General features: G+C 45.1%; 5 protein-coding genes across 11 annotated transcripts; 1 reads left to right on the top strand and 4 right to left on the bottom strand.

Moving 5' to 3' along the window:
• Positions 1-2,450: 2,450 nt before the first annotated feature.
• Positions 2,451-11,355, bottom strand: LOC142895614 (short transient receptor potential channel 4-like). Of its 2 annotated transcripts, none has more exons than XM_076036810.1 (11): positions 11,217-11,355; positions 10,358-10,770; positions 8,944-9,462; positions 5,827-6,163; positions 5,419-5,558; positions 4,623-4,933; positions 4,334-4,529; positions 4,020-4,214; positions 3,848-3,889; positions 3,675-3,764; positions 2,451-3,597 (listed from the first exon to the last, which is right to left on the bottom strand). In XM_076036810.1, the coding sequence occupies exons 2-11, from the start codon at positions 10,733-10,735 to the stop codon at positions 3,088-3,090; spliced, it is 2,718 nt and encodes a 905-aa protein (XP_075892925.1). In that variant the 5' UTR covers positions 10,736-10,770; positions 11,217-11,355; the 3' UTR covers positions 2,451-3,087. The 2 variants fall into 2 exon arrangements, with proteins under 2 accessions (XP_075892925.1, XP_075892926.1); XM_076036811.1 differs by having other exon boundaries at positions 2,451-3,471.
• A 10,179-nt stretch (positions 11,356-21,534) lies between these two features.
• On the top strand, positions 21,535-72,587 carry LOC142895613 (FRAS1-related extracellular matrix protein 2-like). Its single transcript, XM_076036809.1, has 24 exons — positions 21,535-26,709; positions 27,845-27,934; positions 46,930-47,076; positions 50,904-51,134; positions 52,984-53,109; positions 54,208-54,459; positions 61,895-62,044; positions 62,988-63,197; positions 63,283-63,480; positions 63,583-63,747; positions 63,880-64,062; positions 64,143-64,273; positions 64,385-64,540; positions 64,648-64,951; positions 65,465-65,596; positions 65,768-66,099; positions 68,039-68,231; positions 68,385-68,489; positions 68,608-68,735; positions 68,816-68,950; positions 69,602-69,728; positions 70,177-70,364; positions 70,448-70,594; positions 71,229-72,587. Exons 1-24 carry the CDS (start codon positions 21,699-21,701, stop codon positions 71,769-71,771), a joined length of 9,384 nt encoding a protein of 3,127 aa, XP_075892924.1. The 5' UTR covers positions 21,535-21,698; the 3' UTR covers positions 71,772-72,587.
• Positions 72,588-74,163: 1,576 nt separating this feature from the next.
• LOC142895612 (tripartite motif-containing protein 3-like) lies at positions 74,164-83,444 on the bottom strand. Of its 3 annotated transcripts, none has more exons than XM_076036806.1 (12): positions 83,268-83,444; positions 81,781-82,021; positions 81,478-81,629; positions 81,056-81,236; positions 79,559-80,288; positions 79,012-79,115; positions 78,744-78,911; positions 78,488-78,656; positions 77,779-77,838; positions 77,419-77,489; positions 76,940-77,080; positions 74,164-76,863 (listed from the first exon to the last, which is right to left on the bottom strand). In XM_076036806.1, the coding sequence occupies exons 1-12, from the start codon at positions 83,414-83,416 to the stop codon at positions 76,711-76,713; spliced, it is 2,319 nt and encodes a 772-aa protein (XP_075892921.1). In that variant the 5' UTR covers positions 83,417-83,444; the 3' UTR covers positions 74,164-76,710. The 3 variants fall into 3 exon arrangements, with proteins under 3 accessions (XP_075892921.1, XP_075892923.1, XP_075892922.1); XM_076036808.1 differs by having other exon boundaries at positions 81,781-82,049; positions 83,268-83,382; XM_076036807.1 differs by lacking the exon at positions 77,779-77,838.
• Positions 83,445-92,412: 8,968 nt separating this feature from the next.
• fhdc4 (FH2 domain containing 4) lies at positions 92,413-101,240 on the bottom strand. The gene is made up of 13 exons (XM_076036805.1): positions 101,155-101,240; positions 100,268-100,473; positions 99,023-99,437; positions 98,212-98,273; positions 97,580-97,682; positions 96,912-96,997; positions 96,662-96,762; positions 96,033-96,103; positions 95,840-95,947; positions 95,673-95,743; positions 95,482-95,599; positions 95,086-95,250; positions 92,413-94,992 (listed from the first exon to the last, which is right to left on the bottom strand). Exons 3-13 carry the CDS (start codon positions 99,371-99,373, stop codon positions 93,790-93,792), a joined length of 2,439 nt encoding a protein of 812 aa, XP_075892920.1. The 5' UTR covers positions 99,374-99,437; positions 100,268-100,473; positions 101,155-101,240; the 3' UTR covers positions 92,413-93,789.
• A 191-nt stretch (positions 101,241-101,431) lies between these two features.
• Positions 101,432-107,899, bottom strand: LOC142895609 (arfaptin-2-like). 4 transcript variants are annotated; one of them, XM_076036801.1, is made up of 10 exons: positions 107,564-107,899; positions 107,334-107,440; positions 106,256-106,364; positions 105,819-105,881; positions 105,183-105,269; positions 104,946-105,049; positions 104,558-104,779; positions 104,306-104,463; positions 104,039-104,213; positions 101,432-102,920 (listed from the first exon to the last, which is right to left on the bottom strand). In XM_076036801.1, exons 2-10 carry the CDS (start codon positions 107,427-107,429, stop codon positions 102,765-102,767), a joined length of 1,170 nt encoding a protein of 389 aa, XP_075892916.1. In that variant the 5' UTR covers positions 107,430-107,440; positions 107,564-107,899; the 3' UTR covers positions 101,432-102,764. The 4 variants fall into 4 exon arrangements, with proteins under 4 accessions (XP_075892916.1, XP_075892917.1, XP_075892918.1 ...); XM_076036802.1 differs by having other exon boundaries at positions 107,334-107,436; XM_076036803.1 differs by lacking the exon at positions 105,819-105,881 and having other exon boundaries at positions 107,564-107,898.
• Positions 107,900-113,450: the final 5,551 nt, after the last annotated feature.

The following is a 113,450-nucleotide window of genomic DNA, read 5'->3' as shown; positions in this document are numbered from 1 at the left end:
AAAACCTACTATGAATTATTCTGCATTTATTGTACAGTTTCCATTACGAGATCATTCACATGCATTCAAGCTTGATTTTTGCTTCGATGAAAAGGGCCTTGTGCGGAGGAAACCACCTATTCTGTTATGCAAATAATCACGGCAAAGTGTTAGTGGCACTTTGCAGTCTCAGGGTTTCCGCTGAGACTGAGGCTGTCAGCAGAAGGAGTTACGAGTCCAGATGCATCTCATCTATTAAAATGTCCACTGTGGACCCCCTAAAAAAACAACACTGTATCTCTGCACAGAGCAGATGTTATTTCACTCAATGTCAGGGTTCTTCAAAGGCACTGTGTGCTCCACCTAGTGGTGGCAGGGAGTCCTAATGCAGTTAACGTGCACATGTAAAAGTTGGAAGTTCATGTGCTTCCCCCTGTTCTGAAACTGGACTTCTAAGACTTCTGAGGACTTCGAAGTTCAGCTGAGGTGCTGGAATGTTGCACAAACAGAGAGAAGGAAAAAAAGAGACACAGTCTTTCTATTTGAAAATAGCAAAACATGACGATGTCTGTGTTTGGTGCCCTGCCACAGTAACATTATCACTCGGCAAAACTGAAGTGTCAGTGACTCACAGCATACTCAAGTGGCATCACTTAACTTCCAGCACAAGATGTTGAACCTATAATGGCTGTTCCTGTTCAGATGTTCCAAATGGAAGCAGGAATAAAATGTTGATGGGAGGCCGAGTCGTCCTTGTAAAATAATAAAATAAAATGGGGCCGGAACAGCAGAAGGTTTTCAGACTGAAGACCAACGGCCTCGATCAAACACGTGCGCATTGTAATGCGCTTTGTTTGACCAGTGAGCGCTAAATAACCATTGTTAAAAAATAAAACCATTTGACTTTTTCCATTAAAACTGATGACCTCTCCAAAACTACCGGGCTCTCCTGAACTCCATTAGCAGAGAGGTTCAGGAGAGCACGAGCGCATAAAATCCCTACAGGAGCCTTTCATCTCTTCCTGAAATCCTGGAAAACATTAACTTTACAATCTCCACATTCCGAATGGCTGCCAAATTTCAGATTAAAGACTCTCGACTTGCTTTGCATGGGGGATTAATAGCACCTACTAACTCATTACGTTGAGGACGAGGTGCTTCTACACTTTGAGTCAGAGGAACTCAGCCTGGATCAGTCATTTTCACACGCGCCGACAGTCGGACACAAAGGCTGAATGTGTCACGCAGTGGACACAGAACACTTCAGTAATTTGTTGGAAGCTCATTAGATGTTTTGAGTCATTTCAAGATATCTTCTCAGTGCGTGGCAAACAATTATTATTTTCTGTCTAGGGCCTGGTTTTGTTTGTTTGATTCAAAACAATGTTTCTTCTTGATCACACTCATCACCAGGTTAACCTGTTGAGATTATAATTTAAAAAAACCAAACAAAAACCTGTTGGATCGAAACAACCCTGGGCTATTGTTTTGTTATAGTCAGGAAGAAAAAAAAAATCAACATATCTCATCCTGTTAAGCCTTTTAAGCGTTCCATTAGTCAAGTCAATAATGTGGCTGTTTTTAATATCCTTAACAAATAACAATCGTGTAATTTATTATAACTCAGAATTCAGCAAATTGTTTTGGGTTTTTTTTTTTTATCATAATGTGTCATCATTAGAGATACTACACACAAATGTCACAAAAAGCGTCATTGTGTCAGTTACTTTCACATGTGCACGGACTTGCCACTAGAGGGTGCTGAAGATAGGCAGCGCCTGATGCCAGGGCACAACCATATAAAGCAACGAGAGCAGAGAACGGCATCAGCCTTACTAATGGAAAGTCACTTAACCAGCTAAATACACTTTAACTACAGTATATAGTGTGGCCTCACGTCAAAATCTACAGCCATGTGAACAGATTAGCATATAAATGATCTCTATATAAAAACAAATACTTGTGCAATTCTTGTCAGTTCATACCAAATTGAAATATTAGTGATGATTTCCTTCTGATTAAAAACCTGGTGCTCAAACAGTTAAGTATAGGTCTGTTTCTGAAAGACTCTATGTAAATTGTACATTATTTAAAAACAACAATAACCATCCCAAAAACCAGAATCCAAAACCAGAATGTGCCAAAGTGTCCTGGGACAGATGTGCTCACTGGTTTGGAGTTGAGAGGGGCTGCCTGAATGGAACTGAGGCCAGACTGGTCTTTCCTGAGCAAATCGTCACACAACGGGGTGGTGAGTAATCCTCATCCTGACAGTTTATAGAACACAACAGAAAAGCCACAGTGGGAGAGGAGGTCTATGTAAACTTTGCATCTCGTGCAGTATACTCAAGGGAACCCTGGATGTACAGTCACACAAAAGAAAAATAATCACGCGCCCGAGGCTTCGCTTTAGTGAAGGAGATGGCGCAAGAGGTTTTAGAGTCAAAAAAGGTTTTAAAAAAAACACTGCATGTGGAATCAAAATGATCCTTTTATTCAATCACACACACATAGTAATTTTATGATATTAGAAGTTACTCAAATGTTCCCCAACAGGCCAAATAATAAACCAGCTCTGCATGGCTGCATGTGGTTGTGGAAAAAATCTGGAAGGGAAATTCTGGAAAAGGAAAAAAAAGGAAATTGGTGCTCGATTCCATTCCATTTCAGAATCAAGGCTAAAACCATCCATCAGACCACAAATATGACCACGGTGATGTCATAGACTGGATTAGCGCAAGGTTATATATACAAAATGTACTTATATGTTTCAGACAAGCCACTGTTGTTATTACATAGGTAATATTGAATAGATGTTTTCTAATAAAAAGGACAGTCTGAGAAATGTCGTGTTTGAATACCAACATTATTGACTGAGTCCATTTATATTTCCTTTTTTTTTTTTTTTTTTTTAAGCTTCAATTAGCGCTCACAATCGACAAACAAAGTAGCCAACTGCTCTTTTAAATAATATGGACGAAGAGTATGGACATGGATTGTGGGATAACATCATTAGAACGCCAGTGTATGGCTGCTTTAATTTACCTGAAGGTGCCATTAATCTTCAAAGTGCAGAAAGCTGTTGATTAATTAGCCAGGAATTAAAACTCAACACCTCTCATTTGTCAACGCGGATGAATTTTTACATTTCTTGGGCCCGTTCTTCACCTCTTTGCCGCGGCTTTTGGCGAAACCCTCCATCTCCTGAACGTCCTTCTCCACTTTGTGCAGGACTTCCACGATCACCTTTTTCAACTGAAGCTGCTCCTTGCGGAGGTCACCAGGCGACGGCGTGTCCCCCTCCGAGCCGTCACGCTTCCGAGAGGCGAGAGGTCTGCTTTGTTTCTGCTGAGGGGCAGCCTCTGACACAACGCCGGGCTGCTCACCGTGAGACTGGAGAGCCGGGTCGCTGGTCGGTCTCTCGCTGACGGCAGGACCTCCAGCGTGACCGTCGAGCTCAGTCGGCTTCTCCTGAGGTTTATCGGGGGGGCACTGTGGAGAGTATTTGAAAGAGTTTCCCGGGTAAGCCAAGGTGGAGCTCGCAACTCTTCCTCTGGGTTTACACTTCATCATTCCTAGGACTTCGTAGCGAAAGCTGGAGATGTCCTGCTTGAGCTCCTATCGATTAAGAAAAAGCAAAAATGTTGCGGCAATACAGAGTTGGACTCGGGGTGGGGGGGGGAGATAGAAGATACCTTGAAGTTTTCTTCAGTCAAGCCTTCCTCAGTCTTGGCGTCTCTGATCCTTGCTGCCACATAACGCTTCACAATGTTCTTCAAAACCTCCTAAAGATGAATTACAATAAGTTACATATTATGTATGAAAGTATATATAAAAATAAAACAATAGAATGAAGACAGATTGCGACCTGATATTCATGATTTAACTTCACGTTCTCAGCTGCACGTCTCTGCAATTTCAAAGCACAACATTAACACGTCTTCTGTTTGACCATCATGACGTGAATTGATTGATTTTTTGCCTGAGACTAGTCAGGCAGGTGTTAAAAATAAAAGAAAATGAAACAAAATGAGTCTTACCCCTAAATTTTCAAAAGTCTCGAGCCTCTTTGTAACCCATCTCTTCAACAAATGCCTTTTCAGCCATCCAAACAGGTAATAGACAGATTTCGGACTTGGTATGATGTTAAACGGAGAAGGCAAAGTTCCCCCTTCTTCAAAATAACTCATCCATAGTTTTGTTCTTGCAAACTTCCACTCTATATCCGCATGATCCTGAAAAGGAAAAACAAACAATAGCTAATCAGAAGCTAAATGTGGCCAAAAAGAGTGCATGATACATTAGTGCAATAAAAAAAATGAAAAAAAATATTAGGGAAAGCGCCATTTCTCACCGCAATGTGCTGGTAAGAGTTGTTCATCATTGCAATTAACATGTTCAACAGCACGACAAGAGAGATGATATTGTATGCACCAAACATGGTGGATCCTACAAACTCGGTGAATTCATGATCTGGCTCCACATTGGTCACGTAGAGGGAAATAAGGCCAAATATAGACCAAAATAATGACTGCAACGTCTCGAACAGCCTGGAAAGCAAACAGCCATACATCACAGTGAGCGATGCAAGGAGCGCCACCAATTAATTAGGAACAGCGTAAATCTTGCAGATGTTAACGCACGTTGAGAAGGCGTTGTTTTGCTGATTGCAGCGGATGCCCTTGCATGTCGTGTTGTTTGTTTCGTAGTAAAAGTAGAGCTGGTTGAGGCCGTTGGCGAAGGCCAGCAGCACCAGGCAGTAGATGAAGAGGAACTTGAGGATGTCCAGGAGCATTCGGCCCAGGGAGATCTGCAAGGGGCCCAGGTGGGAGTTGGCAGTGAAGAGGCAGACGAGGCGCAGGGAGCTGAAGATGTTGGCGATGGCAAACAAAGCTTCCGCCACCAGGGTGGGGTGCCACATCTTCCAGGTACTTCGGGGTTTTTGCCCACTGTACTGTAAACAAAAGTATGGAAGAGGATTAGGGCCACAAGAAGAGGAAAAAATTAAGATATTTATGTTTGTATGTATGATTATGTTTCCAGAATTTCCAGAAAGTTTCGAGAATAAAGTTGAAATTTAGAGATTTAAGGTGAAAATTCAAGAATAAAGTTGACATAAAAAAAATTTTGTGAATAAAATCTAAATTTTGCAATTAATGTCAATGTAACGTTAAGTAAGTCAAAATGTCGAGAATAAGCACTTTACTTTTAACTGTGGGTAACCGGGTTAATTCACCATCCATCCATCTACTTGTCAATTTCCACTCTATTTGCGTCAACTTTTTCATGAAATTTCTACTTTATCCACAAAATTTTGTCTTTTTTTGTTGATGTTTTTCACGATTTTTTTTTTTTTTACTTTATTCATGATTTGAATTGTTGTTGTTTTTTTTGTTTTTAAAAAAAATACAAATTAAAAGTTTCCAATGTGTGCTTTACCTTAACATATGCAACGACCTTAAGGGAAATGGTCGCAATGTACAGGGAGTTCATAATGAAATCCATCAGGTTCCACCAGTCGTCCAGGTAGTCCTCTATCCCGCTGTCCCACATTTGTTTGATCTCGGTCCATATAAAGCCTTGAGAAGACGAGCAGACAGAGATACTTTGTCCCGTGACATCATGGCGAAAACAGCTGCCCAGAAAGTAAATGAAGTGGATCATCCAAACACACGCACACACAGGTTGGTTTTTTTCCTTCTATGTTTGCAAGCTCAGTATACACAGCTACACTAGTGCACAACAACGTGAATTTGTGGGTTTGCGTACGTGTCTCTCTCTGTCTGTGTGTGTGTGTGTGTGTGTGTGTGTGTGTGTGTGTGCGTGTGTGTGTGCATGTGCCATTACCGAGGACCCAGGGCAGGATCATCCATTCCACAATGGTGGGCGGCGGCCCCTGGAAGTTGGGCTGCGGCGAGGCGATGTGCTGCGAGGCCAGGAAGAGCAGCAGCAGGAAGGTCAGGTAGGAGGCGGTGTGGCAGATGAACTTGATGAAGGGCTTGCGGATGAACAGGCCGTAGCGGCTCTTCGGGGAGACCAGGTAGACGATGGACAGCAGCGGGAAGAGGAGGCCGATGAAGATGCACGTGATGAGCTTGACGGCCCAGTGGCGCCGCCTCCAGCCCGGGAACTCGTCGTACCAGCGAGACGCCAGCAGCTGCTGACAGTTGGGCTGGGCAACAAACTGCGAGGGAGACAGATGGATGGGCGGTGGACGGACAGACAGACTCGTTAACTGTTTAGCTGAGGTCAAATCAATTAAAGGTTATCATCCAAAATGTCTGACAGACAGTGGTCCCACTTTTCATTGTCAGGCTGTATCATCCATGTCAGCATATAAATAATGCCAACTACTATTTTAAATAGTCATGAATTGGAAAAAAAATTCCCAACAAATAAGAAAAAGGCAGACAAGCTACTTGAAAGCATACAGCACCACAATAAGAGTACATTGCATTGAATTGAAATTAATTAAATTAAACTTGATTGAATTAAATTGAATTCTTTATTGTCATACAGGAGTAAAAACGAAATTTAAAAGTGCCTTCCTTCATGACTACATGACAATAGTCCTATAATAGTCCTATAAAAAGGAGAATATATAATCATGATCCTATAAAAAGGAGATTTTTTTTTTACCCCCAGTCATTTTATGCATTCTCACATCTTGTTTCACTCAATGGTTTTGTGGTATAGTAGAAAAGTACTTTTCTACTATACCACAATCCTCTAAAGAGGATTGAAGTCCTAAAATGTATTACAATATTGTGTCTACACGTTTTAGTGGAACCCACGTATATCAAATTGCAAATGTATGACTTCCTAAATTGAATCTTTCGAGCTGTAAAGCTGAAATTCGACATTGGTTAAGATAACCTCATCACTCAAAACATGGTGTCAATGTGCATTTCCTCTGACCCGTTTGATTTGACGTTGGCATCTGCTGGACATCTGCAAAATGATGATGAAAGTAAATCTAAACTTAATAAAGTTACAACCAAATGGATCCCCCATTATGGCTCCATGCTATTGCATCAGTTTTGCGAGCGGTGAGGTCATCTGTCAGTGCTGAACCCGTCAAGTTTAATGTTTCCCCATGTGTGATTGCCCCCAGCCACATCAAGGCTGCAGGCAAAAGGTGCCATCTGGCGAGAGCAGAGTTTGTCCGAGGACATTTTTGGGAAGGTGAAATTCGACCCGTCAAGCTGTGACACGGCTACTCAAAAAAAAAATATATATATATAACTGTCTGCTGCAAACCAATCAAGGAAAAACATCATTTACAGGGAAATGAAGATAATCTGAAGCATCCATCCATCTCTTTGTCATGAAAAATTGATAAAGTTCATTTAGATGAGCGTGTAGACAACTGTACAGTGATTCTGATCGTGAAACATTTGACTCTGCTTCACGTTTGTCACATTGGAGTGCAGAGGAGAACACAGGACGGTGCCTTAACCATGAGCAGTAAATTAAAACTGCTAATGTGCACATCCAGTAATAGAAGGTGGTGTCAAGTCCATTAAAACTGTATAACCATAGCACATTTTCTCTGGGGGAACCGTAAAGTGGCCCACCACCGCAGAGAGGAGTTCAGCTTAAGTGATACACAGTATCTTAGGGACAACACAGGTCAGATCAACCATATGCAAGCCACTTCTGTGTAGTTCCCAAAGTGGATTCATATAACTAGTGCATCATTTTTTATTTTTTTTTAGTATTTCTAAGATTTTAAAGGGTCAGATTCGTCTTGTATGGAGCTACAAGCATATACAGTATCTCATGTATTCTGATCATGCAACGGACAGTGACACAAAAAGTACAGGCTACATTTTCACACCAGTTGTCCCTTGGTCCTGTCGTCACCATTACAGTGGACTTTCCTCCTTTTGCTATAAATACGAATCTATGATGGGAAAAAAAAACTCTTCCCACGCAGGTTTTGAACCTTTGCTGCAAACACTTGCCATGGTGGCCGATTGTGTATCACGTGGAATCACTAGAACTGTGACAATGATCAAGAGCAAACAGACAAGATGACACACACGCGTGTGCACACAGACACACACTCACACACTCACTCACAACACACAGAGGAAGAAGACATCTAAATGTTGGAGATGAACACAGCAGCGATTACCAGTTCTGCAAACAGCGTTTAGCTGCCGGTCACAAAACAAGAACCGGATGTGTCAAATAATTTCTCCCATGAGTGAAAAAGACAGGAAAAAATACCTTAAAAGTCCGGAACTGTTAAGAAGTGAAAGGCTCTAATGTCACATTTCCTGCCAGATGAGATAAAATAGTTTTAGACAGGAAGCCGGTGTTAAAGAGCAACTTAAACAATTAATATCTTTAAGTATATTTAATATGACTGGATGCATAGTTAATGTCCCCTTTTCAGGTTTCATCTTATCTACTTGCATAACAACATTTCTAGGGAACACTTGAAGTGCTGCTCATTCCCAAACTGCTGTATAAACAGCACAGCTTTTGGCACGCCATTTCAAAACACATGGCAAAAAAAAAAGAAAGAAAGAAAAATCGACTTCCCATCCGGAAAATAGAAGATGTTAAAAGACCATAAACGGCCCCTTTGCTAATGAAAATATTATGAGTTTGTATTTCAAGGAAATAGCCATCACTTATTCCATCATTATCCCTAATTACCCAGTTTCATGGGACCATCTGAGAGGGCTGCTGTAATGCATCGCTAAAAGCCAGTTGGACAATTACATGTTGCACTAATCTCCCAGAGGACGTCTCCACCCATCTTAAGCAGCTCATCTCGGCACCACTCTCCCAATCTGGTCCAAGTTGACCGAAAAAGGAAATTTGATTTTGTTTGTATGTTAAAAAGCAAAGTATCCGACCACATATTAGTGCTTGTCTTCACTGGTGTGCACGTCTTTCTTCCTAAGTCACAGTGATGGTCCAGCTAGAGGAGACCCCAGCAGATCTTACCTCCTTCTGGCTGTATTTGATAGCCAGCTTCAGCCGCGCCAGGTCGTTGGTGTTCTCATCCAGCAGCGGGTTGATGTCGTCACGATAGTTGAGGATTATTTCCAGCTCTTTTGAACTTCTGGTCTGGTCCAAGAGGTCCTTGGCAAATTGCTTGCACATTTGGGACAGCTCCTCGTACTCCGACTTGAACTCGTTCTCCACCGTGCTGAGCTCCTTCAGCTCCCAGCTGAGCTGGAAGGCCGTGAGGAAGGGGTCCTCGCTGGAGAGGGCGATGAGCGAGGCGCTGGACAGGGCCTTGTAGATGTTGAGGCGGGAGCGCGAGTGCCGCAGGCTGTCCACGTCCGAGTTGGACATGCACTCCACGCAGTTGCAGCGCACGGCGTGCGGCTGCGGTACGGAGACGCCTCGCTGCAGGAGCAGTTTGATGATCTCGTAGTTGTTGGTGTGTGCGGCCAGGACGATGGGGGTGATGTCCGGGGTGAAGTCGGAGAACTGTTTGTGCAGCAGAACAAGTGGCACCTGGTTCAGAGAGTCAAAGGAGGGTCGAAAGAAACGAACAAAACAGTTTTAGTGAGGCGGCTGAAGACAGTCTTTGAGTCCCTACACAGCAGGTGCAAAACTCATTGTTTGGACGTGTCTAATTTCATCCATCGATGGATTTCTGCCCATCAAGGCGAACAGCAAGCACACAGCTAATGGCCTGCGGTTCCGCTGGCCGCAAAAAAAAACCTTCCCGGATTGAAGCAAACCATCGGGTTTTTTTCTATTATGTTGAGCGCACACAGCGTTGCAGGAAGACAAGCAAACAAACAAATGTTTAAAGATGCCATGAATTCAAGCCGTGCCTGACCTCCCGACTACAAAAGACTTTAGAGAAACTGATGTGAAAAGGCTCACAGCAGCTATTTTGGAACATTTTGGGTTCTTTGAAAAGATTTCAGCCATCACCGGAATTAAGGACAACTTGGTTTACCAAAACGGGTGGATTTACCATTGGGAAATTCTTATGAAAAGACAATATTGAATTTAAAAAAAAAAGCAATACACACGCGTGATTTCTGATTAAACAGTGTGCTCGGTATTGTTATCAAAAAAGGCAGACCAACTGTATGGCACTCTCAACGTTGAAAGGAAACAAAATCAACATCAACACATCCGAGCAACAACTTTTGGATGCTGTCAGTGAAGCGTCATCACACCTCCATCAAAAGTTGTCAATTTTTTTTTTTTTCTCTCTCTTCTCAGCAAAGTCATTTCACTTCGCCGAGACTCGAGAAAACTCATTGGACACAGTGAGTCACAGCCGCCCAAGGGCACTTCATTTGCATTGCAGAGAGGAAAACAGAACAGATTTAGAGATTGACAGATTATTGGGATGAGAGAAACACCTCTGGCGTCTGCGCAGCCGGGTTACCTGCTTCTCGCCGCGCGGCTTCTTGTGGTTGAGCAGCAGCTCCACGGCGCCGACCACCTCCTTCCGGATGGCGTGCAGCAGCGCGTCGCCCAGGTACACGTTGAAGCTGAGCAGCAGGTCGATGATGTCCAGGTTCTCGTTCTCAATGGCGATGAGCAGGGCCGTGCGCCCCAGGGGGTCCACGCAGTTGATGTTGATCCTGAAATAGATCTCAGCCTCCTCCAGGGCCTGCTTGACGCTGGAGTAGTCGCCCTTCTCCACCGCCCCCAGGTAGGCCTTCTCCAGGGCAGAGAGCTCGGACTCGGCCCGCACGATCCGCAGGGGGATGCGGTCCCGGTACGAGGAGTTGTCGGCTTTCCTGTAGTACAGCTGTGACATTGCTGCTAGCGTATCAAAGCCTCAGCTTCAAGTGACTGGGGAGAAGAGACAGGAGGCAGTTGGTGAACACCGGCTGAGTCTCGTAAGGTGTTTGGGACAAAGGACAAAAAAAAAAGGGGGGGGGGAAGAATAATTTAATTAAAAAAGACTCCAGATTAATTAAAAGTGCAGCCTAAATAGTTTTTCTTAATGTATCGCAACAAGTACCGCCATTAGCTCTATGACTAAAGTGGACTTTTATGATTACGCTAAAAATACTGTTACCACTTAGCTTTTGAGTCCCTACCTGTAAAAGGTGAGAAGGTGAAAAAAAAAAAAAGTTGATGAATTAAAAATTGTTCAACTTTTAAATCCAATTAAAAAAAAAAAAAACTAACAGGTCCCATGACACGAATATAAAAAAAAAAAAAACGAATGAAGATCACTGACGGAGTTTGTTTCCCCCCCCCTCTCTTCGAGATGCTGCTAGAGACACACTCACCGTGAATCATTAGATGGAAAAGCCACAGGCAGCGGCTCGCAGACAGGGAAACTTGCGCGCTTCCCGAACGTCCTCTTCCCGTCATCCGAGTCTCCTGTGATGAGTCTTTGACTTGATGGCATGTCATCCAATCCCCTGCCCGCCCTCCCCGCTCTCTCGGCTGCACTCGTAAAGACACCGGACTCGCCCGTATCTCGGAAAAATGTAAACAAAACAAAACAAACACCACCAAAAAACACGCGTCTCACGAGGCGAACACAAGTAGTGCCAAGGTGACGCGTAAGCCTCGACGTCTCTGCATAATTTTTTTTTTTTTTTTTTTCCCCCCACAGTTATTGCGCCCGAGTAAGTGAAAAGATTATAATAAGCGATTGAGATCTTTGTTTTTGTTTTTTGTTTTTCCTTTCAGGCAGAATTGCAATATTATGGGCTGGTCTATCAACGGTTGCTCTCGCCACACATTCTATTCCGTTGCTTCGCACAGTCAGGGCGTTTGATTAATAGTTATTCGAGAAGGAAATGATCAATGTGACAAGTTTAACACGTGTACGATATGATGTAACGTGATTTCATAAAAAAGCCTCTGATGCGACGCTGTGTCGATGGCTGGGAGCACAACCGGAAATGACCCGAGCTCATGCAGTTGTGGCACCAAAAAAGATCTTCGATTCAAGACATTCGGGCTCCATAACTTCGAAATGTTTCATTTGTGTGTTCAGAATATTTAAGTTTGTGGCTTGTGTGTGCAGTTTTTCTAATGCAACCAAACTGCAGAAATTCTAATTCACTTCACTCTTCTGTTCAAGAAAAATTCACCATCTTCTATTGCTCTATAACTTAAAAGGAATTTTGATATGTTCACATTTTTGCTTTTCTTTCCTGTCCTGCATGTGAAGTCAAACTATGTGTCTGCCCAGGTCACATCAGTGCTGAGTTTGCGCCTCAGTTCACACCGGAGGCACATTTTAAGAACAAGTCGACAACGAAATAACAAAATGAAATCAGATGTGAAAAGAAATGCAATGCAATGCAATCAATCAGATCAGACATTATAACAAAGGCTCAAAGTGCGTGGATCAAAAAAAAAACCAGTAGAACGCCTGCATATCCAATTAAACCAAGTGTGTCTCAACCTGAACTAGAGCCTTTGTCCGTGAGTCCGTTCAGTTGGTTCTCCATTACCTCTGTCAAGGTTCCCATCAGACAGAAAGCTACTATCCCACTCTGCCATGTGGAGCACTAATCTTCCGCGGACTGTGCCAAGTCCCATAGAACAATGTCAGGGACAGCTGCGAATGTGAAGGCATTACTTGCAGTCAGAGAGGTCAGCAGCAGGCAAACACACTGAGAGGAAGGAAGTCTGGCAGAGACGACAGGGAGACATGCAGGGGGAACGGCACAGGTGTTAATGAGGGTGGGGACAGGTAATCACAGGGGCGGGGAAACTTGGCAGGATGCAGTGAGCTGAGGCTGAACGAGACAAAACAGGAAGTAGAAAATAAGTAATGGAAAAGAAAGAGACAACAGTTGCAGTGACGGCATGGAAACATATATGTTTAAAAAAATAAATAAAAATAAAAATAAAAGGTCCTGTAGCATCTCATGTTGAATGATTTGTAACTTAGTTTTGAAAACTGAATATGCTGATGTCTTCTCGAAAGCCTTACCCCTTATCCTCAAGCAATATATTAAAAAATAATAATAATTAAAAATGGATGTAAAAATTTTGCATGGAATTACATTTTCCATGCAAAATGAATAAACTTGATTTGTGACACTCACGTCTGCAGTTTGACGACGCAGTTGTTTTACGTTTAGAACACTGAATTTGTATCCTCAAATTCTGTACTTGTTACAGAGATTTTTTTCCCCCCGGCTTAGCACCCAACCAGTAATTACTAGTTGCAAAAGCAGCCATGTGAGATGTTAAACATCAGTCTCTAACTGGATACTGTGAGCCTACACTGTTGCTAAGAAACCTTTTACGTACACTTGCTTCCTCCGGATGCTGAGAGAGGAAACAAAACACATGGGGGGGGGGGGGGCACCTTAATGTCATAGTTTCATGTTTTCATTCAGGATACAACTAAATGAACGGATTCTTTTCAGGCGGTAAGAAATTTAAATTGAAGCATTTGAAAAATGCAGCGAGCACAAAAATGGAATGAGAATTTTCTTAAGAACAGTTCTCTTCTTTCCACAATTTCATTCCGACTATTCTGTTCCCAAACTTTCCACAAAGCCGTTTTCACACAAAAAAGGTACACAGAAAACAAGATTTTTAGCCTTGTGTTTACAGCTCCACCTCAAATAAAAAAAAAACTTTTTTAGTTTCTTGCTGAAATGGTTCCACTTGTTTGGAAGAGGTTATAAGACAAGACAGAGCTGGTCTTGTGTCTTAGAACGAACACCTGGCACAATAATCAGTCACTAAGTATCTGTGATGTCAGAAATAGCTTTGTTGTGGTGCACACAAATCAATTGTTACTTACTTACTTACTTACTTACTTCTGCCGCATTATCCGGGGTCGGGTCGCAGGGGCAGCAGCCTCAGCAGAGATGCCCAGACCTCCCTGGCCCCAGTCAACTCCTCCAGCTCATCCTGTGGGACCCCAAGGCGTTCCCAGGCCAGCCGGGAGACATAGTCCCTCCAGCGTGTCCTGGGTCTTCCCCGAGGCCTCCTCCCGGTGGGACATGCCCGGAACAAATCAATTGTTATGCAGTAATATTTTTTTAATTTGCTGGATTCAAAGGCTTGAGGCAAAGATTTACATGTTTAATTTTCTTCATTTTCTCTTCCACTTTAAACGCACCCTTGTGCCAGGCTGAACAAATCTGAGAGTCTCCGAGATTTTGGCAGTTTTGTTTCTGTGCGCTTGAGAGGACAGTTTGTGTCTTCAGATTCTCGCCCTCTGAATCCACAGAATCTGTCACTTACAGGACTTGTGGTCATTATTAGCATCACTGAGGCTATTATCCCATCACACTCATGGCAGGGCATCTGCAAGGCAATCTGGTTTGTGCACTTACTAACACAATTATACCACTACCATCCCATCATCGCAGCCCAGCGACGGAATATTTTCCGAGCAGATGCAACACTTGATAGGACTTTGCTCTTTCAACACACTGCATGGTATTTATGAGAACGGAGACTTCTGTAACTTGCCGATTGTAACAATTGTTTGAAATAAATGGCTAAACTCATTTGTTTTGCCGAGATATTACCAATTTTGTATGCTAATGAAAAGCCCTTTTAAGATTCTGTCCATGGAAGAAGGGCAATGAGCAGAGATCTTTGCTCAAACTAATATCATGTGTTAGATTAAACTAAAGTCAACTTTATGACAACATTTAGAAATGAACTGATTTTCCTTCTTTCCTTTACCAATTTTAATATCCATAAATGACTCAAGACCAGGACACTTGTCAGGGCAGATTAATGGGGAAAATGAGATTCCAATAGAGGTTTTTTTTGTTGTTGTTGTTTTCAAGCCACATTGAAGCAACATTTCAGCTTTGATGACATGACAGCCAGCCTGAACGATGCTGTCACTTTAAACTCCTCCTTAGAGAATGTTATCGACCCCACGTAGTTGTTAAAATCCAGGTCATCGTAAATGTATCCAAACCGTTAAAATGATGGATTATTCAGTGGGTAATCAATCTATTTTGCCACCAGGGGGCAGAATAGAGATGTCCTGAAGAAGCTCATCTCGCGCACTGCTTTGTCAGGCAAACAGAGCAGTAAATGAGAAAGAAAGAAGAAAAAAAACCTTTGGGTGTTTGTCAATATTTGAATTCCTGCTTTGTGGCGGCAGATCCCTGCGAATCTTGGAACTATCCGGCTGTTTCCTCTGTTGATGAAAACCATCTGCGGTGGAGGGTTTCTGTTGAGTGAAAAATAGAAAGCAAAAACTGTTTGAGAAGAGCATAAACTTCCAACAATGGTTTACGTTCCGTTGAGGTTTCCAAATGCGGGCCAACTGTTTTGGTAATGATGTTCCTGGCTGTTAAAGACGCTCCACACTGATCAGGGGAGTTGCTGATTGCTGTTTTTTCGCCAGTACGTAATGACTCTCTGGCTCTTTTGCTTGCACGGGGTGTTTATGCGTGTGTTCTGGCATAATTACACATCGACATAAACTCAACATTTCTAAATCCTCGACGGAAAACTGTCTTGACGTGTCAGAGGATCCACATGGTATTTCTGAGCATGTCATATATATATATATATATATATATATATATATATATATATGTATATATATATATATATATATATATATATATATATATACAAATATATATATGTGTATATATATATATATATATATATATATATATATATATATATATATATATATATTTTTTTTTTTTTTTTAAACGTTTGTGTCAGTAACACAAATAATTTGTGTTACAAAGAAAATCAGACAACGTAATTATTCTGTCAGTGGAGATTAAATGTAAATGTAAATGCTTAAATGAAAATTCAAGCATTTACATTTCAGCCCCCAACTTCTTGAAATATAGTTAAAAAAAAAAAAAAGGGGGAAAAAAAAGAAAAAAGAATTATGTAAGAATTTCCTTCTGTAATGTATGTATTGCATAGTTGCTATAAAGCCATCGGTCTTCGCTTTGCACGTGGCTGTGTAGCAGGTTTGGCACCGGAGCCTGGCACTTTCCACTCAATTAGATGCAGGATGCATTGGCCAGGTTCGACCCTGCTTCTAAAAATGAACCCTGATGCAATAGTTGAGCTGGCAGCAGAAATTCGCAGTCATTAAATACGATCTTGAACTAATTAAGTCTGATACTCTTTCGATGGTGAGGCAGCTCAGCAGTACAGCAAAGTGTAGCTGGACTGAAATGTTGAATTAAATTGAGCATGTGAGTGTTTCCTAACTATGCAATTATTATTATTAAGGTGTATTAGAATCATTTGTTTAATGGAAGCTGTTCTCTGGTGAACAATTGCAAAAAAAAAAAAAAAAAAAAAAAATCGGTGTTGTGTAAGCTGTGCCGTGCAATAGTTTTCATGCAAATGTCTGAACAGCTAACTTTCGACCAAACACCCACTGACAAAAAAAAAGACTTCTTGGGTTGTACAAACTGATGCTGTGTGGTCATGTGAAGGACGGTGTTGCAGGGATCATAGGAGGACCCCGCAGGTGATGATGTGTGGAGGTTGTAGGTCTTGTTTATGCCTGTCTGCGGCTGTGTTTACCAAACTCAATAAGATCAGCAACAACCCGTCATGTCGCTGAAACCACCGAGTGTTTGTCGGTTTCTTCTGGTGCTTATTAGGGCTGTCAGCGAGGGGAGGCCGGTGTGTGTGTGTCTGTGTGTTTTGGTTGTATGGAGTGATTTGGGGGAGGGCAGTTCGGGGGTTAAAAATCACTTTGAGTCTCGTGGCTAAAAAAAAAAAGAAAAAAAAATTCTTAACCATCAGAAAGCATAAGAAGCGGCTTGTTCCAACAGTGAACTCTGACAGATGACAGCTGACTTTGGCGACTCGGAGCTAATGGAAAGATTAAGACAATTAAAGCCTGGTGGGGTGGAGTGGGGAGGGGAAGGGGTTGGGGGAGTTGTGGGGGTGAGGGGCCTTGGAAATATGTGAAACATTTCTTTAGAATAATGGAACAACAGAGCCGACACTTGGCTGCAAAGAGTAAATCTATGATAAATTCTGCAATATACAATGGTGCAAAATAGTTTGGGCAGCTTGTTTACAACTGCATGAATACACTTGGTTTTGTTGATGACTTGGTTTTTAAAGAGAGCTGCAAGAGATTAACACAAACAAACATAAACGATTGCAGTAAGTTAGTTTCATTGAAAACATTTGAAAATATGGGTGTTTTGATGGTCCTATATCACATCATTTGAGGTTTGCTGAATTTCTTTTCCGTGAGAAAAGTAATTTCCTCTCGGTACAGAGGGTCATAAACAGTCCGCGCTGCTGTTTTCTAATCATCCCGCTGCAAATCTCGCAATCAAGCTTCTTTCTTTCCACCCCCCCCCCCCCCCCCCTAGTTTTTGTGATGTGACAGTGCACCGATGTCGCACGGCTACTTGCCCTAAGGTTCCCATTTCTCTCTCTAAGTGCACAGTACAAATGGGCGAGCGACCGCTGGGTGGGCATGCATGTTAAGTACGTCGCCGCTTTAAAACTCATCAGGAAAAGGAAGGCCTGCCGGGAAACGGGCAAAAAATCCAATTAAATAATGTAACCCTTGGCTTGCAGGTGACCACTTCTCCATAGGAGGGCCAGGATTTTCAGGTTTGGAAAAAAAAAAAAAAAAAAAATCACGCATAGGCCTGAAGCCAAAAGCAGTTTTCAGTCACGGGTGAATGGCTAAATGTCCCCTGGTCTTTAATTGTGCGCTAAACTGCCGCGGCGACGGTCAGGTTTGTTGTGCACAGCGTAAAGGCAGTTTTGACAGAACCCTGGCGACCCTACAATTGCTTTTGGCCTGTTTGAGGGCTGTTGACCCAAGGTTGTGCTTCATTAAAATCTACATGGTGTCCTTAAGAGTTTGACCACTCACATAATTGCTCACACAGGTTCACAGTTTCTACCTGGACCGCTGGGCTTTTCACCGTTTGTTGTCTTGCAAGCTCCCTGCTCTCATTTATGTCAGTTCGCCCTTTAAGTTGTTTTGTTTACAGATGAAATCAAATGTGTGCGTAATGACCAGATGAATTGCCACCACTATTGGTGCACGAAAGGAGATTTGCTGCATTCAGGTTAGAATCACAGCACGTCCTCCTTGTAAGATCTTTGCCTTCTTACTTTTCTCTGTACTGATCGTGGGTTTCTTTGCCACAAACTTTTGCTTTGCCACAATTGGTTAAACGCATGCTCTAAATACACCTAACTTCCCTAGTGTTGGAAGCAGTGTGATCGCCCTGGCCATACATTATATTCCCAACATGTGGGTCTGCACACACCTGGGGAATTAAGGAGCACAAGTACAACATATGATTAAACTTCGCAGGTCCGGCCTTTTTTCTCTTTCCAATTTCCCTGGAGTATAATAAAGTCCAAATGATGGATTTTGCTGTTATTTTGTGAGTTTTGTTCCTTCTGGTATGTGTGATTTTTGCTCTTGTAGGAACCTCGGGGGAGCTGCTGCCACAATTTTCAATTTAACCATCAAAAGAATCGTCTCTGACAGGGACGTAATGAACTAAAATAGTCCTAATGAGATCACGGAGGCCAGGGCTGCATTGTCCGGGGAATGACCGCTGACGGAAATAATCCTGGTAAGTTCAAGCAATTGTTAGAGTGGGGTCATTTAGCAGCGCTGAGACAAACAGCAGCTGGATGCCGAGGAGTGACAGCACAGGACGACTAACACTGTAATCATAAATTCAAAGGAACTATTTGTGGAATTGTGATGTGCCGGTATGTGCAGTGCATACAGTGCAAAATCACTGAAGGAAAGTATCCAAAATGTTGTGATATATCAGATAGACGGGTTGTTATGTCAAACTATGAGTACACGGAGTGCTGCTGGGTGTGGGAAACAAAGTGTGTACTCGTGGTGCTCTTCGGCGTGGGGATCAAAAAGTTAGAAACAATTGAAAATGATGAAAAATGAAAATGATTTATTAGACCATGGCTTTATAGTTAAAAATGTTTCAGCCATGTAGGCCTGCTTCAAGGCAGATAACAGAGGACGGGTTATGTTTGGCCAGTTGTCAAATTTTGAGTAAGAGAAAAGTAGAAACTGAAGAATCGCCCAGCACCAATGAAAATTCTGTTGTTAATTAAAATGAATCATCATCAATCATAAGGTTTTATTACAAGCAGTGAGTTATCCAAAAAAAAATACCACACATTTAGCATTGACAGTGAAAACAAAATAAACTGAGCATACGAAGGTTATCTTGTAGAAAAAAATACACTGTTATTTTGTCTTCATTTTTTAAAAGGTAAAACAGTTTGTGAATAAAGGAATTACTATTATCAAACCATCTTCTTTTCGTCCGAGAAGAACAAAAGAAAAGCGGTTTAATCACTACACTCAGTCCGAAACTGCAATGTTGCATATGAACTCCATTTGCGCTCTGCTAACCCTATGCCACTGCAACATACGGTGCAAACATTATTAAATAATCCCACCTTTAAAGAGAGAACGGCCATGTATGATGAATCCGATCTAAATGTGATTTGACAGGACATCATTAAACTGCTCTCTGGCCTCAAAAATACGCCCGAAGGTCTGGGTATGATCCAATTCCCCCTCAACCACGGCTGCTGTCAGAAAGTACGATTCATCTTCACTTTCATTTTCTCTTGTAACGTGGAGCTGTCAGGGGCTGGGGGCTTTGCCTTCACTTTGCCCGACCATATTTATAATTGGACCCTGTCAACAGTATCCAGTGCATCTCAGCTGCACAGTTTGTTATGGCGGGCTCCTGCGCGCTGGTTTCAACACATGCCAGCTGCGAGACAGTTTGTATGATATTAATGTGCGACCATGGGCAGGTGCAGACACACGGAATGCCCGTGTGACTTTGTGAGTGGAATAAAAATGACTAGATGCGGACCTGGGGTGTGTGTGTGTGTGTGTGTGTGTGTGTGTGTGGGGGGGGGGATCGGGGGACTGGGCACAAATGGAGTCAAATTCTTCCTGACAAAGTAGGCGTCTAGGGATACTGCATACTCGGCGAGCAGGAGCTATACATGTACTACAATAAACAAGTAGTGCCTGGCAAACCAAACACATGGAACAGCTGCGTTTTTCAGCCACTGCAATAAATACCAATCTTATGTAAATAATGTTAATGTACTGTGTAGGAGCCCTATGATGAGATTACAGATTGGCACAGCTCCGTCAGCTCCTGTCAACGGCCTTTGCTATCGCAAATATCTTAATCTTTGCTTAAACACAATACCTGTATCTGAACAGAGCGCTGAAATCAAACCTCATCTTATTATGACTGACTCATTTTGACCTGCCCGACTGCGTTAGACAATGTCTATGTGGGTGTCCTAATCGTCGCAGGATCTCCAGGTGAGCAGCGGCAGCAGAGAACAGGGCTTTTCATCATGACCGGGCTTGCCAGGAAGTCGGCGGGGGAATGCTCTGCTGGGGGAAGTGTCAGACACACGGAGGACAAGTGTGATGACGGAGTGGAGGAACACGGGTGCAAACATCACTCGACGGCCCCGGGAAACACAACTTTTAAGAACGCCAAAAGGCTGTTTGTGGAAATGTTTGCCGAGTGGCTGCTTCGCTGTAACCACTTGGGATGGCTACATTGTACCGCTGTGCACACACTTCTTTCTCTGCAAAAGTTTGGACAAGCACAAAGCTGCAGGAGCAGGGTATGTGGTCCATCACATGCCCTCCCTCAACACAGCTACACTGTAGTCTCGGGCATGTGTGCGTGCAAAAATTCTTTGGCAAAGCTCCAAGGCCCAATGTGTTGACTTTTCAATGCATGTACTTTCGATCAAATTGCTTGTTAGCGCAAATAGCTTATCGGCCAATCACGTGGCAGCAACTCAATGCATTTAGGCATGTAGACAAGGTCAAGAAGATTTGCTGGAGCTCAAACTGAGTGTCGGAATGGGATAGAAAAGGGATTTCGGTGACTTTGAACGTGGCACGGTTGTTTGGTGTTAAGAGGCCGTTATCAGGGATCAGCATAATCTCACACACTGGACGTTTAAGCATTAAACATTTCTCCAAAAGCCTGCCTGCTGAGCTCTTTGTCAATGTGCTTATTGTTTCTCAGTTTGGGCTGATGTGCATGTTGTTGACTGTTAATTAATTGCTTTTTGCTCCTCAAACAGTGGAGGAAATGTCTCTGCATGAGAGCTGTGCACGAGATGCGCAGCAGCGTCGACCACTAGAGGGAGACAAAGCTTTTCCCCACTAAACACTGACTACAGATCCGTACTCTTTTATTGAGGATTTCTGTTAATTGCAGCAGTAGTTCGTGAGGAAGCTTTGATTATAAGACAAATGTAAATATCACACACACATATAATATCCAAAGACTTTTTTTTTTCTCTCAATATCTGCAAAACCAGGTCAGTCGAGCATTTCCCCCCTTGTCCATCCCAAAATGCTGCACATCTTTCACTCAAACGTTTCCTTCCCCTCTGCTTTCTTCTAACCTTTTTCATTCCGACGGCGTCCAAGCCCACGAGGCACCTTTTCCCTCCGCCCGGAATGGCACGAGCCGCGACCATTTAAAACCCGGCACACGCATTCCAGCGGAGACGCCGAACCAATCGGGTGAGGGGTGGGCGTGACTGTCCTTACTCCGGCAAAGCAGGAGTATGAAGTTTCTGGGTATCAGTGGCGCTGGGAGAGAGAGAATGGTGCACCTCAGTGGCCGCGGACGCGCGATTCCATCCGAGTCCGCTTTCATGTTGCCGCAACTTTAACCGACGCCACTTGGATCTCTATTGCGCAAAAGTTCAACCGCGTCTCCTCTCAACGGAATTCACCGCTCCAAATGGCTTGGATCGCTCCGCCGCATCTGCACGCGTCCGGCGCCGCTGTCCTCCTGCTCGCCGTGATTCTGACAGGTGATGCGGCCGCGCAGGTTTTCGACACCTACGGATTATCGTACGCCCTGAGGTCCGAGCTGTCCGAGGACACCATACTGGTCGCCAATAATGGGATACGAGTGCCTTTCGGGAGATCAGCCTTCATTGATCCCATCAACGATTTGGTGATTCAAGTTCAGCCCGGTGACAGATGCAGCATAACAGTTTTGGACAACGACCCGCTGTCACAGAGGCCCGGGCATCTCTCTCCGAAAAAGTTTCCGTGCGAATTTGGCCCCAACGACGTGAAGTATTCGCACTTTGGCTCCAGAAGTCCCTCCAGAGACAGGGTCAGGTTGCAACTCAGGTATGACACGCAGACGGACACGATTATTATACCTTTTATGATGGAAGTGGAAGTGATTTTTACACAGCTCGAGGTGCTCACCAAAAATATGCCCCTCACCGTTGACAAACTGCTGGGGACGAGCAATCCCATAGACAGAAGGATTTTAGAATTCACTTATGACAGAAGTGCACATCAGTGCAAAATTGCTTCTCTCTCCAGCAGCAGCGCGCTGCCCAGGTATGGCAAACTTGTAGATGAGGACAGGCTGGGAACAATGGTGGACTGTGACGAGTTCATTAAAATGAACATCCGTTATCAGCACACCTTTGCTTTGAAGTCGCCGAGCAGAGATTACATTCCGATGCTGGTGGAGCTGCATGATAAGGAGGGCAATTTGCTCAAGCAGGAATTTTTCCAAATTTTGGTGCGGATCAAAGAGGGGGAGGAGAACACGGCGCCCAAACCCAGCTTTGTCGCAATGATGATGATGGAAGTCGACCAGTTTGTAATGACGGCAATCACCACGGACATGCTGGCCGCCGAGGACGTGGAATCAAATCCTGATGAATTAATTTTCAACATCACGTCCACGCTGTCCTTTGAGGAGGGCTATATAGTGAGCACAGACGATAGGAATTTACCTATCACCTCGTTCTACCAAGGAGACCTCAAAGACTTGAAAATCGCCTACAAGCCCCCTGCTGTGGACTCAAACACTGAGCGGATTTTCCAGATTGAGTTTGAGGTTGTGGACACAGAGGGGGCCGTGTCAGACCCTTTTGCTTTCATGATCGTTGTCAAGCCGATGAACACGCTGGCCCCGGTGGTGACGAGAAATACCGGCCAGTTACTGTACGAGGGTCAGTCCAGGCCACTGTCCAGTTCGCAGAATCTGGAAATTAGCGACGAGGACAATTTAGACAAAGTGAAAATCACAGTGATTGACGGGCTGAGGCACGGAGACCTGGCCGTGCTCGGTTCAAAGAGGAAGTTTTTCACCCCAGCAGACCTCGACGCTGGAGCCGTCATTTACCAACATGATGGCAGCGACACATACAGCGACAATATTATTTTCAGAATGACAGATGGCACAAATGAAGTGGAGTTTTTGTTTCCCATCACTGTAGTGCCAACTGATGACGAGCCACCAATAATCAATGCCAACACCGGATTGGTTTTATTTAAAAATCAAATGATGCCGATCTCCTCGCTTATGCTCAGTGCAGCTGACATAGACTCCGAGGACTCCTCAATCAAATTCACAATATTACCTCCGCTTTCCACAATCGGGCAGGTGTTGCTGCGGCAATCGGAGGCCCCAGAGGATCCGTCAACCTGGAAGTTTAATACGGAGGATGAATTATATGAGAAAGCGGTGACTGAATGGCTGCAGCAGGATATAATGGATGGTAAACTGTTTTACAAGCACATTGGCCCCCACAGCACCAGCACAGTCATGGATCAGTTTTTTTTTGCGGTTCAAGACGACAATGACCCACCAAACCAATCAGGTGAGAGCTCATTCATTGTCAAAATTCTCCCCATTGACGACCTCCCGCCTGAACTGTACCCTGGCACGACTCTGCAGATGACCGTGCAAGAGTATCAGCTCACTCACTTTAGAAAAAAGTTCCTTCGTTACACCGACCTGGACACGGAGGATCGAGACCTCAAATACACACTCATCCAGCCACCGACTGACACAGATGAGAACAACCCTGTTGAACTGGGAGTTCTGGTGTTAACTGAACAACCAAACTCTAAAATCACAACTTTTACCCAAGCACAAATTAACCATCACAAGATTGCATACAATCCACCCGATCTTGAACTTGGAATAACTCCTCGTGTTTTGCAGTTCAAATACACTGTGGAAGACATCTCGGGAAACAGTGCAGGAGGAGTTTTCACCATATTTTTGAAGCCCGTGGACAATCAGCCCCCTGAAATAATCAACTCTGGATTTACAGTGCTCGAACGCAGCACACACACTATCACAAGTGGTGAGCTGGACACCTTGGACACAGACACAGACCGCAGTGAGATATCTTTTACTATTACTCAGCCTCCGCTCCGCGGCCAGATCCAATTTGTAGGTACTGGAATGTGGAAAGGAGACACTTTTAATTTAGAGGATATCGGCAATGGCAGGATTTCATACGTCCATAATGGGCATGAGTCCACGGCTGATACCATCCAATTAGATGTCAGTGATGGAGTCCATGTTGTACCAATTACTATAAAAATTAGTGTAAAGCCAGTTGATGATGAAACTCCTACAATTAGTCTCCCAGCTGGTACAATTGGCTCATACATTGACGTTCTGGAAAACGGAGCCACGGAAATCACCAGTAATGTCATTCAGGGGCAAGATGAAGACACAGATGATCTCCGTTTGACCTTTATAGTAGAGGACCGGCCCTCCTTTGGGGAAATTCTAGTGAAAGGTGTTCCTTTTGGCACGTTCACTCAGGCTGACATCATTAATGGCCATGTGGTGTACGCTCACACGAGTGGGGAGATTGGCTTGACCACAAAGGAGGATTTTTTTAATCTCACTCTGACGGACATGTCTGATGAATGGACTGTTGGGGGAAATAAGATCACAGGTGTGCGAGTGCATGTTACTATCCTCCCCCTGGACAGCCAGGCGCCAGAGGTCTTTGTCGGGCCACAGTTCACTGTTGTAGAGGGAGAGAAGAATGTAATTCAGATTCTTCACATAAGTGCCAGTGATGTTGACACGCCCATCGATGACCTCCTTTGTACAATCATCGTACAGCCGACCTCCGGCTATGTGGAAAACATCTCCCCTGCCCCAGGGTCGGAGAAATCCAGGTCTGGAACTGCTATTAGTGCTTTCACCATCAAGGACATCAGACAGAGTCATATTTATTATGTTCAAAGCATCCACAAAGGAGTGGAGCCTGTGGAGGACAGGTTTACTTTCAGATGCTCTGATGGCATCAATTTCTCTGAGAGGCACTTTTTCCCCATCTCCATAATCCCCTCTAATGATGAAAAGCCTGAGATTTACATGAGAGAGTTTGTAGTTATGGAGGGCATGAACATAGTCATCGACACCCCTATTCTGAATGGTGCTGATGCAGATCTCCCCTCTGATCAGCTCACATTCATTATCACCAGGCCTCCCAAGCACGGATTTATCCTCAATCAGCTCACCACGGGCACTGTCCCCGTCTCTAACTTCACCTTGGATCAGATCAGAGAGGCCTCCAGCATTGTTTATGAGCACGATGACTCAGAGACCACAGAGGACAGCTTTGATATTACTCTCACCGACGGAAAGTTCAGCGTTGAGAAAACAGTGATTGTTATGATTATCTCTGTGGATGACGAGACTCCGAGGATGGAAATCAATGACGGTCTTGAAATTGAGATAGGGGACGTGAAAGTCATAGACGGCAACGTTTTGAAGGCCACAGATCTGGACTCTGAAGACAGCACCCTGACATATATCATTCGCTATGGGCCCGGTCAAGGTTATTTACAGACGACAACACCAACTGGGACCTTGCAAAATATCACAGTGGGAATGAATTTCACCCAAAATGAAGTAAACCAGGGATTAATTGTTTACATTCACAATGGCCAAGAGGGCATCCGTGACCTCATCAAGTTTGATGTGACGGATGGCATCAATCCGTTGATTGACAGATACTTTTACGTCACGGTGGGTGGCATTGATATGGTTTTCCCGGATGTTGTCAACAAAGGTGTGTCTCTCAAAGAGGGGGGCAGGGTTACCCTGACGACAGACCTGCTCAGCACCAGTGACCACAACAGCCCAGACGAGCACTTGGTTTTCACAATCACCAGAGCCCCGATGAGAGGACACCTGGAGTGCACAGACACGCCTGGAATGCCCATCTCCTCTTTCACGCAGCTTCAGCTGGCTGGCAACAAGATTTACTACATCCACACGGCTGACGACGAAGTGAAAATGGACAGCTTTGAGTTTGAAGTGACCGACGGCTACAACCCCGTGTTCCGCACCTTCCGCATGTCCATCAGCGACGTGGACAACAAAAAGCCTGTGGTGACAATAAACGGCCTGGTGGTGACTGAGGGGGAGACCAAACTCATCACGCCCTTTGAGCTGACGGTGGAGGACAGAGACACCGCCGACCGCCTCTTGAAGTTCACAGTCACTCAAATCCCAGTTCACGGCGTCCTCCTTTTCAACAACACTCACCCTGTCACCTCATTCACCAAGCAGGACCTGAATGAGAACATGATCAGCTACAAGCATGACGGCACAGAGAGCGCAGAGGACAGCTTCTCCTTCACTGTCACCGATGGCACTCACACAGACTTCTACGTCTTCCCAAACACAGTGTTTGAGACTCGGAAGCCCCAAATGATGAGAATAAATGTTCTTCCTGTGGACAATGGGGTCCCGCAGATTGTGGTGAACAAGGGAGCCCCAACGTTGCGGGCTCTTGAGACAGGCCACTTGGGGTTTGTGATCACCAGCAAGACTCTAAAGGCGGAGGACAAAGACAGCACTCCAGATTCTGTTACCTTTAGGATTACTGTCACCCCAGAACATGGCTACCTAATCAACTACAGCAAAGGAAACGCAACTATCAGCACTTTCAGCCAAGGTAGGTGGAGTGAATTTTACTGAAAAAAAATAAAAATAAAAATATGTGTGTATATATATATATATATATAATTCCTTCAAATATACAGGAATTCTTCATGCGATTCACAAATCCCAAGCTTTCATTTATTTCAAAGCTTTTCTAAAGCTCAGTTTCCATTTACTTACTAATTGTGCTTCCCCTCAAGGTCTGAAACATACTAAGTTCATATGAAAAGATTTTTTGCTTTCACTCAAGAGACTGCCTGTTTACAGAGCTGGGGTTTGTCTGTGCCTTAGGCTGAGCAAACCTCAGAAGGAGTCCATTCTCTTCAAATATTGGCTATGTTTTTTGTTGTGTTTTTTGCACAACCCTAAGTTTACATTTTTTTTGTCCACTCACAGTACATTACAGCCATGAAATATAATGTGAGATTCACGTACATCAATATCTGGGCATACAGTGAATATTCATACTTTCTTTGTTTTTATTTACTGATTGACTATCAAAGACTTTTGCCTAGAGGCCAGTTAATATTTAAAGGGCGCTTACAAGATTAAACAGACAGTAAGTAAAGCTCTTGGAAGGCTGGAAATCCTACTGCAGAGCAATTTTTATGCTTTGGCTGTTTTGAAGGGAAGTGTTTGGCATCAGGCATTGAGGATAGTGAGGACCATAAACCTTTAAATCCTCCAGATCCAAGGCGAAATAGAACTTTTAGTGCCAAGCTCACAGGATAGCAAACAGACTTTTTAGATGGAGCCAAGGCAATCAAACCGTGCTGCCTGTTTTTGTCCCTTAATTGATATTAAAGAAACTGTGGTGTTGGTTTTTCTGCCCTAAAATTAAAGTTTTGAAATAATTGTTGAGGAATGTTGGTCTGTGAATATAGTTATGTTTTCAAAGACTACAGAGTGCTACACAGGCAACCCAAGTTCATACTAGGGCACGTGAACTTTTTAATTACAAGTCAGTGAATCTTAAAAATGACTTTGAAATGATCATTTAATAGTTTTAATACCCCCCCGGCCCCTCACCCACACACACACACACACACACACGTTCCCTATACACGTCACAAGACATTGGTTTTAGGCAGGCTGAGTTTCAAATGCTGGATATTATATTTACAAATACAAATCTGTTTTCATTTCAGCTGACATTAACGACATGAGTATATGCTATGTTCTGAAGAATCAAGCCGATGCCACAAGTGACAGCTTCTCTTTCTCCATTGAGGACAGTGGTAAGTCACTTCGGATTAGCAGATTGTTACTCTTGAAATAAATGTTTCATTATTATTATTGTTATTATTACTATTGACTCCTAAATATGGAAATAGTGCAGTCATATCTGCCTGACACTATGATGGTTTAAATAGTCTGGCAGAGGCTGCATGAATGTGTTTGTAATTAAAGAGGCGACAAAGCAAATGCAGCATGCGCAGACAGGAGAGGAGATATATTTAATAGTATCACAAGCTTCCCTTTATAAAAACTAGAAAGTAACAAATGTGCAATCTTTTAATATCCCTGTGGTTTCCTGAGTGTACTAAAATAAACACGACTCAGTCAGAGCAGGCTTCCCTACTTAATTTTTTTTAGACACCACAATGGTATAACTCTCTGACATTGAGAGCCACCGAAGCTTAACCTCTGCACGCCATTGTTTTCTTTTCCATGCAAGGGGCCTCCTGATTGATTTCCGAAGCAAGTAATTAGTACACCAATTAACGGAGACCTCCCTTCCACCGTAGATACGCACTAAGGCTAAGTTCGCGGTTCGAGGCAATCACGCCGGTGTTGCCGATTAGCAGCGGCAGTGTGCCTGACAGTGTGTCCTCTTTTTGCTGCCCTTCAGCTGCGATGAGTGAACACAAAGGGGCTCTCTAATAGGGGCCCGCTTTTCCCACAAGCGCCTCCGTGGGCCCCTGTACACATTCTCTCAACGCTTGCTGCGGGATAATCTGCGGCTTTTGTGTGCAACACACGGGTTAACGGCGGTGTCACCAGGTAGACGGAAATGCGGTGGGGGGGGGCATCTCCTTATCAGCTGAAAGTGCTTTACCTGAGGTGTTGGCAGGAAAACATCCAGTGCTGTTTAGCTAGCGAGTGCAGCCCAGCGGGTTCATTTATTAGCGTCTCAACTGGGTTATTTGTCACAGATCTCGCCGGGCTGGTCTTTTGTCACTGTCTTTCACCTCCTACCTGGCCTGATGATGTACTCGCCTCCAACTCAGGGCCAGTGAAAGTATATCTTCCAAAATTGGCAATTAGGTTTTACACCAATCCTCAGGGCTTTTTGCTGTAATTTACCCAAACCCCTAAAAGAGAATTGTGGATAACTTGTTCCGTCATTAGTGATGCCCGCAAACAAAACAAAGCATAAAAAAAACGCAGGAAGTTAATATATACGTATCTCTGAAAGTGTTCAACTGTGACATGGGATTCGTTGCTTAATGCTGCACCTTAATGGCTTGAAGAATCGATGAAAAGTCCCTGTTGCGTGACCCTTCCGTAAGGGCTGGAGGCACACACACTGCAGCTCATGAAGCAGCCGGTGAACATTTTTTAATAAGATTTAAGCTGTGCTGGTGGCTGCACTAAATCCCGAGACGGTGCCTCCGGCTCTTTGAACAAGTCATGTTGGGGAGGAGCTGACTGGTGTACGCTGGCGCACAGCAGCGCTCGGCCACGCCGGATCCGTGAAAAACATTCTCTTTCCTGACGTCAAGTTCACGGGGGAATTTCGCAGCAGCCTTTGGAAATTTCTTAAGGGTGAAAAGTTACTTTTCATGCCGCGGCTGAGAAGTTGGACTCCAGAAAGTGTGACTTGAGGCGGAGAACCATGTGAGTGCACATAACTCTGAGTATGTGTGCTATTGCTCGAGGGCATGCCTGCTAATTCCCTGTTTGTGGATATGGCAAGATCATTGTATGGGTTTGTTTGAAAATGGTTAATTACAAATATTGGATTCACTTAAATATTTGAAATCTTCATCTTTAATCACAGTCATTTTTGTCTGATATGTAAACCAGATCTTAAACACCTCAAAACGATTAATGCTTCAAGGCCCAACATGCATTGAATGGATTTTCAAAAAAACCCAACCTGGGATTAAGATTATTTTCGAGTTATTTTCTGGCCCTTACTTGAAGCCGCTGACATTATAAATGGACATGATGTGCCAGAGGAGTCCAAGTTCTTTCCAAGTTCTACAGATACTGGCTACAAAACTTTTGATGACTTTTGATGTCAAAGTGAAAAAGAAGTGATTTACTGCATGCTTTTAGTTAGTGACAGGACATTGGCGTTTGTACAATAGCAAATAAATTGATTGATAAATGCACTCAGTGAGAGCAATCCAAACACTTAGGAGTTCCGACATCTGATCTTCAAGCTTCTTTTGGTTCCCGGAGCTGAGATCATCTTTAACACTGGTGGATTGATTGTCCTGGGAACGGACGGCGTCTTGGCATCGCACTGGGCACCCGTGGGCTGAGCTCCTCTTGGCAGTGATTCATGATCTGCTCATGGCCTCATTTAAACTTTTAGGGAGAATTGCGTTTCCTTTTAGACCTGGGATACATGTTGATTCATCTTAAAGTGTCCATGTTTTGCACTTGCCAGAAGCTTTGGCTTCGGTCCAGCTGAACAGTGTTAGCAAAGAGCTGCGACACGCTGACAAAGAGTGAAAAAAATAACCGTTGCGTGCAGCTCCGGCTTCATTTGCTGAAAGTCTTTCTTCCTATTGCAATCCACAGATGCCTTCAAAATATTGCCACATACTTTCAAAATCTATTTTTCAATGCATCAAAACAGTTCACTTGCACTGATGGAGTACCGAATGTACTCCTCCAGTATTCATCATTTTATTCATTATTTTTCAAGCACTACGTACACTGGAAATAGTGTTTTGGAAACTGAAGCAGTTTCAAGCGTGCCAATCTCCAAATATCTAATATTAGAAAAGGCTTAAAAAAATAATAATAAGGAAACAGAAATGGAGAAGCATTGTAACGCTCAGCAGCGATCAACAGGCAAAGGGAAGAGGGGATACCATGACTTGAATACATAATGAACAATGAAGTTCAAAAAGGCCAGCGCGAGTTCATTTATTCATCACCAGGGGGCCACGCTCCAAGAAAAAAGAGCTTTAAGAACGTATATAATGATGAAATCACTTTGAATACTGCTACCTCGCCTGTGTACCATTATATGAGAGTGACATCGCTCAGTTGCTTATGGAATAGAAACTTTTGTTTTACCAGGCCAAGAGATATATAGCAGCAGTCGGACGGTCGTGACAATCTGTACGGTCTTGTGAAGTGTGAGTGGAGTTCGGAAAGATGTCTTTTGGACGAGCACATTGCTAGAGAGGAGTTTGCATGTGTTGTAATTCTTTTTTTTTTTCTCTCCCCTAATTCCCGGCCCTGTCGAGTTTCGCAAAAAGCTGCAGACACGATGGCTTTATCGACGGGGGAGGCTTAGTCTGAACGGAGTCAACGGTGTTTATGCTGTCACCACTGCCTTGTTGTGGAGCTATTTGTCAAGCTTATTAGGGCTTAGAATGAATAATCGCAGGGGGCTGAAAATTACCTGTCTTTGTGGGCGTGTGTTTACTCCCGTGGAGAAGCATCACGGCCGGCCGTTGGAGTAATGAACACGAGGTGCGCGAGGTGACAGTCGCCCGTGCCGTGTGTGTGTGTGTGTGTGTGTGTATGTGTGTGTGTGTTAGAGGGAGACAGAGTAAACAGGTATTTAAATGCTTGACAACTGACTATTTCTACCTGTGTGTGCAGACGTGTGTGCGAGTGCTGAAGGGGGCTTGCCCCTGTCAATCTCTAGTCAGCTAATTGCTGTGCTGAGCCGGACTCCTGCTTTAGAAAAAGGAGAAAGCCTCTGCTTTTTGTCTCCCCCAAGTTCAGCTGCTCTGAGCCGAGCTCACCTGAGCCAGCGCGCCGGCCCTTCTTGCGTCCAGTCACGACTGTCAGCGGGGAGGATGTTTGCACTGGCGGCCGCTGTGCTGCACCCCTGGGCACCCCAGGCAATTACGACCTTCTGCTTTTTTTTTGTTTTTTGTTTTGTTTTGTTTTGTTCCCCCACCCTGGACAAAAAGGCATGGGTGGAAAAAAAAAAATCGTAGATGCTGAGTTTATAAAAATGCGCTGCTTCAGGGGAGCCGCTTCTCTTTGTTCAGTCTCCCGGTGATTTTGACTTGCGCACATGGCGTATGAAAATCAATAATTTAGATTTCTAGTGGGACGGCTGGCCCTTGAAACATCAAGGAATGTTTTGCTGCGTTTTCCTCCCACCCCGCCTCGTCGCGGTGAGCGAACGGCCGCATTTTGTTTTTGCTGTTTCAGCTTCACCCACGAGCGTCTGGAAATCGTAAATCAACCTGCGACGACGGCATCTGACGTGCGGATCCACCCGCAAGCTGCCGCGATATCGCCGCGTAATCGCTCGCGGCACTTAGGGCGCACTTGAATCCGTCTCCTCGGCCCCGCTCTCTTTGTCTAATCCCACGTTAGGTGAGATTATCTTCATCTCCCCAGAGCGTGCTGGAACAGAGCGATGGGGGCGGAGGCGGGGGTGGGTCGGCCGGGATGACAAGTGTTTTCACGCAGCGTCGAGGTTCATACGGATTCCGTGTAACACTATAACATCCACATCACGGCCCGGTCATGTCTGCAGTCTCTCACCCTCTCATTATGGCGAGCGGCTCCCCTGCACTTACATTTCACGGTATAACATTCCTCTGCCCTTGGAACCGGGGCCATGAATCAGATGCAAAAAGTGCGTTTTAAAGTCCTCTGTAAATTACACAGCAGGTCCACTCGCTCTGCTTCAAGAATTTTTATGTTGTTAACTCCGCCTCGCTGACCATCTGCCGAGCGGCTAATAAAAAAATTTAAGCCGCTCTTTTTTTTTTATTGTTAGAGTTGGAAAATGCTTCAAGAGAAAACATCTGGGAGTTGATGAGGAGCCGCTGGAAAACAACATCTGCCCGGCGTTGTGGCTAAAGCAGAATTAAAAGCGAGGGTTTGAGCTTATTGTTCCAGATGGAAGTGCTGGTCCCTTATTGTCCACGGGTGCTAATTTTAAGGTTTTTCAACCGTATCGACCAGCGAGATGTTTATGAAACTACACCAGTCGCCTGAGCGAACATAACAAGTCTGTAAATTTGCTTTTATTGCTTAACTTTTGTGACTTTTCTAACACATAAACCCGATGTGATCTGCATGTTGCGTGTTACCTTGAGAGAGTCGCCCTGTTAGCGCTACGGCAGGTGAGAGGTCCTCTCGGTGACTGACTGACCCGACAAACGATCCAGTCACTTACGTTCATCAGCTATCTTCTGGAGGCGTCAGCTTGTTTCTGCAGCTCCATTTTAATCCAGTTATAAATTATAATCATAGACTAATTACAAGTTATCAAAAAATCTAATCAATTTTATGTTTATTTTCTTCATTAGGTTTCAATAAATAAAAAACAGGCCCATTTTTGCCAAATGCAAATGATCATGCTTTTATTTTCTGCACTCTAAAATGAATATTCAACACTGCACGTCTGTCTTGCATTGTTCTTTTGCACTAATCTTTTTTTCATTATTCACTATACGTGCTCATACTGCTCTGTTATATCTCTGGGATGATAATATATATGAAATATGTGAAATTAAGACTTAAGACCATGAGCCTTTAATACTCGGCTCAAATAAGTGAAACATTGATGAGAAAATTTAAAGCTGATCTAACGAGGGATTACTTTTCTTCATCGCTACCAGCTCCCTTTTCATTTCATTTGCCACAGTTTTTGCGGCGATTCTCTAAAAGCTCGCGCCGCGTCGCCGCCATATGTCTTCTGCACAAGTGGCTTTATTTGACGTGGCAGTCGCGCGGAATGCGGCCAAAGCCTTTTGGGAGGCGCTCGCGTGGATGTGGCCCCCGTTTTTTTTCCCGGCAGGAAAAACAGATGGGAATCCCTGCGTGATGAGTCCCTTCCTGTGTCTTTATTTGCTGCTTGAAAACAAAGAAGAGTCTGAATTCCCTACACCAGAGACCCCAGGCCCGGGCTTGTTCCGCTGGTGATAATATGTGTCATCATACCTGCCTTAGGATATCAGTCTAGCAGAACTGGGGTGACTGAGTTTGAGGGAAAAGAGTGTGTGTGTGTGTGTGTGTGTGTGTGTGTGTGTGTGTGTGTGTGTGGGAAGGGGGGGAGGCGGTTAAAGGGGTTATTGGGCAGTACTTCAAAAATGGTAACGACATGAGCACGACCTCCGGCAGCAGAAGATAGGAGTGTAAATAATGGAATTGAAAAATTCGGAGGCTGAAACTGTTTTTGAGCGTTTTAAATCTTTTATTTCAGTGAAACTGTTCAATTTTGCATCCGTTTGAGCTCCTCCATTTCGCCTGAACTTCCAGCGCAACACATCTCGACGTTTAATGAGACTGTGTTTTGACAAATCTGACGTCCCCTGGAAACCCCCCCCCCCCCACCCCCCCACCTTCCAAAAAAAAAGAAAACCCAGCAGGAACTCCTGGAGTCGGTGATGTCTGCGCCGGCATTCATCTTCTCTCAGCGCCGGAGCTTTTGTTCAGTTTTGCAGAATCACTCAGGCTAATGTGTTTTTGGCCCCTAGTTCCCAGCAGTGGGCCGTAGACGGTCCTCTCAGCCGCGCTGCTTGACAGGACTCTGACAGCTGGGCTGAGGCAGAAATGTCAACAATCCTTTCACTTCTAGAAGAGGTTTGGAGGTTTGCACGCCGCGTCTTCTGCCTGCCACGACTTTGCTGCGTCTTCTTCTTTCTTTCTTTTTTTTTTTTTTTTACCCCCCCCACCTCCAACCATCCAACCCCCGCACAAACACTCAGACACGGGGCCAGCTGCCTGATCTTACAATCAGAGGCGAAGGCAGCCTCAGCTAAAGTGTCGCATTGAAATGCCAGGCGTCAGCCCGTTTAATTGATAACCACCCCGTCTTTGATTTCAAGCTGTTGTTCCTTTTTGATTAGAATGCGATAGGAAAAGCGACGCCGGGGAAGGGGGAAAAAAAAATTTCCACAAAAACCCCAGACGGCAGCTGCTCTCATTTCACTCTAATCAGCGTTTCGGCTCCGCCGAGAAGCTACATGCAGGAAAGACAAATTGAAAATGTTAACAGACTTTGAAGGCGAACCCTCCCCGAGATGCTTTCTGCATTTTACACCCTCCAACAAACGGAGGCTGATGGAGTTTTTTTTTTTCTTCTTCCTTCCCTTTCCCGAGAGGAGCTGCGCCGAGCTCTCGCGTCATTGTCGTCGATGTCGGGGGTTGGCGGAGATCCTGCGCGCGGATCAAACCCCCGCCGCCTCAACGAGCGGCGCCTCCGTGGCTTTCCTCCACAAGAGGAGCCTGATGTTGCCGAGATGTGAGGCGTCACCTCGCCGAGGAGCCAGGAGGGAAGAGCCGTCAGAGGAGATGAAAGGCTCTGAGCGCTCGCCGCCTCACTCGGTCCCCGCGCCGGCAGGGGCGAGGCCCTCCGGTTGCCTGTGGCGACGGTGTGAATGTGCCGGTGATGCGCCGCTCGCTCTCGTGAAGGCGGCCCGTGTTGACAGGTTGCTCGGGTTTCGATGGAGACGTCGTGTCCCGCGGCCGCTTCCCGGCCCTGCCAGCACGTGCGATCGAGCGCGCTCGCTGCACGTCGGATGAAAGTATGAAGACCGGCAATATTTACTTATTAATTAGGTATCAAATATTTAAAACCGTCATACATCTGTGGAAAGCTGTATATTTAGCCCTCTGTTTGCAGTTTGCTGCAGAGATTGATGCTCAGTTTTCAGATCTTCTTCCTGTTTGGGATTTGATCAGCACACAAAACAGCAGGAGGCGGGCTGAGGGGGGAGGAGCAAACACCTTGCCGAGTGGATGGGGGTGACTCCACACCCGCTGTGACATCACAAAGGGCTCTGTCTCAGCACAAATTCCTGAAAATCGAAGCAGGCAAAAAGGAGCAAAGTGCAGACTTCTCATTTCCATTTTTTTTATTGACAGACTAGATTCCATTAATCTTTTTTTTTTTTTTTTTTTTTAAAGCAAAGTGAGTTTTGCATAACATGAGCTCTTTGAGATTAATTCCCATAGCTCGTCAAAAGTCTCTCAAGGGAAAGAGGCAAGTAAGAAATGTCTTTCGGCCATTTCTGGACCGCTCTTCTTCTCTCAGAATACGAGCCGAGGAGCTGACGAGTTACTCATTAGCCAGAGAACAGGAAAAGTCACAGGTCTCAGTTGGAGACAACTTGAAAAGCAGAAGTCCATATTTTCTGTCACATTCTAAAGGTTATCGCTGATCCGGCAGTAAAAACGTAAAGCAAAATGTCTTTCAGCAGCTCCCATTGAATGAAAAAGAGGGAGCATGCAGTGCTAGCTTGCGCGCTCTGCTCATACAGGCGCTATAGTGGATTAAATTTTCGCTCAGCTTACATCCGCAGTTGATCTTTTTCTTTTTCCAAAGGACACCGTGTGCCGCTGCGGTGTCACACAGAGAGCCGGAGCCACGCGGCATTTGCACACCCCTCGTGTTCGCCGCTCTCCGACGTTTAGCATTTGCCCTTCAGACCTACTAGCTCGCTCTGCGTGCGTGTGTGAGAGAGAGAGAGAGAGAGAGAGAGAGAGAGAGAGAGACGGACGGCACCTCGTCCTCGCTGCATTCCATCCAGGTTTGCCGATAAAGTCAGACCTCCTCCGCTGGCCTCTGCCACATTTCCTTTGGAGGTGTTTTTTCATTTTTCGTGACCCGTTGTGGCCCGCAGGCTCCAGTTTGTGAGTTAAACAGCAACACCGGCCGCGGAGCCGTGTCACATCAACCCATGGTAATATAAACATGTGCCCTCACTATTCTTTAACCGCGGCTTTGCATAGGCAGAAGGAATATATATCCCGTATCCGCTGAGCCGAACGAGTAAAGGTTCATTTTATTGCATCGTTATGGATTTCATTGATCCCCAGGAGGTTTAAATAGGTGCCAAATACCAAACTGCTTTAGTCGAGTCTCTAAAGTTCTGCAACTGCCAATTTATAGACACAGAATAACACAGGACAAAAAAATATAATTTTTTCTGTGCAGCTTTTGCCAGAGTGTCATTTATATTCAGATTGTACACCTCAGCCGGAAATTCATGTATTTTGAAGTCTGACATTTTCTGCACAATGTGGCTGCTGCTCTATGTATAATTCAGATGTCCATATCTGAAAAAGTCATATATAAAAAAAATAAATACTTTTTACAAGTTGGGGCTTCGTGTCTAACTTTTCACCGGCGACACATTCCAACAAAACCAGCCTTTTTCTTGACTCAACTTTGGGAAGTGACTATAAAAGCAAGCCACCTGTCCCCAATGATCCGCCCCTCCACCACTTTACATATTAATCTTCAACCCAGTTTTCTGCTTTTTAAAGTGTTGGGTTGTGGGAAAGGGGCAACAACAGCAACTGTAAATCCTCAGAATTGTATTCCTCCCTTCTTCACGCCGCTTATCTTTAAAAGCCAGGTTCGCTCGGTTCCACTCAGAAGCTCCTTTTTTCTCCCCGTTTCTCCGCCAGTCATCAACGAAACGCAGGAATTCTTTTTTAAACACTTCCCTGGGATTTACAAATTCAGCCTTTTAAGTGTCTCTTTCCTCGGGCACAAAGCTTTTTTTTTCTTTTTTTCTTTCTTTTCTACCGTGCACACATTTACAGGTAACGAGTGTGAAATGCGGCCGAAACATGTTATTAGAAATGAAAGTGACGGCGAGGCCGCCTGCCTGTGAGCGCTGCCTCGGCTAACAGCCCACTCTATTAGTATGGAGCTCATGGGTCCGTGGGACCGGGACGGGGGTTTTATATTCTACGGCCTCACACTGCTGCTTTCAGCAAACAGTCCACCATTATTCGGTCTGACAAGAGAGCAAACACTGAGCATTCACGGGTCAAGATAAAGCAACCCCCCCCCCCCCGAACCACCACCACCACCACCACCACCCCCCTTCCCCTCACTCCCCGTCTTTGTCCAGTCCCTCCTCATCCCGCATCCTCATGTTGCTGTGTCTCCTCCCTCGTTTTCACACTTCCCCTGGTTTCCTCGCCAGCGCTACTCTTCCCTACGCGGTCAGCGGCAGCATGGCGAGGGGAGGGGTCACGGTTAACACTCGGAACGACCGGAGTCTTCCAGCTTTTCTCGGAGAGAGACCGATCCGCCCGAGGAGGCGGGCGGTATATTATCTTTTAATCAAACAGCACACAAAAAAAGGGGCTGTTTTAAAAGATCTTATGGCACTTGGATCCCACATCTGAGGTGTGTCTCCTCCGGCCGCGGCTTCTTCGGCGAGTTTCCGAGGGCTAACGAGCAGAGGGTCTCTTCATTTTAAATCCACTGTGACCTCAGAGTGAAGAAAAGCCCCGCAGCCACCAGTTCAGCCTTTTGTTGTGATTTCCTCGCCTATTGAAAGTTCAGGCTTATGTTCTCCAAACTGTGTGGTTGACAGTTAATTAAGACACTCGCGGCCACGTCCGCCTTTGACGAACAGGAATGCCATTCAGGGGCAATCAAGGAGTGCTTTGTCTGACCTCACCTACGCAGCCGTGCACAAAAGGCGCAAAGGCGGCTTACATTGCTTTGTTTGGGTTTCAGAGGCTCGGCTTTGGTTCTTTTCAAGCACATGCGAGTTTAATGTCCAATGTGTGCGCACAGTGGTATAGTCTGGATGTAAAGTCAATGAATTACTGAATGTCCACGTTGATGTGGGGTATTTTCGTGGATAAACTGCCTCTGTGGGATTAGACTGGCCCACTTTGGATCAGGTTTCACGTCAAGTGCATGTAAACAACGTGTCTCGCACCCAGTAATCCCAATAAGCCCAGAGTGAAAGAAAATCGAATACTATAGCGTGTGTACGCCCATACCTGGTGACAAACAACCGCTGGCTACCTACGTAGGCGTGGCCTCAGTGCATCTAGCGTGATGTTAAACTTATATCTGTTATTTCTGTGTGTCTTCACCTCTTGCTTCCTCGTCGGTAGATCTGTATATGAAGCAAAGTATTGGCTTTTAATGGCAGTAAATGCATAATAAGCCGCAGCGCTCGAATTTATAAGGGTAGATATCCCAAATCCGATGTGATTAGGCTCACCACTGGGACATTTAAGCCCATGTAGGGGGAGTAGCTACCGACGCTTACCCACTGGTCAGGTCTCAGCTCCGTGTTTTCCAGCACTACCCATGCGGCCGTGATCCAGGATCAACCCTGACCTCGGCTCCTCTGCAGGACAACCGGCGCCCCGGGTCAAAAATCAGCACTTTCCCTCAGATCTGCAGCAGGATTGTGTATCCACAGTTGGCCGCTCGCTAATCCTTCAGATGTTTTTAAGGATCCCGTTTGCCTGATATTTACGAGTCGCGCTAATAGGATTACGGGGGAGAAAATCTCGGGGCGTTTTGGCTGCATGCACATATGTCTGCCTGTTAATTACCGATGCGTATCCAAGAGTGACTCTCTGGGAATTTTCTTGCATCTACCAAAGTCAGACGTTTTGTCAGATTAATTTTTGAAGGGTGCTTAATCATTTTAAAGGAACAAAAAAAAAAGGAATAAACTCACTCTGCGCTTGGCAATGGGTTGGTTTGACAAAGTGTTTCCTGAATGACAGATGACATCATTTGCAGCGGTGTCTTGAGTACACGAGGAAACTAGAGCGTGACGCAGACTCCCAGGACACGGCCGACCTTGCGCCGCAGTCACATTGTACAGTACTTCCTCTGAAACTGACGTCCCGCGGGACACAAATAAAGGAGCCCCCCCACCCCCGACAAAGTCAGAAATAAAAACCTGCGAGAGCTTCTCGCTGCCTCCCCGCAACGGAAGACGCTGCTGAGCACCACTTTTGAGCGCAGAGTAAAAGAGATGCAGAGCAGCTTCCCACAAACCGCCTCGTGGTGCAGTTTGGAAATCAAAAAGAGAACATGTGGGGGCAGGATGAAAGCACTTCCTGTGATCGGCCATCTGTTATCGGCTCTGAGCGCTTTGCCCCGCTAAGTTGCCAGAAATCAAATTTCAGATTGGTCTGCAGAATACAACAATTCTAGTGGTGTTTTATTTTCACATCAAGGCTTCCTTTTCCACTGCCATTGCAGAGAACACGTTTCCCTCTGTCAGGCCTCCGTGCGTCCGTTGCCTATAGCGCTCCAACAACCTCCAAAACGCCCGTCAGGGTTCAATATCACGATGCGTTCTTTGACGGGCCGCATTCCAAGGCTTGAATGTGTCGCACCGAGAGCTGAATGACCTCTACAGTCGCGTTTCAGATGCTTGTCTCAAAGAGCTCTGCCCTGCTGAGAGCAAAGCCCGGCTTCCTTCAGGGCCGGCATGCCTCTCTGACCTGCCACCTTTTGTTCGGAGGTGCCTTTGGCCTTTTCTTTCAGGCCCTTCAAACGTCGCCTCGGAGTGGCCACTGTGTCCGAGCGGGCGCGGGAGGCGACGAGCGTCCAGAATGGAGCCCGTGAAGCAGCCAAATTTATGGCTGACCAGTTCCCTGAGAGCCCGCGCTCGTAGAAGAGGGATTAGGGCCTGTGAAATCATAACAGGCCTAAATCTTTGGAGCCATGGCCAACTCGTTACTGCTGATTCAAGGCTTAAGGTGATTAGACCGTATCTCTCTCGTGCTCGCTCTCCCTCTTCTGCCATATGCGTTCTCTGCTTCAACGGGATTATAATATGCATCTCTCGTAATTGACGAAAGATGAAAAGTATGCTAGCATGGCGCGGCTGCATTGTGGGAGCGAAAGGCAACTCGATGTGCCGTAAAATGCGATGTGTTCATTGACGAATGTCGAATTGACGCCGCCGAGCGTTTGCCAGCGTTTATTTCCTGAGTCGGATCATTTGCTCCTCTAATTTCTTCTCCTGGAGGCAACATGAGCTGGAACACAAAGCTACGCAGCATAATTTCAGTTTGATTACATTAATAGTTTATATTCGCCACAAAGAGCCCCAAGAGACTGAAGTGTTCAACTTAAACTGCGCAATCAGGCCTAATGTAGAATGATTGACGGACAAGTTTATTACTTTAGAGACGTGAAGCCCTAGTGGCACGTTTTTGTTTCCAGAATTTTCTGCTGGTGGTCTTGGCTGAAAGAAACCTGTTTCATTGGGTACTGTTTTAATATGCGACTAGATACTTCATACTTTGGATTTTTAGAAAAATTGAATAAGTAAAAAAATACTGGCCAAACACAAGCTTCCCTACTAAAGTTTTGGCTTTCATGCTGCGTAGAAATCCTAATTATTATTATGTGTTTTGTTTGAATATTTAAACATTAAACAGACATATGGCTTTGGCTTTGGTGGTATGTTGTTTTTAGTCTTTTGATAATAATTAATCTGATGTTTTGAGGTTAATCTGAGGTTTTGCAAACATTACAATTAGTTGAAAGACAGCGACTTAAGTCTGCTTGTTGCTCTTGGTGCAGTCTCAAGTGCTTCACTCTGTTGGTCCGCCGGATTAAGTATTTGTGTGAATAAATAATGTATGAGACCAATTTCTTGTTACAGTTGCTGCAGGGATTAGTGCATGTTTTCATGTGGAGGAATGTTTTTGTGCCATTAAAGGCCTCCTCTAACGGCAAATACGGTAAAGTCACAGCCTTCACGTGATATGCATAAGCTGAATGATGAATCAGGAACATGCCTATGGTGATATGTTTTCCGCAATTTCATAATTTGGCTGGATGGATAATTTCTAAAATCCTCTGGGTTTATCTCACATGTCCACCTGGTAAATTGAGATTCGGGGAAGGAAGCTGTCTGTCATGTTCAAGGCGCCCAATCCGATTTCACCGACTTAGATCAGCTGGCTGAGTATCCCTATCAGTAGCTGCGGTTCCATTTCCCCTAGAATTGTGCAAAACTTCAATGTCGCAATAAGAAACTGGCAATGGAAACACCTAAACTTCAAGAAATCTCTCAAATATCGCTAAAAGGTCTTCACGCTCTTAGTTGCAATTCTCGTGAAATCTCGCAGGACGAGATTTTACGAGAATTACGTCCTGCGAGAATGACGAGAATTCTCATTGGACGAAACTTTAATGGAAACGCTGCTAAGGGCAACATGTAAACATACTGTGGCTAGCTAGCACAGAGGTACTTCATGTAACCTGTGAAAAACAGAAACGTGTTGTGTAGTTCGTTCGTTAGTCTAGGTGCTGTTCTTTATTTAACAGAAAAATGCCATTCACACAGGTCTTTACATGATACAACTTCTTCTGTGGGTTTTATTAATGGCGGTTGCTCCCCCCACCCCCCACAGCTTTACCTTTATAACATTTAGACATTTCAGTTAGTTGTTGACATGTTAGCTCAGGAGTTGCCGAGCAGGTGAACAGTAAATCGCTGAAATACAATAATAAATGCGAAAGCAGGGTTCTGAACTCAGATGGGTCCATTAACTTAGTATCGAGTAAACAGACACACACCATTTTCCAGCGACAACGTCCTCTGGACCCCTCTGAGCTTTTTCACACCAGCTTTTAAGGATTTTCTAGCACCCTTGAAAACCTTCAGAAGGCTCTTCTGAGTGTATTATAAAAGTGGCCTGCAGCCTTTTTTTATGTCTCTTTAGAAACCTTCACTTTAAGCCGAGACTGCGGCTGTGGCACAGAGTCGTTCCTCAGCAACTCCGCGGGGGCAAAGTGCACCGCTGCTCCCGAAGCCGTTGGGCTTCCTGCTCACTTTAAGCGCAGCCCTCCACAAAGTTTTGAAAATGAAATGGCTCACAGAGTGCCAGCCTTTAGATTTCAAATGATGTTGCCAGAGCTTTTTATTGCTGCATCGGATTTATTAAGGCACAGTCCAAAGGCTGCTGGCACGCTAAGTCTATTTGCAGTTGCGTGATCATTAAGTATTTTTAGATGTATTGTGCCGATTGAGGAGGATTTAGAGGCTCGCAGATTTTATCCTCCCTAATCACTGTGGGCAAAAGGGGCCGCCCGTCTGTCTGCTTAGCTGAGTGAACAGACCCGGGTCCATGGGGCACCGTGGGCCCTGCGATGCTCGATGGTGACCAAATAAGGGCTGTCTGCAGCGTGAATGCAGGGCAGAGACGAGGGCTCTAAGTTGGCACGGGCCCGTCTTGCACATTCTTTGGCTTTTCTCTAAAGGCTCCCATCTCTCATCGGGTGCCACGTTCGCTGAATGTACACGATTATCAAAAGGTTGAGGAGGTACACAGGGTTAGATATTTTAGAGTATAACTGCAAAGAAACCCAACTTAGAGGCGAGTTGTTCCAGGATGGGCAAAGTTTAGGTTAAAATTATATAAAGCTATAATATAATTTTGGAAAAAAAAATAAAAAATACATTGTGTGCCCATAGACGTTCAGAAAGCAGCAATTTTAACTTGTGTCCATGTTATGAGATGAAAAAACAGATGACTGATTTTTTATTTTTTATTTTTTTTTAATTGAACCACATAGTGATGCAACCCAGAAGTGAGACACCAACACTGTTCTCTCAATTCTCTCCCAGTGCCGGTCTAAGATTAACTCTGCTGTTTTCCTCTGGGCCTCTTTGAAGTGGACTTACCCCAGCCACTGCTTATCTTAATTGGAAAGAAATCTGGAGGAGTGAAGTGGTCCTCTGGAAATGAGCACCTCCACTCTCCAGCTCCCTGAAGGCTCTGCCGAAGCCCTTAGCCAGACCTCCTCAACTCTGTGTCTTGTCATGGCATTGCAGTATTGTTTGCAGCATAAGCTGTGGAGTTTAGAAATGGAAAATGGCTTTAATGGTCCCGTATTATCCCCCCTTTCTCAGGTGTTCATTCTTGATCCCAGTCTCCAGTGGACCAGCCTCACTGAAAGAATTAAAAGAAAAAAATTAAAGACTTTCAGAAAACAGCATATTTATCATTTATCTGTTCATAGACTCACAGATAAATGTTTTATTTTAGCTTGTTAAAACTGATGCTTGGCTTCGCTTTTCCCATTTGTGGAAGTTGACACAAACAAGGTTTGATGAAACGCACATCACAAAGTGCTGTTGCTTGTACTGCATGGTTTTGTACCCACTTTCTGAAAAGTGGCACAACAAAAAGAAATACGGGACGGGCTCTTCTCATTTCTGGAGAGCTTGTTGACTTGAGACGTTTTTGTCGGAAAGTGTCGATGCAGTGCATTTTGCAGAATATGGGAACCTTGAATGCGCCGTTTGTTGTTGCACATCCGCCACACACCTCCTGGCTGGATGACAAGTTGCTGTGAGTAATGTGCTTTGCTTTACACTCAGCGTCTTTCTGAAAGAGCAGGCGCGCAAGGATGCGTCCTTGCGTGATGTATAGATTGTATAACAAACGTTTAGGAAAAAAAGGAAAAAGTCAACCATTTACAGGTGTTATTGCCATTTACATGCGGTCCTAGAAGTAATTCCTGAGCTAGCCTGGCCTTTTGGATTCTAAAAGAGGACAATTCACATTACATGCACTCTCCATTTCCGAGAATTATGCTTAAGATGAGGGGCTCTAAGTGTGTAATTACTATTTTGAAGTCTGTGCCGACGTGTGAAGCCATATAAATAGCCCGGAGCTTCCCAGTTTCCATTACCTCAGTGGAGGGTACAGGATGGGATTTTTTTTTTTTTCTTCACAACTTAGACATCACACAAGCAGTGTTTGTGGGTGTCATGCGTGCCACACTGCTGGATTTCATCCAAGTGGAACAGGAGGTCCTGTCACGCGCAGGTCTACCCTAACCCTAACCGCACAAGATAGACGTGGAACACACACCAGCCAAATTCCAACATTGTGGTAAACCTTGAAAATGTGTTCAAGAAAGCTGAAGTGACTTTTCGGTCATTTAATGCTATATATAGATATATGTCAATCATTTCGTCTTTTATTTTCCCTTTGCAAAGCTGGAGGGACTTCAAGGGAAAAAAAGGTTTTTTGTGTTAATCGCGATGCTTTGTTAACTTTACTTAAACTTCTCTACGATACTCTACTGAATGTGTGTCTCTTGGGATTGGGTTAATGCTCGAGTGCAAATCTTTATAAACAGTAAAAAAAAAAAAAACACTACTGCACAAAGACAAGATTGTTTAGTTTGAAACCCAAACAAAAATGTTCAACTTAATAATTAAAACATTTGGCTTGGCAGGAGATACAGATCTACACTTTGTATTATTGATTTGATAGATTGATTGAATTTATTCGGTCATTTCAAAGCGCAGAGATAGAAACAATTAAGGATGGTTTTAAATCAACCGACTCAACAGGCTGAGGCAGAGGCTAAATGCTAACGCCTTGAACGGCTCTTTGAACAGTAAACACTTCTAATGTCGTACCTGTTTTATATCTGTATACCTGTTTATACCTGTTGCTGTTATTAAAGTCTTTTTTTTTTTTTATTAAAAGTCCTTCTCAATGTTTATCCTGTCATGATGATTTACAAAAAATGAAACCACGGCTTCAACATTCCTTTCCATCGAGGCGCTGAAAAAGAATTTGAACCTCCCTACTTGAGTTGTGTGTAAGGGAACACAAACACCCCAACAATGGAACTCGCACCCGTGTGCAGGCTGAGAGAGCATCTAGTTTCACAGTCGCACTTGACCTCGAAAGCATGTGAACCAAATGCACCCTTGTATGCAGTGAAAGACCCCGAGGTGAACGTCTCTCCCTGAGGCCGGGGAAGAAAATGGACTCGGCGGAGCAGCTCAGCTGGATGCAACAGATTTACTGACATCAACAAACCGAGCTGGAGGCTGCTGGGGACTCAGCGGTGCCCGACACAAACAACGGGCAGCACCCTGAACCTGCAGAACAATGGCCCCTGCAGTTGCCCCCCCGGCAGTTTCACTTTTTTTTATTCCGCCTCGCTCGCGACTGCCAGATGCTTAGTGGCTCAGTCGTCTGTGTCCCGGCACCCTTATCCAGCGCAGCAGCAGGCGGCAGCTCTCACTGCAGCCCGGCGCATGCATACTTAATTTCAGGGACCGGTGGATTATTATTTAGACTGCGTGTCGGGGCTTGAAATTACAATATTAAGGTGTTTTGCGCCCCTCCCCCCTCTCCCTCTCTCTGACTCGCTGTGTGTTTTCGCTGCTCTCCATGTCGGAGTTTGCGCACCTGTTTGTCGGCTGCTGAAAATATGTGGTTTTGCTTTAAGCCCTTTTTGGTGAAGCGTTAGAGGCAAAGACCTTCCTGAAGCGAAGCCCCAGCCTTTGAATCCGACTTCAAAAAGCAAGCTGGGCCGGGATGACATAACCCAGTTCAGCCGCAAAACAGAAAGCCTTTATCTTAATTAGAAATGAAGCGAAGGAGGCGGCGTCAGTGCTGCACCTTCCGCACGAAGGTTGTTTGCCCCTTTTATTTTCACCACCCAGGGAGCGCAGACATATCATAACCAGGACCGTTTGTCAGATGGAGTAAATCTGTGAAAGAAAGATGTTTCAACCCGACACACCCGACGGTTCACAAATCCATGGGATTTCTCTCGCGGCCGCAAAGGAACAATCGCGCTTCTTTGAAGAATCTTTGAAGAATCTTTTAAAGAATCTTTGAAGATTAAGACCAACCTTCTGCCTGTCACACTCGCCGTCGGCCAGTTGAGTCTCTTCACCAGCAGCTAATTGGTGCCAGTGCCAGGCCCTCTATTGGTGCGGTGGGCGACACTTGGCGCGCGTCACTGCCATCACATTGTTTGCCCCTGTTCTTGTTTGAATGCTGGTTTTTATGGTTCCCAACCCCAGAAAATTGTGCATCAAAGCGCCGACTGCCGCAAGTAGCGCCCGGGGGCTTTGTCGGGAGTGAACGCTAGAATGTGGAATATTCACACCAGCCTTGGCACGGATTTTGCGACAGAAACTTGGAGAAATAAATTAACGAGATTTTTTTTTTTAAGGCCACTTAAGGTTCCGGTTACACCTCCGTCTACAGAGATTCGTCTTCTCGTGAAAGAAGGGAGGCGGAAAAACACATCAAGTTGAAGAGGCTTTAATTCACGCCAGAGCTACTGCCTGTTCCTCCTCCGAGGAAACTGATTCACACTGCAACGAGTGTAGGAATAATTTAAACTCGAGCTTTTTAAGATGGAATTTTTTAACAGATTGAAATTAGAAAATTCTCGCAAATCCAACCCTCTTGAAAAAGGTTGACTTTTTACAGCTACTACTACTACTACTACTTATTTGATGTTATAAGCTGACTTGGTGGGCTTTGTGGTTTTCTGCAGGAGGCAACAAACTGAAGAGCCAGCAGTTTCGTCTGAACTGGGCCTGGATCTCCTTGGAGAAGCAACATTATGTGGTGGACGAGGAGGTCAAGTTCCTGGAGTTGGTGCTGAAGAGGCGGGGCTACCTGGGAGAGACCTCCTTCGTTAGTAAGCAAATCCGCCCACACTTCGATCCACCGGACCACACTGTATTTAAAAGAAATAAAAAAAAAAACATACTTATTTTTAATAAACAAGGCAACACAGTCAGTAGCTGCGTTTCCATTTCCCCTGGAATTGCGCAAACCTAAATATCGCAATAGGAGGAGGAGATGGAAAATATTTTTTACAAGTAATCAAAAAGAGAAAATAGAACAAACATTCTTGACAGCAAACAAACGCAAACAGACAAAAGCAAATGTAAAAAAGGAATTGCGGCTTAAGCGCTTCACACCATTCAATGGAAACACCTGCAAATCGCAATTGTGCTTTGTCAAAATTCTAGAAATATCGCTTTTATTTTGCAAAAAACTGTAATGGAAACGCAGCTAATGTCTGATTGGGCACGACATGGGGATTCTTTTCAAACACAATCACAGCCCAGCTTTAATCAGACAAAGAAACAATCAAACACTGTGAAAGCAACAGAGACGTGTTAATGAATTTATTACCATCTTAAAGTAATCAGAGGGAACCACACACACACACACACACACACACACACACACACACACACTTCCTTTCCTGCAAGCCCCGCCCACAACACCAACAAAAACACACACACACACACACACACAACACAGCAACATGCACACAAACACTCAGGATATCATAGGCGCCCTTCAGGGGTCTCAGAGGTCACAACCTTTCACCTGTCTATTCTGACCCATGTTTACGTTTGAATGAGACAAAACCAGCGGAGCAAAGCCCCCCCCGCTGCACTCTTGAGAAAGGTCACCTGAAGCCGGCGCCTCTTTAAACGTTAACTGAAGCATTTATGGGCCGGAACTAAATGAACAATAACTGTTAGGAAACAAAGCAGGAAAAAGATTTATGGGAGCCAGAAATTCCTACTAGGAGCGCTCTTTTTTCCTCGCAGTTATCTGTTTGTATGATGAGACGTCTTAAAAAATGACCTGTTGCGAAAGGCCAAACCTACCTTACATCATTTATTGTAAAGCCTAAGATGCCCGAGGCAGCCGTGCTAATGAGGCTCCTCTGAAGCTCCTTGCAAATTCCCTGACCTTTATGGTGCACTGTATATGTCCCATTCCACATCACAGCTCTCCAGCAATTCAATAGACATGGAAAAAACCCAACCGAAGGCACATCACTTAGTGTTGCGTACATGTGAGCTAGGCAACACTAAGTAAGCATGTTTATGGTACAGAATAAGAGTAAGAGGCAGTATACGGTGAAAGCAAAAATATATTGAACCTTGTTATTTGACACCAGGGAAAGGTAAATAAGATGTCATTAATATTAAACAACACAGCGCATATATTTTGTATAAGGAGCTTTAGCAAACAATCATATCATTATCTGTTGTTTTGACTTTCAGGAGCGTCACTACTGTTTTATTTATGGTTGCATTATAAATTAAAGCAGCAGAGCTGTGAACTTTGGATGCCCTTAATGCTTTCTGGCCACTTTGAAAAAAAAGAAAAAGAAGAAAAGTCATAGCTTTGCGTTATTTTAATGCCCAGAATTACTGTTGTCGGCTTTCAAGTACAGATTGGTCTTTCACAGAGCTGTTATCTCATGTTTGTAAGATGCGTAACAATAATAAATGAGGGGGCCGATGGATCTCGCTACACTGCTGATTTACTCCCACGCCCCCCCCCCATCCCCCCTCCCTAACCCCTCCCCTTTTTTTTCCAATTTACAAAGCCATCAATGAAGCTATAAATTTGCTGTTCGAGTCGTGGATGATGAAACCTTTTATGTAGTTTACTTCTTCTTTCAGTAAATTAGTGTTTGTTTACGTCCCCGGGCATTGATTCTTTGATCGTCCGCGGCTCTCTTCTTCTTTTCAAAGTAGCCTTTTGAATTTTAATAGCTTTCCAAATGAGTCAAAGACGCATTTGCACACATTAATATCGAGCACGTCTTGAGAAAACTGCATGTTGTATGTTCACTTGCCAGTGCTTTGTTTGTTGCCGTATATGCGCTGGCATGAGCATGTATACGATATTTTTGAGCGTGTAAAACGTATGTAACTATTTGTACATCCAAAAGAAAGAAATAATAAATAATAATACAAAAAATAAAAAAAAAGCAAAAACATAACAAAACGTTGCGCATAGTTCGACAAAGGAGTCGGAAGAAATGACAAACTTTTTAAAAAATAAATCACACCAAAAGACAATTGTGTCCTCTGAAATCATCTGCATGTGTCCTCGTCAGTTCAAGTCTGATTTGTTAACAGAGTCACTTCCCATAAAGTTCACAAAACAGGCAACGCTGACAGCTCGAGCCACCCATCTGCCACAGTGTTAGCAGGAGATTATGACTGATCTCCGGCCAGTTGCCTTCACACGAAGGCTGCGGATATCACTCTATTTTTTTTTTTTTTTTTTTTTTTTTTTTTTTCCTTCGCGAGCATGACTGAGCAGTGATCAGAGGAGCCCACCGGTGGGGCTGCTGCTCGACTGCCGCCGAGTGCGCGCTCAGCGCAGGTGGGCATCGGCGCGGAGGCAACAGCGTGCCCACCTGCTGCAAAAAGCCTCAGAGTGACTGCTGAGAGCGGGACCGTCCAATCAAGACGTGGCGGCGGATCCAGAGCGCCGAGCAGCAAATTAGACTCCCTCTCCTCTCCGAGCTGCGCTTTGAAGGCTGCTGATTTTTCCAGCTCCATTGAGCTTGACCATTTTATCTCAGCACATACGCGCAGGGGCCCTTTTCTTCTTTCTGTACTTGCATATCAAAGTCTTTTTGCAAAATTTCTATGGTCATCAAAGACCGGAATTGCAATTTTCTCAAAAATCCCAAACTAATGCGTCTCTCTATCTTCGCTCTTTAGAAGATCTCAAGTGATGATGCGAGATTTAAAGCATCTCTTTTATTTTGTTGCGAGCAAGCATTCGTCTCTTAATAGATAGATTTTCCCACAGAGCATATTTATCAAGAAAGACCTTCTTTAAACATAAATTAATGGCCTTTCTAATTCCTGCCGCTTCTTTGCTTTAGTTTGTGTAATCAGTTTACAAAGACAATGCGTATACTGCCAACGCTTCCACTCAACAAGATCATGAGAGAGGTCGTTTGCATTGTCTGAGTCTATATCTGCCTTATACCATACAAATCCAGCTTTTTTTTATACAGGGTTATGAATTTTCATCATTATTCTCCAAACACATACAAAGAAGAGCATAAAAGCTTAAGTCTGTTTGTCTGTAGGGTAAAGAGTTGTTGAACTTGCTTTGATTTACATATAAATGACTTATTTTAATCAAAAACACCCAAAATATTATGTGAAAGTGATTATAGGAGCAAGTATTTTACATTCCTACTTCCCACAATGTGTCATTTCAAATCTCACCGCTTGTACCTTTGGATATTTTTCAAATTTATTGGAAAACTTTAATTAGTATTAATTCAATAACTACAGCCACACCCATATCCGACGTTATTATACTGTCATACCCCTTGATCTCACAAGGCTAAAAGAAGTGTTATTTATTTTTTGTAATCAACTTTTTATTCTTTTCAAAAAACATTGATAATGCAGTACAGCAAACACACATGTTTTTTGTTAATTACACACACACACAAAAAAAACACACAAAATACCCTTCCATCTGCACCCCCCCCATCCCCTCCTCTGAAAAATAAAACCCGTTAGTTCACCCCTCCTCTCCCTACCCATGGCATCAAAGCAATCACATGTGACATATAGGTCTAAAAGAAGTGTGACAATCATATTGTATTTCTAAGTGTTCCTCAGATGCTTCTTAAACATCCAGGTGACGTGATTTTTCCGTGTGCTCGCTCAGGTATCGGCACCGAGGACGGCTCTGCAGAGAAGGACAAAGATTTCCGTGGAAAGTCCCAGAAGCAGGTGCAGTTCAACCCGGGCCAAACTACTGCCACCTGGAAGGTTCGGATCCTGCCAGACAACCAGTACGAAGTGTCGGAGACATTCCGGATAGTTCTGTCGGAACCGGTGATGGGGGCTCTGGAGTTTCCAGATGTTGCCACCGTGGAGATTCTGGACCCTGGAGATGGTCAGTGGGCATTTCACTTCAAGGGGATGAAACGGATCAGCGCTTATGTTTTAGAATGCCGTCAGACGGATCCATTTTCAATGCCGGCCTTTCAAACTTTGTCACCCAGCAGAAAAGTACGTGCAGTCCTTGTCCATTTTCAAAATCTTGATTTTCTAACGAAACACTCGGTGTGCTTTAAAGGAGCTTGAAAGCAGAACAAACCTTTGAAGGTTGGGCATCACGTGTCTCACATCAGACACGACTGCTTGGCGCAGATGTTCATTTAGAACCGAGACGGGGAAACCATTGTAAAGGAAAAAGAAAGACACCGGCCGCCTTTTCAATAACTGACAGCGAAATCTTTCTGACTTGCTGCGATGAGCAAGCTCGAACAATCAAAGCAGAAGAAAAACGTGTGTGACAGACTGGAGGAGGAGGAAACTGGTAAACAGTGAAAATGTGCTTTTCCCTAAACAGCTCTACCAGTGCAGCATATTCCACACATGAAAGTACTTTCCTGGCTCTTCTTTTGCAGCACCGACATCAGTTCCAACGTCTTGGCCGGCTGCCCTCGTTTCATCAGAGATAAACCTTATTTCCAGCCGAAACTGATCTTGACCTTTGCTTGAATGTGACCTGAAAATAACTCTCTAATGAGTGCGTCTGTCTTTTTTTTTTTTCCTACCCTCTTCTTCTGCGAGTGTACGTAAACAAGGTCAGATGCGTATGTAGAGAGCTCGGCGCGTCGAGCTGACTGGCATGTGAAATGCGCGCAACAGCTCAGATGAACGGCATCGCTGCAAACAGCTCGACTGTGATGGAGACGAGATGAAAAAGAAGCCAATTATTGCAGATTTTGCACATTGCTGTGGCCATCAACTATTCATGCCATTCAGCGTGCCGAGTCGTAACTTTGCTCCGCCGAGCATCTGGGCCCCGGAGAGCCGTAAACGGGCAACTGTCTCGGTGGAAAGATGCAAAAGAAAAAAGAAATCCTTGTGTACGTTTGCTGAGCTTCTAAGATTTTTACCCTCTCAAGGTCAAATACACTTTGAATTTTCCATTTATTTTTTTTTTTGTACTACAAGCGCGGGCAGGAAAAAAAAAAAAAAAATGTCCTTAAAGGCTGACGGCGCTCAAGTGCAAAAAATGAATAATTCTCAGTGTGCGGACCACGCATGATTTCACTTAATTGTTTGTATGGTCCACAGAGTGGCAGAGGAAAAAGCTCAAGTGCTGTTGACTCACAGGGTGATAGACAGGAGACTCGTCTCTGTCATCGGCCAAGCTAACAGCAGGCTTCCCATAAAGCTCGTGAGGTGCCGGCCAGCGCCGACTGTTTCGAATTCATCCCCTGGAATCTCAGCCTTTCATTGCATTTTCTCCACTTATTTTCGATTGATGGTTCATGTTCAGCCACAGCTTTGCTTCCCGTGTGATTCACTGTGGCAGCTAACCAAGCACTATACACTGAATAAACAATGGAGTGTAGGGTTGGAAGAATAATACGAGTGTAATTGTGTGTGAAGAGACATTTAAAGAACCAATATTATGCAAAATTCACTTAACCAATTTTTTTTCCAGTGACTTTGTGCATAATGTCAGTGAAGCCTACGGAAAGGACAATAGTCCATGATTTACTTCTTTTGCTCGCTGCATTTCTCATGCAGTGAGTGTTAAAATACACATTTCTGGAAACCCTCTGTGTGTCACATTGGGCACGGGTATTGTTTGCTTTTGTTTTTTTTTCTGGATTCATGTATTTTTCTTTCTAATCAATCATTGGACGGTGCGCTGCATGAAAAACAACAAGCTGTTGAAACGCTCTTATTTTTTTTATTTTTTTTTCCCATTTGCCCACACACAGAGTCAACAGTCTTCATCCCTTCGGCTGTTTACAACATCGAGGAGGATGTCGGTGAGCTGCTGGTCCCGGTGAAGAGGAGCGGGGATGTCAGTCAAGAGCTCATGGTCATCTGCTACACACAGCAAGGTAACACGGCAGCTTTTAAAGTCTAATGTCGCTGCGTAATACCCCGCGACTCACAGCAAGTCTGGCAGCGTGGCAAAAAGAAAAACGCAGCACTTCTCAGCCTTTTCTTCTGAGCCCCTTCCCGTCTCCACCACCCTCTGCCAAGTCCCCGGTCACAAATAAAAACCCCACAGGCTTCTGCGTCGCGCCGCACTCGTCACGAAAGTCTCTCAGTGATCCGCCACGGTGTGAACACGGCAAACACAACCTGCCCGTGTCATGTAGGTAAAAAGAGAGACGTCGCCTGCCGCGCTGCCGCTGCAGGCGGATGTGAACGCAGCCTCGCCTGCGATGTTTCCACTCGCTCCGTTTTACACCTCCAGGGAGGTTTTGCCGCTACTTCAGATGCAGCTGTGTTGGACGGCTGCCAGCCAGAGTAGAGACCTCCGCGGAGGTGACCTAGTCTGCCGACATGACCCTCGGGAGCCTGTTGGTACAATAGTTGCACTATTGTACCCAAGCTAATTATCAAATGGATTACTGCGCATTTCACACTGCATGAACAAATCAAGCAAATAATAAAACATGTCTCTAAGCGGCTATAGAAAATGGACGGATATATATTTTGTAATTTGCTTGCGTAATTCAATATATGTACATATATATATATATATATATATATATATATATATGTATATATATACATATATATATATGTATGGCTGTCAAACGATTATTTTCTTAGTTGTGATTAATTGCAGAATTTATATAAGAATATATATATATATATATATATATATATATATATATATATATATATATGTATATATGTATATATGTATACATATATATATATATATGTATATATATATATATATATATATATATATATATATATACATATATACATATATATACACACACATCTGAAGATTCCACATCGTTGTGATTAATAAATATATTAATATGAACATTATCCTTGAACAGTGAACAGCTCCATGTATTATGTGGGAAAGTGACGCAGGCTGCTCTCCCTCCCAGTTAGTTTAAATAATTAACTCTGCCTCCTGTTTTTCTGTTCTGCTTTGGGTTTGTTTGGTTTCTTTTTTCCACTCCCAGTCTCAGCCAAAGGCACCGTTCCCACCACCGTCCTGTCCTACTCCGATTACATCTCCAGGCCCGAGGACCACCACAGCATCCTGCGCTTCGACAAGGGAGAGGTGGAGAAATCCTGCCGGGTGGTGATAATTGATGACTCGCTGTACGAAGACGAGGAGAGCTTCAATGTCACCCTCAGCATGCCCATGGGGGGCCGTCTGGGCTCCGAGTTCTCCACAGCCAGAATCACAATCATCCCGGATGCGGAAGACAGTGAGTTGACATTTGACTGATGTGAAGTGTGATGTTTGGTGCTGTGTGCAGTCAGTCCGGCAGGTTTAGCCGACAGAAACCTGAAAGTCGATCGTTTGGTGGCAGAGATGTTTTTCATTTCAGTTTCAAGGGTTTTTCTTTCTTTTTTTTTGTTCATGCCCTCGGGAAAGGGTCTGCGACTATTTTTATTTTTGTGAGGAAAGCAGTTTATCGGTTTTTATTTGAACTGTGTTTGGGCGATAGAAGTCTTTTTCTTATGATCTGAATGTGCAATTTTGATAGTCGCCAGTCAAAAAAACATATGTCTGCATCCCCGGACACACAAGCGGTTGCTGCAGCAGGCAGACAGACCACAATTATGCCGATGTGCTTCGGAAAAATACGTGTTCGGCGTCAAAAAGCGTCGGAGTGTGGGAGCGTACTTCCTGCCGGCGACTGCCTTTATCTCCCATCTCCAGACTGCAGACTGGAGGGCTGATAGCCTCCCCGTATCTCCCCGATGCCTCTTAGTTTCCCAACACCTGGCGGCCATCTCTTATCTGCGTAGCGCTCCGCTGATCTCTGGAAGCACTCTGTGAAGTCAAGGCTGCCTCCCCCGGGCCACCGAAACCCAACACGGCATCGGAAGCCTCGTTTCGCCTTTAATCAGAAGCCATTTGATGACGGATAATTGCAGCGATGATGCAAATCTTCGATTCGCTCTTCCGTCTAATTACGCGGGGTTAGCGACCATTGAGAAGTGATTTTTCCCTTCTCAACCTCTTTTGTTTCTGTTATTGTAAAAACTCGACCAGCTGCTCTTTTTGTCCTTTTTTGGCATCGTTTTCCTTCTTCAAGAACTGTCCTTAAAACTGAAAAAAAAAAAAAAAAAAACCCTCTTTGAATATCGCGCCTGTCACGATACAAGTACAGTTTTGCACTGATCAGTTGATTGAAGAGTTAAACAGACTTGTCAAGAATGGTTTCAGGCACTGCAGCACAAGATAAGATAAGATGTGATTATGTGTCTGTGAAGTGGTGATGAGGAGGTTTTGCCATTGAGAGTCCAGCAGCAGCAGCAGAGGCAGCAGCAGCAGCAGCGGCAGCAGCAGCAGCAGCAGCAGCAGCAGCAGCAGTGGCATCTTATTGTCGTCCTCTCGTCCTCAGTAAACACACTTCTTTTAGGGGACTTTGTCTGACTTGTCGTGGTAACTTTCCTTTACTGCCACGGTGAAACCTTGCTCCTGTTCATGTGTGTGAGTGCATGAGGCTGTTTGACCTTGGTCGCCCTCAAGTGTTTACTCCAGACCGCCCGAGACAGCTGTTCAGACTGACGCGCTTTAACAGGACGGACAAAAGACGGCCCTCGAGGCGCTCGGCCAAAAAAAAAAAAAAGAAGAAGAGGAGAAAAAAACGGATTTTATCGCCGCCGCTGTAACATCTGCAGGCAGCGTCGCCGTCTTTACGGGCGGCCTTTAACGCTTCGAGTCATGCATGCCTTCACAACTGCCAGAGAGACAATATTGATTGGAGACCTTATAGACCGAGGTTGTGCTGCAACGGCCTGACTCAGCCGTCACCCATCGCTTGTCATTCACATTGAGGATAAAGTTTGAGGGAAAAAAAAAAAAAAGCAAAAAGATTAGCCTTGAAAAATTCTGGCTGCGTCGTTGCCTTTTTTGTTGCAGGCGGAGAAACTATTTTATAGGACTGCTGCAGGAAGTCGGTGTCGCCGTTGGCATGCTGGCTTTTTTCAAGACTTCCTCGAGAGATTCAATTGAAGCGATTTATTTATCCACCTCGGCCTGAGAGGTTGGTCCATTATATTAAATCTAATAGGAAATGGGATTAGACTTCCTGCGTGACTTTATCTTCATTGGAGAATCTGTTCCTCTACACATGAATCAAAAAGGCAAAAAAAAAAGAAAAAAAAAGGAGAAGCCATTATATGGTTGCCTCGACTCACACTGACAACTGTTATTCTTGCCCGTCGATTCAGTTTCTGCTTTGTCTACAATTACGCCGTTCTGCCCCTGGCTTGGTCACAGCGGCTAAATAAGAAAAACGCCTGGGCTTGCATAGAGGGAGAAAGCAGGCACGGAACCCGCAAAGCGCCTCGTCCAACCTGATTGTGGGGTGACATTGAGGGGACATTGCACACGTCTATTATCGAGCAATTTGGCAGCTTAAGACATCCGCTGATTGCCTGAACGTCTCCACACAAACAAAAACACAAACGCTAATGATAATCTGAATCGCGCTCGCGCAAACAATTTTGTGGGCGACACACCGGCAAAGTGTCGTTTGTGCATTCTTTAGGTTTTGCGGGCGCCGGCTGTATTAAAAAAAAAGAGGTAATGCAAGGTCCAACTTCCATATCTCCCAGGAGCAGACAGCAGGGAGGTACGCAGTGGTGAATAGCTTGAAAGCAAACAGAAGCTGACCGGTCCTCTGCCTTTAAAAGTGCGAGAACGCAGTGCAAGACTCACTCGCTTCCCCACAAATCTTCTCGGTATTAAATTAAAGGGCACATCTCGGTGCACAGTGCAGGTGCGAACGGTCGTTTGTCTCGATGTGGCCCTGCAATGCGATTAACCGTTAGGGGTGTAACCCCCCCCCCCCCCCACCCTAGACAGACAGCCGGGATCGGCTCCGTCTGCACCGCAATCCTGAGTGCAGGATAAGCGCTGATAGAAACCGGATGGATGGATCCAGGTCCATTTCTTACAACTATCTCCTCTGTCGCGCATGAAATGGGCAGGCAAATGGGGCACCGCATGCTTCCTCTTCTTTTTTTTTTCCTTCTTGTCATTGCTCTCTGAGCTGCAGTTGTCTAATGGTTGTTGGAAGGAGTCTGCCTGACTGAACACCTGGCTCTGCCTGCGAGAGGTCTTCACCGAGGCTCCCCAGGAGGGCTTTCAGCAGCTACAACGAATTACCAGCTCAAGTAGCCCCTGCTCGCTGGAAACACACACGCACACACACACACACACACACACACACACACACACACACACACTCCAGTGATATCAGCGAAAAAATGCACGTCAGCGATATCTCCCGTTCTGTACAAGCAAAGTGGGAGAGCATGACAAGATGAAAACAGAGTAAACAGAAGCGCATCGCCTGGCAAAAGGCCGAGAGTTAATCTTCAGGAGATATTTTCTCTGGTATATTAAACCAAGCCATTATCTGCCGCCGCAATTTCTCCCCTAGTTTATTCAGAACATTGGCAGCAATAATCTGTGCAAGGTCAATTATGCAAAGGATTGAGACATGGAATGAAAATGGAATGGAAATAGGATACAGGAGTGTTACCAAGTGCACTTTCCAGAAACAGAAGATTTATTATTAAGGCATCATTAGCCATACATTGATTTGTATACGTGTGCCTTTTTTGTTAAATAACAATAAAGTATCACGTAGATCACGTAGAAATATGAATACAGATATGTGAATCTTGAGTATTCGCCCCTCAGCAGCTGCAGCACTGATTACCACCACCTTCAAAGGGGGCTGAACACATGTAGAGGACATTTCCACACTTTCACACACGCTGGTCGATAGCCTTGCCTTTAAAGACGAGAACCAAGTAAGAAGGTCAACGTAAGCGCCGACCTGTTAACATTCTTACCATGTTTGCGCTGGAAACAATGGGACTAAGAGCCATCTCTCCCCCGGTTGAACAGAAACACAGCACAGATAGGAAGTTGATCCCTGAACAAGAGCGGCTTTTATTGTAATCACCGGAAAAATTTGCTCGGAAATAAGTGCCATACCGTTCATGTAACTGCCGCAGTTAAAGGTGCTTTTAGCCGGCAATATATTGCAGAAGCAATAAAATGGCTGGTGATGCAGTTTTATGCCCCAACATAACAACTAAAGTGAATATATTGAAATGGTCCAAAAAACAAAATAGGAGAACAGACGAAAGAAAGAGGAACCCCTTAAAAACAAAATGAATGTGGTCATTGTAATCAGAGGCAGAAAAGAGGCGCTAATAGCCATGCTGTGTCACTGTGTGATATGGTGTAATTAAGGCGTGACTGTACATATAATGTTCAGCTTATTGGGCTTTAGGAAAAAGCTAATTTTCCAATGTAAAGCAAAACTGGCAGCGTGATCACTTGATGGAAAATGATATTGCTGCTGTAATTGTCAGGAATTAAAATAGAGAAGAATTGGCAAGAGGGACGTCCCCTCGCTCATCCGGGTTACAAACAAACAGAGATGGTGTTGTGGCTTTGTTTGCTCGCTGGAAGTTCAGTGCTCAACACAAACGCCGGCCTCAGAGGACCTGCAGGGAAGCGGTTTGTTTTGGCATGCCGCACGCGATGATAAGACATTCATTGTTTGGATGATCTAAGCCTGACGAGCCTTTCGACTCTTAAGGAAGCCGCCAGCGTCCCGTCCCAGTCTTCATATCGTTGAAATACGGCTGGGCTTGTTGGCAGCTTCCGCCTGGGGGGGGGGGGAGAGTTACGCCGTCTTTTTTTTTCCGCTAAAAGGTAAATCTTGTTGAACCTTTTAAAGACGTAAGGTTTACAGGCCGCCCGGGCGTTCTAGAGCAACATGCACGGACAGCTGCCGTCCTCCAATTACTCTCCGCCTTCCCAGCGGCGGAGCATCTGCACGCCAACAGCAACATCCTTTTTTTCCACAGTTTCTACTCTGGCGCTGGGCCGCGCGGAGTCTGGGCGAACTTGTCCCCTCTTGCCGGGGTAATTGCTGTTTGATATTGACTTTGCATCCGGGAAAATATTTTTGGTGCTTTTTTTTTCGCGGCAGGATCCGACTGGTGCGCTTTAAAGCCCCCCCGTGTCAGTTTGCCTGTAAATTTCTCCCCCGAGTTCTGAAGGTGTGATTACGAGCTGTTTTTAAAGGATGGGCGGATCTCGTGTGCGCGCGTTATATCCCGGATGGGTATAAATCGAAGAAGGTTGGAGGGTGGTGGGGTGGTGGGTGGGGGGGGGGGGGGGGGTGCACGCCAACCCTTTCATTATGCCTCGCCTGGATTTCCATTCTTTGTGGAATAAACAGATGTTTCAAGGCCAAAAAAAAAAAAAAAAGGTGCTGACTTTCTTTTTGGATATTCCAGCGTCTCTCGCTGCCGCATTGAGGGTGGAGGCGCTTTGTGCGTTTTTTTTTTTTTTTTCTTTTTCTTTTTCTTTTTGATGTGAGTTGCACAGTGGGCAGAGGAGCATCTGCCGGTGCCCAAGGATCTCACTATTAAAGACGCCACTTAGCGCAGTGGGAATGTCATGCAAAGTTCAAGCGAAATCAAGCAGTCAGTGGGAGTGTAACAGTCTCCTTGGCGATGCCCATCTCCCTCTCTTCCCCCCCGTCTTTTAGCTTACCCTCACATGTACGCGACGGCGGAGACAATTTATTTCCTTTCCTTGTTTACATTATGCAAGCTCACGCTGACCTTTAACGCAGTTCCATGCTGTGTTATTTTTATATCATTTTGCGTCACACACAAAAAAAGAATGACTGATATTTCATCTTTTGTCCTTTATGCCTAAGAGTTTTTTGTTTTTTTGTTTTTTTTAAGGGAAAGAAGTGAGAGCCTGATGCTGTTTGGGGTACCTTCATCTTATTTGAGCGTAAAGCAAAGCCAAAAAGAAAAAATATTCCAGATTATCTCAGTCTGCATCCAGGTAACCGTAGAGCTGTGTGCGAGGGCTGATGCTGGCAGGGCCGACGCAGTTCAGAAGCCAGCGGTTCGCCTTTCAGTTAATGGGCCGTGGTTCTTTGAAGAGCACTGCCTGCCTGCCTGCCTGCCTGCCTGCCTGCTCCACAAACCTTATCTCATTACTGGACGGGTGCAACAGGGCCGTCGTTTTCTGGCTGCCAACCTCGGGGCTAGTAGATCTCGTTACTCCTCCTGCTGGGGGACGTGGCGCAGGCAGCCAAAACCTTTGCTTTTGTTTGGGTTCTCTGCAGAGAGGAGTTCTGGCAGTCGCGCGGCTCTCCATGCAGCACTCATTGTCCCCGCCGTCCTCCCAGGACAGATTAAAGTATATAAGTTTTTCCGCTGTCTGCCTGCCTTTTAGTGGAAACAATATTTTAGCCTCTGACGTGCTCCACCTGGAAGGATCGCAGAAGATTATTTTTGCCTTTCACGGCCTGTCTTATCTTGTTAGAGCCGTTATCGCCGGAGCGGGGTGCAACTAAATATGCCATTTCTTCACACGCACGGAACACCGAGAATAATTACGGACTTCTTTCTTTCTTCTATTTTTTTTTTTTTTTTTCTTCATTTTGATCGGTGACGGTGCCTGGCAGCACAATTACAAGACATTTAATCTCCCTTGCTCGTGCATTTTGGTTACATTCCGCTACCTAATTATCACACACTTACAACAATAGGGATTTTGTTATCGTGCAGCACATTTTGTGCATCCCCACTGTTTTTTTTTAGGTACAACACTCGATTGTCATGGAAACCAAAGCGCTGCCCATGGCCACCGCCATTCACATTATCTATTCAGTGTTTGGACAGAGTTGCTCTGAAAAGCACAAGGTTTCCACCGCTCCTCTCATTAATCATTGTGGTTGTGGGGCATTTAGGTTTGAGCAGGTTTTCTTTTTTTTTTGTTTCGTCTTTGGAATGATTTCAGATTTTAGGGGCTGCTGTTATTTCAGTCTTGCACTCTGGGCGCTGCTGTGGTTGACTCGCGATAGTTTTTAAGTCTATAAATAGACTCTCTGACAAGATGCTGTCGTGGCTGCACCATGGCAGTTGCTGCCTGCACCGTCTGAAGGGGAATGTACACAGACGTCCAAAGCCCTAATCCGTCCCATCACTAGTGACACGACACGTTGTACATCAGCGACAGTTGACAGGCCCTGAAACGGTTAAAATGGATAGTGGGAGAGTTTGGCTGCAGCAGTCAGTCTAAGCCCAGAAGACGCACTAATTGCAGGCGGGCAGGCCCGGGCTGGCACTCGGAGCTCTGCACCCCCCCAGACCTCCAGTCAGGCCTTCCGTCTGCCTCTCACGCTATCAAAGTCAGCCGCCGCCGCGCCGCCAGCTTCAGCGGCAGCTAAAACCGTGTAAAACCTGCCCAGCCTTCAAGTTACTTTTAATGTTGCAGATGTTGAAATCCCCCCCGCGCCCCCCCCCGACACACAACACACATCCCCGCACCCTCAAAACACCATTACGGCAAATTAGAAGGTCTTGTTTACCAGCTACGATTACAGCGGCGGCGACAACCTGCTGGTGTTCCAATGGAAATATTTCGTCAAATTCTTGCAGCACTCAGGGGCAATCTTACAGAGCATGGTAGCTATTACACCGTGCGCGCTGCAATTACAAGGCATTCACCGGGCTCCCATCATGAATCAGCTACGAGATGATTATGGATTACATCCTCCTGTTTGCTTCTCTCTCTCTCTCTCTCTTTTTTAATCTCATTTCGCTCCTTCCTCTGCTCTTCCTCCAACCCAGTTCCCGTCTTCTACCTCGGCAACACCGACTACCACGTGGACGAGAGCGACGGCTACGTGGAGGTGCAGGTGTGGAGGACGGGCACCGATCTCTCCAAGGCGGGAACGGTCACAGTGCGCTCCAGGAAGACAGATCCGGTTTCAGCTGAGGGTACGAATGTGTCTCCTGCAGTTTGAGCTAATTGTTTCTACAGGGGGGTGTGGGGGTGTGGGGGGGGGATCAGCTCACCAGAAAACAACGGTCAACAAGTCATTGTCACTTTTTTGTTGTTTCTCTGAGCTCGAGAGTCCAAGGAGAGCTTACCCTCTTAATAAATTGGGCGGATGAAGTGTGGAATGCACACACTGTGTCAGGCCAGGGGGAGAGATCTTAGTCAGCCGTTGCCTTATAGGCATTGGATATGCACACTGCAGTGAGGATAATGGCGGTTTGAGTGAGGACAGAGCTTTAGGAATGCATACTGATTGTTCCGCACGCTGGTAAGCGCTTTATACTCCAAGACTGGCTGCTATCTCATCCAGGCTTCCCTACAGCCTCTATTATCTCGGGCCCCCAGGCGGTCTGGTTCTCCGCCCCTCCCCCTCCCCCCAGCCCATCTATCACCCCTGTACAAAACATCTCCGCTCTTGGGCGTCTTATAACTGTAAAAATACCCCGGTATTTAATCATAGCCGGCTCACAATCCCACACTTCCCAACACGTAAGGTAAGTGGGTCAAAAGTACACGAGGAAAGCCCGTGGGCGGAGGGGTGAGCTCCCCGTACCCGCAGCCTTCAAAGAGTGGCAAATGAATTACCTGTTTGCGCTGGGGGGAGACATCCAGTTTCTCTCTCTGTCCTCCTTCAATCACGCAACAAATTCCAACCGCTCGCCGCAGCCGACCAGGCGCTGCAAAGCGTGACTGTCGTCTGTGTGCTGCGTACATTCTTTCCTCTTTGCCGGCTGCCCGCTATTTGCAAATGATAACGTAACACGAGAATGGCTGGCGAAATGCAATTCACCACGTCAGTCCATTTGCACTACATGCATTTCATCCTATAAGCGGCCTATTCAGTGAGACGTACCCTGACTTGTATTGTGTTTGCTGTTGCAGCTGGCCTGGATTATGTGGGGATCAGCCGGAATCTGGATTTTGCTGCGGGTGTCTCCATGCAGACGTTCCGAGTGGTCATCCTGGACGACCTGGGCCAGCCCATCCTGGAGGGGCCCGAGAAGTTTGAGCTGGTACTGAGAATGCCAATGAACGGGATCCTCGGGGAGCCGAGCAAAGCTACCATCCTCATCAATGACACCGTTTCTGACTGTAAGTAAAAAGAAAACAACAATCAAAGGTGGCTTGGATTGGTTGCAGTCATGGGTGTTCCTGGATTTCATTTTTGTCATTGCAGTGCCCAAAGTGCAATTCCGCGATGCTGTGAACGAGGTCAATGAAGGCTCTGGGCAGGTGTCAGCGATTGTTTACCGCAGTGGGGATGTCAGCTACAAGTCCACAGTGCGCTGCTACAGCAGGCAGGGGACGGCCCAGGTCATGATGGACTTCAACGAGAGGCCCAACACAGACGCTTCCATCATCACCTTCCTTCCAGGTGGTGGAGGGAAACACGGCAGATGCTTGTTATTAATGTTTTTTTCCTAACTGATTTGGCACTGATTTGAAAAAAAAAAAAAAAAATTACAAACGTTTTCAGGAGAGATCGAGAAGCCGTGTGTGCTGGTGCTCGTCGACGACACCGAACACGAGGAAGATGAGGAGCTTCGTCTCGTGTTGGGGAGCCCGAAGAGTGAATCTCCATTTGGAGCATCCGTCGGAAAACGGAATGAAACTCTCATCAAGATAAAAGATGACACAGACAGTGAGCATGAAATAGTTTTATGAAGATTTAACATAAACAGTTTGTTTCATGGACTACGATATCAAAATTAATGTTGACTAGCTCCCTCTTGCTTCCTGGGAACACTTTTAACTACTTGTTCTGCTCTCTCAGAGTCAATCATTCGCTTTGGAGAGACCAAATTCAGCGTGAGCGAACCAAAGGAAAGTGGCCAGGTGTCGATTGTGAAGATCTCAGTGCTGCGTATCGGAGACACCTCCAAAGTCTCTGTCGTGCGAGTTCACACCAAGGATGGGTCTGCCACCTCTGGAGACGACTACCACCCCATATCAGAGGGTAGGTTTGCCCGTTTGGACACACTATCGCGTTAACTTTCCAGATGTAAATTAGCGCCAAATGTCCCCGCTCCTTCCTAGAAATTGTGTTCAAGGAGAGCGACACAGAGCACTATGTGGAGGTGGAGATTCTGTATGACGGCGTCAGAGAAATGAGGGAGGCGTTCACGGTCCACCTGAAGCCTGATGAGAACATGGTGGCAGAGACGAAGGTGAGAACTCTGTAATTTAGCCGTCACCTGGCCGTGCAACACCCCATTAGACGGCTGCGGCAATTTGTTCTCCATTACAATGGCCGTAATTACTTCCTTTTCAATCAACAGATGAGCAAGGCCATAATCTATATCGAGGAGACCAACAGCATGGCAGACGTCACCTTCCCGTCAGTGCCACGGGTGGTTTCTCTGTTCCATTATGATGACATTGAGAGGAACAAGGACCTTCTCCCCATGGCTGGATATCCTGTTATTTGTGTCACTGTACGTCCCGAATGAAAAGCTCGATCATCTGTGTCATTAAATACTTTAAATCTATTTGAATATTCAATGTATTCAAAGCTTATTTTTTTCTTTCCCTCTCCATTCAGGCTTGTAACCCAAAGTACCCGGACTACGACAAAACCGGCTCCATCTGTAAAAGCGAAAACATCAACAACACCCTTACGAGATACCGTTGGCTCGTTAGTGCCCCGACAAGCCACGACGGCGTCACCAGTCCCATGAGGGAAGTGGACTTCCATACTTTCTTCACTTCCTCCAAGCTCATCACCCTGGACTCAGTGTACTTCCACGCAGGATCTCGGGTCCAGTGCGCCGCAAGGTGTGTGAACTCCAATGGGGACGAAGGTCTGGAGCTCAGCAGCCCCATCGTGTCCATCAGCACCGTGGAGGGTGAGGAGAAATCATTGTTTACCCTCAACATGCGAGCAATTCAATGGAATTCAACATTTTTCTTTTCTGCTGCTGGTATTTACTATTTTTTTATTCAGGGCTGACAGACACCTGGCCTTGAATTGCATCTGTGATCTAGATCATTTCTGAAATATCGCAAATCCATTTTTCCAGCCGCCAGCAGAAATAGTTTTCAGTCGTGTGATTGTATTGAATTCCATAAACAACGAGCTTCCTTTTAATTGAGTGAAAACCAGAAAGAAACTGTGACTAACTACCTTCAAAAACTCCACAGGAAGGTGAAGAAGTTGAACGCTGGCTTGCAAGCTAGCCAGCTAGCCAGCTAGCTAGCTGCTTCTCAATGCCTACTTTAGTTCCTGCAATAGTAGCAGTTTTAGCTGAAATGCTAGGACAAACGTGTTTCCAACTCCTCAAGGAGGAAAAGTAACTTTTGCTTGACAATTGCTCATTCCTAATTCTTTCATTCTTCTGTGTTTTTATTGATGCTTGCAGGAGTGTGCCAACCACGTGTCGTTGGCACGGTGGGCGCTGAGCCCTTCTCTGCCAAGCTGCGCTACACTGGAACAGAAGACAGCGACTATCCCAATCTCATCAAACTAACAGTCACCATGCCTCACATTGACGGTAGGAGCCGTTGGTGTCTAGGGACATTTGATTCTTGGTTCCATATTTCACTCATCAACTGCAACTTTGAAAAAAAAATAAAAAAAATAGTCACAGTTAAACCCCGGCTTTCTAGTTAAACCCCCTGCTGTCTATCCTGACCCTGGTTTCTCTCCATGTGTCCTCCGTCAGGTATGTTGCCAGTCGTGTCAACGCGGCCCCTCTCCAACTTTGAGCTCACGCTGAGCCCCGACGGCACCCGCGTGGGCAACCACCGCTGCTCCAACCTGCTGGATTACACCGAGGCCAAGACTCGCTTCGCCTTCATCACTGAGGCCACCAGAAATCAAGAGGTGATTGGTGAGACGGCGCCGTACCAGTACAGCACGGACCTCAGGGGATCCGGCACCCTGAGGTTCTACCGGAACCTCAACCTGGAGGCCTGTCTGTGGGAGTTCACCAACTACTACGACATGTCCGAGCTGCTCAGCGACTGCGGCGGCACGATCGGGACTGACGGACAGGTAAGCACTCCCACCTTTGAGCTTTTGCTCACCTTTGACCCGCGTTGTCATCTCCAGACATGACATGCAAGGAGTCGGTCCTCAGTGAGGCTGCAGACCTCCTTGCGGTCTGGTATGCGGAATTGGCCGTTTCAACCCTGTGTTCGCATATAAAATAAAATTCTCATTCTTTAAAAAGATGCCCCTGGATTGCCAGTCCTCATTAATTATTCACCAGGATATTAAAACCCAGCCTGGCTCCTTGCTTTTTTCTCCTAAGATGCTAAAGTAAATAAGTAAAGTCATTCGTTACTATCTGGAGACCCACGTTAACCCCTTTTGTAATGATTAACAGCCCGTTGTAGGACCGATTATTTGACTTGTCAAAGCAACGAGTCAATAGCTCGCAGCTTCACAGGAATCTCTATTTCTCTGATGCTTTATGCGCTGAAGGAGGTTTTCGCTGGAATTGCACTTCTTCTAAGGTCTACAAGGAGATATTGGAAACCCTCGGAAAGCCTTGAACGCACCATTAGGCATCCACATTTACCTTGGATGTAGTTCACGGTGAATGTGGGGCATTGGGCCTCATATTAAGCTGATTGTTTCACTGTCGTGTTATAATCACCTCATTAATCATGCCTTTAGGTTAATTTTACAATAGTAATAATGATTAAAAAAAAAAAAGAGCTTCAGCCAAGTGATGGCAGCCCTTTCTTTGCAAGCCAGACTTTGTTGCCTGTGGCTGAATAATTTATATTGTGAGCTTGGTGGTGCCAAGTACTTCTCAACAAGAAGCAGATTCCTGCCTTTTATCAGAAATTTTATTGTGGCCCCTATCAGCACTGTCGAGCTGAAAATACGCTGAAAAAACACTGAGAAAAGAGAAATAGGACCAATGTGTTACAACAACTAATGGTGGTGAAAATAAATAATGTATGAATTATAACTGGAAACATATACATATGTTGGTAATTATATGGTCACTCAATCCAAATCCATATTTGAACTTAAACCCAGGTGTATTTTTGTCCCAGAGAAACAGTATAAATTGCATAGTTTAGCAGCTTTGTCAGTAAGGTTTGTTGCCATAGTAACCATTGAACGGACCCAAAGAAGGCATGCAGATGCATGGTATAATGAGGCGTCATAGATTCAGTTTCGGGATCCGTAAGGTAGGATCAGTGGAAAAAGAAAAAAGCAATTGTTTTGCGGTTGACCTCTGACCTGATCGCTCCTCTGAGTGGGCAAGGCAGGCTGAGCGGAAACAGCTCGGTGCAGGCCGGAGCCGGTGTCAGAGCCTGATGCCCAGCTTAACACTACGACAGGAATTTATTAAGGCCAGGCAGCTTATGTCAGAAGGCAATTCTGCAAATCATTTGCCTGAGCTCTGAGCGCCTTGAGGCCCACAGGCAGGTCTCCACATGAGGCCAGAGCCAGTGCAGGCAGGTTCCTCTCACAGGTCAGAGGAAAGTGCAGATACCTGAGAGCAGCCTCTCAGAAAGGGAGAGAGAGAAAAAGAAGCTGTCACCACTTTATGCCTCTCGGACAGTTCTGGACAGCTCTCTTAAGAGTCTGCCGCAAGTCAAAACAACTGAAATATAGGTCGCACGTGTTCTTTTAACAGCATTTTTTTTTATCTTGTACGGAGAAACATGCAGTACATACTGCTTTGTGATGCTCTTAGACATTGCAGCTATAATTAAAAGAGATCTTGAATAGTTCAGTGCTTCAATCTGTCTATCTGTCATTTCTAATCTGAAGCACTAAACACAAAGTGAGATCATTTCTTCTCAAAGCCAACATTTAAAAAAAATTGAGAATATATTCATAAGACTTAATGCCTGTGATTAGGTTGATTCAGGTGTAGCTCATACCCCGGTTTCTTTTCTTCAGATTTTCGTTCAGGCTGCCTTTCCATTTCCCTCCACATAACTTTATCTCTCCATCTGCTCTGCAGGTATTAAATCTGATCCAGTCCTACGTGACCCTGCGCGTCCCACTCCACGTCTCCTATGTGTTCCACTCGCCCGTGGGAGTGGGAGGATGGCAGCACTTTGACTTGCAGTCGGAGCTCAGGCTCACATTTGTGTACGACACTGCCATCTTATGGAGGGATGGCATTGGTAGCCCGCCAGAAGCCGACCTGCAAGGTAGGGCAGCCTGAGAGCAGCTGCTCACAAGCGTAAGGGGGAAAAAAAAATCCAGGTTTGTGATGGTGATACTGTGGATGTGTGTATGTGTGTATGTGTGTGTGTGTGTGTGTGTGTGTGTGTGTGTGTGTGTGGCTGTCAATGTTTTCGTAGGTGCTCTGTACCCGACCAGCATGCGTATAAATAGCCAGGGGCGACTGGTTGTCAACTTCCGCACTGAGGCTCGATTCAGAGGCTTGTTTGTGTTTGCACATTCAGGTGAGTTTGTTATATTTGGGCACTGGAGCTGAATTTTTTTTAATTGAAAAAAATAATTGCATGCTGATATGAAGTTTTGTACAGAACTACTAAAACTACTTTTTTTTTTTAAAACCAGCTTCACCACTCACTTCCATGGTCATGTGTCCCGACCACCCGGGTTTGACCTTTAACCTCAGCCTTGTGAGGACCACGCCAACGTACAACCAACCCATCCAGCTGTGGACATTTGTCTCAGATTTTGCTGTAAGATCATTATTTTCTCTGATTATTTTTTTGTTAATTGATTTATTTTACTCCTTTTAATGCAAAATCTCCAATCTCAGGTGCGGGACTACTCGGGCACATACACAGTCAAACTGCTCCCATGTACGTCCCCTCCTGGCCTGGAGTACACCATCCCCCCTGCCTGCAACCCCAGAGAGCCTCTAACCTTCGACATGGACATCAGATTTCAGCAGGTGGCCTCATGACACACACTAGTGGTGACTCATATTGGGAACACATTAGTTCATTTAAAATAAAACAGTAAATACAATGGAGGAAAAAAAATCAAAGGAAAAATACGTTCCAACAATATTAAACTGCACCAAACGTGCACTTTCAGGGCTTGGAAGATCCCTCTAAAACAATGAAGAGGGTCGTGGCTGAGAACCATGACAAGAGCCTCCTACAATCTACAGAATCTAAATTCAGTGCAAACTAGGATGGCCAGTAATCAGGCCCCCAAAATTAAAGTATCATAATCAGAGTCCACACTCAAGTGGGAAATCTAAAACTGATTGCGATCAAAAAAAATAAATAAATAAAACTTAATCAGGTTGAAATGTCATCAAAAAGAAAAAGTGTCACCGGCTCATGCGTCATGTCTTGTGTTTAGCGCGAGAGTGAGCAGCTCCCCTTTATCAACTCCCCCCAATTGAACTCAGGTGTGTGAAATCAGGAGCCAGCAGGTGTGTGTGAAATTTAGGAGACAGCAGGTGGAGAGGAGAGATTTAAAGAGGAGGCGAGAGTGCACTCGCAGGTGGTGCACGGTACTGCACCTGGAACGAGAACGTCTGAGTTTCTTTTTTAACTATACATTGTTTTTTGGGTTTGTTCTGTGATTCCAGGTTAGCGACCCCGTGGCTGCTGAGTTTAGCCTGAATACACAGATGATCTTACTGTCCAAACGGATGCTGTGGCTCTCTGATGGCTCGATGGGCTTTGGGCAAGAGAGTGACACAGCATTCTCACAGGGTAAGAGAAATATACAATATAAATCACACGCAAAAAACAACAACAAAGTAAGCGCAAAGAGTTTCTGAATTTAAATCAAGGCTTGTGAATTTTGTTCATTACGCAGCTCCTTGGACTCCTTTCATTGTTCTTATCAAAGGAATTCACTGCATGATGAATGCTCCTGTTTAGCATATTCCCCATTATCTCTCAGTACAAAAGAAGAAAAAAAAGTGCATTGAAGAATTAACATATGAGACATTTTATTGTCTGTTAGTTGGTCGTTCCCAGGAGCTGATTTTCCCTCCTAACAAGATCTTGTCATAGCTGTCAAGGTTGCTGTTGCCAAGATGAGTTTACTGTTGCGTTATGAGCCAATTATTAGAAATAATAAACCTGATAAATGGTTTTTTTTGCTAGTTTTAATTTTTGCACTGTTTTCAACATTAACGTGTTCCTTTTTCCCTAGGCGATGCCATTTATGGCCGAGTGATGGTGGATCCAGTGCAGAACCTGGGTGACTCCTTTATTTGCAGCATAGAAAAAGTGTTTCTGTGTACCGGAACTGATGGATACGTCCCCAAATACAATCCCAGCAACGACGAGTTTGGCTGTCTGGCTGACGCTCAGTCACTTCTCTACAGATTCAAGATAATTGTAAGCAGCACAAGTGATGATCTCAGCTTGTTTCTCCATTTTGTCGTTGCAAGTAAAACCTCTGTTTGTCCTTCTCACTGTAGGACAAGGCCCAGCCAGAGACCCAGGCCAGGTCATTTGGCAACGTAGCCTTCAAGGCCTTCCTGGCAGTGGATGATCCTGGTGCTTTAGCTCTAGTGAGACAACCTGGGTCAGACGGATTCAGAATGGATTCCTCCGCTTTGTTCCAGGTCAGTGTAAATGTCAGAACCACCAAGAAGGAGAAAATGAAAGTTGTGTGACGTTGTGGCGACGAGCAACGTCTTAAAATAGACGGCTGGGCAGTGTCGTCACCAGACCATCAGAATGTTTTCTGTCTGATAAAGCAGTTGCAGTCAGGCAGAATCATTTTCTGTCTAAGTGTGCATGAGTCACAATTTGTGAACAAGACCGCCTGAATGATTTCCTCTCATTTTGGTCAAATGTGCGCAATTATACTTGGGTATAAAATTTTCCCGCTGAACAAAACTCACCCTAGATGAAAGATTATATATTACCTCTAGAAAAACGAATGAATCAATCAGCTGAAGAGCTATGTGCAAAATAACCTCACTGCGAGATGTACAGTGGGGCACTGCATGGAAACCAAAACAAACCGGGGCAGGCAAATTCTCCAAGGCCTTGGTTCCCCTGAGGAAACAATTTCCAATCTCCAATCCAAAGACACCAATCTCTTTGTACCATTTATAATGACAATAATAGGCATGCTTTTCTATTCTAATATGGGTCAACGTCATGAAATTAGCTTGACAGTTCCCTCCTGTGTCAAATTCTGCATCCCGAACCCACAACGGTGCTGCACGGCCGCGTCTCATCTCGTTCCAGGTGTCCACGGGGAGAGAGTGGTACATCCACACCATCTACACCGTCCGTTCCCGCAGCAGCGCCAACCGCGGCATCGGGAAGAGAAGCCTGGAATACCACGCCATCAGCCGGCAGACGGATCTGCTCCCGGAGGGCGGGCGCCGCTCCAGGCGCTCGGCCACGGACGTGCCGGATGTGATAAACGAGATCGGCGTGAGCAACAATCGTGGCACCAACATCCTGCACATCGCGCTGGACCGGAGCAGCAGCCAGCAGAAGACGAACCCGGAGAGGGAGATCGTCACCAAGGGCGTCGTGCCGCGGGAGGTCAACCAGAAGGAGGACGCCGACGACGGGCTGGTGCTCATCATCGGCGTCGTGGTCGGGCTGCTCCTCACCGTGCTCGTCGCCATTGTGGTGGTGCTGCTGGTCCGGTCCAGGCGGGAGAAGAAGAAGGACGTACCGAGCAGCTCGAGCAGCACGGAGCCAATGATGACGCGGGTGCCTAGCAGCAGCAGCAGCAGCAGCAACAACAACAGCGGCAGCGATAGCTCGGAGGTGTAGCCAACCGACCGATGACTGCGGGGTTTCAGTAGAAAGGGTTTTTGTTTTTGTTTCTTTCTTTCTTTTGCAAGTGCCTCTCATTCGGGATAAGAGCAGAAGATTGTGTACAGAGCAAAACGAAACGTCAAGAGCTTTGATTTCGTTTCAGAAAAACTACTTGAAATTACTTGGACTGCCTTGACGGCAGGCGAGCGTCCCGGACACGAACGCGGAGACGAGACAAAACGTTTGCAACCGTTCCAAGGCACTTGTCAAGTCGTCGGCATTCACCCGCTGATTTGCTTTCGATGCCACTCGATCCAAAAGAAAAGGTGGTTTTGTGTTTTCCAAAGGTGCTGTAGAAGATGCCGGGTTCTACTGACTGGGTCATGCACACTGTAGATGTTCACACTGGGCTTTTTTTAATGTCTGATTTGCTGCAGTAAGACACTGTTCATAGGTTATTGTCCTCTCGTGTTTAAACGTGTCTGTACGTATAAAGAATGTCCTGATACTCAGTGTGTGCCTAAGAAATCACAGGAAACTGAGTTTTTGTTTTGTTTTTTGTTTTTTAAATGAATGTTATGTTTGTCCTGTGCGAACACTAAGACCTCCATTCAAATAAATAAAATGGTTTCTCGTTGCTTTTTTGCGCACATGTTTTTGCATGCATCCATTTTTGTATTTCCATACTGTTTGAAACTGTGTATAAAAAAAAAAGCTCCTCTGAATGGAATTGTGACAAATGCCTATACTGTATTTCTACCAGTATGTGTTTTACAGTGTTCCTCACCTTATTGATTTTGTAACTGCCATTGATTGCTAAGTCCTTATATATATATATATATATAAAAAAAAAAAAAACTGTATCACTAAATGATTAGAGTTGATCTGTAGTTGCTAATTTTGAGACAGCTGGTCTGCAAAGTACAGAACGCCATCGTAGAATTTATACGTTTGTTTGACTTCAGCAGCAACTACTAGTATTCTTAGCACAACTGGTCTGTAAGTTTCCAATTGTTGAATCCTGCAGCGCTTTCAAAGAAACTTTTAAACAAGGTGCATATTTACCTTAAAGGGAATGCTTTTATTTTTTACATACAATCATTATCTTTATTGCCAGACCTGCTGTACTCTGTAATTCATCGGTTATAAATGTATTTATTTATTTGTCAATGAGCGTTATTCATTGCTGGCATTACTTTTTTTTGTATTTACCTTCAGAACTGTTTGAGTTACAGTAGACAATTTACAGAACTTTGAATTGCCATTAATATATGATTACCTCATAGACATAAGTACTCTATGATCAGTAGTAAGTTGACAGGCACTGCATTTTTGAAGCATAGGTTTATTTTTTGCCATTTATTCATAATCTGAAAACATTCTATGCAACCTGTGGTACCATATTCTAATGAGACCTCTGAGTATAATTCTAGATTCAACATGCCCTCCCCTCGCTCCAATGCTCCTGAGCTTTATCATACACATGTATGTTTGTATATACATATGTAATATCTATAAACATTGCAATCATTTGGATGTCTTGGGAATGGTTATTGTTAAAACTACATAGCCTTTGTGCTGTACGTATTTGGAAACTAGACCAAAAGCACAGCATGGTCCACAAATAAATAATTTTTCAGGAAAACATGTAAGACGTATGTGGTGTGTGTAAGCCAAAGCAGCTTTTGGTATGCATGACATGATCAATTTCTTTCATTATGGTTCAAATCTTAGTAGTGGAGGAACACAGTGTGAATTGCCGACTGACTGATAGAACATTTTTGTCTTTTATTTAAAGGCCCGGTCAGTATATTTAGAGCGATTTACTTGCATGAAATGAAAAGAAAATGCATAGGTAACTTTGAAGCTAGATAAGCCCACTGAAATAAAAAAGAAAGAGTTTCTGCGTGGGTTCTCTACGGGTTCTCCAGCTTCCTCCCACAGTCCAAAAACGTGCATGAAAGGTGAATTGTGAACTCGAAATTGACTTTAGGTGCGTGTGAGTGCGAATGGTATTATAAGTACTGGATACCGGACTGGAAATATGGCGGCCATTATTTTTTTTTCCCCAGTGGCCACTCGATGAATTGCAGCAATCAATCAATCAATCAATCAATCATAGACAGCAGTACAAAAATAATCGCCTTCGCAACGGCTAACAGGACGACTGTGACCTGAAACGCGATTCATATCAAATCTTTCTATTGTAGATTTTTCAGTGATGGTCTTTTCGTTGTTATAAAGGCGCACGCTCTAAAGGCCTATTTATGCGGAAGTAAAAATAAATAAATAAATAAAAAATAAATAAATAAATAAAGTGTGCGCAACTTCATTGAAATCAATGGGCCGCTATATTGGACTCTGGGGACCTCGGATAAACACAGCACACGCAGGACCGACACAGAGCTTGAGTAAACCATGTGCTTTTATTACCAGTGCATAATCATAGAGAAAACAAAATTGTTGGTATTGGTTTGCCCCAAACAGTGGCGGGAAAATGACTTGGACACAAACAAAATCAATCAAACAAACAAACAAACAAACAAAACAAAACAAACTGAGCCTTTGACTCACCGAAGACGTCTCAGCTCGTGTTTGGCAACAAGTTGAACAACAGAGCAGGTGAGTGGAAAAGCAGCAGCTTCCTCGTCGTCTGTGCTGGCGGGCGATGATCCCCCACGTGTAGCACAGGGACGATGGCGAGTGTTAATGTTGCTTTATTCAGCAAAACGCTGAGATTGATTATGTCAGACAGGAAGTTGCCTCCGTCCTGCACCGAGTCTCTGCTGTGGCACCAGGTTTATCTTATGACTTTACACATAAATGACCACTAGAGGGCGAAAGAGCAGCAAAAAGCACTACTACAGGGTCTTGCATGATGGCTATTGGAATGCAGGCTTAAAACTCAGACCTAACAGTGTTTTTTTTTATTTTATTTGTTTTTTTCAAAGTTACGACAAGGTAATAACTGAGTGTGTTCTAAGTGTAACTGCGGGAAAACAAAACGTGACAAGTGTTGAATGATACTGTAACCGCGTCCGAGTGTGTAAAGTTTTTTTTTTTGTTTGTTTTTAAGTGATGCATAACAACGTAAAACAGAATCCATTCCAAATCATTTCTGTGATATTGGTTGCAGAAAACCTTTTGCTCACACAGAGTTTATCTTTTCCCATTTTTATTTCTCCCTGAAAATTTAACACAGTGCCATGAAGTTTTTAAAGGTCTTTCGCTCGCATGGCAATCTGCTTTGAATGTATTTCCTGAGAGGTCATTCTTTTTGCTTGTAGCTATTACCACTTCTGCAACCGACATTCTTTAATTATGTATTCGGATATTGGATTCTGCTTTAGGTTAAATTACCTTTACAAAGAGAGCTAAAAAATAAAGGGAAAAAAAAAGGAAGAAAACAAGCACATCAATTTAGAAAAATAATTTGTAAATGCTCGGCAAGTGTATAAAATAAAATAAATTAGCTTATTTTTTTTTAAATTTTGTCCTTTTTTTTCTTTCCAACAGATATTAACAAAAATGGTCATTGTGCTGCTGACGTTAGCAATAAATATGACACGCTTTCTCGTCAAAGCATGTGCCGGGTATGTTCCAAAAAAAGCACACTTTTTAACAGCTGCCATACACGCCTTTTAAAATCCTTGACTTTTGCTCTTTGAATTAAAAGCCGAAAGGCCGTGAGATCCAAATCATAGCAAATACACAAGGAGTGATCTAATATACACAATATACATACATGTATATACAGTACGTACAGCAAAAAAAAAATAATAAAAAAATCAATGCACAGATGGTGGTGACGTTTGCTATGTGATGTGGTTACACAGGAGGGTTTACATTGCGCTGATTGAGAAGCGTTTGCACATTCATGTCACTGAAAGCGTTAACTACTATGTGAGTAAGTCGGCTGACGGTTACACTGTGTTGTTGGCTATTCGTTAAGTTATACATGCATTTTTTTGGACAAGCTATGGCTCTTTAAATACCTGCAACTACCATCCCCCGCCTGTTCAGTAACCCAGATCACCACCGGCAGACCGTCAAACCTGCCCTTTATCTCCGTGACTCGTCCAAACGATGCTACATTACCCAACACTTTGGCTGCGTTCAGACTGCTGGCGAATCTGATTCAAATCAGATTCCTTCTCAAATCTGATTTTTAGGGCTGACTGTCCACACTGTTTTTTTTTAGCAAGTGTCCAAATGGGATCTGGCTCTGTTCAGACTGGGCCACGTTATTGACCGATCTGACAGGTTGCTGTAGCAACGACGTCGGCGCGGGGGAGTCGTCCAGCGCATGCAGATTGTGACGTCATATAATTGCGACAGCAGCACTTGTTGCGATGCATGCCCTGGAGCTTGGCTTGAATGGAGCCATCTCCCCACAGACTGATGAGGTGATGAGTTTCCTCCTCTGTCCAGGGACTGCTGTTTTCTACTTCTTATGTCACCTGGAATGGCGCCCTCTGGTGGCCCTCTCTGGTCTGGCGTATTGGCTCTTGCGTCGCGTAGAGCGACGTCACGCACAGTCAAAAACCGATCGGTGTGTTTGGAGCTGTTCACACTGAGACGCATCTGTCCAAATGCCATTTGAAACTACCTCCCGGAGGTGGTTTCAATCCGTTTTGCAGAAATCGGATTTCATGTGATTTGTGACTGTTCAGACTACAAAAGAACCAACCGGTTTCAATCTGGGTGGGCTAAAAATCGGACTTTGGCTGGCAGTCTGAACGCGCCCTTTGAAACACTGTCCTCAATTAATCATCTTCAGGAGGATAAACTCGGGTTCAAACACGCCACTTTGTGTAGGGGGGACCAGCTTATGTGCACATCAAAAAGGCTATATCAGAAAGATCATTGCACCCTGTGGAATACATTTGTTGTGTCGTCGTCATCAGTCAGTCAGTCAGTGCTCGCAGTGGTGGGAGAAGGCCGCCTGGCTTCCCTACTGCAGGTAACGGTACACCTTGAAGCAGTGGTTGCCGGAGTCGGCCACCGCCACGTGGCCGTCGGAGGTGAGGGCCAGGCCCTGGGGCCCGTAAAGGGGGTCCGCTGATGTGTTAATGTAGGACAGGAAGGACCCGGAGCTGTCGAATACCTGGTACACAGGAGAGAATGGCCGTTGACTCGAGCACTTTTAAAATTTGACGTGGTGTCGTTTTTCTGAAGCCGACCTGAATTCGACTGTTGCCCCAATCGGCGACGATGATGTTTCCGTTGGCGTCCACGGCCACGCCCGTCGGAGCGTTGAACTGTCCGTTCCCCTCCCCGTGGGAGCCGAACTTAAACAGGAACTCCCCGTCGGCGTTGTACACCTGGCAAAAAAGATTAAACAGGAAACAGAAATGGGATAATGAACGTTTGCTTAATGGAAAACATGTTTTTGTGCAGAGAAATGTGAGACACAAGGGCAGCATTATTAACAGATCATGAAAGCAGCTTGGTTTGCCCCTTTTACAGTGTACCGAAGATATGTCAATGTTAATGTGTAACCTGCAGCTTATAAAACTGAAGTAGTTGATTAAATGCAAGTAAATGTAGCCTGATAATTAGTAGATAGATGCTCTTCCTAAACTTGCATGAACACACACACACACACACACACACACACACACAGTCACACACACACACACACACTTGAAACATGCCATACCTTGACCGAATGGTTATGAAAGTCTGTGACCACGATCTCATTCTTGTTGTTCACGGCCACAAAGTGAGGACCTGCGAGCAGCAGCAGGAGAGACACAGAGAACATGAACCCAGGGACGAGTCATCCAGTGCCTTTACGAGACAAGAGAGGAAGTTCCACACTATTTTTGGACTTGAGACAGAAAGAACAAAAAAAACAAAACAAAAAAAACAAAACAATGAGACACACAACGGTCACAGAGAGGCTCTCGATGTGCTGATGTGGGACGGGTGTGTGAGACATGAACAGAGCCGATGCAGCGACACACTCAGGAGACGGTACAGAAGATTTGCAACATTCATCGGGGAATTAATTACTTACTGAAAACAGGGCCAGATTTACTAAGCTTTTGTTCCAGTGCAATGTTTGCACCACTTTTTTCTAAAAGGGAAGAAAAGGTCCACGTGAGAGATTAAAAAAAAAAAAAAAAAAAAAAGGTAAAAAAATTCAAGCAGGAGAGGTTTCATTGAAATTGTTTCACTGCTGCCATGCGACAAAGAGCTCCATGCGTCTGAGGGGGAGTCCAGCAGCGCAGACACATTGCCAGGACAGACGGACACTGCAACACTTGCATGCATTAGTGCGCATTGTTAACGTTGTTCACCCAACAGCTGCCTTGTACTGCAGTGGGCACGTGCTGATAAAAAGGTTCCACGCTGCGTAAAATCACTAAACTAATATATTGTGTTCAATGAGTTTGTCAGTGAACGACCCAGAAATGACAAAAGTGCATCTTTTACTTCTTTGGCAAAAACATGCAAACCACAAGTTTTAGCAGGAAACACCACTGGCCACGAGTTTCAATTTCTACTTTGCGCATCCATAAAATTTTCTCAACTCAAGTCCAGAAGGAAATTTTTTTTTGACATAGGACCTTTAAATGCGACATAATTAGTGCAAAAACATCAACCCCATCAACCTTAGTGACGTTAAATGTTCAATCTAACATTCCTTCATGCTACGCTACAGCATGCCAACATCCGCCAGCGACGAAGCGGTTGCTGCACTGGTACCACGCAGCGCTCACTACCTGCAAAGTGGCGGTCCGACGTCCCTCTGGCGCCGAACTTTGTCACCAGCTTCCCGTTGGACTGGAAGATGAAGACGCAGCAGGCCTTGTTGTCGGCCGTGATGATGTGTCCGTTCTTATCCACGGCCACACCTTTGGGACCCATGAGTCTCCCGGCACCGATTTTGTTCTGTGGCATCCGGAGGGAGAAGAAGTTATGGGTCTGGGCAACAAATTCAGCTTTGTGTGGGTTTCTAAAAGGAGGAGCACGAGTTACCTTGAACTTTCCATCCGAGGAGAAGATGCTGATCCACCTGTTGTCGTAGTCGGCCACAATGATGTCGCCGTTCATGTCCACTGTGACCCCTGTGGGGCGCTGCAGCTGGCCCGGCGAGCGACCTCTGACCCCAAATCTCATCTTGAACAGGCCGTCGTTTGAGAACACCTTTTTTGGGAAAACGGCAAAGACTTCATTTCCATTTTAAAAACCTGAATAGTGAAAAAGTAATTTTTCTTTTTTTTAATTTAAAGGAGTCAAAACCGACCTGTATACACTGGTTGTTACTGTCGGCCACCACGATCCGCCCGTTAGTGGAGGTGGAGATTCCTTGCAGGTTGGTGAATTCTCCTTTGTCTCGCCCTCTTGTCCCTGCCAATGTTTACAAAGGTGAAAGGCTTTACAAACGCTGGGCTTTAGGATTAATATTTTTATTTTTGTAGCGCTGCACGGTTTCCTCATGCACTCGCTTGGCACTAAATAAATATATAAAAATAAAATAGACCAAAGTTTGATTCTATTCCGACTGCTTCTGATTGGTTCTCCTGTCCAGTTTGGAATTGCAGCGCCCCCTACCAATTGCCTAACAGTTGCAACGTCTCTCTCTGCTGCCCAAAGCTGAACACTGTCAGGTCTAAACCGCTGAGAACATTTATTCAAAGTTTTAGAAAAGCGGGCAAAATGCAATCAAATGTAATTAGTTACATTACTCTGATAAAGTAATACTTTATAAACGATTCGATTTTCAATACGGTAACCAATGAAATTTTGCAACGCTGCTCAGCTTCGCGGGAGGCTGTCAGTCGTCCACCCACCCACTCTGTAGATGAGCTCGTCCTCTATGGGGTTCTCCTTCTTCTTGGTGGTGCTGTACATGCTGGACGGCCGCCGCACCGCCTTCTGCCGCACGTGGCCGCCGCCGCCGCTCGGCGACTTCACCCTCCTCTTGACGTCGTCCGGCGACTGGAGCACGTCCGAGGGCTTGACGGCGCGCAGGCGGAAGGGGCTCCCCCTGACGGGCTGCTCGTACAGCAGCAGCGAGAAGGTGAACTCGCCCTCGGTGCGCACCGTGTAGCCGATCTCGTAGGTGCCGTTCTTGTTGTCGGCCACCTCGGCCTCGGCGCGCGTCCCGTCGGCGGAGACGATCTCCGCCCTCAGGGCGGCGTTGCCCGACTTGACCAGCTCGCCGTCCTTGTCCTTGGTGGTGACGGTGACGGTGGTGTGCTGGTTGACCAGCGCGTGGCGCAGGCCCTCGCCCGTGGCCACGCTGGTGTGGCCCACGGCGCCCGTGGTGATCAGCACCCCGAGGTTCTGGATGGAGCGCCGCAGCCCGTCCGTCTCCACCTGGCACTCCAGGTGGCCGTTTTCGTGGGGCTGCTCGGGGAAGGTGTGCCTCGCCAGGGCGCCCACCCGCTCGCCCATCTGCTTCTGGACCAGCAGCACCTCGGTGGCGCTGCCGTGGCTCAGGGCCTGCTCCGTGAAGTTGCAGCTGCTCTGGATGTTCTCCTTGCCCTGCAGCAGCGAGGACAGCTGGGCTTGCAGCACCTGGGAGGAAGAAGAGGAAGAAGAAGAGGAAGAATTCAGCAAACAAAACTGAATTGGAGAAGATATGGAGAGTTCAGAGTACTGATAGTTGGAACAACTCGTAATAGTTTTTGTCTGCATGTGGAGTGAAACTTTGGAATAGTCTCAATATCCAACACAAGCAATGACAAAATATCAACAAATTTAAAAACATTTATACACATTCATAATGCACTTAACATTTTGTGAATCTCAAAGTGCTGCAGAATTTAAAAATGAACAAAAAACAGCAAAAAAAAACAAAAAAAACATCAGTGCTTCTGCTGCACCATATTCTGCCCTATAATATTGACGTGTGTTTGTTGTTCCTCCTCATGTAGGCATGTAATGTTGTTGTTTATTACCAGGTATTATGGTTCTTACCATTGTTGATACAATATCATTATTTAGATATTTTATTTAGATATTATATATATTTTTTCTACTATAGGTCTATTTTTTTTCATCCTTCTGGTTTGAAGTTAAGGACTTGTGACATATTTTTGAGTTCATTTATTAAAGAGAACCAGCAGTTCCCACTCCTTTTCAAGCATAGAGAATGGGTTTGAATGTCAAACCTCTGTTGGAAATAGTTGCATAAGAAGATACTGTTGTATGTAGGTTATCTGTGTTGTACAATGCTTCTTTCATCTGCTCGGACTAAATAAAATGACAGAAGTAAAAGAGGAAGCGATGAGTCGGCGGCGTGCGTGCAAAACACATTCTCAGTGCCCAGTTTCCCCGCTGACCTTCTGCTTGGTGGTGCAGATGTTCTCCACCTCCGTGATGAGGGCGGTCTTGCGCTGGTGCAGGGCCTTCTCCAGCTCGTCAAAGGTGCTGCTGATCTCTGAGACCGCCTGACTTTTCCGCTCGGTGAGCTGCTTGGATATCTCATTCACGAGGTCGATGGCAGCCGTCAGCTGAGGTAGTCTGCGACGAGGGAGAGCGAAGGAAGTGAACGCGAGGAAGACCGACGGCGACGCCCTCTGATATATATATTTTTTTTTTAATCTGTGAGGGCTCTAAGCCGTCCGGGTCGTCGTAGTCTTAAAGGTTAAGTTAGCGCAGCTGAAAGGATTCTTCGGAATTTCCGATGAAAACAGTCGAGCTGCCTTCGCTTTTAACCCTTCAATCCATATTTCTAAAACTCCAGTGTGGATTTCAAACGTACCTGTTGCGCAGAGCGTCCAGCTGAGTTTTCAGCGCCGACTTGTGCTGCTCCAGCACGTCCCTCAGAGGAACCGTCACATGCTCCCTGTGTTCCCCCTCCGTACACTCCAGGCACATGGCCGTTTCACATGACTCGCAGTAAAACTCCATCACCTGCAGATGGTGCAGTGGAGCGCCACATGACGCGAATGTGAATCTTTTCCTTCAGAAAAGGTCCTTGAAGGAGGGGCTTCAATTCAAGGAATCTCCAGCTCACTGTGGTGAATCTGTGGCGGCTCTTTTTATTTGGTTTCTTCTCACTCACCTTGCCCTCGTGGTTGGGGCAGGACAGGGGCTGGCACGCCGTGGCGGCGCTGGCCGACTCCAGGACGTTGCAGTCGTCCGGCCTGCTGCACTCTGGGTCTCGCTGCAGGACTTCCATGAGGTTGGTGATGAAGAAATTGTTCTGCAAGGCCGCCACGCCCTTCTCTGGCAGGATGGAGGTCTGTCTGCACACTGGGCAGGACAGCGTCAGAGACTGGGGAGGGATGTAGTTCTGTAGACATCTGCGCAAGAGGTACGATTTAAAAGCATCTAATTAGCGGGACGAAGGCAGGCGGGAGAAAACAAACAGAAAAACAAAACTTGCCGTTAAAATCGAAAGATTCAGTGTGAAAAATTTGAATGACTCCACTGTGAGAGGGCCGGAGCTGTGGAAACGCTTGTTTCCAAAAAAAAATACAGAGTGGTAAAGAATGCTGGCTGTTTCTTTGAGGTCTCACTGTCTTACATCAGGCAGAAGCCACCGGGATGAGAGAACTGCCGAGGGCGGCGGGATTGGAGACGTGACACATAAAATTGGAATTTTTTGAAGATGCGTTTTCAGCAGCCTGGCTAAAAATAAACCACAGCCAGAGAAAATGAATGAACCGTGTCGGATACAGTCAACCATTAACTCCTTCTCACATTATTGTTACTTATTTCTAAGGATTTACTCGGCCTAACATCACGCCAAACAATGAATACAAGCTTTTCATTGGTGGGTCTGTTTTCTTTTTCTTTCTTTTTCTCGTGTCGTCCCGTGTCGTTACTACTCTCAGGATTTGTATAATTTATCTCATACCCCAGTGGAGCAGCTTTGCGTTATTAATCATCAGCATAATTTGCCCTTTGTTTACAACCTCCACTTGTTTTTAGCTTCCGGCTAAAACTGCCGCTCTGTTGAACCTTCGCAAATGACTGGAAGGAAACGACAACAAGGTGGCCGCAAACCAGTTTCAGAGGGCAAAAGTCATTGAGCACAACATGGAACATGCAATTCTGCACATATAATTCTGCTTCTTCCTTTATTTTAACTGTAGCTGCGTTTCCATGACGCCTAGAATTACGCAAAGCCTGAATATCGCAATAAAAAACTGGAAACACCGAAACTTGGAAAAACCTCTCAAATGTGACTAAAAGGTTTTTACGTTCTCATGAGGTGGTTTTTCAGACGTGTATCGATAGATGGAGGTATTTCGCAAAAGTGTCAGGGAAACACTGTTTTTCTACACGTCACGCGGGTCATGTGATCAGTTTGCTTCAAGTGAAAATGCCGCGTTGTGTTCGGACGGAGGAGGAGAGGCGCTTCACACCGTTCAATGGAAACACCTGCAAATCACAATTGTACTTGGTCGTAAATTTTAGAAATATCGCTTTTATTTTGCGAGAAACTGTAATGGAAACTCAGCTCATGTCACATTTCACAACTATTTCTCTTTCGAAATAATCTTATCAGTCAACCAGTGGTGTACCGATGCACTTGCGGCTTACTTCTCGCAGAAGGTGTGCAGGCAGGGCAGGACCTTGGGGTTGTGATAATGGTCCAGGCAAATACTGCAGACCAGGAACTGCTTGTCTATCTGCCGGACCACGGGGCTGGTGCTGCCGGTCTCACGCTTGGCCATGGTGACGGTGGACATTCATGAAGGGGACAGGGACCCACTTCACCTGCGGGACACACACACACACACACACACACACACGCAGAGGACGGACAGATCAGAGAGAGATCGCTTCAGGGCGTCACGAGGAGGAGGGAAAAGCCAACCCGGGTGAGCAGGGCGTGTTTGTCTGCCCTCGGCATGAGGAAATGAGTCATAATATGTTGTTAACATTACAAGACTACACCCCAGCTTAGGTCTCCCTCCTTCAAACTGTGTCAGTAGGATGAACAACACCACGCCAGAGTTTGTTTGACTTCCAGACTGCAATTAAAAACATGCTGCGGTGGAATAAAAAAAAAAAAATCCCCGGCACTGACAGGCTCGACCTGCCAGGTATGCAGTGTTGCCAGAGCCAACGGTTCTGTTTACACTGGCCTTAGAGGTTACATGCTGTGAAAAAAGAATGCTGTTAACAAACACAATGTGCTCTCTAAAGCCATTTTGTGTTCTCAGATGTATTGTTTCCCCCTGCAGGAGTGTTACATGTTACAACTGAGGAATGTTGAAGGATAAATCAATAAAGAGAATAGTGTTGATTATTAAAAGGCAATTAACCTAGCATATAGTATATATATCTACGGGGATAGTTATGTAGCATGTTTGTGTATATGCTATGTATTTATATGGATATCTGTGCAGTATATGCATATATATACACTACTATATCATGTTATATTATGCAATATTGAATGTATAAGGATATGTATGTAGCATATTTTTATTTTATAATTAAATGTATATACAGATATTTATGTAGTCTATGTTATATATTGTACATTTAGATGGATATCTGTGTAGCATGTAGCATGTCGTTTCCGAACTATGTGCAGTGTTTTGTTATGTTGTTGCTTTATTGTTTTAATTATTTGTATTACTGTATTTTTTTTATTTTTTTTATTATTTCTTTCTTTTTTTGTGCACAAATAGTTGTGTATAAAACATATTTTATACACATTCTATTCATTCATTCATTCATCAGTGTAGGCCTGCTGCCTTCCAGCCCAGATGGGAGCCGCTGGTAATTGTATCAGTAGGTCACAGACAGATTATGATAGTGCTCCACTGCCTTATTGCACATCTGTCATATAACACAAAAAGGAGAGTGTAAACACGGACAAAACAAGCATAACAAGGATTAGCTGTCATTTAACATTAATCTGAAGTCCCTGCAGTTCAGGCAGAGAGGTCGCGTTCTACATCAACATGTCTAAAACACCGTCTCAAATAAAGTACATTGCAGGAGCAAAGGACTTTGAGAGTCTGTGTACATGAAGTGGCATAAAACACATCAGTCCTTTGTTGCATGAGACAAAGGTTAACCCATTGGAAAGTAATCATGGCTCTGTCAACGTTTCATTGGCGTAAAACAGACAATTTTCTTTTGATCAGCCAAAAACTCTGATTTTTTTTTCCCCCCTACCAACGTGGAAAGGCTAAATTCAAGGGACTGTTTCTCAGATATTTCCTGAACAATCCCACTCGCCGGCTGACTGAGTAGGATGTGGATGATGTAATACCAAGCGCGAGAGGTGCTGCAGTTTGCTGTTACTATAATGAACATGTTAATCATCAGTAGCACAAAAGAAGACTGAGCATCGGCTTGAGAGTTTCAAGGTTGCATAATATACATCCCTAACGAACCCACAGACATCTGACTAATAATGACGAAGAACAAAGGCTCATATCTTTTCTTAGCCAGCCCTGTCAGCTTACCCATCATGCATCACAGCGCCATGACTGTACCGGCCCCCCCGGAATCCAAGATGGCGGCCAGTGAAGTCGCTCACCCAGCGCAAATGCCAACAAAGTTTTTGACTGCCGCTTTAATGCAGTCAGGACGCGGCCAATCTCAGCTCGTTCTGATTGGCTGCGTCGTGACGTGTCTGTAGGTGACCTCCTCCAGAATCGTTCTGATTGGCCAACTAGATCATGTGAGTTACAGAGGCATGATGGGAAGTGACGCTACCGCGCGTGCTCTATGGGCCCATTGATGGGGAAGTCAAAAAGTTTTTCAGCGTATGCGCTGGGTGAGCAACTTCATTGAAATGAATGGGCCGCCATCTTGGACTCTGACGGCCCGATTGCCAGTCCGGTATCCAGTTCCTATAATACATCCATGGACTGCACAGGTCACTGGCCCCGCCCCTTCTGCTGTCCTCTGCTCCAACAGCCCGGCTCACGATTTCTCCTTTGAGGTCGCCACCAGACCAAGCGGCGCTCTCTCTCTCCCTCAGTCTGACATCAGCCTCCCAGCTATGATCACACGTCACCGACCTACAGAAGCCACAACTCCGAACAGCACTGACAGCGTTTCCACCAGCCTCTGTTCCCTCGGAGTTCGGGGGAGAAAAGAGGAAGCTTTCAAAGGCCATTCCCCAAATTCCTCTCATTTCCTTCCCTGGACTCCCAGCTGGCTGAGTTCAGGCTCCACCTGTCTGTTTGTGGCGAGATATAAGGCAGGGGGGGAGTCAGGGGTGAACCGGGCTGGCTGTCTCGCATGAGCAGGCCGGAGCAGCTGTCCCTCTGTGAAACACAGCAGAGAGGCGGACCCTAACAATGGCTCGCTGCTTCCCGTTTCTCAGCCTCACCTCCTTCAGCTCGCGTTGCCACAAAAATGCAGCCCTGATTGCGCACGCAGGCGCCTTTGCAGATGGCGGCTTTCCCCTGCTTCTGCTCCTGGCCCGAGGATTACTGGGCCCGCCGACTGCGGAGCACCCCCGCCTCCATTCCCCCGCCCCAAGAGCCCTTTCACTGTCCGACAGCGCCTGCCCTCCCCCCTGTCTGCTGCTAGAAGAAGAGCCCTCCTCTTCCCTTCCCCTTCCCCTGCGCCGTGAATCACAGCAGCTGAACGGTGACATCAGGAGGAAGGCCGAGGGGGCCCAGGCCCTCAGGCTCCGCCCATCTCCAGCTCCTTCCAGCTGGCTGTCCGGCCACCGCTCCACTCCCACCCCCCTGCACCACCTTTCCTTCCCTTCCTCTTTCCTCGGGCCGCCCCGTCCATTCTCTCCACGGTTCCTCCCTCCTTTCTTTAAAAGCAGCGTCCCCGCCGTCGGCTGCTCCTGGTGGGCAATCCGGTGCGACGGAAGCCGAGGCGCAACTCTTGTCATGAATCAAAGGCACACGGTTTAAATATAACCAGCCTTTTATTTTACAACGCTATTCAAGGGTTTTTTTTTTTTTCTCCCCCTCCTCCGTGGCCCAGATGCACGTATAACAAAATCATCCTGGAGTGTGCAGCGGCTAAACTCACCCCAGGGTGCAGCTGTCAAACACTATTTCTTCGGCCCGGCCCGGAGTGATAGCGGCAGCACCGTACTCAGCGGTGACCTACATCTGCAGTGCAGTGTGGTGTCTGAGGCCGTACGTGAACAGGATCCGTGATTGGGAAGTGTGCGATCAGCACTCTGTTGCGCATGAGGTCAGTCACTTTGTCACACGGACGCACGTCATCAGCAGAAAAGCAAAAAACACAAAAAGCCAATGCGTGCGCTGCCTCGCCACAGAGACTCTCTCCACTCTCACCCTGAACTCCACTTAAGTGGCTTAAAGTCCTCCTGCCGGGTCAGTTCCCGTCTGCCATCTGGATTAAGGTGTCTTGCAGACTCGGGCGACGCTATCAGAAACCTGTTAACTCGTTACAGAATCCAAACGCGCACTCTGCATGAACCTCCAAGCTACCACGGTGCCAACGGTGTCGTAGCGGCGGCCCCGTTTGCTCAAAGAAGAATTTAATCCTCGCGCTGAGCTGTTTGTGAGATGAATCCATTAAGAAATTCAAACCTTTGCTATAAAAAGCTCACGCTAAGAGCAAACAGTGCTGCGGGAGGGAAAGCGGCCGCGTCCTGCTCGTCAACTTTCCGACCAAGTGTTTGTTTTTTAATCTCCTTTTTGTGTTTAAGAAGACTACAGAATGCTAGATGCTATATATTGGAACTGCATTGTTGCTACAGGACATTAGTTTTATTATATTATGATAAGGAACCACTTATTTTACACTGTAAGACTGACAACAGCTGAAGTTTGAATCTAAAACGTGTTTTTCTCTCTAATAATAATTGTCAATATTCTGATTTTGAATTCAATATCTTGTGTTGGATGACAGCTCTGCTAAGCTGGTATGTGACCCAAAAGGAAGACGTATTTTCAAAGTAAATTTCACTTTTGAAGAGCATAATCCACTTCCACAGCGTAACAGAGCTCAATAATAAAATATATACATAAAGATAAAGCCATGTAAGCCATGAACTGTCAATGATTGTTTCTTGAAATGAAAAATGTAGAGATTTGCTCAGATGTAATCAAGTGAAATGACATCACATTAAACCAAAACGCTCTTATCCGCTGTTATTGTGCTACGATGCATTTGGGACAATCGCTTTAAGGCAACAGTTGTACATAAAGGCAGCACTTACAGCCGTGACGTTTCAGGGGTTTGCACATCAGAGGCCATAAGAAGTCACACCTTTCTTCCACACTGTGTGACTGACAAGCAGCCACATTTTCAATGACACAATATTCCACGCCAGTTGAAGAGCCAACCAAAATCTAATTTTCAGTTTATGGCCTCAGAATGGATTACTTTTACGGAGGCATCTGTGTCGTGAAATTGTAGAAAAGCGGTTGACTCTGGAGGGAAGCGTGTATGTCTGAGGGCATTTGAGGACCAGCTCAGTGGTGACTCATCAGTCATCCTCAACATATCACACAAAGCCTCGCTCTTTAAACTCCGAATCACTCCCCACTCTGTCACAAGGCATCAGTCTCTCTCTGGACAGTCATGAAAGTGGATGCTTTTCACCTAATTGAGACAAATGTCCAACAGAAACTCCAGCATTTTGTATTTCTGCAATATCTCAGTGACCTTTTGTACTTTTTAGGGCGCCGACAAACAAATCGTTAGAAAATAATGGATTTTTCTGACCACATCCATGCAATGTTGAAAAGTGAAAAACAAAAACTGACACTTTAGCATACAGTGATTGCAGCGCATCTGCTGCTGACGGACTCGACTAATCGAGCCCGACAGCGATGCAGAAGAGGCCGATGGGGGAAGTGACCACGCCGCGTCAAGCACAGTGGTCAGCCGAGTTTAATCAACGCTGACATTAAAAAGGGGAGTCAGGAGATGTTAATGTCACTCCCAGCGGGTTACCTGTCATCACAAAGACAGAACAGGCAGCCGGACGCACGCATGCAGATTTTTAAACAAGGTTAATGGCAGCACAGACACCATCAGCGCCTGTCACAGACTGGTGACAGACTGGTGGAGGGACCTGCAGAGTGGCTCTCACAGCTCATATGGTTAGTCAGACTGTCACATCCTCCGCCCCTGGTGCAGTGTCGTTTAACATCCCACCTGCATGTTCCAAATCATGTGACAGCCTTCCTGGTGTTGTAGGATAGGCTTCAAACGCCAAAGATGCTAAATTTCATTAGGCTGCAGCGATGATCAAACTCAGCTAACAACTCTAATTAAGACAGGCAGTGATTTGAATCTGTGCTCGCTGTTATGTAATCGTAAAGTGCTATGTGGACAGCCGGGAGGAAATTTGAGATTTAATGAAAGCACAAATTCAGTTATCGGCAGTAATAAAGCAATAACAGTGTCTTCAATCTTCTCTCTGCCTGCTGTCTCATACGACTGCAGTCTTTGTCCTGCATTCATGTTATGTCATATTTTGCCACGGGCATTGTTTGATGTAATAACTGGCTGTGGATAAAGTAATGATATGAAAAATAAAATACTACTACTACTAACATTTGGAACCTGTAATCTAGAAGTAAGCAAAATGAAGTAAATGTTAATACATTTCCCCATGTTTCCATTAAATGTTAATTTTGGTTAGAAGACAAAGATTTTTTAGGCTACTTCATCCAGTGTGGTGTAGTTGGCTTTGACAATGTGGTCAGAATATCAGAGAACAGTATCTAAATAAGGATTCACTGTAGTCAATTTAGGCAGCTTTCCAATTCTTAAAAGTCCAAAGTTTACAAAGGCTGCGCGCTGCTACAGTCAGAATAACACTATTTTTTGTCTCCCGCGACCTTTTCTGCCAAAGATCTGTGAGACAGAACCTGCTGCTCCGCATCCACACAGACTGAGCAGGCACCCTGGGAGCTGAGCGGGGCGTGTAAAACCCTGCTAAGTATCTGCCCTCAGGCACAGCATCCAGCGCCGTCTCCAACCTCCCAGTGACCCGGCGCAGACAGCCAACACAGAGCCCGAGCAGCCAAAAGCCTTCAGCATGCGTTCAACATCAAGACGTGAGGCGAGAGCATCTCAGCAAAGGAGGAGGCGTGCAGCAGGAGCAGGCGAATCAATGAGGAACCATCTGCTAACACCGTCAGGGGGCCCAGAGGTATGAAAAATGATGCACGGGCTGTTGCTGCAGCACGGTGCTTCCGCTGCACAAATACCCTGAGAGTGACATAAGCAAACGGCCTGCTGATTCACACCAAGCTCACGTCCCCCCCCCCCCCCCCCCCCCCCCCCCCCGCCACCCCCCGGGCAGCAAACCATGTATGCATATTCAAATCAGGAAGAAGAATACAAAAAAAAAAAAAAAAAAAAAAATCCTAATGGAGGATCACTAATCCTCCAAACAAAAGAGCGTGTAGGGGTGATTGTGGAGCCCAGCCCTTCATACTGCAGCAAGAGATGCCCACCTGCCTCAGAGCCAGGCAGCAGCAGCAGCAGCAGCAGCAGCCAGGGCCGCCTTGGAGCTAAAATGGAGAAGTGTGTGGGCTGAGGGCTTGAGGAAGCTGCACACAATCACAGCAGCAGGATGTTTAAATGCAACAGTTGCGTTTTTTTTTTCTTTTTTCTTTTTTTTTTGCTTGCTTGCTTGCTTTTTTCGAAATAAGGCTGTTAATTGGTCATCTTCGTTTTGTGTTAAAGGCGCAGTTGACGAGGATGATCGTGAGAGTGAAGCCCTGAAACAGACCAAACGTGGACAAATCCCAACAATCCAGATGACGGGAGGAAGTGATCCATTATTCATCCCCGCTTGTCTTATTGTTGAGGATTCACACATAATGACAACAACGGACCCCCCCCACCCCCAAAAAAAAAAAAAAAAAACGTAATGAGAAAGCAGAAATGCGACGCAGTTAGAGAGCAACAGAAAGACAGACAGACAGACAGACATGCGGCCGGGCAGATTTTCTACTCACATGGATTCCCGGAGCGGAGCTGAGCGGGGTGTCAGCAGCACTGCGGCCCGCGGAGAAAGCCTCCCATTGTCAGCGTCCTGATCCTCCACCACACATCCACAGACGGGCCGACAGAAAGGAAAAAGGGCAGGGTCTGTCTGAGAGGGGGGAGGTGGGGGAGACGGACGGGGGACAGTAAAGGAAGAGGGGAAGGCGGAGAGAGAGAGAGAGGAGCCGATTAGGGGAGTGGCCCGAGCGCAGCCATTGGCCACAGGGCGGGCTGGGAGGAGCCAAAGGGACCAATGGCTCACGGAGGGGGGCGGGAGAAATGTAAACGAGGTAGGAAATCTCAGGCGCTGACTGAAGGGCTGCAGCCAGTCTGCTGCAAAGGGGTGTGGCTTCCCCAGAACCCGCCCACTCGCTCGCCATAAAAGGACAAAGGATGTCTTTCCTTTTATTTTTTTTTAAAAAAGCCCTTGAAATATTGTGTGGCAAACACATTCTGACTGTTACAATAAAAAAAAAAGAAAAAAAAGATGAGTAACTGAGTGGATTCTTCAGCATGGCGGATGTGATTTTGCTCCGGCTCCTGATTCATGAGTCTAATTGTCTGTTTATTCATTGGCGGTAAATAGGAATCAGATCTACAATGAATTAACCAGGACATGTTGAGAGTGAAAGAAAAGCTGTGTGCGGGGTAAAGCAGGGCAACATTTTAGACTGGTGGGGCCACAGTGGGTTCTAAAGTGTGACAGAGGGGCCGGAGCAGGAGCAGATGGATGAGGTGTTTTTGTGACCCACCTCATAGAAAAAAAAAAAAAAGTGAAAAAAAACAGTGAAAAAAAAGTTCTATTAATAGAATTTAATAGAACTAGTAGAATTTCAGCGGGCCAGATTGAAAAGCTTAGCAGGCCTCATACGGCCCCCGGGTCGTAGTTTGCCCACACCTGGGGTAAAGTACCATAGGGCTCAGGTTGGTTTGCTGTACGGTTAAATAACTCTGCATCTGATCTGATTCACGCCATCCACCACAGCGCTACTTCCAGAGAGGCAGCGGGAGAAGAAGGGCCACTCTGTGTCCTTGCGACTGGAGAGGGGGAGGCTGCACCAGCGCAGGAGAAGCCACTGTAATGCGACGTGTGTGTGCGCCGTGCGAGGCTGCAGGTGGGGCTTCTTGTGTTGGGGGAGGAGGGCGGGGCTTGGCGTGCGAGCCACAGGCAGCCGTCTTTGGCTTTCATTCCACAATGTGGTGTTGCCATGGAGACTGCCTCCAAGATGGCTGGCTGTAGTGTGCGACTGCAGTCAGCAGGTGACACGAGGCGGAACTGGAGGGTCCCGCAATGCTGAGACGGCGATTAGGGAACAAATCAGTTGGGTTTTTTTTTTTGTTTTTTCACCCCTTGGTTGTGGTTCTGGGAGTGATGCATTTTACATTAGAACTTTTCCAGAGACAATTAGCTTTACTTTCTAAGCGGAGAGGTGAGGTGTGTCATGGCTTTAAATCAATACAGATTAGAATTGTCATTATTATTATTATTTATCCTGTATTTCATCTTGTTTTTCTCTGTTATTAATGTAAGAAGTGTTGGCAAAACAAGCAAAGGCTTCAGCCTTTTCAGTCAATGCATATTATAATTGTTTTGTGTAATGTATGATGCACGTACAATATTGAAAAATGACCGAAATAAAACTCACCAAACAGCATAAATCAAAGCCCTTTAAAAAGGTGCGTACATTTACTGAACTATTTTTTTTTTTTACTTGTTTTTGCAAAACATGATCGAGATTCCCGTCGGCCCTTTCAAGACGCTACACATGGGTATTTGTAATATTTTATTTACACATACAAAGAAAAGTTTGATAAGGCACAGTTTGGTCGCAATAAGTTGTGGCTCTTGGAAACCTCTGCAGCAATTTCAGTCAATTCTTTTTCCCCCCAAAAAAAGAAACAATAATAAAAAAAAAAAAAGCAGAGAGGAGTTAGACGGTCTTTGTTTAAAAGAAAACTCAAAAAAGTTACTTTTAATACCTTACCACAACACTTCAGTCAGCCAGCTAAATATAGACCTACAAGGCCAAGTCCTGGTATCAATTGCAAAGTAGAGAGATTAAGTGGCTACGTGTACACTGGCAGAAGCTGTGGCCTAGTTGACACACACACACACACACACACACACACACACACACACACACACACACACACACACACACACACACACACACACACACACACACACACACAGTAACAGAACGAACCATGTAGGCCTCATTTCAGAGCTACTGGCGACTGCCACTCTGCTACTGGCGACTGCCACTCTCCACTCTCCTCCCAAGTTAGTTTGCTGTCAGAAGCCTCAACCTTGCCACCGTCAGTCGGGGGTACTGCTCCGCAGACACAGGCTGCCTTTGTAACACTGACCCATTTAAAGAGGCCGAACAATGGCAGAATTGAGCGAGAGCCTGAAAGCATCTCGAGAGCTTCGGCATCTCTGCAGTGACACAACAACAGTGGGAGAAAAGGAACCAATCACAAAGGTTTCCACTGTGAGAGATGAACATCAGCGTTGGATTGGCTGCACACTGGGGGATAAATTATTCATCCACGGATCTAATATCACAATATTATGTCAAGATTAACGTATCAAAAGGTCCCTACATAATCTTCACGCCTTCTCAGGTCATTGTCCCGAGGAAATAAATTAATCCAGGAAAAATACAAGAGCCCGGTCCACAATTCTGAGCGGATGAGCAACTTTGCCTCAGCGTCACGGGAACGACACCAACCGTCAATAAAATGGAACACGTTGGTGAACCCGCCGTTCCTTTGTTTACCAGACACCAAGCAAACCCGTCTTGAAAACAAACAACACGTTCGCAACAGCCGCTCCACGTCCCTGCTCCATCCTGCCACCTGGTGGCCACACGTGGACAAACCGCCATCAAAAACATTCTCCGACGCTCTTCCCGGAACCTTCCGTCAACGATCCGCATGCCCTCATTATCAGCTCAGGGAAGCAAGCAAACAACAACAACAAAAAAAAAGTGTCATGTGAGACTGAAGTGTGACAGTTTTGACTTTCAAGCATCCAGGAATTAGTCTTAGTCCATCCTGCTGCGCAGCCTTAAGCCGTTAACAAATATGCATTTGGCAACATGACATGCACCAATATGGTTTGAACGCCAGAGAGTCAGTCGGGCTATTTGCTCAAGTCTCCCAGACGCTTGAAAAGGCCAGAAAACAGTCCGGGTGACTCGGTTCTGAACCACGCCCCCTTGGAGGGGACATCCTCGCTGTTCTTCTTCTCCTCCTCCGTGGGCTCCGCCGACCGGCCCTCCGGGCTCCGAGCCCCGGGTGCCTCCTCCGCAGCGCGGGCTACGGAGACGCTGGGTTTGTGTTTCTTTTCCGCCGACGGAGACGTCTGCTCTCGGCCCGCGGGCGTTTTCAGCAGGTGCGACACGTCGTTGAAGTCAAAGACCTGGCGCGAGGAGCCGCTTCCCGACCGCTCCGCCGCCCCCCCCTCCGGCGTCGCTCTTTCCTTCGCGGCAGCGGGCTGAGCCCACGGGTCGACCGGCTCCTTCTCGGTTTTCCCCACCTTGATCGGCAGGGTGTGGCGACGGCTGAGCTTGCTCAGGCACGAGGCCTCGGATCCCATCAGAAGCCTGACGAGGTCGCCGCTGGCGCCGGCGTCGTCGGGGAAACTGCTCGTCTCCTCGTCGAAGGTGCGCTGGCGGGGCAGCTTGGTCTTGGCGCTGGGAGAACTCTGGTTTTCCAGAGAAAACTCTGCGGACGACACGCTGCCGCGGCTGTTCTGAAAGCGCAGCACTTTCCTGGATGCTTCCCGCAGCTTTTGGGCCTCCTCCTCGCTATTGTCTTTGACCTCGTCTTCTTCGCCGGCGCCGTCGGCAGCGTGGGCCGAGAGCGAGCGAGCCGACGAGGCGGGACTGGCGGCTCCGTTCACTGCAGCCGGCGAAACCTTAGAGTTCTCCTGCGTGGCGGACTTCCGCTCTTCGTCCTCGCCGCTAGCCTGGCGCTGCTTCGGCGACGGCTTCTCCGTCAGCTCGACGGCTGAATTCCACTCTTTTTTGGTCGACTCCTTCAATATGATCAGCTCTCCTTTCTTCTGCTCTGCGGCGGGGAGGTTCGCCTGAGACGTGATCTCCGTGAGGCTCCCGTTCCTGGGGCTGCCTCCTGCGGGGCTCCCCTGAGTCGACGAAGGCCTTCCGCTTCTCCTCCGAGAGCCGCGGGCGCTCAGGAAGTTCTGCAGCACCGACTCCAGCGCCACTCCTTCCATTTCTTTGTCCCTGCTGGAACAAGTGGCGGTGGACCGTCGCTTGGAAGCGCACTGCAATCTGTCCCTGTGCCTCCGCTGCACCTCTGCCACCTCTCGAGTCCTGTTTTCCTGCAACAAAAATATATATATATTTTTTAGGGTTTTGGGTTTTTTTTCCCCTTTAGGAATTCTGAGCTTAAACCTCCCAGAAGTGAAGCTGACCTGCATGGCCCGGAGAAACCTCTCACAAAAAGAGTGGAAAATGGAGCAACACTCATCGAGTTTAAACTCGCTCGGGTCCTCACAGAAGTACTCGGCCACAGAGTCGCTCACTGACTGCAGGTCCTTCAGCTTGTTCTCCATTTCTGTCAAAAGAGCCTCGGCTTCCTGGATGGAAAACAATAATATATACAGTATGTGTGCATGTGAGAACCTGTGACTGTCTGTAGCACACACCTGTTTATTTTTTCCTTAAAACGCAAGGTCTGGGTACGCAGCCAAACTGAATTTCCCTCTTGGGATAAATCAAAGTCGGCTGATTCAGATTCTCCACATTGAAATGTTCAATTTCTTCTCCCATTCTCGTGAACCAAACGTCCAATCAAAAGTGCACCTCACCTGCAGAAAGTTCTCCATCTGGCCCTTGAGATCTTCCTGCTTCAAGGTGTCGTCTTTGGCAACTTCCAGCTTCTTCACTTGTCTTTGAAACTCTGCTTCTATTTCTCCCCGGTTGATCCTGAAATATTTCAAAACAAGGGCATAAACTCACTGTGACACAGCAGGAAATATTCAAAGTGAGACTTTCTTACCTTGATGCAGCTTCAATGTGTTTGAGTTGTTCTGGAAATTTGAGCAGGGCTGTATCGACATTCTGAGATTGCTGTGATGGACGCATTAAAAAAATAAAACACATTTAACAGATTGCAATTCAGAATCATTCTGAAATGTTGGAAATAAAGTCTTAAAATCCACTTGCCATGACGACATAATGCATTAAATTCATCCCAGGTTTGTTTGCCTTGGTGTCGGCTAACTTTAACAACGACGCCATCCGAAAGCCTATAGCGCTGCCAGCATAGCCGCCCTGTGAATCAGGAAGCACCGGAAGAGACGTAAATATCAATGACGAGGAGGGGAAAAGTCATTTTTATGAAATAATGTCCACTCACAGCGTTCATATGGTTTCCGGTCTTCAGTACCAGGCGAATGACAGAATGCAGATGGTCACACTCCAACAGCTCTGAGTGAGGGGACACATGATGAAATGTTAAAAAAAAAAATTTTAACCCGACTTAAGTCACATCTCTTGTCTACGAAAGAGGATCAGGGCCACAAGAAGAGGAAAAAGTTTCCATTTCGAGTTTTGAGTTGAAATTTCGGGAAAAAGTCGACGTTAAAAAGACGAAAGAAAAAATTATATGAATAAAGTTGACGCATATAAAGTGGAAATTGGCGAGTAGACTGGATGGATGTTGGATTAACCCAGCTACCCACAGTAATCAGGAAACTGGCGAAGACGGAAGTACTCCACAAGAATTGCATCCACATTGACATTAATGGCAAAAATTTCGATTTTATTCACGAAATTTCGTCTTTTTACGTCAAGTTTATTCTCAAAATTTTGACTATAATCTCAAAATTTCAATTTTATTCTCGAATTGGAAACTTGAAAAAAATAATTTTCTCTTTTTTTCCCCCTCTTCTTGTGGCCCTAATTCTCTTCCATACTGGTCACCCTTCCCCTGGCAAATCAAAAAAATTGATTAAAAAAAAAGAAAAAAGAAAAAGAAAAAAGCACCTTGTCCAGCAGCAGTCAAAGTACTAATTTGTCCTTTCAAGTCACCCATGAGGGGGGAAAATTCCTCTCTGAGCACCAAACTGTTGAGGCGCTCCACATAACTAACAAAAAAATGAAAGAAAAGGGGGGAAATAAGGAAACATTAGTAGGAACCGACGGCCATAGCTAAAAAAAAAACAAACAAATAACAACAAAACAAAACAAAACAGTTTGCTCTTATTGCATAGAAATGTGCATACATGCAACTCACATGGGAATTTGGACCAGCATCAGCATAAAGAGATCTGCCTCAGGAAGAGCAGATGGATCACCCTTAAAGCCGACCAGGTCTTTTATCTACAGCCATTAAATAAAATATAAAAATTAAAATGAATATTAGTAGGGCAGTTATATAAGGAGCAAGCTAGTTACGCAAGGAGTTCGGCATTAAGATACACATTAGTCTCTAATAAAAAGCTGGATTCAAAGGACTAATCAAAACTAACCTTTGGTAATCTTGTTTGATATTTTTGTAATTAATGTTCTGTGTTGTTGATAGCCGTTTTAGAAATGACATCTCCAAGATAACAAGTTGTTTTTGGATGTGCCTCCCACGTTAAAGTAAACCCAGTCTGTGTGTTCTGAACACACTGTCTAGTTGCGTGCGCTATGTTCCTTAGGAGTGGCGTCTGTTTAGACTTCCATAACTCTCTCCTCACATGACACCATTTAACAATTTACCCAGTAGAAAACTTTGAATAGAAGTCTTTGAAGTTACAATATGAAAAAATAGCTAAGCACTTTTTAATGGCGTATGACAATGAATAGGAACATTTTAAACACTGATATTTTTTTGTAGTTGAATTTTTACAAAAAACAAAATAAAAAAAAAAAAATGACATTAAAATACATATATATGTGAACAACAGTCACAAGTACCTCCACATCTTCTGGCAGCAACTTGCACAGCTCCCTTAATTTTCCTAAGGCAAAACTGAGACCATTTCCCGATTTGATGTCTTCAATCATGTCTTTAATGGGCCTGTGGACACAGAGGGTAAATATAAGCTCTTCACCGCTCCCTCAGGGGGATGGGTCAAATGCGGAGGACAAATTTCGCATCCTTCGGGATGTGACAATCACTGGAACTTTAACTTCAAAAGCCAGGTCAGTGACCCGAGCTTCTACCTCCTGCACTACTGTCTTTGAAAAAACTCAGCTGTTTATGTTGGCAGTGATGCTCATTTACTTGTCATTTACTTATTTGTTCAAGCACTGGTGATTCACGAACAGACGTCAAAAACTTGTTTTCCTTTTCTTTCTTTTTTTAACTACATGTGCAAACCAGCCTTGAGCAATGCAATATTTCTGCCAAGCTAACTTGAGGCTTCGCAGACTAATGTAACCAGTTGGAGCGGCAGAACAGTGCAGGTCTGGCCTGTCGGGACACGTTGCCTTTCCAAGGTTTGTGAGCATAAGGCAGGCGCGCATTGCAGGCTTACATGTGCCCCATCCTGCAGCGTAAGTTGCAGAAAAACAATTGCACTTCATTAATACTTCCACTGACTCACCGCTTGAATTGCTTCAGGAAAATTCCAATGTTCATGCTCCTCTTGGAGTTGAGAATAGTAACCTGGGGGCGGGGACAGACACAGATACAATCAACTCGTCAAGATAATTTCACCCTGTGTCAAAAGATACGTCGGCCCTCCAAACAGAGTTGTTTCTTAAGGCCCAGCACAGCTGGGGTTGATCATATTAATAATTAATAATATTTGCAGAGCAGATACCACACGCTACATTGGCACAGTGAAGAGCGGGGATACGTTAAACAGTGACAGTTGTTACGACTTAAAGTGATCTATGAATCCATTAATCTGTTAAGTTGTTAATTCATTCGTCAACAGGCTTGTTTGTGGTTGTAAAGAAAAGTCTAAATCAGACAGTCTTTAAAAACGCCAATGGAGTTAACGCTGACCTTTTTACACAGAACCTTGCTTACTAACACAATAACACAACACAATCACACCCCTCTTGCATAAACAGCCTCCACCCTGATATTGAGGGACACACAACACATCCATAAGCAGGACATGTTTTCGCCGCCGTGACAGAAGATTCTGCTAAAATATCGCAGCGTTCGAAGGTCAGTCAGAGTGAATTCCCATCTTCTTCTGATAATCCAAGACTTTGGAAACAGCTGCGGCTCTAAGTTTTTTATCAAACTGAGGAAGTGGAAACACAATTTTGTTTACTTAAACTGCATACCGGCCTCTGCATGTCAGACTTACGCAACCGAGCCAAAACTTTTTCTACAAGCACAACTTTCAATCAGACATTTGTGCGATGTGATGTCTCTACCCGGCTGCCGTTAGCACTCACCATCTCCCCTCCAGAGGCGACAGCCGGCAGGCCCCGGAGACTCTGGCGTTTCACAGCCCCCAGTTTCTGCTTGTTACTGAACAGCTCCTCCATGTGATCAGTGTCCAGCTGGTAGTCGCCATCGGCCTGGTCAGCAGTCCAGATGTTGTGTTTTCCGACGACAGTGTGCTTCGGGAGGGTCTCCCAGTTAAAATTGCGCATCCTGGAGGTCCTGCGGGGACCCCTGGCAAGACCCCCACCATGTCCGCATGGAGGAAGGCCAGGTGGTGGCGGTGGAGGTGGAGGTGGCGGTGGCGGTGGCGGCGGCGGCGGTGGAGGAGGCGGTGGCGCAGGCGGACCGTCTGGTTGCATCTTTTGATGAGGCTCTCAATCAAAAGACAGGGATGCCATCATAATCATCTTGACTTCAATCACACTTCCAGGCCAAGAGCAGCCAGTCAGAGGGAGAAAAGCGCAACAACAAAAAACAGTAAATGGCTGTGGGATTAATACGCTGCAGCTGATTGGCTGAAAGAGGCTTGTCTGAATGTTGTCAGTTGGGATAAATGATGCATTCAGACGGAAAGAATTGAAAGAAACAGGGCAGGGACATAATTACAACTATAAGGTACATGCAGTATGTCTGAGAGTGACAGTAATTGAGGATGGACAAGATTGAGAAGCTCCCAGGAATGAGTGCAAATGCATCAAGATAAGGCTAGAAAACACAACAGAAAACACATTTACTTTATATCTCTTTTATCCCACTGATGTGGACGGTGCCCGTTACTGAATTGATCTTTCTAGTCTGCATTTTCTCATTGATATTGTGTTATCTGTTTATTGTGGTTATCTTGCTGCGCAGCGTTTGGGGAACATGTTTGTTTGTTAAAATTGTGCTTTAAAAATAAAGTTTGGACAACAACAACAACAACAACAAAACTACATTCACTGTATACGAGCGTCTATTCACATTTCTGAAAGGATTAACTTCAACCCATACGTCGCAAAGTTAACCAGTTTAACCAAAGTTAAAACGTTACACAAAAACAATACCGAAAATATTGATCACAGAAACGTTTCATTTAAAACACAACGACGATGACGCCTGCTCACAAGGCTCAGCGGTGCCTCGATAACATGATGTTGCTCAGCTTCCTTCAATAAACACTACCAAACACACCTTTAACTTGGAAGTCACGAGGTGTGCTAGACTTTGTTCCTCGCTTAGCTCCCCTTCGGAAAGTGACAAGCACACTCACTCACCTACGTTTGCGTTCCGCTGCCGTTCATTCCTCTCGTTTGGTTTGGTTGTCGTTTCAGTTTACTCTCCATTAAGACTCCATCAAGAAGCGGGCGACAAAGCTCGGAGCACCGAGTGGAGCGCAGGGCTGGCGAGGAGTGGCGAAACTTGTGTAGGTGCGCGCGGAAGACACGCCCTGGTGAGCTCACTGCTCTTTGACAGCACACACCTGTGGATCGGGACGGGGGAAATGCGGCATTTCTGACGTTATTCGACGACTTGCCCACAGTCTGCGGTTGCCATTTGTTTCCTGTCGAGCTCCCACGAGGCCATGCGAGTCTTCCAGCGTGATAAAAGGCCCAGTTGATAGGAAGATAATGTTTTTCTTTTTCTTTCTCCCCTCTACAAAAGATTAGGAATTAGTCCAAAACTACCAGGAAAATAATTGTGTTAAAGAGTGGGAAATATTCAAAGTCATTTTAAGTTGCGGTGTGATAGATCAAGGGAAGAAGAAACGAATATATGTCAGCATATAGGCGAGAGACCTTTGTTCCTTATTGACGCTTCAAAAGAATGCGGACCACTTCGATTGTATGCGTCGTTGTGGTGCTGGTGGTCCTTTAGCCATGCCTCTGTGTCCCCCAAAAAAGCTTTTCAATAGTCTAGCATGTCTATATTAAAATGATTTAGTCCTGCATTAATTCAAGACAAGTCTACAGAGGGGCCCGAAATGAAATGAAACGAGGAAGAAAACTTTTGAAATTAGCAAAGAGCTAACAGACTCGGACCCCTTAGCAAAGAAACTCCTACGTGACATAAAGTCGAGTGATTTGAAACGATTGACTCGCTGTTAGGGGGGAAAAAAATTAGTAGTCTGGTAATGTATAAACTCAAAGGACTGAGTCACTACCTGAGGGAGAAAGGTCAAACGTAATCCAGCAGTTGAAACACTGAAAGGAAGTCGTTCACCTGTAGTGCAATTTCATTGGCTGCAAAGGTCCTCGAATGTGATTGGTTGATTGAACGAATCACGTTGATATTATAATTTAGGCATATGGTACTTTTCTTTCTCTCTCTTTTTTTTTTTTTTAAGGATGTTATCAGTTCATTGTTCACTAGCAAAAGTCTTAACAAAGTTTAATTTATGAGAATCTAAAATATGAAATAAGTCTTGGAAAGGTCCATATAGGTTTATCAGATTGTATTGTCATCATTTACAACATGACTATTACAGAGTACATACATTGTGTGAGTTTCCTGTACATAATCCGTGTGAACTTCTCATGTGATGTTGACAGAGTGAATGAAAACATCCAGCAGATTTTATTGGTAATGCGGGACCAGACAGACACAAAATTAAAGAATTAAAGAAATGTACATAAAATACAATGCTATGGAAAACAGATCACATAACTTAAAAACAAACAAACTTATACATTCTGATCTTGAAGAGACACTGATGTTTATATTATAACTTGTAATGGCATCAAATTCAGGAAATAACACCTCTTGGTATTAATGTATTAAATCCAGAACTTTGAGATGGTCAAATGCTGTTTAGTTTAGTCAGATTGGTGCTTTCCCATGGAAAACCAAAAACCAGCAATTGGTTGCATTCCCTGGACTGTGGAGTTTGTAATCGTAGTCATAAGCATTCAACATATGGCTTGATGCTGTTTTCAGTGTTAAATACTTGTGGTGAGGCTCCTTCACATGTGTAAACTCCAGAGCAAACAAGACAGATTGTTGTTTGATTGTTGTTGGGTTTAACCAATCATGGCTTGTACATAACGTGTAAGGATATCATACGGTACATTCCCATTCCCTTTTATGTATTTAAAATGTAAACGGACTGTCCAGTCAATTCACCAGTTATATTTGAAAGCTTGTGAGAAAACCTTGAAACCGTTCTGTCATCCTCACAGTTGTTGTTTGTTTTTGTTTTTTTTGTTTAAAGCTACAAAACAGAATTGAAAGAATGTATTTCAGTCATGCTTTCAAGGAAAATAGATACAATTTTCTATAGTAAAATTCAGAATGTCCAACATTGTCGGGCTATGTAAATGTGTGGAATTCATCGGATGTAATAATCTCTTATTAAATATTAAAGATAGTATCTTAGACAACACTGCAACATAAAAACAACAAAAACGATGCCTGTGCAAAACTGCCAAGGAGTATCTCCATGAATGTATATATATATATATATACATACATACATACATACATACATACATACATATATATATAAATAAAAAGTGATATCCATGTGAATGATTGTGCTACCTAAAGTAAAGCAAAGTAACGAAAAAATCATTTTGTGTCCTCACAAAAGAAAATCTAAATACAACTTCAAGGGCTTCTCCACGAATGTCGTCAATGACACTGAAAGACATACAAGTCAGAGCCGTCTCTGGATTTCTTTTTCCACGTCAGCTACTGCATCTACAGCAAACTCCTTTGTGCATTAGGGTTCCTCTTCATCTAACTGCACTGTCATGGTCTGGGCGCCGTGTCACCTTACTGCTCTTCCAGCCAGGATGGCTTGTCCGATCCCGGGGGCTTTAACTTAACATTGAATTGTCTTAGAGTTTGTTCCAACTGCTGCTGGTTGCCAGCAAAGTAAGCTGAGATAGCATTGTGGAAGAGGAGCAGCTGCTTGTGCATCACCTTCACCTGGAGAAAGGGGGGAAAGGGAGAGTATTAAAAGTCTGAAAACACGTTTTAAGGCGTTAACAGAAGAAAACCTCCTGTGAAGATTCTCTCCTGTTTTAGCCTCGTTCCAGGGGACTCTACCTAAAAGCAGTTTCCTGATCATGTTTCCCTCAGATCTGTTCCCCAGTGCCAAGCAGCTTTTAAGAAACAGGTTTATTTTTAGAAAGAAAAAAACAAAAAACAAACTTCCATGCTACTTTTACGACTCGTGTCATAATTGCAGAATCGCTTTTATGGAGCTTTCACACCTGAACGTCTGGAAAAGCTGCTCTGAAACAAGGGGACATTTCCCTTTTGCCTCGGTTTCTTTGGACTTGAGAAGTCTCGGTTCCATTCCGCTGAAACCGTGCAGCGAGTTCATTCTTTTCTAACCAAGCAATCAGGAAAAATAGCTATGGCAACATCGGCCAAAGACTGCTGTTCAATACGGACAATCAGCTGTAATGTACTGCTGCCTTTGAGCAGAGCTGTTTGCTAGAGCACTCAAGGCCGCTGTCTTTCACAACAGTTGTATTATGTACTGTTGTCTGGTGTTCTTCATCTGGGTTAATTGTTGTTGTCATTGTCATGACACTGTGGTGCAATGCAAAGCCCAACCAGCACGCACGTGACAGTGATGTAAGGGCACAAGGAAAGCTGCGCTAGGGCGTGTGCTTTGGCCCGTGTTGCAGTAATGCTGCACGTCTTCTTCTTCTTCCGCCTTCAGGGAGTAAAGCCACAGCGCCACATAGAGCCTGGTGTAAGTACTTTCCAGCCTTTCCGTGCACATGCGGATATTTTTGGAGACGCCTTTGTGCAATCTATTTTTTTTTCAAATGCTTTTCTTAACACGTGTGGTTTAAAAAAAATGTCCTCTCCTTGTAAACGGACGGAGACATAAAAATGGCTAAAATGTATTTCCATGTTATTAGGTTGTTGTTTTTTTCAACGCTAAAGGGAACCAATGCAGAGGCACAGAGCCGCCAACCCCTGGTCCAGGGCAACATTAAAACGCAAAATAAAATCAACTCAAGTCTTACTTAAAGTGAGGGTGATTGGAAGTGAACACGCTTGGAATGCATGGATTTTTTTTAACAAACCTTATTTTCCTCCAGGAATTTGAGCTTGATGGTGACGTCACTGCGCAGCCGTTCATACTTGTCTCTGTGGACCTGGTAATCGTGCTGAGACATCTCGATGCGCACCATGGCGGCCGCGTCCCTCGGGCCGAGGCTCAGCTCCTCCAGGTCAGAGCGGTAGGCGTCAAACTCAAGTCTGAATAAAACATTTGAGGAAGTCCCCTTCATTTTCCAGCTCACAAACAAAAGGGTATTTCCGTCTCCTAAATGACGTGCGTCGTGTGTTACCTTGCGTTTTCATAGTGTTTGATGGTCATCAAAGTGTCGTCCATGGTCTTGTTCACCAGGGTGTCCACGCTGCACACAAAGAAGCTGATGGCGCTGAGCAAAGCCTCGCCGTTTTTACACAGCAGCTTCTGTGTTTCTGCGTTATATCCAAACTCATCCTGCAGTAGAAAAAAAAAACAAACATGCAAGCTGTTACCTGCATTCTTCTTTTCCACGTCAGCTGACCGAGACTCATTCTTTGAGATGCCCCACCTGTAACTCCGGCGACTTCTGGCTGAGGTCAGTGAAGGTGTCTCCGAGAGCCTGCTGTGTCTCCACCATGCTTTGGAAATGGCTGATGAGAGCGTTGGCCAACCTTAAGATGTTTTCGTACTTGCTTTTGGTGTCTCTTAACACTTCGATCTGAGCCTCCAGTTCCAGGTCCACGGTTCGCGAACCGCGTCCGAACCTCTCGGAGAACATCTGCTTCGTACACTGCACACAGTGAGAATGAACAGAGAACCTATTGAATCTGCTACACCAAAATATAATGCATTGAACTATCAGCTATTTTTGTTCCCAACAGGTACATTTCGAATTTTATTTAACAATTTTGGCTCATGTTACATTGTGTTCGGCATTTATGAGACATGCACCGTACCTTGTAAGTGTTAATGCCCCATTTCTTTACACTGTCTAGTTTCTCGACTGCAACTCCACGAGAAACTTCTTCAGCTGAATTAGCTGCGTTGTGGTTTGACGAGCCTAAAGAGACAAATCAACAACGACAAAACAGTGAGTCCAAACAATGTCTGGTTTAGTTTTCTCTTCCCTTTTTAGAGTTTGCATGGTCCATGGCAATGAGTGAAGACAGTGGGGAGATGGTGATGAGTGATACCTGGCTGCTGCTCTGTGTGTTGGGCGAGTCGGCTGGCTGCAGATTGGCTGTGAGGCAAGTTAATGCCTCTGGATTTCATGCGAATGTCTGAAATGAGCATGGCACGGACAAAGGGCGAGGATGAGAGGAGAACGTGGGGTGAAATGAGGCAAAAAGCCCGTCAGTGAGATCAGCAGCTGAGCAGCTGAGTGTGAAGGGCTGACAGGAAAGTTATGCTCTCTGCAGTGCAGGATGCAAACAGGATGGAGTTAATAGGGGATTTGCCAGAGCCCTTCCTCCATGCAGGCTTCTCATGCAACGTTATGGCAAAAGAGAGGAAAATGTACTTCGTTGGATGGGAGTTATTTACAAAGCAATAACAACACGGTCATCCAAAGTGCATTTTACAGTACAAAAGAAGAATAAGACAATAGCATTTCACGAGCCAGCCGTTCATTATCATGTTAGTTATTTCCCAACAATTATTCGACAACTGCCACTAAAGCCGTGAGTTGGAGCGATACAAGCAGGACTGCATCCAACATCGGACTTGGCAATCCTTAAAACCTCCACTAAGGGGCCAAGACAAGCCAACATAGAAAGGGTTAAATTACAAAGATTTTATTTTATTTATTTTTTTTCAGAATACACGGCCACCTGGTCCTGATGCAGGGGCTCGTCTTCTGTCCAGATACTCGGGGTTGAAGTGAATAGCAGGCCCTACGGGATATGCAGGTTTGTAACGTGAACCGAGAGCCTGGAGAACTGCAGCTCTCTTGTGACACATCAGAACACGAGAAGGAAAATCTCTCACTTCTTAGTCAGTGATTCACTGGCCTCCACAAGGATTTAAAGGTTTGTGTGAGTGTATGTGTGTGTTATAATCAGTATGTAGTAATTGAGAGGTCCTTTGTATTGATCGTCTAGCCCACTTAACCAACTTGCAGTTAATTTACTCAACCGCCTGGTACTGCACTATTATTTAACGCAGTGTTGAGTGAGAGTTAAACGATGTCTCTGCAGAATAAACTGCATCTGCGCAAAATCAGAGGAAAGCGAAACCTACGTGAAGGACTCAGGGTTTTTAACAATACCTTTGATGCTGCTGGTGGGAATGATGCCCCCTGCTGGTCCTCCATAACCTCCTGAGACAATGCTGGTTTCATTCAGGTTGGGTCCTGACACCATCACCTGCTGCAAATCCTGTTTGAATGGGTCGATAATAAATCGGTAAATATGTTTTATGGCAACATACAGTAACCTACTTTCCCAACATTAAACTATCTCTGCTCTTATTTGAACATCTTGGTATTCATGTTCTCTCATTATGACACAATTCTTATTCTGCGTCCGATGAAAGAGCGAGCGTTCCTAGTTCAGCTCGGCTTAAAACTGACAAACGGTAGGCATTCACTGATTCCATGTGGTGAGTGCCATGCAAAGTGTGCTTCTTAAAGCAACACTATGTAGTCTGCACGCTCAGAACCATGATTGTTTTAAAGCTGTCTGACAGACTGCTTGACGTGGAACGTGGCGAACGGCACGCCTGCCACTGCCACAGCATGTGCGGCTCTCCCGCTATGGGAGTCCTTCACTTTGGTTGCCTGCCAAGCACCCTGTCGTAGAGACACGCCTCACTTTATGTTAACGCATGGCACGCAAACATTGCTCTTGAGATGTTTCTGCGTGTTGCAGACACACCAATGAAGACGTGAGAGGACAAAGAAGGAGAAGAGAGAGTCGCTGAGCAAAAGACTGGACAGGTGTGTTTTTGCGAGAGTGTGCTGGGCAGGCAACCAGCATTGTATGGTCCTATATCAGACCAGCTGGACGAGCTGTGCTGATGGCAGGCAATCAATTCCAACCCCTTGCAAGTCAACACATCTTAAAATACATACAAATGTGAACATATTTCCAGCAAAAGTGCTGTTTGAGAAATACATTTCCTCTCAGAAGCAAACCAAGTGTGATGAGTGAACAGTTGAACATACAGCAGCGACTGTAAATAGCTGGAGGCCTGTGCGTGGTTAGGTAACACTTGGCCTAACCAGCCTGAGTCGAGACCATCATAAAGCCCCAGTGAAGAGGACGCAGCGCCGCCGGCTGAGCTCAAAAATGCCAACACGTGATGGGAAGCGACACGTCAGTGTGCGGGAAACGTGAGTGACCGACCTGCTCCAGGCTGTCATCCTCCGGAGTCCCCGTGTCTCCGTTGCTGTTAATGGGGATCTCCATGGTGGCTGCTTTGCTCATGATACTGTCTGCCATCGCCGCGCTATCTGCAACACATCACCAGAAACAAACAAGAGCGCACGACGTGATGGAGTCGCCTTTTCCTTTTTTTTTTTTTTTTACAATGGCCTCGCAATCCTGTGGCGGCGGCGGCTTGCTTGCTTGCTTACACTGATGCTAACGTGGCTTTGCTAACACTAACGGTGGGTGCTGATGTGGCGGGTTGGATGGGACCAGACAACCCAGCTTCCTTCACCAAACAGCGAGCTTGACACTGGGGAGGCGCCGTCCGGTCGTCCGGTGGGGGGAGAGGGGGAAGGAAATGGCTCGTAAGTTTGCACGGACAGTCGACTTGGTGCGCAATATAAATCCAAGGAGAACGCGCCGTTGTCCCTTCTAGTCAGTCAGAGGCGCGTCCATGGTTATTTTTTTTTTTTCCTCGCAGAGAGAAGCTGTCGCCGCTGCTTCCATAGCGCACAGAAAATCCCTGCATCCAGCCCAGCCCGGCGGGCAGCTAGCTGCTTTGGGAGGACCACTTCGGAGTAAAAGTCCGTGTGAGTTTTTTATTCTGCAACATGCCGATATCATTTGGGTTCTAGACTGAACGGCGTCGTCTAAAAAGAGCAGTGTGTGCGAGACTGGCGTGTTCTTTTCAACGAATCAGCGACTGTGAGCGTTTAATATCAGTATATAGTTTTATTTTGAAAGGCTAAATACCTTCGACGTAATCGTCGTCAAGCAACCTCCAACCCCCTCAATCCCCCTCCTCCCCCTCCTCCTTCTTCCACGTCGTGTCTTCCTGACGTAGCCTATCCCCAAACTGCAGTACCACCCCCTTCCCCTTGGTGTCACTGCCGACCCGCTAAAAATAGATAATCCTCCAACGACGTGCCGCTTACGGACACAGCAGCAGCGCTAATGCCCCCTGGCCCCCTCCAGTGTCAAACGGCCTTTTAGCCACGGGAAACATCATGTCGGCCTCATTGATTGCGCCGTCTATTCAAATCAAATTACATAAATACCTTGTGTTTACCCCGGGATGTGGAAAGCCGCAAGATACAACCCAGAGGTCAAGGCAAGCCAAACTTCCGAATTGTCGGCCCATTTGTTTTAATCAGTGACGCTTGGGAAGCGACTTCCGACTGTAAGGTTTTTCTTTTTCCGCAGGATTTCTTCAGCTATAAACAGAGAGCCAGAACTCCATTCACACCCACACTTACATCCAAAAATCCGATAGTTTGTTTTAGCATTTATGATTTATTTTCTTAAAATCACAAATGAAAAGAAAAAAAAAAAATGCTCACCTTTTTTTTTTTTTTTTTTTTTTTTTAGCATTCTGTGGCGCAGCAGCCATACTCGTGACTCATGCTGACCACAGCTTCCGACCAGATCAAAGATTAAATTGCAGTCTGGCTGAGTTTTTCATGTTTCTCCTATTAAACACATCAACAAGTCTGAGGTGACTTGACTGATTTTCCTTTTTTTAGCCCTGGATGACATGATGATTTTAAAGGAGAGAGAGAGACAGAGACAGAAATAAATTGAGATGAATGTCGAAGCTGTGAGACCACCAAGATGTTCCGATCCAGCAAGCATACAGCTATCGAAACAGACCAGATGTGAGAAGGTGAGACAGTATGCAGAATTTGAACATTGCATTCGCTCAACTTTTGCTCAGTTTTTTTTTTTTTTGTACGAGAAGCAGAACATGCCACTGTGAATTTCTTTGAAATAAAACTTTCCTCACGGAGGGCGGCGATGTTTTTCCAACGTGAACTTTTGCATCACACCTCATCCCACTCAATGGCACCGAGCCACTCAGAATACGTATAGATACTTTTGCTTTTGGCATGTTTGGACGACACTTTCAAACAAGTTTTAAGATATAGTCATATTAGCCCTCCATTCGAGGAAGCATACCTGCAGATAGCCCTGAATAAGGATGTGATATGCGCAGATATGATTAAAAAATTGGCCGGATTTATCGTGAAATTTTCCCAGAGTATGAGAGCGGGTCAGTTTGCTGTCTGGTAGCACGATAACAAACTAAACACGGTGACGTAGTATGCTACGATAATATCTTCTCTCCCCAAACACAGTACATCATTGTTTCTTTTGGCCATCCTCACAGATCTGCTTGGTCAGAGTTGAAGAAAGGTTCATACTGTGCTGAAAGGCGCCAGAGCGGCAGGAAAAGTTACACTGCCTCAGAAAATATTTAGCAAAAAAAAAAAAAAAAAAAAGATGCATACCGTCTTTACTTTTTATTCAGTCTCTGTTGGACAAACTGGAATAGGTATGTGATGTAACAGTGCCCCGATTGTGCTTGAGTGTTGCAGCTGCAGCACACACTTTCTGAGAAGCACAGCCAACAACAGGGGTGACCGTTCTCATTTTTGGGTATGCTCATTAAAGCTTAAAGGCACATTGTTGTTTGAAAATGTTGAAGTGAATTTTGCAAGATGTGGGACATAGATAGATTTAAAAAAAACAAAACAAACAACAACAACAACAACTATCAGGGCTATGTTTTAAGTGTTTAAGGCTGGCAGATGCAATGCAGGACTTTGTTCTTGGTCACAACATATTCACAGGTCTGGTCTTTCAGTGACAATAATGACTTATTACAGAGGGCAGGAAGTGAGGTCATAAAAATCTGTCAAGCTAGCACGGCTGTTATTGTTACCATCAGCCCAAAGCTAAAACATTTCGATAGGTAGCCTCCTTCTTTAGCTCACGTTTGGGGAAATGAATTATTTAAAGAGTAGGTTTTGACTTGACAGCTTAACGGACCGACTGATTCAACATCCTTAAGTTTTGTTACCTTTGACCCTCATTATTCATGGCCGTGCTGTACCTTTTAAGGCAAACGTTTTGTTGTTCTTTTCAAAATAAGCGAAGTGGACGGGCAAAGTTGGAAAGAGCATTTGTGGCCTGCAGAGAATTCCGCAAGGTAAATTGCCACAAACATAACAGAGGTGACTAGGCACAGTCGAGACTTGTGTACAGGGTCACAGGTGTGTGCTCTTGAAAATAAGGTATTTACAGGAATGTTTGCGAACTGTTCCTTCTTTCCACTTTTCTTCACAACTTTGTCATTGCATTTTATGCTGTCGGCTTCGGGTTGGAGTTCAGGTCAGAATTTGACTTTCGGGCTCGTGTGTAAGCAAGAATGGAAAATAAGGTCAAGGTCTGTCTCTGCAAAGAGATACATGCGCATGCGCGAGTGCACGTTTTACCTGAAACTCCCACTCTCCCTGACGCCAATTTAAGTTTAATGTCGCCTGTTAATTCCGAACAGCAAATTCAGGTTTAAAGGTTCCAGGCAGGATTTCCCGTGAGATTGCGGGACACGTCACAAAGCCAGCGCGCTACGCACGTGAGGAAAGCGTTGAGCGTGAGTTTAGCCACGCTGTGCCCTTCCTCGCCGTCACGCCAGGGAATGCGTTGACTTTAATCTTTTCTTTTTAATTCATCATTGAACAGGATCCAGATGTTGCGGAGGGAAATTCATCCTAGCACACGAGTCATGTTTGAAACGGTGGCGTTATAACACAACAGTTTTGAAAGACGGAACCCACAGAATCTTGGGTAAGTGGCGCCGTCTGCCTTATTACTCAGTGCGAATCACAGTCAGCACTAGGGAGATGTTTAAAGTGTTCTTAATGCGCAACATCAGACGGTCAAAGTCAAGCTTTTCCTACTGCTGCTTTTTTTTTTTTTTTTTTTTTTTTAAATCAATAGTCTCACAGTGGAAGGCACTTTATCATCATTAAGAGCCCTGCAATGTCTTTCAGCTGTGTTGTCTAGCTATCTTTTCTAACGTACATTAAATTGGTGTTTGCGCGGTGGAGTTGAGTGAGGGGGGAAAAAAACACAACGGAAAGCATTATTTTTGATTGACAGATTTGTTTTTAAATAAATAATACACTGCCACCAAGTCATCTGTAACCTTATTTTTAGAGGCAGATTTCAAAATGCACAGACAGAGCAGTCAAATTATTTCTGAGTTTCAAATCAGCCACTGAAGGAAAAAAAAAAATCCAATCATATTTTAGCAAACAAGGGGGGTGGGGGGGGGGGGGAAATGAACTCCAGGCTGGTATACTTCAGCTTTGTCAATTAAACATTTTTTTTAATTTGTCTTTTTAATTTTTCATGGCGCCTTTTATTTTACTGCACAAACCTTTTGCGTGCAGCGTCGCGTCGAGAGAAATATTCTCCAGGGGATGCAGGTTCCGCTTGTCGCTCTGATGTTTTCAATTAAATACACCTTCACAACAACAGGGACAATCAGGGGCTGTAGCCACAAATGAATGGAGGGCACCGTTGGAGAAATTGTAAATCCTCCACCTCCCAAGGCTCTGTGGCATTCTCACTGAAGTGTTGAAGCCGTCCATAATTTTGTTTTCGTGAACATTACCTTTGGCTGACACACAGAGGATGCGGTCAGGACATGCACGAAAGGCCACTCGTTTGAGTTGCCTCATACCGTTCACTCACCAATGTCGTGTAATTTTCTGTGTTGCAGCTCTGCAATTTTGTAAACTTGCTTTATTTTTTGCTCCCTTCATTTCTCAAACCATGAATTAGCACTGCTTCGTTAAGAGATTTAAACTCCATGTTCATTTTAACCATATATTGTGTGACATAAATAAATCTGACAGCAACCCCTCACTCCCCCCCATTGTAATGAAGCATTTCTTTGAGTCAGAATGGGATTGGGCAAAAAAAAAAAAAAAATGTTTACACAGACACTCCGAAACCCCTTGACTGCAAAACGAACAGGAACCAAATATGGTGTGTTTTCGTTTTCACGCAAACTGAGATGGGACTACTATGTTTTACGTTCTTCACTAAATATGAAACTGAGGGGATTGCATAGTCGCGTCATCTCACTATCCAGCAGACAGACTCCAACTGCTCTTTCCAGGGTTGTCTGAAGTTTTTTTTTTTTTTTTTTTTTTTTTTTTAACTCCAAGCATTTGGAAAAAGGCTTTCAGGAAGGTGTGACCCCCAGTGAAAGTATAATCATATCAATCCATGGCCCCTTGTTTAAAGCGCGGACGCCATCTGGAATCCATGTTTGTTAATTTGAGCGTACCATTTTTAAAGGCTGCGCTACACTGTGGGGAGATTCACAACATCCAACAAAAATCCATAAAACATTACAGGTCAGCTCTTATTGGGGCAGAGTTTTAAGGGGCACCTGTCAAGGATAACGTATGTGGACCTCCCCCCAACCTGCCCTGCCCCCTGTCAGGCTCCCTGCTCTGCCCACTGGACGTGCTCAGCCAGTCAGACGGTGACTCGCAAAGCTGTTTCAACTATTGTTCTGGGCACCGAGCGACAACTTTTACAATGCATTCAGTTTTATTGATGGAAGTTTAAAAGTCTCTTGATTTTTTTATTTGTTTTTCTTGCCATGCTAAACACACTGCAGAGGTCATTTTATGGACCAATGTTCCGCCAGCTCATCAATCAAATGAGGGTTTATCACCTATATTTCTAAAAAGAAAGGAGAGAAAAAAAATAGCACAGCAGGTCCAGGTTTGAAAAAAAGAAAAGTCTGGCACACCAGACCTCTTTTATTCCTCCCTCAATCACATGGGACAAGATTCTTCTGGCATGCCTTAAGTGAAAAAGCACCTGTAGGCATCTTGCCCCCTAAATCACGGCAGTAGGCGAGATGTGACAAAGCCGGTGTGGAGCCCGGCGATGTGTTTATACCTGCCTTTTACCCACAACCATTAGCAGCTGAGACCTCTGAGCACCTCCACGCTGGTTTGGTTTCCGAAGGCCTCTGCACCAAACACTAACTCTTTCACTCGTTAAGGTGCAAGCTGCTTCGCAGATGTGAAGCGGCGTTGGCTAATGGCCGCGGACTTGCACTCCACCCGCACCAGCAAAGTCATGAACAGCTGAGGCCCAGAACTTCGCCAGGCTTCGGCACGTTTTATTAGGCCGACTGCGTTCGCGCCGGCGTCGTGCGGCGTTCAAAGTTACGTGGAGATCTGTTTAAAATTAAGACTGTGACACCCGATACTTGTAGGCACA

This window comes from Nelusetta ayraudi, unplaced genomic scaffold (assembly GCF_046127955.1).
Source record: "Nelusetta ayraudi isolate G7.1 ecotype Tasmania unplaced genomic scaffold, CSIRO-AGI_Nayr_v1 ptg000048l, whole genome shotgun sequence".
NCBI lineage: Eukaryota > Metazoa > Chordata > Actinopteri > Tetraodontiformes > Monacanthidae > Nelusetta > Nelusetta ayraudi.
Note: the sequence above shows the minus strand (reverse complement) of the source record. Positions and strands in the feature narration are given on the sequence as shown.

What these genes read in the sequence shown, in the direction of transcription:
- LOC142895614 (XM_076036810.1), bottom strand. Translation starts at nt 10,735, where the DNA reads ATGTCACAGCTGTACTACAGGAAAGCCGACAACTCCTCGTACCGGGAC. An exon ending in TCAAATACAGCCAGAAGGAG is followed by an intron (nt 6,164 to 8,943) that starts GTAAGATCTGCT and finishes TCTCCCTCGCAG; the next exon opens with TTTGTTGCCCAGCCCAACTG. An exon ending in TGACTGAAGAAAACTTCAAG is followed by an intron (nt 3,598 to 3,674) that starts GTATCTTCTATC and finishes CTTAATCGATAG; the next exon opens with GAGCTCAAGCAGGACATCTC.
- LOC142895613 (XM_076036809.1), top strand. Translation starts at nt 21,699, where the DNA reads ATGGCTTGGATCGCTCCGCCGCATCTGCACGCGTCCGGCGCCGCTGTC. An exon ending in GATTCTGGACCCTGGAGATG is followed by an intron (nt 51,135 to 52,983) that starts GTCAGTGGGCAT and finishes GCCCACACACAG; the next exon opens with AGTCAACAGTCTTCATCCCT. An exon ending in CATCTGCTACACACAGCAAG is followed by an intron (nt 53,110 to 54,207) that starts GTAACACGGCAG and finishes TTCCACTCCCAG; the next exon opens with TCTCAGCCAAAGGCACCGTT.
- LOC142895612 (XM_076036806.1), bottom strand. Translation starts at nt 83,416, where the DNA reads ATGTCCACCGTCACCATGGCCAAGCGTGAGACCGGCAGCACCAGCCCC. An exon ending in GTAACAACCAGTGTATACAG is followed by an intron (nt 78,912 to 79,011) that starts GTCGGTTTTGAC and finishes TTCCCAAAAAAG; the next exon opens with GTGTTCTCAAACGACGGCCT. An exon ending in TAAATCTGGCCCTGTTTTCA is followed by an intron (nt 77,490 to 77,778) that starts GTAAGTAATTAA and finishes TGCTGCTCGCAG; the next exon opens with GTCCTCACTTTGTGGCCGTG.
- fhdc4 (XM_076036805.1), bottom strand. Translation starts at nt 99,373, where the DNA reads ATGCAACCAGACGGTCCGCCTGCGCCACCGCCTCCTCCACCGCCGCCG. An exon ending in CCGGAAACCATATGAACGCT is followed by an intron (nt 95,948 to 96,032) that starts GTGAGTGGACAT and finishes CCTGATTCACAG; the next exon opens with GGCGGCTATGCTGGCAGCGC. An exon ending in CACATTGAAGCTGCATCAAG is followed by an intron (nt 95,600 to 95,672) that starts GTAAGAAAGTCT and finishes GAAATATTTCAG; the next exon opens with GATCAACCGGGGAGAAATAG.
- LOC142895609 (XM_076036801.1), bottom strand. Translation starts at nt 107,429, where the DNA reads ATGGCAGACAGTATCATGAGCAAAGCAGCCACCATGGAGATCCCCATT. An exon ending in TCCCACCAGCAGCATCAAAG is followed by an intron (nt 105,882 to 106,255) that starts GTATTGTTAAAA and finishes CATATCCCGTAG; the next exon opens with GGCCTGCTATTCACTTCAAC. An exon ending in AGAAGTCGCCGGAGTTACAG is followed by an intron (nt 104,464 to 104,557) that starts GTGGGGCATCTC and finishes TTTCTACTGCAG; the next exon opens with GATGAGTTTGGATATAACGC.